The following is a 110,820-nucleotide window of genomic DNA, read 5'->3' on the forward strand; positions in this document are numbered from 1 at the left end:
GTTTCTATACATACTTACAAGTTTTGGTCCCCTGGAGGAGGCATGTAGCCTAGAGCGTAACGAATACAAGTGACTCACCAATGTATCTAACCAATGTATCTAGAATAGAATCTGATATTATTTTACAATTTAAATTTTTGTCTAACTTAATTCTATAAAACTAATTTGTAAGGTAGTAATAGACTCTGATATCTAGAGTAGCTCCATCAACCATGCTAGTTACAGTATTAATGACATAGATAAAAACTTATATAGATGTATAAGGACTAAATTTTATTGTTTTTCGTAAAGGAAAAAAAAGCATAAAGTGAGGATAAGTATACAACAATAATAAAGTTTTATATAATTAAGGTTAACTACATGAATCACATTACGTGATTCGATAGAGTTAAATTCAATTATCAATTAAGCAATGAATGATTTTGTTTAAGAGATTTTCAAGTTTGGTGTAAGTATTTTTCTTTCTGAAATACACAATTAAAGTCGTAAAGAACATGGAATTGGTGAGCCACCCAACTTGACATGGGTTTTGAATCTTAGGGCCGATTTCGTAAGATACTTGATTAAGGTATGAATACATGCAGTATTGTTCTAGTGAGTAGTGACAACTGATCTAAAATAGCTTCCACGTGGCAGAAGAGCATAGCACAATAAGATCTTCTGGAAACAACAATCACCATGCCTGTCACCAGCAGTTTCAGTCAAATTTATATCTGACATTTTTCTTCTATATAGTCATTATAAAAGTGAATAAACAATTGCTAATTTGCCATTCATTGATAAGCAAGGGGAAGCATATTCTATTGTGCTGCCAGTGTTTCAACTATTGAGAATATAAAAAAGAAGCACGCAATGGAGAAATTGTTTGCAACTTGAGTCTTAACAATAATTAAGAAGTTATAGCTTTTAGTGTAGTTTTTTACTCTTCATATGTCACGCACACATTTTTGGTGATTGATGCTTGCTTGTGGCGGTAGTTATGTGAAAGAGATGATAGAAACTAAATAAATTGTATAAAGGCATAATTTGTCAATATAACTAAAGGGCCTTGTCACTTACGTTGATATGTTGGTCGAAGTAGACCCCTCAACAATATATATCATTTTATTATTATTTTCCATGTTTTTGTTAATTTCATATATATATATATATATATATATATATATATATATATATATATATATATATCAGATTTTTTAAATTTATTAAAAGTTGTTTTTTATTGCTATTTTTAAAAAATAACTAAAAAACATCATATGATAAAGAATAAAAAAAATATCAAGAAACATATAGATGAAATAAATGAAAGGTTAATGAAAAATAAATGAAGAAATAAATTAAAGGAATTTACAAAATGAAAATTCAGAAAGATGTCATACAACAACTTGTAGAAGAGATTTAATATTATATATAGATGGATATAGATTTTGTTAATAATATTTATTGATTTAACTATTAATTGAAAAACCAATAATACAAAATGTAACTAGTTAATCCTAGTTAATTTTCTTAGACCATAAGTATATTTTAGTCAATCATATAACATTTACAATATCATGGGATAAACATTGTTGTTAGAAAATACTTTTCATACACAAAATTTGAATTTGAAACTTTTTTTATAAAGAAAATCAAATATATAATTCTTAAACCAATCATTTGTTGATAATTTTTTTATAATACTTTTTGGATGAAATCTGCCCTATATCATAGTTAGTCATACATGTACGTATATTCTTATTTTATTATAATTATAATTATAACTATTGATGTTCTAAGTATCAACTATTATATACTCTTGTATATGAAAAGTGAATCTCTCGCTTGGAGAATCAAATTGAAATATTTTTATCAGCAAATGTTACTGGTTAGTTAATTAGTTTTTGTCGAGGAGAAAATTCAAATCCATCACCTATCTTTCTCTTCTTTCACCTTTTACTTGCCATCAAATGAATCTTATATCTTCAAATCAAAATGAAATGTGATTAACAAACCGTGAAAGTTTTCTTTCTTGCTTGCTTAGTAACTGACTCGTGTATCTTGCATGGCATTAGTTATTATTGTCTTTCATTTGTCAAGCAGTGAAGCTCCAACTGATTAATTAATCTAACAATGGCATTAAAAATTTCATGTATTATACTTGGCGTTAACGATTCATTTCGTGCAGTAATATATAGCTCAGAATTCAAAACTTTGCCATATTGCCAATAGTATAGCTCAACCATCTCTTTTATGGATTTGAATCTGATCAAATTTTTGCCACAAATTTAAGTGTTGACTGTTGACAGAGATTATTGATTTTTTTTTTCCTTTCTAGTTTCTAGTCTAATAATGGATTTCAAGCTACCATTTGGTGGGTCATGTGTTACTGTATATATATAAAAATAAAAAACTGAGGTATGGAGATGTTTTTTTTTAACAATTATAAAAAGCGCCTTTTATTAATTAGTATGAATATTGACGTTTTTGCCCCATCCAAAACATTAACTGATTTTGTTTTCATGTAGATGATATTAATTGAAGGAAAAATCTAGAGAATATGAATTATTGTTGAAAATTTCATTTAGTTTTGATACATTTAACTTATATATAAAATATATATCTGTTGATTTAATAAATATAACTTATTACAACGAACTAAACAAACTCTTAATTGAACTAATGCTTCCCCTCAAGTTGAGAGGTAAATATTGTAAAGTCCCAACTTAAAGATAAGAGAGACACAGAGAATTATTTAAGTAAAGTTTTGGTTAAGAATCAACTAATTGCTCGTGAGAGTTGACATGTACTAACTTGAGAAAGAAAAAAAAAAATTGAGCATGCTCTCGGATGAAGTGACAATATATTTATGTTTGGACCTTACATGATATGTGAAGTAGTTGGATAACTAAATTGTAGATTTGTTGTACACAAAACCAATAAGGGTGGTAATGCAGGCCAACTAAGTTCATTTTGACCCGACTCACCACTAGTTCATGAAAAAAAGGGGTACAAACGGATTGGCCTATTTACTATGAGTAAATCAAAAGTTGTAGCACATTATTAAGATAATAGAATCAAACCATTAATGAGAGAGTTAATCTAGGATATTATTTGCATATTAATATTCACAGCATACATATATTCCATATATATAGAGTACAGGGGATCTAAATTTTGAATTGACTTCTAATATTACTCCTTGATTTTCTCTTATTGGTTACAATAGGACTTGACAGTTTTACTAGAATTATTTCTAAATTGGCTCTTCTCATGAATGATTTGATTCTATTGTCTTAACACCTACCCATAAATGGGTGGGATGGTAGACTGCCTCATCAAAATAAAAAAGAAAAAAAGAAATTTAATGTAACCACAAGAGCAAAATCACAACATTAGGCCACAAGCTTGCTTGAAATTGAATGTGAGCACAAATGCAAACTTTAACAGGGTCTTCTGTTGTGTTTGGAAAAGCAGAGCTTAAGCACGAGGAAAGACAATTCCCTGTACTGTATTGTGTGTATTTTTTGTGCTATGAGATTACAATTTACGAAATGGAATTTGAAAATAGAAACCCTATACTTAAGAAATTAGGGAAAAGATGACATTAATAATGTATATTAAAAAATAATAGTGCGTCATATTAATCCATCTCGACTCATCGATAACTTATTAGATTAGCGAGATAAGACGAGTTGGTGAGTTGAGTAAGCTAGCCCACCTTATGGTTTTTTTGTGTTTTGTGGGTTGATTATTCATATGAAATGATTAGAAAATATAGAATTAGACATATTTTTCTCTTATTCTATAATTTGGGGTTGTCGTCTTGAGTTTTCTTCCTCTCTTTCTACAAGAGTTTTATGGACACAAAGAGGGTGGAAGCTCACATATTTTTAAGTGTTAATGGAAGTTCTTTCTTTCTTCCTCTTTATCTTTCCTTGCTTATGTCTAGCTAAAACCTATGTTAGGGTTAGGTGATTTTTTATGTAACCCATGAATCTTTGATTTAGGAATTTTAATAAAATTTGGATTTTTTTTTTAAATGTTGTGTATGTGTACGTGTATGCGTATTCTCTTTCATTGATGATTCCTGAGCCTTGACTATCCTTAAGAAGATTTTTTTTTATCTATTTAGTGATTGAGATTTTTCTCTATAAATATTTATGATACAAGCCTAACAATCATTTAAATTAGAGATAGTCATTGGATTCTAGCTATTGTAAAAGGGATTTCTAATATTAATGTTTATTCCTATTTAAATTTCACCAAGGAAATTGTTACATATTTTACTTATTATATGCAAATAAAATCCATTTTCAATACCTAAAGTAACCTAAAACTCTAAAGCACCTCATCTTTCACACAACCCAACTAGACTGACCCTAGTGAGCTGGCTTTTACCGTAACATAGTTTATCTGAATTCAAACTATTAATTTTAGATATGGATTGATTGCTTAGAGGAATTTTAATGGGATATTTACATGAGTTGTTTAATATTAAATAAAATTACTTAATTTATTTATTTATTATTGAAGTATATAATATGAAGATGTTTATATAATAGCAATTGCTTATAAGCAATCATTGCACGCTTAATAATATTATATCATAAATAATATATTTTCAAGTATATGATCCATAAAATTAATTTAAGCACTTATTTTAGTAATCTTAGCATAAGAGTGAATTTTTATTTAAAATACTTAAATTTATATGAAATGGTAAGACCCACAAAATTATAATAAGTAACTCATAAATAATTATGTAATGTAAATAGTCTTAGAAATCTATTTAAAAAATAATAATAAATAAAGAGGTTGTTGCACTAACATTAGTTTAATATTAATCACTCAAACTCCCTTATTGATCATTATTTTTTTAGTATGATTGAAAATGAAAATTAAAACATTAATAAATAACATAAAGGTTAAGTTTGTATCTTTCTACACATCATCCTAACATTTTTTTATTTCTCTAAAATTAATTTATTAATTCAATAATTTTTTTTATACAAGTTTCAGCTAAAATAATATCAACACTGTTTTTTTCTGAAATATATAATAAAGTTGTATATATATAAAATTCAGTCATAAAAAAACTACATGAAATTGAATTGATCAAACACACTCATATATTAATCAAATCTGATTCCGTAAGAAATTTTTTGAAACTCTGTCTATTTTCACAATGTTTGAATACAATTCTACTAAAATGGAGACAATTGATTCGTTAAAAGGCTTCCACGTGGAAGAAGGGGAGGTTGGTCAACAATCAATGGCATCTTCCTCTGACGGTTTAGTTAAATTTAAGGTTTAATTTTGATATATGTAACTGTAACTTTTTTATATTCATCCAACAATTTATGATTTCATTTTTTTTTAAGTTTTGACTGTTCATGTAGTTATTATTTTTTTTATCCGTGAGTATCAGGAGATCTATAATAGTTATTGTAATTGATCTCTTCTTAAAACATATGAATTATTAGTAAATATATGCATAGCTTTACGTTAGAAACATCAAAACTCATCCTTAATATGCGATTATTGGATGGATGTTTTTTTTTTTAATTTTAAAAAAAAAGAATAATTAAACACCTCATAATTAGCCATTCATGTACGCTAGAAGAAGGCATATTCTGATTCTGCTAGTTTTGTTCTTCATTTTTAAGAATTAAAAATTAAAAATTAAAAAAAGAAGAAGAAACTATAGCTAGGCGCACTCTTGAGAAAGTTGTTAACAATAGTTTTAATAAAAAAGTGAAAATTTATTCCTTCAATTATTTTCTTAATTATATGACACATACACTTTTTTGGTGATTGAGACTTGTGAGCCAATATTATGGATAAAAAATAGGATGATTATATAGAGGGAGAGAAAGAAAGTGATGTTAGTTAATATCAAAGGAAAAATTTGAATAAAGGACATAAAGGCAAACTTTGTCGTTATATGAAGGACTTTGTCTCCTTTGATTGTTGATGGAAGCAAACTCTCCAATTATATGTCTTCCTTTTCTTTTTCATATTTTTGTTTTTTCCTCTGACTTGCACATTAGTTGCTACTAAGACAATTTCAGATTCTACCAGACTCAGTACAAATTAAATGAACCAAATTGGTACTTCTTTTAGAGAATATGTTTTTATTGTCCAAGAAGTATTCAAGAAAAAAAAAAGAAGGTAGAAAATTAAGCTCATGAATGAGGTTGGCTTTGGAAATCTGAATATCAAAGATTATAAGTCATTAAAAGCAATTGGAAGATTACAATTTGAAGAAAAATGAAACTCATGAATACCCACAAGAACAGATAAAAAAAATGGAAATTACAATTGCCTTCCATGAATTTTTATACAAAAAAATCGTATTAAACAAGATTTTTTTTTATAAATGATGTGTGATTAAGAGAGTTTCTTAATTAGTGTGTGTTTAACATGGTAAAATCGTGTCAAAATGACACAAAAGCAAGGGACATTCTTTAAGTTGATGAACGTTAATAATAGATAGACATAAATCCAAACATGTAAAAGGAAATTTAAACTTTAAAATATAAGGATTGCATCATGTTTTTAGCTTGTTCTCTAACCACTATTAACACATAAACGCTCGCTTATGGTAACTTTTAGTTAAAAGAGGAGTACGCATTTTTTTAAAAATTTATTTTATATTGGTTAAAATTTTAAACATGTGAATTAGTCAAATCTTTAGATTCTATAAACTAAACCAAATATGCATTTAATAGATGAGGGCTTTCTAACAAATTCCTTGTTAGAGGATTTCTTCCAATTATGCCGGATGCTACTTTTTTTTTCACTTAAAGAAGATATTACGAAAACTCTAAAACTCGTTCTTAGGAAAATTTCTTCTGTTTTATGAATTTAAATATTGTAGGATGCTTTAGGTGATGGCTTAAGAATGGTATTAAGAATTAAAATGTAAACAGGAAGCAATGATATTAGTTTTTTTCAAAGGCAAGATATTAGTTAATATCAATGTGTTGATAAAATAAACACTAGTAAACAGCGAAAAAGGCCAAATTTGTCTCATCTTCACGTCATTTTAACATTTTTTTTAAAAATTGGTTTGCGTATCATTTCAAGTAACGGTACAGTGCGATTCGTTTTCTCACAAGTCACCATCATTCAAATTAATTAATTAATTACTATTAATTATTATAATAAGACTATAAGCATTTTTCTTCAGCATTTATCGTTTGTTCTTATCAAGACAATATTAGATTCCTAGAAAGTCAAAGCAAATGAAATGATCTCAAATGGAGAACAAAAGGTTTGCTGAGCTTAATGAAAATCTCAAGTTTTAAGAGTTAAATTTTTATATATTATAAAAAAATTCAATCAGTTAGAATTTTCCAAGCACAACTTTTAATTAAATTAGTTGTTATAAAAATTAATAGTTCTTAATTATAAAAATCTATATATGATTTAATATATCAAATAAACTTCAAGCTTTAAAGGGTAAAATAGAATTAAAATATTTATTACCAAAATTTTGATTTTAATACATATTCAGTATATTTTTTTTACATTATTAATTAATGAGAAATCACCTTAGATATAATTATGATTTTTAAGTAATTATTACAAAAAAAATAGCATTTTTATTATGCATAACAATTTATATGCTTAAGTGACAATTTAAAACACTGTTAGTACATTGTATTCTAATTAAATTTCATTAAAGAAATGCAAAATTAGATCTGTAAAATTAGCCATGGTTTTTGCTTTATTTGCATTTGATGTTTGATATATGTTATGAGCATCAATCGATAATATTTCACAAGAAGATGATTCCAATGTTGGTCCAGAAATGTCACCATCTCTGGTGGCTGCATGACGAAAATCCCATAAAAGCTTTGCACATTAAAATATTTGGTGATCACATAAATAATTGATCAATCAATGCTTGATGACGACATTACAAAAAGTTTTTGAAGAAAATCACATTCTTTAAGATTTCAAGTGGGGTTAGACTTGGCATGTTGTCCATGGTGGGGCATTGGGGGAATCGCATTGCTTGACATTCATCATCAATGACGAACACAAAACATTAGTTAGGTTTTTTGTATGGTTATGATTGATAAACAATAATGAAGGGACCTTGTTTTCGTATGAAAGAGACTTTTCCTATTACTGTTGAGTAAATATTTCTGTTTGCTAGTTAATAAGTATCTAAAACTAATATAGTATAATATAGTGCGATATAATTGATAAATAATCATGTTCTTTAAGTATATAGTTAGAAATTTGATTTTCAAGTTCATGTGTATAAACGAGTATCAGTCGAAAGAAATCAGTTTCTTAAATGATTTTTATACCTTAAAAGATATCTCTCATTCTCGACTAGGATTAAAAAAATGTTGATAAGTATCTAAGAGCCTTGATTAGTTGATTTCCTAAACTTACCAATCTTCAATGTACTTTTGTTTTTAACTCTCATTCTATTGGCTAGACCAAACATAAATGAACGGATACATAGAAAAAGTTCATAAACTACCAACAAGTCTAGTTATGGGAAATCAGAGTTGATAATGAAATATAAAAATCAAACTATAAAGGTAAAATCCAAGCATTAACAGTAGATGGACAAGTATTCTAGTTCCTTCTGTATAAGCCCATAGGTTTTAGCTACTCGGGTTGTTTTTGTTGGTGTCTTTCTTGGCAACTGAGTGTGAAACTCTGTCTCACATTTCACTTCTTGCCTTGGACAAAGTGGTAGAATTTGGGCAGAAAATAAAAATTGAAATTAAAGAAAGATCATAGATCACAATAATTTAGTCTGTAGCTAGCTTTGGATCACATGGAAAAGATTAAAAGAAGTTGTAATGACCAATTCAGGCCTACACTTTGGTATAGAATATGCTGAAGTTCTCAAACAAGATCTCACAAGAGAAATAAATCTATGTACCCTTTGGCCAAGTCAAAACAAGCTGCACTAATTACAAAGCCTGAGAAACCGCCAAATGTTTGGATATAGAAGCCGAAATCATAAAGAAACAAATATATGAAACCAATTAATCAGTGTGACTTGGTCATATCCAAAACTCAACTAGTTCAAAGGATCACTCACTTCCTTAAACCACATATAAAAGCACCAACCAGCTAAGGCAAAACATAGCAACCAAACTTCAGTGTCCTCTAAATTCTAATACTCACCTTATAAGTTTAAGGGTTTAACCAAACAAACCAAGCTTAGTACCCTTAAAGAATCAGCTTATAAGCCTAACCAATTGAAGAAACAAAAAGAGTTCAAAGGGGGTAGATGGCAAGGAAGAGAAAGGTTGTTGAAGTGGTGGAAGAGGGAGAACTATGTGAGGGAACCTTGGGTTGGGATGAGATGATGAAACAAGCTGCAGCACTTGGAGGGGTGCAAAGAGCAAGGAAGAGGTTTGTTGGTGTAAGGCAAAGGCCATCAGGTAGATGGGTGGCTGAGATCAAAGACACCATTCAGAAGATAAGAGTGTGGTTGGGAACTTTTGACACTGCTGAGGAAGCTGCAAGAGCCTATGATGAGGCTGCTTGCTTGCTTCGCGGTGCCAACACGAGGACTAACTTCTGGCCTTGCTCTCAATCCTCCACAAGTCCAGCTCTTTCCTCAAAGATAACCAATCTCCTCCTTCAAAGGCTTAAAGAAAGAAACAACAACAACAACAACAACGCTTGTTCCTCGTCCTCGTCCTCGTCCACCTCACTTCTCATCAACCACCAACAAATGCAACACCACCAACAAGTTGATGCATATGGAGAAGGTTCAACACAATTCTCAATTGACCAATTCACTGATTTCCTCAATGACCCTGAAGATTATAGCACAAGCAACAATGACTTCATCAACAACACTGCACAAATTGACTACATTACTAGTAGCTTTGAGTCATGCTTAACTAAAAAAGATGGTGGGACAAAAATGGATATGCAATTGCAATACAAATCAAGCAATGTGACACCACAGACTTCAAGCAATGACAGCAATTCAGGAGTGGAGGACAGTGAAGAAGAAGGAAATGATTTGGGTGTGCAAAGTACTAATTTGGATGTCCATGATTTTAGGTTTCTGGACAACATTGCTCCACCTAGTTACTATTCTCCCTTTGAGATGGCTGAAGAGATGGAGGAGGAGCCTGTGGAGCCTGAGAATGAGAACTACGATGATGAGCCTTCAATGCTTAGAGCTGTGATGAAGAGAATGACTTATGAGAGGAAGTTCTCAGCTTCTCTCTATGCCTTCAATGGAATACCTGAATGCTTGAAGTTGAAACTTGAATCCGGAAACATGAAGGGAAGAGGACTAGCTGATCAATTAACAAGCCTTCAAATGGCTTGTAGCAAAAACAAGCTTGAGAAGAATAAGGAGGAGAAAGAGTTCATGGCAACAATGGATAGGAAAAAGGAACAAGAACACCAACATACATCACCTGACATGGATTCTTCAAGTGTTGATGGGGAACTGTTACTTTGGAATTCACTTGATCTTCCTCCTATTTGCTTTGTTAACTTACTTGAAAATGGTTCATTCAATTAAGAATATCATTAATTTTCTGTAACATTAGTTATGCTGAGAACAACTATGTTGTAACATTAGACTTTGTAGTAAGCATGAAGTAATATCTTCTGCTAATCGAAATGATTTAAATTTTCTTATTTCATTCATAATTCCTAGTATCAATGAGTAACATTATATTGAATTAGAACCTGTAACAGAAGCTAGTATTGATATTGAATTTGAAGTTTTTCTTACTTCATTCATAATTTGAACTTGTGTCAAAGTTCTTATTTTGTTATCATTCAAGTCAAACAGAAACTCTGTAGATATTGAATTTGAAATCCCAGCAATTTGCGAAAAGTTTTCTTATCATTAACATTCTATAATGTTTGTCAACACAAAGATGAAAGTATATTTTTCTGCATCAGTTTTTCAAAAGTTAAAATTAGTTTTTCCATTAGTTAATTTGTAAAAGTTCTCTCCTCTTTTAGAGAAATTATATAAGACAATTTTTTATAAATTAACTCATGCAAAAGTGATTTTTATCTTATGGAGAATTTTATTTCATTTTTATTTTATTTTCTTCTCCTAACAATCATTCTGAATAAGCTTACCCAAATAAACTTTTATTTGAATGAGTCAAATTTAAAGTTTAAACTTCACTTGTTTTAAAAAATTTATAGAACTTGAATTTAATTTGTTTAATTCATTTATAACTTTCTTTATAAAATCTCTGCTTAATGTATTTTATAAATCCATTAATTTAGTATTGTGTAAGTGTATGTCAAAATATGAAGCAATAATAGGTAGAGATCGAGTATTCATAGATAAAAACTACAACTCTTCTGATAAAATATAACTTATATAAGAACTAGCTAAATGTAAATTATTATTTTTGTCTTTTTTTTATCTAAAATTACAAATTTTGTTCAATAAATGCATGCTTCGATATTATATGTGAACTTTTAATACCAAATGCACAAAATTCAAAATTAATTCATTTATATAATTGAGCTTAGTTTTTAGTGTTTCTTTATTTTTGCTAAGCAAATGAATTTAATAAAATAGTTCAAGTAACTTAATTTATTCACACATTAAGTTGAGACCAAACATTTCTAAGTCATTAATGATTAAAATTCATGTTAAAATATTATTATTATGTTTTGCTTTCATGTGAAAGCCTATAGAACAAACTATGATGCCATACCAATTTATAAACTAACATATCGCTATATATATGATATTGCTTTTAGTATGATCATATTATCCATAGACCGATTAGTTTTTTTATTTTATTTTAAATCTGATAGTAATTTTAATATCCACATAATTTGTCAGTTTTTTTTTTATTTTAAAAAAGTATACCGTTCACTTATTAAATACTGTCTTCATTTCTTATTATAAGAAACAAGTACTATAACTTGTTTCTTATAAAAATAACATAAATAGTAATTACTAACAATAATGTTTATCATCAAACCCCTTAAATTTTATCTATCCAATCAATCATTATTTTTCTTGGTTTGAAATTGTGCCTGAATCTGTAATACAAATTAAAGAAAAATGCTAAATGATACGAAGGGAATCACGAAAAAGAACCAAATCATCTCATTCGTTAATACTATATCTGTTGTTTATATAAGAAACAAATTAGAATATATATTTCTTTCTCTCCTTTTTTTGTTGAAAATTTTCTTTCTAATTATAAGAAACATACAATTTTTTAATGAATTAACTATCAAGTTTCTTTTATGTTTTTAATTTATTGAAAAGTCTATTAATTAGACACGGATTCATTATCTATGTAAGATGTATTCATCGACCAATTAATTAATAATGTAAAGTCACATATATTAATCGGAAAATTATCTTTTGAATTATGTAGTGTTATTAAATATATTAATTCTTTAAATCATTTAATTATGTAGATATTTTTAGAATAAAATTTAAATATATCATATTATTAATTAAATTAACTAATATAAATATTTTTATTATTATTTTATAAATTAGTTATTTATTTCTTTCATAAAAGAGGAGACATGGTATTTGCCTTTACATTTACGTAGTATTGTTCTTTACTTTTTGCATCGTTTCTTCCCTACGGGGCTACACTGCAATTCAAAACAACCTAATGCATAACCACATTAATCACTAAGCAAATAACCGTTTCACTTTCTTTGCTAAATTAATTTCTATATCAGTTTAGACAATTTATCCCCGGACCTACCAATATTAAAAAGAAAAAAGAAACCTTTTCAGCAATCGTTTTGTGTTGCAAGCAGTACATTACTAAATGTTTTATGTACACTGGTTGATGAATCAACAAAAAAAAAATATATTGAAAAACACAATATATATTTTTGATACTATTCTATTAAAAGTTTCTACTTTAATTCCTAAACCAATGTCTTAAGTGTACTTATTAACATTCAGCCTAATCCATTTCTAAGTTGTCTCGACTAAAATGGAAATGCAACATGCCATGAAGGTAGAAAAGCAACAACCCACCTTACTCATATCACATAGCAATGCATAACACATGGATCAAGCAGCTTGATTAATCATAACTCATCACATAGCAATACATACCACTTGGATCAAGCAACTTGGCTAATCATAACTCATTAAGACTGCCCTAAAGATCCAAGAAAAGAAACTGTGGGCCCTGGACCCTTTGAAGATCAAGTAGGTATTTCTCCTCACGAGTTTTGTAAAGCTGTCAAAGAAATTAACATGAGTTTGAGAATGCTCAAGTAAAAAAAAAAAAAAGAATAGCACTACCCAATATCTATAAAAATTAGTCATTCAAGAAAATCTCATTCGCCAAATGTATGCAATATGCAATAATAGCATACTAGTCATTGCAATGAAAGGATTAGTATATTGCACACCCAAAGAACCAAAGAATGACTCTAATTGTCTAGTATTCAAAAACAAAACAAAAATTGGGAGGAAGGGAAATAGTCCGAAGATCCTTCCACTATCTTAAAACAATGAAAAAGATACTACTAAGCCAGTAATTAAACATATCATTTGAATCCAAGCACAATAGATATTATGCTTATCAGGATAATCACCTGCACTTCAAACTTGACCACATTTGACTTAGAAACAGCTTCATTTTCAATAATGCACGAATCATTCCCAAAGTAATGATTACTATGCACAGAATTGTTAATCATTCCTTCATGATGACCAGCAGTGCCAGCAACCCATCTGCACTTCATGTTATAGTGTCCAATCTTCTTCCAACAAACATTTAATTCTTGTAGAGCTTTAAGGACCTCAGTCATTATTTCACGCGGTTGGGCTCGAGACTATCACAAGTTAACAAACTAACAAAGACCTCAGTCACAAGTAACTGTCAAAACAAGTACATCAGAATATTCAGTATTTCTATAGCAACTATTAATAATGGAGAAATTTGGCTAACTGTATCAATAAAAGCATCTTCGGTAGAACTCAGAACAAGTATTGACTCTATGCAATAGTGTACAATTCAAAAGCATCATTACTAAATTACTGTCTAATAGTAATGTTATCATTCTTCTCTTTTCTGTTACCATCATTCAGAAGAGAAAAAACATTGCTTCTAAGTTTAGTTCATCAAGAGAGACAATTTTGCCAATTTAAGAAGTCTAGCACCATCATCAAGTGGATCCTGTATATCTCCACTAATGTCCCACAAACTTGTCTCTCCTTTTTTATACAAAATATACCCTTCATCTTTTCTAGACAAAAGTCGAAGGTTGGAATGCACATAAACCAAATATTCAGCCCTTTTTGGATCCTTTTGTTTCTCATCAAAGAATGAATAAAGGAGTAACTACTCCAATTCCTCTCGCAACATGAGGGAAAGCATGGCTGCACAAGGTTTTAAGGCAAACTTTTTGGGTACTAAAAAAACAAATAAAAAAGATTGGATACTTTTTGGATATGTATCAGGAAGTATCCAAGAAGTACTGAGAAGTAGCCTAGAAAAAAGTTGAAAAAATAACTAAAAAAGATTGGATACTTTGGATACATATCATGAAGTATCCGAAGAGTATTGGGTGCAACATTGATACTTTTCCATTTTTGGAGTATCTGGGCTTCATAAATTGCATTTTTGTCTTTTTAGAATGGGAATAACTAAAAAAGATTGGATACTTTGGATACATATCAGGAAGTATCCAAAGAGTATTGGTATCCAACACGGGTGCAACATTGATACTTTTCCATTTTTGGAGTATCTGGGCTTCATAAATTACATTTTTGTCTTCTTAGAATGGGATAGGCTTATTAGTTTTGCTTTTATATGTGACTGCATAGGATTCTGGTTTCAACCGTATGCATTCCGGCGAAGTTGCTTCTCCAGTTGTTGGACACCACAGCACAGGGTATATGGATTATCAAGGGATTCTGTTGAGAGAAAATGGGCCCTTGGGCTTCTGGTGCGGTGTTTTACTTGATAGTTGTTTTTATAGGGTGTTGCTGGGTGCAACCAGCATTTTTAAAAAATACCAAAATTATCCGTGTTTTTTTTCTGTATTTGTGATAGGTGTGCGTATGGGTGGTTCGTAAATCATATGAATCAAGTTGATCCGTAAGGTTGATATGAATCAAGTTGATTCATATGTTGATATTAAACATATGGATTAACTTGATCCGTAAGCCTTTTACGAGTCAAGTTGATCCGTAAGGTTTCTATAGATTAAGTTGATCTGTAAAAGGCTTACAGATCAAGTTGATCCGTAACCCTTTTACGAATCAACTTAAAAGACTTACGGATCAAGGATATTTTTGTCATTTTATCTTAAGCGCTAGGTGCACCAACAATAATGCTGGGTGCACCTAGCAACACCCATTTTCATATTGGATGTGATTCAATAACAAGCTTTTTTTTTTCCAGCTTAGTGTATTTAATTTATACTACTATCACCATGATGGTTCCTAGACGTTTAAGGAAATAATTATTAGATGTCAATTGTCCCGAACTGGTTCCATCTCTCTTATGAGTGAGGCATCAGATTTGTTGATTGAAGGTGTTACATATGCAACCTGTATATAAATTGTCATTTTAAATGAATTCTACCAACACAATCTTTGTAATACACTCTCCACTATTAGTTAAAATTGATTGGAAACTACAAAATCAATGAGTGAGACTCACAAGTTTTTGTCATTTCCAATAAATTTTAGTTAATAATAATGTGTTAGCAGTTACTTAAATAATAGGCACTTTAATGATTAATATTATACATAAAAATAATTATCTAACTTTTTTACCATATACATTCTAATCTTTTGCTTTTAACTTTGTCATTTGACAAAGACGGACAATCATTAAATTTTTTTTATAACATTATTTATATTAAATTTAAAAATTACAGTTTAACATATTTTATATTTTTAATTAAATTTAAACTTAGGAGTAATAAACCAAATTAAAGAATAAGAACAAAAAAACACATGCAACTAAATTTTTATCCTCCATTTTCTATGATCGTGCTTGAAGTGGAGGCGTTGGCTACAACCACTGCCACCATTGCATGGCATATCACATATCACATTCACACCCCATTCTCTCATTGGTCATTTCCAACCAAAGCTTGGAAGCAACTAACAGAAAATTCAAATCATAACCCACACCACACCCTCCAAATTCAAACTGTCACACCCCAATTTCTTTTTTCTTACAATTTTCAACTACAAAAAAAGACATGACCTAATTCTGACCCACGAATTTCTGTTCCTCTTCCCTTTTGGCATTTAAAATTCCTCCTACCCCCCATTCCCCCCGGAAACAGGGGAAGAGAGAGAGAGAGAGAGAGAGAGAAAACAGGGGAATAGAGAGAGGAAAAAACAGGGGAGGGAGGGGGTTGTTCTTTCACTTTGCTCTGTTCCACAACAAAGCCACCATTTTTCCCCGTGCGTCTCGCACACCCTCTTGGGAAAACAAAAACCCAAAAGGGGTTGCATCGAATTGCACGGAACAGAGACACAAGAAATAGAAACAGGGGAGGAACAAAGCTGCAAATTTTTGCTGCAATTCCAAATGCCCCTGTTTCTGATTTTTGATCATCATTCTCTCTTCTGAATCCCCTCTTGCTGGGTGCAGCAACCGCATTGGGGAGTGGTAATGTAGGGGAAACTCTCCCCTACCATCAACATCATCCAATTCTTTCTTCTTCTTACTAAATAAACAATAAATAAATAAATAAATAAAATGGGTTGCATAAGCTCCAAGAATGCGGTTGCCGGAGCTTGTTCTCCGTCTCCTGCGGTGCTGAACATCGCGGAGGGACATTCCGGGTTGACGGTTCTGGAATCGAAAACAGGGTCAGAGAATGAGAGGAACAACAAGAAGTTGAAGAAGAACAATTCAAAGAGTAGTAGTGGGGGTTTCAGCTTCAGGCTTGGGTTGGCTCCAAAGCATGTGGAGGCTGAACAGAATGCTGCTGGTTGGCCTCCTTGGCTCACAGCTACTGCAGCTGAAGCCATTCAAGGATGGATCCCTCTCAAAGCTGATTCTTTTCAAAAGTTGGAAAAGGTGCTATACTACTACTAGATTGTGTATATGAAAAATCATTTTAGGTGCAGTATTTTATGATTTTTATAAGGTTTTAAATATTGGTCACGGTCACATTATGGTTTGTTGCATTTGTTGCGTTGCACTCGTGGACAAAAAAAAAAAAAAAAAAACTTTGATGTTTTAACCTTGGATTTTAGGGAAAATTATTATATGGTCCTAAGGTGTTCATGGTTTCGACTAATCTTTAAGTGACAATGTTATTAAGTTATTCTATAAGAAAAAGGTTAATAAAACTCAATTAGAAAAGGAAAAATTATTGCGTATTCATGATTTCGACTAATTTTCTCTTGACATGTTATAAGTTGTTTCATAAGAAAAAGCTAAGAAAACTCAATTACGTGTAATATGAATATGAAGTTATCCGAGACCATAATGCTCATGAACTATGTAATAAACTAATAATTTCTCATGTTTTTAGTGTTATTATCTAAATTCTAAAGTACTTTTTACTTAAAGCCAACCTTTAATGCTAACGTTTATTATGACCTGTTTTTTTTATATCTATTACGTGAGTTATCAAGAGGAAACATTTAATGTTAACATTCATTGTGACATTTTATGATGATAGTATTACATTCACTAGTTATCTAGATGAAATTTCAATTTTGATAAAGAATAGTATAAAAACCAGCCAAAGTATAGTTTTGTTTGGTGACTGGTGATACCTATTGGCTATTGCATACATTGTTTAACTTTAGAGAGATTAATTATTCTATGAATACTATGTATTCATTGACAGTGTTTTGTAATTTTTAAATTTCTGGAGCTATTAGGAAAGGTGGTTTCTCCCAAATAGCATTGGAGGAACAATTTGTTTTTTGAAATTTGAAATTGTCAACTTTGAAGTTTTTCAGTTGTATTATAAGAAATGTCGTGATTTCCTGTTGTCATTCTATTTTTGTTTTTTGTTCTTTTTTACAATTCCTGTATTAAATCATTCTGGAATGCTGAAATATTTCTACAAAAAATTAAATAAATACTCAAGAACTTTAAGGTTATATGCAATTTAAGTTATAAAAGTATTATACATTTAATTACTAAAAATGTGAAATTATTAAATGTAACTAACTTGACTGAGCTAAGCTTATGGTGTGTTTCTTTTTCACTATGGAAGTCCCAAACCATAGTTTGAAGAACAAAAGCTACAAGAGACAATTTCAATGATAATGAGTAATTGCATTTTTTTTTGTACTAAACTGAATTTGCTATATCAAGCCACTTTGGATCAATGACATGTTTTTTCAATATTTTCATTTCTATAGATTGGACAAGGTACATATAGCAGTGTGTTCCGAGCACGTGAAGTTGAAACTGGGAAGATGTTTGCTTTGAAGAAGGTGCGCTTTGACAATTTCCAACCTGAGAGCATCAGGTTCATGGCAAGAGAAATAACAATCCTTCGTAGGCTTGATCACCCAAATATCATGAAATTGGAAGGCATAATCACTTCTCGCCTCTCAAATAGCATATACCTTGTGTTTGAATACATGGAGCATGATCTTGCTGGCCTAGTATCACGTCCTGATATTGTGTTCTCCGAATCACAGGTTTTTTTAACTTCTCATTTCTCATAAGTCTGTGTCATTAAAAGAAATAAATTTGGGCTAAAGGTTTCCAACAAATGATCAAATTTTGGTATGGGTTTCTAATGATTTTTTTTTTTCATTATTTCAAGTTCATATCTTCAATTAAGTGATTATGTAATACTATTACAATAATTGATAATGTCGGAAAATTAACTTGTAAAGATACACGTTATTACTTGACTTGAGACTAAAAACTAAAGCTTCAATAAGTTGGGACCCAAAACAGCAAAAAATTTTATTAGGAACCCATAAATAAAATTCGATCATTTACTGGATATCTTAAACATATTTAAGCATTTTTATGTATATATTGGACAAGATTTAGTATTCATATTATGCTAAACAACTTTGTTTGTAGTCCTTTATATATTTTATTAGTTTAATTTCTATACTGTTAGTGTATTAACATAAATCATTGTTAGTGTCACTCTTAAGATAATTATTGTAAAAAGAAACAAACTTACAGTAATTTGTGATTGAATGACAATATAAAAATCTCTTAAAATTTAAATTGTTGGCGTATACACTGTTTACTCTTATTTATTTTACTTTCTTTTCCATTTATTTTTGGGTGTTCAAAGTTAGTTAGGTCACTTGTATGCATTTGATGTTACATGGATGTATGCTGTTTTCCCTCCACAGATAAAATGTTACATGAGACAGCTATTAAGTGGACTTGAGCATTGTCATATGCGTGGCATCATGCACAGAGACATCAAAGTATCAAATATCTTGTTGAACAATGAAGGTGTTCTCAAGATAGGAGATTTTGGATTAGCAAATACAATTAACACAAATGGGAAGCATCATTTGACAAGTCGCGTTGTGACTTTGTGGTATCGCCCTCCTGAGCTCTTGATGGGATCAACCAACTATGGAGTGTCTGTGGATCTGTGGAGTGTTGGCTGTGTATTTGCAGAACTTTTTCTTGGGAAGCCTATCCTTAAGGGGAGAACTGAGGTAATCCTCATGATTAATGTATTTAATTTGTGCTATGTAGTACTTTTATTTACAAATGTGGAGTTGTGGAGATGCACACATTTCATTCTGTTTGAAATTCTTGGTTGAAAATTAATGTGCTTAGCTTGAATTTGCTGTAAATTGAAATTAGAACAAATAAGGACTATACAAACAGCACAAACCATGCAAAGTTTCATTCCTTACACTAATTCTCAAATTTACTTTTGCACTTTGACGCGTTATATGTTTTTTTTTTCTTGAGTCTACAGGTTGAACAATTACACAAAATTTTTAAGCTGTGTGGTTCTCCTCCTGAGGACTTCTGGAAAAAGACTAGGCTTCCTCATGCAACAATGTTTAAACCTCAGACTAATTATGAAAGCTCTCTTCGGGAGAGGTGTGCAGATTTTCCTGCATCTGCTGTTAATCTACTCGAGACTTTACTGTCGATCGATTCTGGCAACCGAGGGACTGCCTCATCTGCCCTAATGTCTGAGGTAAAGTTGTGTTTGATTTTGTATCCTTCATTTTCAGAAGAATTCTTATGTATGATTTTATATTGTGACAAAGAGTTGATGTTCTATGCATATACTTCATGGTTGTCTTTCTAAAGATGTTAGTTTATTATGTTGTTTGCTTAATGTTGCCCAATGGATTTCTGATTTTATTTTTCATGGTATACCCTTTACAGTATTTCAGCACCAAGCCATATGCTTGTAATGCATCAAGCCTGCCGAAGTATCCTCCTAGCAAAGAAATGGATGTAAAAAATATTGAAGATTCATCCAAGTAAATTATTATGGTCTTTCTTATTATTCATAAAAATTTCCATGATGATTATAGTTGTTTATGTAATTGAATTTTTCTCGTGCTTTTAATCTTATTATTGAGGTCTAGTCTTAATGCAATGGTAAGATTGCTACCTTGTGACATGAAATTTGCAAGAATAAGATTGTGTGCATCTATTCTACCCTCCCCAAACCCCACCTAGCTTGTGTACTAGGTTTCCCTTTTGAGTCCTAAACATTGCAGAACAATGAGAGTGAAGGTTTTCGTCATTTCTATCTATACTCATAGCTTGTGTACTCTCAGGAAAAAAACTGGAGGTAAAATGAGAGAGGTTGCAACATCAAGAAGGCAGCAAAGACGAGTCAGTAAAATTTTGCAAGATCCAAACAATTTTGGCAAATCAACTTCAAAAGAGGTACTCCTTTTTTCAGTGGAATGCTACTACATCACTTGAAGATTAGATCACTACTTTTTTTCCATACTTATCTTACCTTCTTCTGTGAAGGACATGCAGAACATTTCTCAAAATGCTCGTAGAGATGATGGTAAATCACATCTTACTAAGGGAAAAGGAGGAGCCATGCACAAAGATTATACAAAGCCTCATATGGATGCTATGTCTGAGACCTCCCAAATGAATGTTGCTAATGGTAATGGCTATAGTGTGGGATCTAATAATACCTTTACATGGGTAAAAAGGAGAAAGCAAGATGCTTCATCAACTCTATCAGATGGATCAAGAAGCAAAATTAGTGCACTTGATCCAAACTTTGCAAAAGGAACATATGACTTAACCACACAAAGGGTGTCCATGGATTTTGATCCCGCAGAACTGATGAATGCTCAGGTAAACATGAAATCCTCAAGAGAATATAAGAAAATGCTTTAGATCACTTCATCATACAAAACCACAAGGTTATCATTGTCAAATTAAACTCAAAAATGTCACCTGCTGTTAACACCAACTGACATATTTCAGGCTTGGCTAGTGGCAACTAACACTTTAACATGTATAGATGTATATGGCGAGGAAATTATTACATGATCTAGAACTACATGGTCCCAGACAATCTCTACATGATACATAACCGAGTTTTATTAATTTTTTTCTCATAAATTAAAAAATTCAGTTACATGTCACGTGGAGGATAGCCGAGATCATGGATATATGGTGGTCTTGGATCATGTAATAAATTTTCACATATGACATGTATGTGCATGCAAAATTTTCCTCTTTGATTTTGAACAATAGCTGAAAATGAACGTTTTACCGTGCTGCCGAAAGTACATGTATATTCTATTTGTATCAAGTTACATCTTGTTTTCTGTACCAAAATTTTACAGGGCGACCGAGGGCGTGCTGTTCGTAAATCAAGATTTGGAAGAGGTAAGACTTTTTTCTTTTTTACATTTGGGGCAATGTCATGCATACAAAAGTATTGTGTAACCAAAAAGGAAAATGAATAGGGTCTTGCTAACCATCTTGGTTAAAGAACTAAAAAGATAAAGGATTTATTATGGAAATTATAGGGGAGTGTAAAAAAAATCATAAACAACAGTTTTATGCATCCCAATAAAAAAATTTCTCCTTTTAGGTTCTTAACCAATACTGTGAAGGCATTTATTAGCATTTGCCAAATGAATAAATGATCAACTTCTGCCTCATTTTTGAGGTGAATGAAAACTTATTCTTGCCTAAAACAACCTTACAAGTGAACTAACTTCTAATGAGTACTTATAAATCAATTTCTTGTTTACAGACAACAGATGAGGCAAAGATTGCAGGAGTGGTGCAATGCTAATCACTACAAGGGTGGTTGACAAAACATTATGAACCGTTTTAGTTTTTGACTTGACCTCTCCTTACATCTTGGTGGCACTTCCCTCCTTTTGATCACAAGGGTTAACTGTTCATACCCTTCTATTATACAGGATTGGCACTCAAAAATAGGATTACAATATACACATGTAACTATGCCAAAATGGAAGATGGTACAATTTAAGAATGGTTTACTTTTCTGATTGAATTTCACTGGTACATACCAATTTTCTCTCAATGTAAGATTCTTTTTTAACAAAAAAAGTCAAAAGGAAGAAAAAAAAACTACAAAGAAAAAGTATTCTGACATATCTTATTCTTGGAAATCCTATTTGGAGTTTTGGAGCACAGATAATCAACAACAGCGAAGTTAAGGCCATATTGACTTGTTTACATGTATGCCCATGAAGTGAAAAGCTAACATTCCTGTTTGACCCTTTTAATGCGGTGGCTTCTACAATTCTCCCCAATTTTGTAATACAAAATGAACGGTCTTATTTTAAAACCATCAATGATTCCGAATATTCTGAGACCATTGCAAAAGTTACATTTTTTTTTTTAGGAAGCAAAAGTTCCTTTTTCATACGCTCGATTCATATATTTTAAAAAGAAACACTTGAGAGTGAAACACTTCTTCCCACATCCCAATTCATTAACGCTTTACGCCTTAATGGTGATGAAAGGGAAATAATAATAAACATATTCCAAGGTAACCTAACATAATGGAATGATGAAGCATATGTAGTTTCTAACTTAAGTAAATATGGAGTTGGAACAATCAAAAGGCACCTTTTTTATGCCACATGATTGTAAGTATTTTTAATTATTTACTAAAACTAATTTCTTTTGGGATATGTAAAGGCACTTAAATTAAGGTAGGTTGTTCCCTTTCAACAAATTATCTCCATACAAGAATAAATTTGAATTATGAAATATTTATTTAAATCTTAAAAGATTTGAATTAATCATCACTCAGACTAACCACTTATTAATATAATAAAAAAACACTTTATAAAAAGAAAAAATTTTAAGCAAAGTAAGAAATGATTAATTCAAACATATAAAGAAAAAACAATTAAAAACACCTTATTTAGCTTGATTAATAAACCTTAATGGATTTAATTAAGAACACCTTATTTAGCTTGACTAATAAACCTTAAAGGATTTCAATTTATCGTGAATCAGACCAATCACTTATTAATATAATTAAAGACACGGTATAAAAAGAAATTTTTTAAGCAAAGTAAGAAATGATTAACTCAAACATATAAAGAGGAAAAAATTAAGACCACCTTATTTAACATGATTAATAGTCATTACAAGGTGAGAGGAATTACGAGTTATCCTTAACCGGGTATTTATTCAAAATATGCTCTCATTTGATAATTTTAAAGAGAGAAAAAAATTACCTTTAATGGTTCCTATTAATTATTGACTTCCTCTTAATAAAATTAATTATTGAGTTAAACCTTCAAAGATTTGTGTTTATCTAACAATAATATTCTTTCAAATACAATTGTAAACCATTCCATTTTTTAAATTTTAGCAATTTTATCTAGTCTCTTGTTTGTTTTTAACTCTATCTAATGTAATTATGATTTCTGACAAGAATTCCCCCCCCCCCCCCCCCCCCCCCTTTTGTTAACTATGCTTTGGAACACAAAATTGTAAGATGCTGTGTCTTGTCTCTCTCTTGTTTAGTTTGCACTCTGATGCTGTGTTTTCCTATGAAAGGTAGTATGTGTAATGTGTTGGTGACTTGGTCTATACTCACATTAATTTTGGAGCCAGATTGTAGTGTAGTTGTTGCTTTTGAAAGTAGCCCCTAACTCATCATATATAATAAATTTATTAATTTTTAAAATAATTATTTTAAAGTAACTCAAATAATTTTATGAATGAATAAATAATCTTTACACAACCTAACATTAAATGAACAATAATTGATAAAATGATATAAAAGTTTTTATAATTAATATAACACCAATTTTTCACTATATTACTCCCTCCACACTTGTAAAACTCAATTATCTAATCCATAAAGATTAAAAAAATATTAATTTAATTTATAACAATAAATTTATTTTAAATTTATAATTTTTTCTAAAATCATCATTGACATTAATACTCCTCTCTCATAATTATTTATCAATATATTCTCTCTTCTTTTAATGAAAAATATTCTTAGTCTATAAATAATTAATAAAAAATATTATAGATCAAGTCTTCTAAAAAAATATACATAATTTTAAACTTGAATTTTATAATTAAGAACTAAGGGAGTAGGACGTAGAACTAGTACATATGGAGAAGGTAGCTGTGCAATACACTGTAATTTTGTAGTGATTATATAATAACCATTATACGGAGAAGGTAGTCGTGTACTACATTGTAGTCAGCATCATTTTAAAATAAGAAATATTGCAGACGGTCATTATAATGTATTCACATGCTGATAAATTTCAAAAATTACAGTCAGCTGGCACTTTCATTTAGCATACGCAGGTCATAATGTTCCTATCTTGTACTTTTTGGTCTAGTGGCAATTATACGTGAGAACTTCTCAATGAATATCTGAGAAATCTTTAGAACAGATGGCAGCCACTTTCATGAGGCTTACAAAACAAGCCAGGCACTCGTCAATTTCCTGAAGATCCAATTCCAATCTAAGAGATGGAAAATATAGACCAAAGATAACCAAATTGCTTCTCCAACCCCTTACCTTCCAACCTGTACATGACAGGAAAAGGGGAACATACATACAACAATGAAATGGAAACTCTTGCTCCTGGTAGTTCCACATTGAATTGGGCACTTGGGTTATACCTGAGTCACTGGTAGATGCAATTATGTTTCCTCAGAGAGGCAGTCAATATGATAAGCCTGAGTAGTATCAGAATTCTGGTCCTTTGAGGATATGTTCAACAAAATTTTAGAAAAGGAAAACTGCCAATAAGGACGATGAACTGGAGGTAACAATAAAGTTGATTGTTTATCCATTGCAAGTAGCCGGGAACATTTGCTGCACCACCAACAAATTGAGATTAGTAATTTTACCAAGTGATAGGAAAATTTAAAGTTCTAGAAAGTGCCAATGGAACCTGCAAGGTCTTGAAAACAGTGTCTGGTAGCTGCAAATCCAGTGCTACAACAAAAAATGGCAGAAAGCTAAGAAAACCTCAAGTATATCGAGAATTAATACATTCCAAACCAAAAAAAGGATTATGATTTGAAATAGATCACTACAGTACCAGAAGAAAATACAGACACGTTTCAGATTGGTTCCCAAGAAAATACTGCAGAGCTGTTGCTGCATACTCCTGTAGTGCAAGATAAAAAAAGCTATATACATGAAGATTTCAAAGAGTAACTGAACGAATCAAATGAAATAAGGAGCAACAGAGACCATTACCGTAATATGTCTAAACACATGATGAACTGAAAACCCCCTTGCATGCACATAACTTCCGCTCTGTTAAGTAGTACACAGTTAAATACACTGCGCCAGAGGTATTAATAAACTATAAAACTGTGGAATATGTAGATGGAAAATTCAAGAAAACTGAAGTATTTTTATTACAATTAAAAAATTAGTCATTTTGGAGAGAACTTTAAAAACTCCCCCAGGTCACAAGGCAGCAACCTTACTATTGCACCAAGGCTCACCCTATTAAAATTTTAGATTTCCATACAGCTTCAAGAAGGTAGTGGAATCTTGTAGACAAGCAAGTTTACATTGCAATCAGAAAATGAAGTTTACAGCTACAAGAGTTAATATGGGCTTTATATACAAGCTTCATTATCTGAAACTAGGGATTCAGGAGACAGGAAAACAAAAACCGCATCAATTACAGGAACTATCAAAGAACTGATGTTAAGACATCATCTAGTATGTCCATAGAATGCTGAATTGCTGAAAACCAAACAGTTCACACCACCAAAAGGAATATTAGGAAAAAGAATGATAAATATCACAATAATATTGGCAGGCATACCTCATCTGGAGCAAAGAAAGCTACAGCATCTGGATCCATGGAACCAGCAGGATGTAAGGATATAACAGCCCTGAAGACACACGGGAATAACAATTCTATCACTGCAACCTTCTCTGCAGGGACGGTTCCCACTGATCCTAGCCTTAGCTTATTCGAACCATGATAGTTATGTTCCAAAGAATTCTCATTTGTTGACGAGGTAAGTGTGGAAGCTCTTTTTAACCAGTCCAATCGTTCAAAAGTTAATATTTTCAGATTTGGTACATCCTTCTCCAAGGACTTCAGAACATCCGGCAGCGTCCTTAGAAAACTAATTCCTTCCTTGGGATCCACTGCAATTTCTTCAGACCCACAACATTTCTTCGATGCTGATTCACTAGTTTCAAGTCCATCATCAAGATGTGGGAAAAAACGCCTTTTCTGATCAGTGAAAGCTTTGAGAGCTAACCTGATATCATTCAAAAGCCTAAGTGAGCAACTAAAGTACCACAATTTAGCAGACTTGAGATTCGAAAGTCAGCACGATCATTATAAACCACAATACCCAATAAAAAAACTGTTTTCTAGCGTAGTACTAGTTCTCTATTTCTACACAACTTAGGTACGAGACAGCTATATCACAGCATAACTTGGCTAAGATTCATATTATCAATACCATGTGCTAGGAATTCAGGAGGTAATACCAAAACTTAAGATTAAGATATCCACCTAAGAATGCACAAAAATCATAAAAATAACTAAATAAATAAATCGCTAATAACACCATAGCAATTATCAACTCTAAGCACAAGAAAAGACAGTTGAATTGGAATCCATTGTTTTCCATCCTATTCCGTTATCTAAATGTACTACACAGAAATTTGAACGAGAGAACTGAAACAGAACCAAATTGAACAAATCGAACCTGGTCCTGTCAACGGCCGAAGCACCTGCTTGTCCTGCAAGTTGTCGTTTCCACGCATACGCAACCACAGCGCCATCTGGACAAACCAGTGGCATATGCAAGCCCCAAAAATCTTTCCTCGATCGAACTGATTCGCTGAGAACTCCAGACTCTTCTAGCTCCTTACCTATTAAACCAAAACCACGACGAACTAATCACACAAACGACGTCGCAGAGTCCAATCCAAAACCCTAATCCACGGAACCTAAAAAACAAAAGGGGCGAGTGAAAAGGCATGCTTACCAAGCGATCGAAGGTCTTGAAGATACTGACGCATGCATGCGTCTTCTTTGAGGAAGACTTGGAGAGGCTTGTTGCCTTGGTGAGGCTGCGCCGCCGCGACGAAGAGCGCTTCGAGGAGGCGGTCGGCGCCGATTCGGATGTCGGCGATGATTCGTTCGGCCTGTCCGAGCTTGTCCATTGCTTGAGCCACCTGCTTTGGCGGTGCCTCGGACGCGGAGCCACCGGAGGAAGGAGGAGGAGTGCAGGTCGAGAATGGTGTCGCCGTGGCCTGCTGCTGCGTTTGTTGCATCTGCATCTGCATTTGGCCGTGGCACACCCACAAAGAAAAGAAAGTGGGTTTCGACTCAGTTAGTATTTTCGTACAACTCGGATTGGGCCACATTAATTACTTAAACCAACGTACAAATTATGCTTGCAAGTTAAGCCATTTCAAATCAGCCAGTGTTGTATATCAAACCAGTCAATATCTAAAAAATAATAAAAACACATATTATACAGTATACATTACTGAATTCAAGATTTATGCAGGGCTTTATTGACACAAAATGCATACAAATCAAAGCAAGCATATATGTTCTGTTTCATCTCACCAATCAAGTAAAACTAAAGTTGGTATCATTGTCTACAAGACTATAACTAATGACTGAACACAATATATATGAAGCTGAAAGAGTACAGTGGAAACACAAATTAACACAAAATTCAGTTCACTTCTAGGAATAAACATAATTGAAATCTTTCACCTCACTGCAAACCCCGTTGATTCTCTCTTTCTTTCAAAAGCACAAACCTATTAGCCTAAAGTAAAAATCATCCACCAAACAGAACACACCCCACAACGCCAAATTTGCATTATCTAAATAAACCATCAAACTTTTTCAAAAACAAACAAACACAAAAGTTGAATGCTCATAGTCATAGCAACTACACAACACAAATACATGTCATGAACTACAAGATCCATGCCTAAACCACAAAAGGCAAAAGATGAAACTCATATAAAATGGAACTCAATCAACACCTTTCAATGCTAACACCCAAAATCTGCACAGAAGATTTTTCCAAAGCAAAACCACCATTCGAAAACGAAAAAAAAGCACAAACACTTATAAGGGCAAGATCAAAAAGGAAAATTTAACCGGATCCGACAAAAGTAAAAGCATCCAATGATACCCATTTGAAAAAAAAAGGACATTTTAGTATAAAAAAAATTGAATCGCAATAACAAATCATGTTACAGCAAAATAATAGAGATTTGAGTTTCAAGTTTAAAATTGGTTATGCATTGCAATATTCTCCATCTTGCTTTGCAAATGCCAAAAGTTCTTCATCTGCTACAATGGTTTGTTTCTCATAATTCCAACCAAGACGGGTGTCTTTCTCAACCAACTTAGCAAAAGATTGAAAACCCTTTTTTAACGCATCTTATTTGTTTTTTAATTGAATCTTGTCATAAGCACACCTTGTTCTAAATTGGAATTTTTTCTCTAAATTCTTCCACCCTTCTTTACTAAAACTCATTCCTAGTCTGTTCCCAGTATCTATCTCTTCGATAAATATTCTCAAAAAAATTCAATTTTGTTGTCAATGTCATCCCACTTAGCACAGTCCTTTTTGGGAGGTATTCTAATATTTTAAATGATAAAAACATAAGCATATTATAAAATAATAAAATATGTCATTCATCTAAATCATTTAAAAAAATAAGGGCAATTAAGAAACTATTTTAAATGAGTAACATATTAATTTCATGGCAGACATTTACAAGGAAAGGTATATCAATAAACTTATACCAAGCTCAATTAAACAGAGAAGATAACAGATAAAAACTAAAATATTCCCTTAAATGTTAAGAGCTCCATACTTAGGCATGGCAACGGGGCAGGTCGGGGTCGGGTTTTGCTTACCCCACCCCCGCCCCCGACTCCCCATTTCTCTCCCCGTCCCCGCCCCCGAAACCCAACGGGGGTGTATAAACAATAATGAAGGGACCTTGTTTTCGTATGAAAGAGACTTTTCCTATTACTGTTGAGTAAATATTTCTGTTTGCTAGTTAATAAGTATCAAAAAATAATATAGTATAATATAGTGTGATATAATTGATAAATAATCATGTTCTTTAAGTATATAGTTAGAAATTTGATTTTCAAGTTCATGTGTATAAACGAGTATCAGTCGAAAGAAATCAGTTTCTTAAATGATTTTTATACCTTAAAAGATATCTCTCATTCTCGACTAGGATAAGAAAAGTGTTAATAAGTATCTAAGAGCCTTGATTAGTTGATTTCCTAAACTTACCAATCTTCAATGTACTTTTGTTTTTAACTCTCATTCTATTGGCTAGACCAAACATATATGAAAGGATGCGTAGAAAAAGTTCATAAACAACCAACAAATCTAGTTATGGGTAATCAGAGTTGATAATGAAATATAAAAATCAAACTATTAAGGTAAAATCCAAGCATTAACAGTAGATGGACAAGTATTCTAGTTACTTCTGTATAAGCCCATAGGTTTTAGCTACTCGGGTTGTTTTTCTTGGTGTCTTTCTTGGCAACTGAGTCTGAAACTCTGTCTCACATTTCACTTCTTGCCTTGGACAAAGTGGTAGAATTTGGGCAGAAAATAAAAATTGAAATTAAAGAAAGATCATAGATCACAATAATTTAGTCTGTAGCTAGCTTTGGATCACATGGAAAAGATTAAAAGAAGTTGTAATGACCAATTCAGGCCTACACTTTGGTATAGAATATGCTGAAGTTCTCAAACAAGATCTCACAAGAGAAATAAATCTATGTACCCTTTGGCCAAGTCAAAACAAGCTGCACTAATTACAAAGCCTGAGAAACCGCCAAATGTTTGGATATAGAAACCGAAATCATAAAGAAACAAATATATGAAACCAATTAATCAGTGTGACTTGGTCATATCCAAAACTCAACTAGTTCAAAGGATCACTCACTTCCTTAAACCACATATAAAAGCACCAACCAGCTAAGGCAAAGCATAGCAACCAAACTTCAGTGTCCTCTAAATTCTAATACTCACCTTATAAGTTTAAGGGTTTAACCAAACAAACCAAGTTTAGTACCCTTAAAGAATCACCTTATAAGCCTAACCAATTGAAGAAACAAAAAGAGTTCAAAGGGGGTAGATGGCAAGGAAGAGAAAGGTTGTTGAAGTGGTGGAAGAGGGAGAGCTATGTGAGGGAACCTTGGGTTGGGATGAGATGATGAAACAAGCTGCAGCACTTGGAGGGGTGCAAAGAGCAAGGAAGAGGTTTGTTGGTGTAAGGCAAAGGCCATCAGGTAGATGGGTGGCTGAGATCAAAGACACCATTCAGAAGATAAGAGTGTGGTTGGGAACTTTTGACACTGCTGAGGAAGCTGCAAGAGCCTATGATGAGGCTGCTTGCTTGCTTCACGGCGCCAACATGAGGACTAACTTCTGGCCTTGCTCTCAATCCTCCACAAGTCCAGCTCTTTCCTCAAAGATCACCAATCTCCTCCTTCAAAGGCTTAAAGAAAGAAACAACAACAACAACAACGCTTGTTCCTCGTCCTCGTCCTCGTCCACCTCACTTCTCATCAACCACCAACAAATGCAACACCACCAACAAGTTGATGCATATGGAGAAGGTTCAACACAATTCTCAATTGACCAATTCACTGATTTCCTCAATGACCCTGAAGATTATAGCACAAGCAACAATGACTTCATCAACAACACTGCACAAATTGACTACATTACTAGTAGCTTTGAGTCATGCTTAACTAAAAAAGATGGTGGGACAAAAATGGATATGCAATTGCAATACAAATCAAGCAATGTGACACCACAGACTTCAAGCAATGACAGCAATTCAGGAGTGGTGGAGAGTGAAGAAGAAGGAAATGATTTGGGTGTGCAAAGTACTAATTTGGATGTCCATGATTTTAGGTTTTTGGACAACATTGTTCCACCTAGTTACTATTCTCCCTTTGAGATGGCTGAAGAGATGGAGGAGGAACCTGTGGAGCCTGAGAATGAGAACTACGATGACGAGCCTTCAATGCTTAGAGCTGTGATGAAGAGAATGACTTATGAGAGGAAGTTCTCAGCTTCTCTCTATGCCTTCAATGGATACCTGAATGCTTGAAGTTGAAACTTGAATCAGGAAACATGAAGGGAAGAGTACTAGCTGATCAATTAACAAGCCTTCAAATGGCTTGTAGCAAAAACAAGCTTGAGAAGAATAAGGAGGAGAAAGAGTTCATGGCAACAATGGATAGGAAAAAGGAACAAGAACACCAACATGCATCACCTGACATGGATTCTTCAAGTGTTGATGGGGAACTGTTACTTTGGAATTCACTTGATCTTCCTCCTATTTGCTTTGTTAACTTACTTGAAAACGGTTCATTCAATTAAGAATATCATTAATTTTCTGTAACATTAGTTATGCTGAGCACAACTATGTTGTAACATTAGACTTTGTAGTAAGCATGAAGTAATATCTTCTGCTAATCGAAATGATTTAAATTTTCTTATTTCATTCATAATTCCTATTATCAATGAGTAACATTATATTGAATTAGAACCTGTAACAGAAGCTAGTATTGATATTGAATTTGAAGTTTTTCTTACTTCATTCATAATTTGAACTTGTGTCAAAGTTCTTATTTTGTTATCATTCAAGTCAAACAGAAACTCTGTAGATATTGAATTTGAATCTGCATTGAAAAAACTTTTCTCCCTTCATCCCAGCAATTTGCGAAAAGTTTTCTTATCATTAACATTCTATAATGTTTGTCAACACAAAGATGAAAGTATATTTTTCTGCATTGGTTTGTCATCCCCGAACCCGACTTTGGCTATTGGGGAAAACCCGACCCCGACCCCGGTCAACTCAGGTTTTCCCCGTCAAAATCAGGGCGGGTCCAGGGTGGGCCCCACGGGTTCAGGCCCGTTGCCATGCCTACCCATACTAGAAGTACCCATAGACAATCAGCCTAACCTCCCAAAGACTAGTGCTCTGTGCAAATAAATGCAAATTAAGCAATTGTTCCCACAAAAACCAATCGAGCTCCTGATGAGAGTAGCATATCCACATATATAAAATGTTGAAATGTATAGCTTCTGTCCACGTTGCTACCAACCAAGATCATCATCCAATAACCCATCATCAAAACAAAGGCTGCACAATTAAAGTTAATAATCGAGCACCATCATCAAAACAAAAGAAAACTGATTCAACCTTTGCCCCCAAACAACAAAGGATGAACCCTAAACTCAACAACAACAACAACAACAACAACAACAAGAAATCGAACAATAGAGAAATAAGATAGATTAACAAACCTGAATCGAAGAGAGCGCCAACGGGATCGAAGTGAGCACCAGCGGGATCGAAGAGGCTGCTGCAGAGAAAAAGAAGCACCAGCTTTGTTAGGTCACGACTGAGAGACCTCTCTTCGCGGTTGGATGCGGATCCTCTACAGCCTACTACATTGTCTCCAGCACAATTACAGTCCCTTGGATTAGTTGAACGGTTGAGATTAAAAGTTCCAAAGTTGCATAAGAGCAAATTACGCTAGCTCCTTTGAGTTCAACACTTATTAATTACCCTATTTTACCCTTCACAAAACTAAACACATCACATGCGATGCACATGCTTTTTTAATGAAATTCTAGGACGTTTATGCCCTCTTCTTCCTCACATCCCCTCTCACAACAAGAGCACCAAAGTTCAATATATTTAAAATTCAAACTCAAGAACAGAAATATTTTTTTATTATAGTTATTTTCCTCAAATTTAAAAGTTGGTATAAAAGTATTCCCCTTTTCGTACAGTTTTTTTTTAGATTAATGATAATTATTTTTATTTTAGAAGGATTGAGTGTGAGTGTGTGTTTTCTTCTAAAAGTCAGAATTTAAGAAAAGTATTTTTTTTATTAATTTGGGAAGTTATTTTGAGTGGTTTTTTAAAATAAGTGTGAAATTAATTAAATGAAAATAATTAGACTGTATCCTAATAATTTTAGGATAATTTTGATAAAATAATATAAATTATTAATAAATTAGTTTTAAAAAATTATATTTAAAAACAGAGAGAGTATTATTGTTTAGTTTTCTAAGAATAATATATTTAAGGTAACATGGAAAAATTTAGTAATTTCATATTAATTATCACCGCTCGCCAAGTCAAAAAAAATACCAGAAAAATTTATTTTTGTCTATTAAAGATGAAAGGATTTTGTGGAGAGGAGCTTAGTTGATCATACATCAGTTATTATAAATTCTTTCAATTTTTACCCATAAAAAATAAAAAATAAAATATTTTCACATATTTATTAATTAATTTACAATATCAAAAAACTTTCATGGCCAAAGGCCTAGAAGTCCAAAACACACTAGAATCCTTCTATAGATCTGAACCAAAGACACGTGCTAACACATGTAGGGATTTTCTTCTTGCGTTAGTCTTTTTTTTTTTTTTACATCCAATGTATTTTTATAATTCCAATATTATTCTTATTTATTGCATATATGAATTAACAATTCGTGAAATTTTCGCGTTATTAACACAATACTTTAATCAACTGAACTAATAAATTAATTATATTAAAAAATAATTAATATCATTATATATAACAATAAAATTTTTAATGTATATTTAATATACATATAAGTTTACATAATAAATTTTGATCTAATAATATATTTTTTTACATATATAAATTTTTATTAAACTTATGAATTTTATTTAAAATTTACATATATAAAAAATACATTATTATTAGATCAAATATAATGACAATTAAAAACTCTTACTAAAATGTTAACAAAATAGTAATGTTTCAAAGGAAAAATAAAAAAATAACTAAAATGATATATTTTAAAAACATAAAAAATTAAAATAAATTTTTTAAAATTGTATGCATCACAACAAAATAATTATAAAATATAATAAATCAAAAGTCACATTATTCCTGAAGAAATTGACCCACCTCATTTGCAGTGAATTATAAATCACATTTGTAGTGAATTATAAATAACTTACCAAATTTAGTAGAATCAACCAAAAACCTATCCCCACGTTACCCATGAATTAGTCTAAAGTATGATAAGTAGTACCTGACTTTTGTTGCCCCATTCCAAATTAAGTTGTGTGATGTTTCATGCCTAGTTCCCCTAGACAAGTGGAATATGTAGTTTTAAACTAAAAGCTTAGAAAGAAAAGATTATTCCTTCAAGTTGACAGTAGCAATTCTCTTTATTCCTTCATTTCTCCCTCCTTCCCACTACTAAACTAAAGAATACCTGATATTTCCCTGTGCAGAGTGGACAACCCCATGAAGTCCTCTTAATTTCCTGATAAACGATGTTATTCTTTCGACAGTACAAGCAGTTATAAACATTCTACACCATGGACGGCCATTTCTCCAATCATTTTGGCTTGTACTCTTGAAGGTTATCATTACTGAACAATTTATTTCATGTTAAATCGATGCAAATTCATTACAGCTTATTCTCACAAGGTTACTTGGGAGAACGTCCTGTTACTTTACATTAACTTTCTACACGTGTTTTGGTAATATTGAACTACCTCACTTACAAAAACAAAAAGAACTACAAAATTTAAGGATTGAAAACTTAGCAGGCACCTAACACAAGCAACTGTAAAACAAACTACAAATTCAACCACTAAATCTATTCACCAGCCATCCGTAAATTTTTCTACCTACATGCATTTAAATGATGGCTTTTACTGTACTGCTTGTCATAATCTGGTGTGACAAGTTATCCTTCAAACATCCAAACTAGTCAACCCATTCACCAGCCATAGATAGGATTTTCTACCAGTGGAGGCAAGAGATGAAGGTCTTTACAGTGCTGCTTATCGTAGTCACGTGTCCCAAGTATTGCTTCTGTACATAATCTCAGAAATTAATTCCCAATAAGACAATAGTGAGCAAATGCTAAGCCTCCATCTACTAGTTCTGTCAGATTAGGCATTGATGCTGACTTAGCAATGAGCTTTCCCTTATCTACACTTTCCTTTTCACCATTATTTTCCATGTTCAGGATCCTATCAAGCTCGGAATATTCCATAAATCTTTGAGTAGCAGCCTCCCAAGAAAGTTGATATCTTTGCTCAGGTGTTAGAGGATAAGGCTCATTTTCCAATGCTTCTTTTACTTTTGCTACAAAGTCTTTGGATGTCCTGTAAGTCAAACAGTTGGGAAATGACCTGAAGAACTCATTTGATGGATGATCAGCACAAACTAAAATTTGCCCATGGCAAGTGCCTCAGCTGTAGCTGTGCATAGCACATCACTAATGCTAGGATTTATAAAGACTTTGTACCTACAATAAGGATAAAGTGTGTCAAAATAAGAACCAAACTTAATAAAAACAAATTCCAGATTGAGTCTGGGTATGTAAAGGATGAGAAAGAATCATGTGTAGGCGAATGTGCTTTTATCCATGTATTAAAAAATAGCTTTGGATATTGCATTTTTTAAACACATAATTAATTCAATTCACTTTGTGAAGATATGGGGGATTAAAAGATAACTCAGTTCCATTTCCATGTATCAATGTATGCAACTTAATGAATTACTTTCCCCATTTCATTTAGGTATGTTTCACAACAATGTGGGGACCATTGCAGTGAATTATATCTTACTATAAATTTTGAAGCTCAATTTTCAAAGTGTTCCTACCCATGAAGAGAATCGTCTGCATGATCTCTTCCTTTCTGAAAGTTGAGATTCAAATCCAACCTTCTGGCTGCACTCTGAACTTCATTAGCATCCTCTCCATTTCCAAATACATCCAACTTGAAACCATCAAGGTCAGCCTTATGCTTTGCTAATAAATCTATCAACTCCTTATATCCCTTTCCCCACACCATCTTTCCCAGGAAATATGCCCCTTTTGTAAAGGCTTTCTGCCCCAGCTCCCTCTCTGCAGCAATCTTTTCTCCAATTTTCAAGAATTCGGGATTCACACCATGAACATTGCAAATTACAGACTTTGGTAAATCCTGAGTAGCAGCAGAGAGACGAAGAACCTGAATATAAATCATAAATAATTTAGTCCCTTTTTGTTTTGTTTAGTTCTTTTTTGATAAAAGAACTCCATGACAAATTTATCAACAAAAACACCAAAACCATTTCTAGTAATCTATCAAGTTACAGTATTACTGCTACAATAATAATGTCCTACCACAGAAAATGACAAACTTTATTTTTACTGTTAACTAACGAAAGGAGTTCCAAGAGATTAGAATAAGTGCAAAATATGCAAGCATATAGCAGATATTTTTGGTCTAGACTACAAGTATCTTCCTTTGGAGGTAATCTTGTTCTAACCAGATAAAATCACTATGAGTGACAAAGTTTTCACTCCAAATATTTAATGCAGCTGCATGTCAAGACTCAAACTTCAGACTACTAGCTAAACTAGAAAAATCCTACTCCCAGCCCACACCAGTTAATCCACATACTTGGTGATAGGCATATAGCAGATTATGTTATGTTCCACCCCACACCAGTTTATAGAAGAACTCTTGGAAAGTAGGAAGTGTTGCCAAGTGATGAGACTTATAGTCAAGTTAAAATGACGACTTTGTCTACATTTTTAGGTAGTAAAGCAAAACATTGAAATTTTGCATTTTAGGAAAGTAAATTTTGGTCATAAATAAGGGGAGTCTACCTTTTACAATAGTAGAGGATTATGTTATGTTCCACCCCACACAAGTGCTCCTCTCTCTCCTGTACTCCCACATGTTGAAAAGGAAAGAAGTCCTTATTTGGCTAAAGTGACAAATAGATTAGATCCTATGATTGGTAAAAGAATGTTCATGGAATACGCACTGCTTCTCTAACGCTGGCTCAGTACAAGAAGCAAAATACAAAATGAAGGATTCTTATGTTTGAATTTGAAGTTTGACCAATTTCATAGCTACTATTATTTATTTACTGCAATCACACGATGTAATTCCATATTTGGTTTCAAATATGCATTTCTTTATAAGCATACTTTTCTTTCAAAGTATCAGAAAATATGAACCTTATAGAGGAGAATTAGTAGAGTTGGATAGAAGAATAGACTGATGGATCACCTTTGATGAGGATTACCCTTTAACATGTTCTGCCCATACTTGTGCCACCTACCCATAATCCAAAACATCAACTTCACTTCTAGTTTGCACAATGATTTTTGGTTTTCCTGCATCACACAACTTTAGCCATTAAAGCTCTCACCTCCTAGTTGTTTAGCTGAACAATCAAGCAGATAGTGATATGGCATGTCGATTGAAGCCTGGAACATTGATCCAGCTATTCCCAGCTTCCTTGGCCAACCCTTTGGTCCTCATGATGCTTCTCAGCTCTTCCACACAATCCCACCTGTCAATGGCTGCATAAAAATTTGATACAAGCACAATATTGCTAGCTTTATTGGGTTCCAACTGCAAGAGATGCTTTGCAGCCAATTCACTTCTTTCAACATCCTGATTAAGACTGCAAGCATTCAACAATGCTACCCATACTCCTGCAGTAGGCCTAGTACCTTGCACAACCATATTGTGATATGCATACCATACCTCTTCTATATTACCCGCTCGACCTAAGATATCTATGTAACAAGCATAGTGCTCCGGATCCGGTTGAAGACCATACTTCTCCCTCAACAATTTGAAACAATTTTTCCCTTCCTCCACCAGTCCAGAGTGACCAGAGGCAGATAAAACAGACAAAAAAGTCACAGAATTTGGCAACACCTTACTTCCAACCTCCCTCATTTCCCGAAACACCTCAACAGCTTCACGTCCTTGCCCATTTCTTCCATACGCATCAATCATACAAGTCCAAGAAATCACATCCTTCTCACAAATTCCATGAAACACTGACAGAGCCTGCGAAATCCTCCCGCATTTCGCATACATATCCAACAAGGCATTGCACAGCTGAGTGTCGAAAGTAAAAGCCCAACGAAACGCAACACAATGAATCTGCTTGCCTGCCCACAAATCCAAATTCTCAGAGCAACCCACCAGAGCACTAGTGAGTGCAACAGCATTGGGCCTCACAAAACCCATAACTCTAAAAGCCTCATCATACCTCCTACTCCTAACACACCCAGAAACCATCGAGTTATACATCATATCATCCTTCCAACAACCCTTCAAACTGTAAAACACTTTCAAAGCATCATCAACACACCCAACACTGGTGTAAAAATCAACAAGAGCAGTGCTCAAAACAACCAAGTCACGCCCCATACACACCACCAAACCATGAACCTGCCTCCCAAGCTCCAACGCCTTCAACAAAGCGCAAGACTTCAACGCAGAACACAAAGTGAACTCACTAAGCTCCACATTCTCCCTCCCCATCTCTCTTAGAACCCCAACAGCCTCAACGGGAAGATCACACCTCAAAAAACACGAAAGCAGAGCATTCCAAGCAACAACATCTCTGTGACGCATTTCATCAAACACCTTTGTTGCTTCATCCAAAGACCCACATTTCGAGTACATGTCAAGCAGCGCGGTTTTCGCCACGGTTCCGGAATCAGCGCCCGTTTTGAGCATCTGGGCGTGGACTTGCGTCCCGAATTGTCCGGAGACACGCAAGAGAGAAGAAGCGCGCAAGATGGAGGTGAAGGTGTAGGCGTCGGCGACGACATCGGAATGCGCGCGACGACGGAGAGAATGAAAGAGGGTCAATGCGGAGACAGGGTCGCCTCGGCGAACGTAAGAGGCGATGAGGGAGTTCGTTTGGGAAATGTCTGAAGGGAAGTGAACGTGAGAGAGTGAAGAGTTCGTGAAAGAGTGGTTGAGAATATCGATCAAGTAAGGAACATAGTTGAGGTTCGATGTCTTGCTCGTTTTCTGTTTCAGCTTTGCCGTTAATGATCGCACGAACCATCAAGTTTCGTAACATGACCATAGTTTAAAAAATCCAACTAGTGATATCATCCTTTTGTTTTTTATCTTATTGTTTTGGTTTTTCTTTCTCTTTTAAAAACTTTATTTTAATATTTAATCTATTTAAAATAATTTAAGATAGTCATTTCCACTGGTTTAAATATAACATCGTTGATTAGTACTTTAATACTAATTTTTCTTGGTCGCCACAAAATATATTTTTCTTAGATTTTTTTTTCTCCTCTTCTCCTTCTAGCTCTTGGCCACCACAATGATAAAGTCTTTCCTTTTTTTATTCTTCTTTTCTCCCCCTTCTCCCCGCGCTCCATTGTACACCTTCTTCAAAGAAGCTAAGAAAAGAGCCACGTCATATCTTTGAAAATTCATATCTACAAAACATAGAACCCAAATTGTGTCCATCGCGACGCATGATTAAGGCCACCGTGACACATGTTCCCTCCATCGTCAAAGTCTTTCTCACATGCAAAAGGAGACAAGTCCACCATCTCGATGGCCAAAACCACCAGGGAGAAGAAGGGGAGGAGGAATAAGGAGATATGAGAAAATATATTTTGTGACGGCTAAAAGCCTAAACCCTACCAATATTTATAGGTCACCCGCAAATCTGAAATAACCTAAATCGATCCAAAGAGTTTGGGTTGAGTCATTTATGTATTTGGGTTAAAATTGAACCGAACCAATCAAAATTATTCATATACAGGTTGGGTCACGGGTTTAGATGTATAAATTTGATCAAAACCGAATCGAACTGATCAAAATTTTTAGAGTTGTTTGATTTGACGATAAATATTGCTAATATTAGGACTCCAAGTGTTGGAATTGTAAGTGTTGGAACTATTAGTGTTGGAACTTCTTAAGGTATTACTATCGGGTACATTACTATTTATTTCACATTTTTTCATATTTATTTTTCTGTCATGTTTATAATATTAATTAATCGTATTTTATTCATTTATTTTAGCAAATTTGATTGCAACAAATATCTGATTGTTACAAATCTGGTTACAGCAAAACTTAGTGCAAGAAATTAGTTTGTAAGAAATAGTTGTGATTCAGATTATTATAGTAAATGTCGTTGAAAAATATTTTGTTTTAATTTGTATTAGTCTATATAAGAATATTATGTTGATGGTATTAAATGGATCAATTTTACTATTTTCAGACATTTTATAATATTGTATTAATTGTATTGGATATTTGGATGAAACATGATATAAAATAGTAGTTCTAAAGAAAAAAAATCAAATTTAAATGGATAACCTGTTGGTCCGAACCCATTCATGAATGAGTTGGGTTGGGTTGGGTTTCAAAAAAAAAAAGTGATGACGTATCATATTCTTCGACTTCAATGGGTGTCCCTAGGTTAGAAGACAAGAGTAATTTCCACTAGTAGAAACTTTTGTTCTTTTTGAACACTTTGACATAAATTCTGTATCAAATTTTGGTTGATCTTTCAACAACAACCAAGCATGCTCAACCTCAAATTTTTTACTTGTATCCTGTGAGTAAATCATATGAGCATAAGCCAAAACATCCTTCTTTGAACTTCCATTTCTCTTATGTTTATCTGCTTGTTTGTAGCACCCGTTAAATTTTTTAACTAGAGGGTGGATCCTGTTCCATCGAGGTTTTAATTGAGTCCAACTTCTTTCACAAAATTGTCCACTTTGACGCATATCGTCATTGTTGTATGCATTTTTTATCCTTGCCCAATATTTCTTTGATGTTTGATCGACTCCAATAATTGAATCCTTTGACATATTGAGCCACGATCGGACGAGAATCACATCTTCTGTCACTGAGAATGTTGTACGAATTTTTTTTCCACTAGAATTTTGATCACTTTTGTCTAGTTGAATACTATCCACACCGATTGGTGATTCAAATGCATTGCTAGGGGGCTCAATATTGGATAAAGAAGGTCTATAACACATGTTTGGGTTGGTAGGAGGTGGTGGTTGACTACAAAATTATGGATTTTGAGAACTACCATTGGTAGGTGGCGCTACATTGGATGAAGGGTGTATATACCACGTGTGGGGGGTGATGGATACATAACATGCTGTGGTGAATTTTAAAAATTTTCACTGGTATGGGGTGGTGGTGGATACATAACATATTGCAATGGATTTTGAAAATTTTCACAGGTAGGAGGTGGTTGATTTTGCAAATAACTATAGTAACATTGATAATTATATTGATTGAGATTCATTTTAAAGAGAATAAAAAAGATTAAGACTTGATAGGAACAAGAAAAAAATTAGGATTACAAATATTGTGTGCAAAACTCCATCCCAGTAATCCAAATTTATAGTGAATAGTGTCCTTATGGTAAAAAAAAAATTGTGTGCACAACAGTAATATTTTTTCTTCAACGGTAATATTCTAAAAATTTTATCCATAATGTTCTAATTCTCCACAACGTTCACATCCAACATTCCAATTCTCCACTTCTCTCTTCTCCACGTTCCAATTTTAGTGGGAGTAAAATTGTCCTTTTGGTATTATATATGTTGATGACCACTTTCTAATCATAATATAGTTTTGGATATATTCAACATGAAAGATAATAAACCAAAAGATGCACATGTTGTTAAAGAAGACAAGCTAGTTGTAAAAAATGTCTCATTAGTAATCTTTAAAAAATGCAAATGATTCCTTATGCTTTAGCTACGAGGAGTCTACATTCTCAAGTAAATCAAATCGTGTTTCTCTTATTTTCGTCTTAATATAAATTTTTAGTGGGAGTCTTAGGGAGATATATGAGTAATCATGGTATGCAACACTAGAAAGTAGTAAAGTGTGTAATGCACTATTTGAAGAGAACAAAAAACTACATGCTTACATATCAAAAGCCTAGAAGTTCAAAGATCATAAGGTACTCTGACTCCAATTTTGTGAGATGCCTAACTAGAAGAGACTTCACAATAGCATACACCTTTAACCATGTTGGTGGAGTTAATATCTTGTTTTGAGGCATCAAACCATATGATATGATTGCTAAATTCTGTCATTGGCTTGCCTATTGTTACAAACATTAAGAGGGCATTAAGTATTTATTGTGATAATAACTCAGTACTATTATATTCCAACAAAACCAGGTCACATGTTATTGACATAAAGTATATAGTTGTTAAAGAAAGAATTAAAAAAATAAAGACATTTGTAGAACATGTAGGAAAAAATTATGCTAGCTGACTCACTAATTAATGGTTGATAGTTAAAACGTGAACATATATGTTGCTTGTATGGTGTTGTTTTCAGTTGTTTCCTTGGTTTAGTGGGAGTCTTTATGTTCTATGTTTGCATTCAAATTTAATGTGTTTCATTTTTTGCTTAAATAAATATTAGAGTTTATAAGTTTATTATGAAACTTGTTTATTTAAGTGCAATATTTAAATTATAGTTAAAGACTCAAGGACTTAAGGTTGATCTCGCTAAAGACTTAAGTTGGACCAATTGAAAATAGGAATGACTGATATCACATTGCATGTAATTTTCATAATGCTTATCCATATTGACCTATGTCATTAAGTGTATTGATATGGTGGTCATTGGAGTCTAGTCACATTTGTTGTAGTGACAAAAGCCACAGTGATTCCATTTTTGATACATGAGATGAACTAGGTTGTTAAGGTAGAAGTCTAAAGGTAAGTAGCGTACGGATGCACGCCTAAGGATTTTTGATATAATTGTTACAATATGTAACACAAGTGGGAGATTGTTAAAATTTTATATTCCAATAATTAATGTGAGTTAATATTATAAGACAATTATATTAGTTATTTATCATTAGTGAGTTTTATTTTATGTGGTCAAATTAAATGAGCTCATTAGACAACTAAATAAAATTATGTGGACTTAAATGAGCAGGTGTTAGTGTTGACCTATTAGAGGATAATGAGAATCCTATTAGGTTAACATGCTATAAAAAGGCTATGGTCCTCAATATACCGAGCCGTCACACATAACTTTTGTTCTTCTCATCTGAAGAGTTATAAAGGTCCTATTGAGGAATAAAGAAGTTTCGATTAAGGAAGAACCATAATGCTATTGTTCGTGATCATGATGGATAACTGCAAAGATCTTACAACAAATGTCAAAGAACACTTAGATCAAGAACCAACTACGGATTCAAGTATTTTATTTAATCATTAACAATCAAACATGTTGTAGATGATAGGGCTTTAGGTGAATTGTCCTAGATTATAGACCTGTGAATTTTTTAACTTCCACATAAAGAATAAAGATTAAAGATATTCCAACAAGCCATAAATAAAGAGTAAAAGATGTCTAATAGGTGGTTATGATATATGAGTGTTCATATATCATTACTCTAATCATCACTATCAAGTTATTTTTGCATTGTTAAATATATTTTTTTAATTAAAATTAATGATGAGTATAAGATTTGAGTGTGCTCATTGAGTTTAAGTCATCCATAAACTAAAAGTGTGCAAAACATAGACCAATAAAATAAAGTAAAAGGTTTGATAGACAATCATAATGATATTCAACACCTAGTAAGAGATAAAAAAAAAAGAAAAACACCTGGTAAGAGATAAAAAAAGAGAAAAAAAAGAGAAATATATGTATGAATTCATGCATAAGTTATAATTTTTAGTAAAATATAATCCAACATATAAAATTAAAAATGGTCAATATTTTTAGTAATAATATTAACTTATTTTACATTAAATAAATTTATTGTAATTTTGAATGAAAATATATAGATATTGTTAAAATTAACTATAACTTAATTTATGTATATATCATATAATTTTATATCATAAAATGTCAATATATTTTTTTTAATCAAAAAGCTATATTAAGAGCTTATTCAAAAGTTATTATTGAGCCCCCTCGTATTGGAATTTCTTTTAACTGTTTTCATATACAATTTTAAATTCCTCTTTCTTTAGTGATAAAAATAAATAAGAGTTCTATCAATTTTTTTTTAATATTTTGGATATAGAAATTTTTTCAATGTTTTCAATGAAATTATACCAATATGATAAGATTTATGATGGGATATGAAGAAAAAATAAATAAAAATAAAAAATGTTAATTATGTGTTTAAAATATTGGAATAGGTATATATCATTATTCTTATATAACTTCACTTTCTGAATGAATCCAACTAATTTTATTGATGGAAGCTCATTTTGACTCATCTTCTTCCGATATAGGTAATTAATTAAGTGGAGTTGTCTAGGTGTATCCCAAGTTAATTCCCGTAAAATTTTTTAGGTTTTAATCTTTACAAAATATATTTATTTTATTTTTTATACTTAAAATATTTTAGATAATATTTTTTTAATGTTTAAAACACTCTTTTTACTATTTAAAGTATTATTTAAAATATTTTAAGAACGAAAAATAAAATAAAACATATTTTATAAGGATTAAAATAATTTTTTTTATAAAAAAATATTAAATTATAAAGATAAAAAATATATTTAAGTCAATTTCTTATTAAGATAATGTATACTACATATAATTAATTAGAGTTGAAAAACACACAAAAATATAGCGAAAGCTTCCAAAAGTTAAAATTTTGTGTACCCTACCACATGTCACATGCAAATTTAGGGCAGAATTTAAATAAATAAATAAAAGATGTATCCTAACTTTCAACAAGATTCAATGGGTTTTCAAGTTCCCATTGATCTTGTTTAATTTATCCCAACTTACACAACAGAAATGAAAACTAAAAAGAAGCATGCATGTAACATGCTCGATCAATTCCAAAGTATCACTACGATGGAAATGCTTAAACCTTCATTGCTGAAGACGTACTGATTTTCAATCCTGAACAAAGGATGACAACTACGAACAAAATTTCTAAGTATAAAAATCCTTAGATTTTACGCATGAATCCTTATCTCCTGTAAATATAAACAAAAGAACGAAGCCAGTTTTTTTTTTTTTTTTTTATATATAACGACGACAATAAAATTTGAACCTAAAATGTCAGATAAATAAAAGGTCAGCCTCAAAATTGGCCGAAAATATGACATTTTTTTTTGTTACATAAAAAATATATGACATTACAACCACAGAAAATAATACAAAATAAAAGAAACATAATTTGGTTATCCTCACCACTATTTGGCAAGATTTAGATGAGTGATTGTCCAACACCTAGCTCCACTCCACCTTCAAAACGTAAGAAAAGAAAACAATTAGTCAATTTCTAAACATAGATTTTCATTTGTCTTTTTTCAAATTTAACAATATATAGTTGATTTAATTTATTATCTTTTGTTTTCAGAAAATGAAAACATTAAAAAACACAATTGATGTATCCATTTTCAATAAATTAAAAAGAGAACAAGTCTTTACAACATTAATATATAACAACATTGGATTTAGCTCAATTGGTAAAACACGTCAAATTTGTGGGAATGACTTGAGTTTGATTCCAGGAGAATACATTTTTGGAGAGAGATGAAAATTTTTATGTGTGATTAAATACCGATAAAAGATTATTCCCTAGCTGATCCAAATGATTTTAGTTTGTGGGGATATCTTGACGTACCACTGGATAGCTTAAGGCTATAATTACCATGGTACCATACCAAAAAATATATAACAACATAATTTACCAAATATTTACTTTTGTAATAAGATAGATAGTGCACATAAAGCAAAATCTTTGTTATACACACCACAATGACACAAACAAGAGAAACAAAGATCTGATTTACCTGAGAAAGTAGACCATATATAAAGAGAACCCCAAGGATTTGTGATATGATTATAGAAACATCCTGAGTGATTAAATTAAATAGATTGGATTCCATCTCTTCTTCATCATAAAAGTGTAGGTTTAGAGTGAGGAAGCAAGCACAAAGGAACTTAATTACCTGAGAGAGATGGTTTATAGCAGAAGAGGATTTAGTGGATGAATTGTATGGAAGTGATTGATGTGGATCCTGTGACCATAATAACAAAGGCAAAGTAAGATTGAAATCATAACCCAACTGAAAAATAACTTGATTTTTTTTAGGTGATAACAAACTAACAATTAAGGCAAAGCAAACAAAATAATGTTGGATAATCAACCATTTGAAATGAAAACGAAACAAAAAACATTTTTGTAATCCGTAAAATAGCAGGTTAAATTTTTCTAGTCCACACAAATAATATTAAATCTATAATGCAACCGATGCTTGAACCAATAGTAGCAGTTAGGCAAGCTAGAAAAATAACTACAAAACATATATTTTTTCTAATAAATATTGCAGTATGCATAAACTTTAATAGGTGGGATTAAACATATGAAAGCCTTCCAAAGGAAAGTCTTTAGTTGAACTTTTACACCAAGAAAGACAATAACAGCAAAAACGTTTTTTTTTTCTTTTTAGGTGATCAACTACATGAATCACACAACGCTATTGAGCTCAATTAAAGATTAAATTCCTTGAGATGTGATATTCACTTTTACACGGTGGAAGACAACAAGGAAAAAATCTTGGTTAGGAATGATGTACAATGTAGGTTTTTTTGCACTTGATGAATACAAAACTGAAAAATATAAACATCATTGATTTATGTCATATAAAACCTGGAATGCTGTAAAAAGTTTAGAAATGGGTTATAATTTATAAACAAAAGCAATTGAATCCTCACATTTTTAGTTTCATAAATAATCAGGAAAAAACTTATGCACAGTAAAGTTTCAGTATGGGACTAGTACGTATACCTTCAAATCTTTCATGCACAATTCAGGTTGTCGCACAATGTATATTTGGTCACCAACTGCATTTTCTTTGTAATTGTCTTGATTTCGGTGCCAAGTCCATAATGCATATGTTGAATTCACAACCTGCAATAAAATAGGACAATAAATTTTTAAAGAAAAGGATTAATAATCTAGACAAGAATTGATGGACTGTATCCATTTCATGAACAAAAACAATGTAATATTAAATAGCCACATACAGAGAAGAGTTTGCTCCAAAATATAGCCAGATTTTTTGGTAAAGTAGCTTTATGCACAACATAGATATAAATTTGTATATATACCTAAATATGTCGTTATGTAGTAAATTATTTAACAATAGCTGAACCTCATAACTATTTTGAAGGTGCTAAGAAATTTCAACTTTCTGAAGGTTAATGTCAGTATATATTTAAGAACATCTTAAAATTATTTATAGAATCCATTAAAGCAATCCCATAAATTGTTTATTAATTTCATTATATTTCTTAATTTATTTTCATTAATATGGATAAGTAGTCTTATTATATTAGTGGGTTTGGACTAGTACAAATATTACTATAACACATTTACACTAGCACTTAACCTAATTATTAAGAGTTTAATAATTTCTATTCACAGTATTCAATTATTAATCACTTTTTACATTGTTAGTGCATAACATTTTTTCTCAATTATTAATAGGGTAAAATATATTTTTCGTTTTTATAAAATTTACAATGTTTGAATTTCATTCCTATGAAACATTTTGCTTATTTTTTGTCCTTATACAATTGATATATGTCAAATTTTGGTCTAGAGTAAGATTTGGATATGTAATAATTTGTGGCAGTTATAGATATGAGGGTTAAAAAATATCACAAATTGCAAAAAATTATCACAATTTTTTTTTCTACAATTAGTCAGTTTTTAATCATTAGAAATCCTCACGTAGATTCGGATTTATCCAAACTTTACTTCGAACCAAAACTTGATACATTTTAATTTTAAAAGGTCAAAAAACAAATAATTTTTTTTACAAAAACAAAATCTAAACATTGTCAATTTTATAAAAAAAAATATTTTAACTTTATTAATATAAATAGAATATTTGTGTTAGGAGTCTGTATCACATTATTACACAAGATATCATACTAATATCTTATTATTCTGATTCTTTGTTCTCTTTTTTTCATTCCCCTAACCTACAACTATAACTGTTACCATCTCACAAGATAAATATATATCATCCCGCAGTCATAATATCCTAAGAATCATAAATATTAGGTATTTAAGATTTAAACATATTCTTTAACACATTCTTTTAAATATATTCTTTTTATTAATTAAAATACATAGTCATTAAATATGCCATGAGACCCACTAAAATCAAAGGAATAGACATGCATAAAAAGTAATGGTACACCCAAACTTGAAGCGTAAAAAAAGTTGATATCTGTGAATTATTTAACCTCAACTCATTTGTTATTCTAGAGTCTACACAAACAATTTAAGCCTGTAATTAAGCTCAATTATGTGTGTGTAATGACAAAAAATTGATAACGTTGCTTTTTTTTGACAAATTAAACGGTAATGTTGCTTAAGGAAAGGAGAACAGATAATGATAATAATTGAATTTATTTATACACAGAACTCGTCATTTAGCATAAAAATATCTATTAAAGGCTAAATTAATTACCTTAAAAAATATTAGAATAAGAGATTTAATAAAGGTAAATAAAATAATCAAATCATAAAATAATGACCTATTTGAGTAAGTTTATCTTTTTAGGAGAGAAAAATAAGAAAAAATAAATGAACTTTATCATAAGCTCAAATTAACTTATGGAGAAACTCATTTTATTTTTTTCTTCTTATTTTCTATCCTTAGAAATGCTTTTGGATATAAGCTTATCCAAACATGCCCTGAGCTAAACTCAGACTTTATAACTTTAAACAAAGCCATTTTAAGCCTTAAATTTGACTTGATTAAATAAATGAGTTAAACATAAAGGTTATCTTTTTTCAACAGCCAAACTTGAGCTTCAAATGCTCAACTTGTTTAATTCATTTACATCTAACTGGATGAATCGTTCTAATCGATTCCATGTACCAATGTACCAAGGAAATGCAGCAAGCAAATGATTTCCTGATCAAGTTGCAGACCACCACTAAACATTGGGTAAACATCCTTACAATATTGAAGCAAGCACCACTAAGAATTATGGCATTGGATGGATAAATTAACCTATTAAGCCAACAAGACAAAGATAACATCCAAAAGCCTATGATAATAATGCCCATTCATAATGAAGTATACAAAGAGTTAGTCCAATGATGAGTAAGACCTAAGTCAAATTTTAAGAGAAATATTTTATTTTAAATGAGTTAGTTATATAGTAGATCTTTTTTGTCAACATGTGAGGTCTTTTTGTTTTATAAAAATTAACAAAAAAAACATTTTTTTGTTGATGAAGCTAAAATTTGAGCTTTAGTTGCTTTACTCTTTAGCTGACTAAGTGTAGTAACATTATTATTCATATTCAAATGGAGAAGCTACACCACCAACAAGAGCAAATCAATTAGTGATTGAGTTAACTGAACCTGCAGGCTGGTTAGCAATAGAAATAAAAATGAAAAGGTTCAGAATCTGAAGATTTTACCTCAAGTATCCCATGTCCAAAACTGCTTTCTCTAAATGCACTCCACTCAGGTTGTTTGTTCCAACAAAAGTTTCCTTTGGCAGGACCAGTGGAAAAATTTGATTTGCAAACACCTCCAAATTCTGGTATGTTATCACCAGCAGAAGGACACTTTCCAGGATCATCTGCATGATCAACATCTACTTTCTCAATATTTCCACCATCTCCAACAGTTATGTAAACAGGTCCACAAGGATCCAACGTGTAATTAAAAACTCTATTCATTCTCTCATAAGCATGAACCTGCAAGATGGGCAACATGCGACACACTGTTTATGTAAACAATAGGAAAAAACTACATCAAAAAGAATAACTGAAAAAACTGTATGCAGAATTAGATATCCATGAGATTGCTAGAAAGAAGGTTTATATCATTACACATTTTGACAATTAAAAACTTCCATAGTATTATTAAATTTACAAGAGAATAGAGCAACATCCATGGATTAAGTTTATCTCCAACAAATCTCTTGTTTTAGATTTTTAGGCCGGCAAATAATGTATTTTTTCACATATACCTAATCCTATGATATTAACAAGTAACACCATAAGTTCATCATAAAAAAAAATCTATGTAAAATTCCAATTGAGAAATCTGGGATATTTCGAATGTGATATTGACAAACTAATGTTCTAAAACGGATACAAAAAAAATATAGTAGTAGAAGTTACATGGCCATCAAAAACAATGTCAACCCTGTATCGAAAGAGAAGTTCTTCCATTTCCAATCTCATACACTCAAATTCTTGATAGTGTGAAGCATAACTGTTATACCAAGGAGAATGCCATGCAGCTACTAACCAAGGGGTTACACTACGGTCTACACTTTGCAGATCTTTCTTCAGCCAAGCAAACTGTGCACCTGGATTGAAGATCCGATGAAACACATTAAGTTCAACCATCTAAAATTATACGCATCGACTGGTCTACATAAGGTGAAGGGTAAATACCCATTTTGGTCCCTAAAAGTGTGAGAAATTCACAAATTGATCCCTGAAAAGTGAAAAATTCAAATTTAATCTCCGAATGTGGAAAAAGTGTGACAGGTTGGTCCTACTGTGAACTTTGTAAGACAATAAATTGTAATTTTTAAGGATCAATTTGACAATAAGCTGTATTTTTCGAGAACTTATTTGATATTAAGTTACAAAGTTTAGTGACCAGTTTGTCATTGTTCACAAGATCAATCTGTAACACTTTTTGCACATTCGGAGATTAAATTCAAATTTTTCATCTTTCAAGGACTAATCAGTCACCGCCTCATACTTTTAGGAACCAAAATGAGTATTTAGTAAGGTGAAATAAATTGTATTAGTTATCATCATTTACCAGTGCTATTGTAATCAACATATGCTCCCAACATGATAAAGTGTATGCCCCCAGCATCAAAAGAGTAGTAGAAGTTACTTTTAGAGCCACTTTCTTCAGCAGGAACTGCAAATCGTGTCAGGTATGATTTGAATGTGATTCCACCAGCTTGAGGTTCTATCTCATGATTCCCTTCAATAACCATCATAGGAATTTCTGAGGTCAAAGGCTCCATAAACCTGTTGTTTCAAAAAACCATTTTGTTTTTCAACTAACATATGGTTCATACTTTGTCCGTCAACTACCAGTATTAGAGATTCTAATATTTCACCACTCCCCCTTCCCCTCCCATCCGCAATATGTTTGTCTAAGTGCATGCTTGGATTGAAGTTAGAAATGAAGTGCACATGTTCCAATGTAAATTCAACGGATAAAAGCAAAATGAAAGCAAAAACAAGGATCTTGATCCTTTGGCAAGATTACTTTTGCCTAAAAAGTACATTTTCACCTGATTTTGAAACATGCAGTAAGAAGCATATGATTGATATTGAGAAATAGACAAATCAAACAAAGTACTATTAATGCATCAATGCGCAAGCCCAACATAATACTAAATGAAAGAAAATGCAGTATAATAACAAAGCAGAACAAACATTTACCTGTAGGATTTTTCAAGTTATTGTTTTGTTCAACACTTCAACATACAATTAGATTAGTATATTTAAACTAAGACTTGATTACATATACTGTCACAGAACACAGAATAGGTTACCTTCCCCACCCATCCCATCGGGGTTGATATGTCTCTCTAATAGGAGCATCTGGAAATGCACATGAATAACATGAAGCTCCCTTTCCACCAGTTGTAAGATACTGATTCGCATATGTTAAATCTCCAACCATTAGAATCATTGAAGGATCATTGTAATTTAGATGATCAATAGTTGATGTAGAATTGCTTGTGAGACCTAAATCTCCAATAACTGCTATTCGAGCTGGATAATTATTTGGACTAGGTTTTGGAAAAGTCTCAAAATAATGCTCTTGGCTCATGGCTGGAATAGAACTATCCCCACATTTGTAATAATATCTGGTTCCAGGTTCAAGACCTACATTAAGAAAGAAATATCTCTGAGCTTTGTCCTAACAAATTTGAGTCATTGTACTTATTATTCACTTGATACCATTCTTTTTGTTTTGATACAGTGACTCAGAATTTATTTTTAACATATCATCGTAAAAATCCTATAGTTTGTAGCTTCAAAAATTTAAAGAAAATAAGTAGTAATGTGCTTAACAACAAAGGATTAAATATTGTTATATGATTGGGGATATGATTAGAAGAGTAATAAATGATGAATGTAGATGGTTCCAGAACTGAGAAATTTGAAACTGCAATGAACAAAGTTATACTACATATGCCACAACTTTTGACTGGAATGCATAGCATACAGAAAGAAGCCAAGGTTTTAGAGACCACAAAAGCAGAACTTTTCATTAAAAGAATTTTACCAAAAGAACTATCTTTCACAAATTAATTGGACAAGTAAATTCTTCTATCCAATAATTGATTATTGTTTTGCCAATTATGTCACAAGGCAGACATCAAACTTTGTGAAGTATTGCATCCAAGAACTTAAAATAACTAACGAACACAAAAACAACCAAGCCTTTCCCTTCTAGGTCATCTGCCGGCCACTTGAATCAGACAACATCACAATTTGTTTTCTTTTTTTCAATCGGTAAATGTTAGTTTGTTAGTTTTGATAGAAATGTCAGTGAGAGGGATTCAAACCCGCAACCTTTCGCTCCCCCCCTTCTCCCTTCACCCTTAAGCTCCCCTTCCCAACCATCAAGTCAACCTTATATCTCCAATAGACAACATCACAATGTTCTGTCATAAATCATGTCTATGCCCTATAGGAACATGTGCGGATAAGTTCTACAAAATCAACCAGCAGCATGTTCCTTGTCGGTAATCACTGCTTCCTACTCAGCACCAAACCAACACTACCCTTCATTTGAACAGAATTCCAAAGAAAAGAAGTAACTCATCATACCTTTGAGTTTCACATGGTGAATGATGCCAGAGGTGTAATTCCATAGGCCTTCGAAGGGATACAACTGACTGTAAACAACAGAATCACCTTTCCCAACACTTGTGTACTTGCCACTCTTTTTCCCATACCACACCTCACTTCCAACAGATGCAGATTCTACTGGGGTCACGTTGAGGCCAATCTGTGCATCCCCTTATCCAAAACCAAAACAACACAACCAAGTAACAACAACTTGATGCCTTTGAGTACAACACCATATAAACATTAAGAAAAGAGAGTTTAATTTCTATCCACTCTTAGTATAAAAATTTCACACTATCAACTAATTACAAATCATCGTTAGTGTAAAAATTAACAAACAGTGATTGAATAATTTGTGTCAAATGGTAAATTCCCTTTACATCTTCGATACATAGACTACTTACTCTTGAAGCATGACAATTTGTAATAAGATGATAATGTAAAATTTCTTATACTATCTTTACATTATCGGTGCACAGACTACTTAGTGCATATTTGGTTTTCAGTTGAAAATGTTGCGACATCCGTTCCAATGCAAATCCAACAAATAAAAGTAAAATAAACGCAGAAGTAAGGGTTCTGATCCATTGGCAAAACTACTTTTGCCTCAAACGTAATCTTTGCAACTGAAAATCAAACATTCTCTTACTCTTAAAACACGACGATTTGTAATCAAACGAAAATGTAAAATTCTTTTTATATTATCAGTACAAAGAAGACTATTTAGTATTTACTCTTTAAAAAACAAAGATTTTATGGAAATTCTGAGGAGAGGAGATAATTAAAGTACCAGTAACCCAAGAAACCCACATGGAAGTTGGTGAAGAAATTGCAAGAGCAATCTGTTCAGGGAAGTTTGAAGTGACATTCTTTCTGAGCCTTGGATGAGTCATAGGCAAGTCATCACTGCCCCGTCGCAGTGACGGGTCGAACCGTCGGGTCACCGGGTCAAATGGGCCATCCAGGGTGGTGGGAATGTGAGTCTCAGCCACTGCCATGACGATGTTGCTCATCATCACCAAAACCGTGGCCAGTGACACACAAAAGGTGGTGCAGATTTTCATTTCTGACACAAAGTGAAAATGAATGAACTGTTTTTTCTGTTTGTGAGGATGAGGATGTTGAAGATGTTGTCTTGTTAAGGATAACTAAACTAAGTATTAACAAGGTTGATCATCGCGGTGTAACTGTACAGAACAGGGTTTAATTTGCAGTTAAGTAGTTAATTCTCATGTGCTGTATGTTGTTGCCATGTGGCATGCTTACACCGGCATCTCCGTTATAATATTGGAATATTCTGTTTCTTTGTTGGAATATGCATTTTTGATTAAATATAATTATGGTATCAATTTTTTTTAAAGGATTATGGCATGAATTTTAATATGTCTGTTATATGAAATAATAAATTTATCGTATATAATTGAATGAAAATGTAACTGCATGTGTTTTTTTTATTTTTTTTAAATAGTATTTTAAATTGAACCGTGAATGTTGAAGTTCTTGAGAAATAATTTGTTTTTTTTATGAAAGAAAAGAAGGGAAACAATAGATAATGACATGATTGTTTGATGATTTGAAAGGATAGAAAATAAAATTAAAGAGTGAAGAAAATATATCATTTATCATTATACAAACAAGGTCCTGAGTGGTCACGTCTCAAACTGTGGTTGCTCAAATTTCCGTTTAAAAGTGTCACCTCATGCTAAAGTGCCAACAATGCGTTTCTAAAGCGTTTCCAATACGTTTCCTTCTCCCGATGCGCTTGGGTAACCGAAATGTCAAGCACTTATTGTGGCACGCGTTTTACAATTTTCATTTATTGTTGCAGACCTTTTCCTTCTCTCTTCCTTCAGAAATCCCAAAGTGTCATTTCATTTTCGCTTTCTCTCATTTCTCTCTCCCCAATTGCTATCTCCCCCTTCTCTGTTCCTTCTTTCCATTTTTTCATTCTTCCCGTTTTTCTGCGTTTTTTTACATCTAAAGCTATGATTTTTTACACCAAAACTGTGATTTTTATCTCAGATTCCATGACAACGATATCATATTTGCGTTCCTCTCCAGGTTTGCATTTCTATATCGTGTTCTTGGTGGAAGAACACACCAAAGCTGTCATTTTTATCTCAAAACTCTGTGAGTGCAGATTCGTTTTCTTTGTGACTTCTGACAATACAAAAGTTTAAACTTTTTTTATTTTATTTTATTTTCTGACTTCTCACAATACCTTCGCTATTGTATGCAGAGAAGGTGAAAGAACACTAAAGCTGCAATTTTTATCTCCAAAAAGTTTCGATTTTTATCTCAAACAGATTTGTTTTCTGCGTTTTTTTACATCTAAAGCTGTGATTTTTTACATCAAAAACTGTGATTTTTATCTCAGATTCCATGACAATGATATCATATTTGCATTCCTCTTCAGGTTTGCATTTCTATATCATGTTCTTGGTGGAAGAACACACCAAAGCTGACATTTTTATCACAAAACTCTGTGAGTGCAGGTTCGTTTTCTTTGTGACTTTTGACAATACAAAAGTTTAAATTTTTTTATTTTGTTTTTTGACTTCTCACAATATCTTCGCTATTGTATGCAGAGAAGGTGAAAGAATACTAAAGTTACGATTTTTATCTCCAAAAAGCTTCGATTTTTATCTCAAACAGATTTGTTTTCTGCGTTTTTTTACATCTAAAGCTGTGATTTTTTACACCAAAACTGTGATTTTTATATCAGATTCCATGACAACGATATCATATTTGCGTTCCTCTCCAAGTTTGCATTTCTATATCGTGTTCTTGGTGGAAGAACACACCAAAGCTGACATTTTTATCTCAAAACTTTGTGAGTGCAGGTTCGTTTTCTTTGTGACTTCTGACAATACAAAAGTTTAAATTTTTTTATTTTGTTTTCTGACTTCTCACAATACCTTTACTATTGTATGTAGAGAAGGTGAAAGAACACTAAAGCTGCGATTTTTATCTCCAAAAGCTTCAATTTTTATCTCAAACAAATTTGTTTTCTTTGTTTCTCACAATATAAAAGCTTACATTTTTTTAGTCAACCTCTATTGCATGCAGAGAAGGTGGAAGAGCAGACTACAACTGTAGTTTTTATTTGAAAACTCCACGAGTATGGGTTCATTTTCTTTGTTTTTTTGGTTTATGGTTAAATTTTTTCGTTTTCGTCAACCTTCTCAAATGTGTTCATTCTTTCTTATACCCATTTTTTTGGGGTTTTATGATTTTTCACAAGACAAAAGCTTTAATTTTTTAGGTGTTCTTCCTTTATTTTGTTTTCTAAGTTCTCGCACTACAAAAAGTTTTATTTTTTTTATTTTATTTTCTGACTTCTCACAATACCTTTGCTATTGTATGCAGAGAAGGTGGAAGAAGACACTAATCTACAAAAAGCTTCGATTTTTATCTCAAACAAGTTTGTTTTCTTTGATTCTCTGACTACATTTTGTTTGTTTCTTTATTTCTCACAATACAAAAGCTTAAATTTTTTTGTGAACCTCAGCCTTCTCTGGTGTCCCACTTTTTTTGGGTTTTATGATTTTTCGCAAGATAAAAGCTTTAATTTTTTTGGGTGTTCTTCCTTTATTTTGTTTTCTGAGTTCTCGCACTACAAAAAATTTAAATATTTTTGTGTTCTTGAGCCTTTTACAGCTTGCGTTGCATTTTGGGTTTATATCTGGATCATTGGGTAACTTTTTTTTATTTTTTTATTTTTCGTAACCCAAAAGCTTAAATTTTTTTGGGTGTTCTGCCTTTATATATTTTTTCCTTTAATGCTAGCTGAAGTTATTTCAATAGGTTATATTTTTATATTTGTTCAATCCCTTTGAGTTAGTCACTTCCAACTTTGATTTTCAAATATATGACATGCTTTATTATCACATATATGTCATCCTTTATTTATATGGTCAGATGATTGAATATAGTAGTTTTGAACTTCTTTGTTTATGTTTTTTTTTTGGGTCACAGTGATTTCAATTTACATTTTGATGCAGAGGCTCTCAACATTCACAGCTTGAATTATATTTATTCTTTATTAGTAATATAGATAATTTTTATTGCTCATGGTTAGATTTTAGTTAATTTAATATTATTTTATTAGTAATATATATTATTTTAGTTAATTTTTGTTTGCGTCTCATTTTTGCGTTCAATTGTAGCAATGGTAGGAATTCTTGACAGGAAATCAGTTGACTCCGGTGATAGGGTAGCTGATAATCAAGAAACAGCAAAATTGGAGTGATGATGACCCCATTCGATTGATGAAGAAATTTTTATGTTATTTTGTTTTAACAGTTTAAAGTTGTAATTTCATAATTATGATTTCCAGACAATGTATTTTATTAACAATGTATTTTATTAATATTGTATTTAAACATTGTCAAAATAGACAGAGTTTCACAAAAGTTTCTTAGGAAGTCGGGTTTGATTATGATTAATATATGAGTCATGTTGAGTGTTTGATCAATTTAATTTCATGTTGTTTTTTTAATGATTGAATTTCATATATATACAATTTTATTATATATTTCAGAAAGAATAATGTTTACGTTACTTTAGCTGAAACTTGTATAACAAAAAATTATTGAATTAATAAATAAATTTTAGAGAAATAAAAAAAATGTTAGGATGATGAGTTAATGTATTCATTTTCATTTTCAATCATAAAAAAAATAATGATCAATTGGGGAGTTTGGGTGATTAATATTAAACTAATGTTAGTGCAACAACCTCTTTATTTTTTTTAATAAATTCCTAAGACCATTTACATTACATAATTATTTATTTATGAGTTACTTATTATAATTTTGTGGGTCTTATAATTTCATATAAATTTAAATATTTTAAATTAAAATTTACTCCTATGCTAAGATTACGTTATACTTTTGTAGTTTTGTTTAACTTTTCTGTTAATTTTTTATTATATTTATATCGTTCTATATATCAATTTGTCATTTTTTTTGTTTTTCCCATTTATTGTTAATAGAAATATGTGTGATTGCTCTGTTACAAAAAATTAATTAGCTTCATATTTAGGAAATAGTTCCATTTCTATTTCACTCAGCTTTAGAGTGTGGTGTTGTTGTTGTGTTGTTTATATCAGGATCACATAATTTTGGATCAGTCATGGAAATTAATTTATGAATAACAAAATCAATTCGTTTGGTTGAATAGTCAATTTAAAATATTCTGTGGATATAAAAGTCAAAATTTCAAATTTCTATCTTCAAATTTCAAATTTAAAATCAATTTGTTTGATTTAACAATCAATTTAAAATTCGTTTGTGTCTATCTAAACTTCTCGATTTGAAAGTGACAATTTCGCTAACAATTCGTTACATATTTTATTGACGTTTAATTAACAAGCATATTTTATTCATATTTTTGTTAATTTTCATTTCAAATTAATAGGTACTTAAGAATCAATTTTAAATATTATGTTAGGATATAGAAATAATCATAATTTTCAAATTAATAACCATATTCTGTTAGGATATGGAAATAATCATAATTTAGACGATGATTTATTCCTAATTAGTAGACACTTAACAATCAATTTTAAATATTAGAGTATCAATTTTAGCATATTATTAAAACCAGCATCAATTTTGTATTTGTTTTTGTCGTAATTAATGTCAATTTATTGACATTTAATTAATAAACATATTTTATTTATATTTTTGTTAATTTTCATTCCAAATTAATAGGTACTTAATAATCAATTTTAAATATTCTGTTAGGATATAAAAATAATCATAATTTTCAAATTAATAAGTATTTCTTTTAGGATATGGAAATAATCATAACTTAGACGATGAGTTATTTTAATTAGTAGGTACTTAACAGTCAATTTTAAATATTATAGTATCAATTTTAACATATTATTAAAACCAACATCAATTCTGTATTTGTTTTTGCCGTAATCATTATAAATTTATTAATGTTTAATTAATAAACATATTTTATTCATATTTTTGCTAAATTTTATTTCAAATTAGTAGGTACTTAACAATTAATTTTAAATATTACATTATCAATTTTAACATATTATTAAAACAGCTTCAATTTTGTATTTGTTTTTGTCGTAATCATTGTCAATTTATTGACATTTAATTAATAAGCATATTTTATTTATATTTTTTGTTAATTTTCATTTCAAATTAATAGGTACTTAACAATCAATTTTAAATATTATAGTATCAATTTTAACATATTATTAAAATCAGCATCAATTTTGTATTTGTTTTTACCGTAATCATTATAAATTTATTAACGTTTAATTAATAAGCATATTTTATTCGTATTTTTGTTAAATTTTATTTCAAATTAGTAGGTACTTAACAATCAATTTTAAATATTACATTATCAATTTTAACATATTATTAAAACAGATTCAATTTTGTATTTGTTTTTATCATAATCATTGTCAATTTATTGACATTTAATTAATAAGTATATTTTATTCATATTTTTGTTAATTTTCATTTCAAATTAATAAGTACTTAACAATCAATTTTAAATATTTTGTCAGGATATAGAAATAATAATAATTTTCAAATGCATGACAGCATGAGTATAGAGATTTTTTTTTAAATATAGTAAAGACAATAAACATGATAAAATAAGTTATAGTATGAAAAAAAAAAGAAAATGACTCGCACACTAATACCATAAAATAATTTATATATTTTAAAATGGCACCAAACAAGTTTCATTTATGTGGTTAACCCATTTTTTCGTCAAAAAATGTCAACATCAATACTGACCTACATGGCTATTTTTTTACGTTTATTCGGTTTTTTTAATTTATTTTTAAATAAAAAATGTAATTAATATGGTACCTTCTTAATTAATGCAATACCAATATTAATGCATTTCACGCTTACGTGACCCATTTCATGCATTAATTGTGGCACCATTATCAATGCACATGCATTAATTATAGCATCATTATCGATGTACCAAATATGGTACCAATGACGTGATCTATTTCATGCATTAATTGTCACACCATTATCAATGCACATAAATTAATTGTAGCATCATTATCGATGCATCATATACGATACCAATGACGTGACCCATTTCATGCATTAATTGTTGCACCATTTCCCCAACGTTTGCATTTTCCAAATACGTTTGTATTTTGAATTTACTTTTGAACTGAGTGAACTCGAAGGGTTTCGTGATACGCTCACATTTGTATCCTCTCCATCTTTCATTTTCGTTCCTCTCCATTCATTATACTGATTAGTAATAAATATAGATGATGCACGAAAACCGTAAAAGGTTAGCGCTTAATATACTAAGTAGATTATTAGAGTATATATATGGATTAATAGATTAAGTGTTTGCTGAGATGTAAAAGATTATCATGGGAAGTGAAAAAGATTATCATTATATGATCAACAATAAATATGGATGACCCACAGGACAAACATATTACTTTCAATGTTGACGTCATGAGACCTCTCATACGTTTTTTTTATAATTGTTTGTTCGTGAATATATGGAAAAAATTATCATTATACTGATCAGCAATAAATATGGATGAGGAACGGAAACCGTAAAAGGTTAGCACTTAATATACTAAGTAGATTATTAGAGTATATATATGGATTAATAGACTAAATGTTTGCTAAGGTACAAAAGATTATCATGGAAAGTAAAAAAGATTATCATTATATGATCAGAAATAAATGGATGACCCACGGGACAAACATATTACTTTCCATGTTGACGTTATGGGACCTCTCATACGTTTTTTTTTTAATTGTTTGTTCGTGAATATATAGTTATTTGTTATTTGCTTAAACACATCATACGTTATTTTTGGGTCTGTCATAGTACTTTGAATTGTTATTCCATTAACCAGTTTTATCAGACAATGTTCCATCTTTGTAATCTAAACCATATTACTAGCCTATATGGTTATTTGTTATTTGCTTAAATATACAAGTTAATTTTTTATATATATTCTTAAATATTAGTAATATTTAACATTTTAAGAAATCTCAAATATTACTATAAACAAGTCTCAAGGACATTCCTTGGCTCATGTTGGATTGTATTTGTCAAACCCAGTATTTTGTCATGGCCAACTATATGTTGCACTTTCACGAGTGCAAAGTAAAAAAGGACTACGTATTCTTATTCATGATAAACAAGACATTACAAAAAATACTACCATTAATGTAGTATACAAAGAAGTATTTGCAAACTTATAAACAAGTATGCTTACCAAATTGTTATACTTACAATTCCTACATTCTCAACCTAATTCATTTTCCTTAGATATCATTTCCTACAAGTCAATATTTAATTTACAAAATTTCAATATAATTACATTTATTTCTTTATGTTGCAGCATCACATGACCAATGCAACTATTGGATGTTTGTTATTATATCACCTCCACTAAAGTAAATTGATTTAAAATGTCTACTTATCAGGTGAATATTGTTGTATATAGTACTATCGTCATACTTATGATTATTAAATGATCAATAATTGTATCCAAAAATCTAATGAACTCATTTATCTATCTTTATTGTGTAGACTCTTTTTCATTGCTACATCAACACCATCCAACAATCTACAATAGCATTAGATTTATTTGTATTCTTACTTTATGTTGTTTTTTTCTAAACATAGCTCAACATTATTATCATACAAATAAACATCGTTATTGAACTTTGCACATATATTGGTAATATTCAAATAGGAGTATGAGCCCGGACGTCGCACAGGCAAAAGACTAATATATATATATATATATATATATATATATATATATATATATATATATATATATATATATATATATATATATATTCTTAAATAAAAATGAGATGATAATTTTGTTTGTATAGAATGTTGTTGTAATCATAAACAGCTTAATAGAATTTTCAATTTTTCATTATCTCCACTCTTTTTAATGTTGTCTCCTTCCCAAATAGAAGAGAATGAATTTTGGCATGGGATTTGCAATTTTTTTTTCTTTTCCCCTCTTGTTTCCTGTGTGTTAAAAGAGGGAGATTATTTTGATAAACGTATTTTGATTATATATATATATATATATATATATATATATATATATATATATTATTCTTCGAAATATTTCAATATCTGGTTCTAAATTTTATTCTTAAGAAAACTTAAGATATGAGTCCCTATATTTACTAAAAAAGTGATTTAGTTTTAGTCCATTATCAAAAAATAAAACCAATTTTTTTGTTAAAATATAAAACTAAACACTTTAATTTTTACAAAAACTAAAATCAACGTTTCGAAATATTTTAAGAAAACTAAAACACATTTATACCTTAATTCAAAATAGAACAAAATTTTAATTTATTAAAAAAATTAAAGACGCCCTTAGTATTTAAATTCCAATTTAAATTAGCATTTTTTTTCTTACCAGTTTTGTACTTTATGTCTTTTTAGTATGGGTATAGCCTTGTCTAATATCTAGAGTACACGCGGATTAAATCAAGTGGGACCAATCATTATGTAAGGATTGAAATGAATAATTTTAAACTTTTCAACGATATTTTCTAAGAGCAATTTTAAACCTTGTTATGATTGCTTTGCTTCCCTCACATGTTGGCTCACTTTTATACTTTTATTTAGAGTTGAATAAACATGGGAGCAAGGGTATCATAAAGCAATCCAAAAAAAAAAACAAGGGTGGTATCATAAAAAAATTATGATTTAAATATATTTTTTTATATAATTTATTTAGTATTTTTTTTCTTTTCATTTTTGTAAAAATGAAATTCATTTTAATCCTTGTGAGATATGTCATATGTTTGTCTTGTTTTTCATCTTAAAGTACTCTAATAACACTTTTTTTATTGTCTAAAATATTTTTTCTACTGTTTAAAGCACGGTCTAGACTATTTAAAAAGCAAAAAATAAAACAAACACATTTTATTAAGACTAAAATGAAAAAAAAAATACAAGAGCCAAAATAAAAAATAAACATGAAATTACAAAAAGGAAAAATATATTTAAGTAAAAAATTATTCTCTTGTACCGAATCCAAATCCAATCTCAGTTTAAATCCGAGGAACTTTTTTTATGAGTGACCATATCTATCATTTGAACTGAGGTTGGACTAATCAGACCTCAAATTTGGCATGATCAAGTTTACCCGTGTATTGGATTTTCTACGACTAAACTACATTTCCACGAAAGGCTCAAAATAAGTATACTAACCAATCATATATCAATCAATCAATGGATGCAAACGACAAATATGAGTATTTATTACATGAGCCAACTATTTGGACGACTTGAGAAAAAAGGTAACATGGGATTTCACAATTTGGTCTCAACAAAATAAGTAGATGAGACAGCCAAGCCTTGCATATCATACGTGCGAACAAGTCTTTGCCTCTTGTCAGGTGTCTCCAACCAACAGAACTCCAAATGGAACGATTTTGATTCTGCCACACTTTTTGCTACATCACAAGGGCACCCCATGTACATGCCACCGGGTAATAGTATCATCTGATAACCTCCATCAAATGTAACCAAATGGTCTGATACTGTGCCTGTCCAATGCACATTGGTAGTAACATTTTCCCCATCAGAAGTTGAACTTGAAGTAACATCCTGATATCCAATAACAGCATCAACAACAACAACCTCCTCTTGTGTTGAGAAAGGGGTGTTAATTTTAAAACGTCTGATGGTCCACAACATATGAAGATAAGTGAAAAGGGCTCTTGTTGAGACCAATAGAAGGAATTGATTGTTTATCAAACATAACTCAAATCAAATATTTACAATATACCACCAGAACCTGAAATGTGGGGTGATGAGGTGGACGGCCTTTTTACCATTTGGGGGTAATTTTGTTCGGAATTACCAAATGGGGACACTTTTTGAATTAATTCTCATTTAGAGATAAATCGTAAAAGTAGTTATGACTTTGTAAATAGAAGTCGTAAATCTTTATATGACTTCAGTTTTAGAAGATGTGTCCTTGCAGTTACAAGTTGTACAAAGATTTACGACTTCTGATTACAAAGTCATAACTACTTACCACTTACTCCTAAATTAGAATTAATTCAAAAATTGCACCCATTTGGTAATTTCAAAAAAAAAAAAATTACGCCCAAATGGTAAAAAACCAAATGGACAAAAGAGAATGTCACTCGATAAGATCCTATATGCCCCAGCATAGTAGAACTAACAAGGTGAAAGGGCATTAAAAATTTAATAAAAGATATCCAAACTGAATAAAGGGGAATAAATAAAGCATCATGTGATTAAAATTTTGATTTTTTGTTCACAACTAAGAGCATAATTCAATGCTTTAAGAATTCTGTTAAACTACAATTTTACTATGCCTATGCGACTTTTGTTATTAAGTAAGTTGTAAAATACCTGAATTAGTTGGCCATTGTTATCCATCTCATGTAACACAACGGTATCAGCATTAGTAATTGTAGATCCATACACACCACTTCGTTTTGTAATGGAATGACCTTTCCATTTACCAAGAAAAGGAATAATCCTACTCTTCACATCCTGAAAGGAATGAAAAAAGTCATTAGAAACTATAGATATGAGATATTGTCCTGCTGCTGTAAAAAATGGCTAAAAATTTTCAAAGCAAAAACTCAGTTAACAAATCTGTAGTAGATAAACAAACAAAAAAAGAAAGTTGCACATATCTCAGACTCTCAGATAAGCTCACCCTAGAACTCTCAAGTAGAGGAGGAGCCCCATCACTTCTTTCCTCTAGGAAGACAATAAGCATATCTACAGTGCCTCTTGGCTCCAAAATGTGAAAGGCTCTTGCTCTCATATCTCTCTCTAGAGAGTACAGGCAATTCTCACATACAACAGAAGGTCGCCGAGAGGGAAGCTTGAGATTTCTGCACCATAAGGAAGTGGAAAGAATTTAAGGCATAAATATTAGTAATTGGCGTATGGCTTCTTTTTCTCATGTTGGTTCTCAAAGCTCAAATCACTCAACAATAAACCCTTTAATCCAAACAGGAAGAGGTTTTCATTATTAATTCATGGTGGCAAATGGTTTGTAACTTTGCCCATTAACCTGTTAAAGATTAAAAGGGGAAGAGGAAAACTAAAGAAAACTTAAGCAGAAACCTTTAAAAAATATCTCTAGATGGTTTTACTAAAATCTTGATCAATTAATCAATGTGCAGAATACATAGTCGAATAAAACTTGGTTGTTGCTATCAAGCATATTAGAGGATGTTCCAGATTAATCAAAATGGCATTCAATCCAAATGCTTTGTATTAAACAATTGATAAAATATTCTATTAAATGTAATTAAAGAAACAGCGTTTGAAAGTTTTCTTTTCCTACTTTGACTGAAAGACCAGAGATAAGTCATTATTTGAGTTATCAACAGTTGGACACTTGGACAGCATAAAGGAAAATGTGTCGGTAAAGTAATATGATGTAAATAATCTGGCAACACACCAACATACACTAATTTTAAGGCAAAATAATGGTCGGCAAAAGATTGATACCTTGAGTTAACTGGGTTATAGAAATTAGGATTTAAATAAAAATAACTGGGTTAACCATGGACTTGGTTCAACAAAAACAAACAGCTCAGACATTTCATTTAAATATTTGTATTTCCTGCTACTGCAGGTGTTTTACACACACATACAACAGTACAACACACCATGTCAAATAATGTTTTCGCAAGAAAGCCACAAATAGCTTGTAAAAATAGTTATATATGGTTCGAGTCTTGGAAACAATAACAGCAGAATTTTGTCACATAACAGAGTTATAGAAATTAGAATGTAAGCTAAATTTACCAGGCTAAGCAGGCACCTGGCTTAGCTAGTGTTTTCTGCTCAAAGATTTCAATTGGAAATTTGAATGTCATTATTTTTAGGTTTTTCACTCTTGTTTAGATTTCAAATTTTCCATTAAAATTGAATGTTTTATTATCACCTATAAAGTTTCCATCTGTGCATTTTTCTGCTAAGATTGCTCATAAATAAAACTTCACATCAAGTTGAAAATTATCATCATCAAGAGCGACATTTCAATATTGATGTTTAACAATTTCTTTCTCTTTTTGATTGGTTATTGCAACATCATCTTCCTACTACTCTGTTAGTAATAGTAGAGAAAAAGATCTACCCCACCACCTCAGGTTACCACTTACTGCCAAAATGTTCTGAAAAAAAAGTAGTTAGCAAGATATCTCTATGCTATGGCGATACAAACAAGTAAAACTGCATTCTATTACTATCTCCAGTGAGTGCAGCCTTCATTTCATTCACTAATGCATGTTTATAGGTCAGCAATTGCTACACTTCAATATAGAAATCAATCAAACAGTGCTAGTCGATCTATTGTAGAAAAAGAAGCATTTTACCTGGGCGACTCTTCACCAGTGTCATCTTCTCCCAGAACACCTTGCCTTAATACTGTTTCCAACATGCCAGCTGTTTGGTACCTCAGTGCAAATGCTTTCTCAGATGGGAAAAAGCCTATCTGCAAACTAATTGTGATGGATATTGTAAAGAAGCAATGGGATCACACAGAAAGAACCAAAAAAAGTTTAAAAAACATGATGGTTTAAACTTCAGTTCAATGTTCCAGCATAAGAAAATCTCACTTGTTGATATTTGTCAACAGTAAACATATTGGTTTCTTTTATTTTGTACTCTGCCCATTCTGCATCATTGTCATCTCCGGAGATTGAAGTACTTGATGAAGGTTGTTTAATATACAGCCTGCAAGGAGCAACAGGTAAACAATTTACAATTTAAAAAAATAGAAAACTAAAGCAGTCAAACAAGATCTCATTTAACCTCTTATGCAAGCTGATGATGAACAACTATTACTCAGATTCAAATGATTTACTATGATGGGGTTACAGTTTAGTAAATTCATTCCATTCTCCTTATAAAGGATCACATCATATCATCATATATGTTATAAATTTAAGGAACTGACAAAATTTAAGATGCATTTAGTTTACTTTAATTGATATGTTTTAACCAAGAATTAAAAAAATTTCCTTATTTTTTAATTTTTGTCCTGATTTCCAAAATTTATAAAAGTGGGGGTGAAAACAGCATTTTGTTATTTTCCTTGTTTACTTTGCAAGTTCTGAAAAAACATAAAATAAAAGGAAAAGAAGGCATTTTTGTTATAATTTTGATAAGGGTGACAGAAGAAGGGTTGGTTACGTTTGAATGAGACTCATGAGTTCATCTTCCCCATAAGAGCTAGCGGAAAGCTTGGTACTCAGTTGTTGCAACATATTTCCACTCGAATCAAATTGCTACAAAACATAGAGGAAAATAATGTCATTAAAAAAAAATAACATTAAAAGAACTTAGGCACAATCGTTTAAGTATTTTTCCTATTGAAATTTCAACTTAACAAAATTACAATAATGTCTATCTAGAGTTTAATTTGTATGCACTATCATAGTAAGAAGTTGCATACTATTAACTAATTCACCCACTAATATCTCTAACAAAAAACTAACAAACTAACATTTGGTGATAAAAAAAAAAAATCATCATAACTACAAATTTTACGCCAACGCTAAAGAAAGTTTTCATTAAAACTGTTATGTCTAATGTGAATTCCAACAAAAAGTTTTTTTCTATTTTGAATATAAAAAGTAAAAAAAAAAAAATGTTACATAGAAAGAGCCGTTCCACTTTCCGGAGTTAAGGTTGATGAAACGTCGGAGGTTGTCGATGCTCATAGCGGCTTCTTCAACGGTTGGGGAGGAAGAGGAGGCTCTGATTCTGATTCTGGTGAGGGAAGAAGAAAAGGAAGAAGAGAAAGTAATAGAGTTTGGTTTAAGTGAAAGAAAGTGAATGGTGTTAGTGTTAGTGTTAGTGTTGAGAAGGGAAGGAACCCAAACTGAACACTGAATAGAAGAAGAAGAAGAAGAAGAAGCCATTGTTGTGTTGAGTCTCTTCTCAGAATCTCAGGTGCCACCAAAATTCAGTTTACGCTAACGTATCTTATCTCTCTCTCGAGTAACTCTCATGTCTTGTTGGGTGTTGCTAGGTGCACCCAGCATTATTGTTGGTGCATCCAGCACTTAAACTGAAATAACGAAAATACCCTTAATTCGTAAGTCATTTAAATTGACCCGTAAAAAGTTTACGGATCAACTTGATCCGTAAGTCTTTTATGGATCAACTTGATCCGTAAGTCTTTTACGGATCAAGTTGATCCGTAAGGCTTCTATGGATCAAGTTGATCTATATTTTCCGTAAAAGGCTTACGGATCAAGTTGATCCGTAAGCCTTTTACGAATCAACTTGATCTGTATCAACCTTATGGATCAACTTGATCCGTACAATTTACGGACCACCCTCACACACACCCATCACAAAAGCGAAAAAAGCGCAGAGATAGTTTTGATATTTTAAAAAAATGCTGGGTGCACCTAGCAACTCCCTGTCTTGTTTGCTAAATGCATTGGACTGGACTGGTTTGAGGATAGTAGGTATTTTTGGAGTTACAATCTACACTCCCCTTCTTTTTAATACACTCCTCCCCCTTTTTTCCCAAAATACCCTTTGCTTAAATAAAAACTATGCACTCTCTCTTTTTGTTTCAAACATTAAGTAAAAAATGATAATAAAAAAAATTTGTCTCAAACAATAGGACAACAATCTAATGAGGACCATTTGAATCACTTTAAAAACATAAAACACTATATTGAACTTTTTTAAGAAAAAAAATAAGGAAACAAATTGAATATAACCAAGGTACTAAAAGTGCATTTTAGGTATAAAAAAAAGGTTCTAAAAAATATTTTTGTGAACCTAGTTAAGAATTAAATTGTAACTGAATAACATATCATTGATTAATAAAGACTCAACCCATTCTTTACCAAAGAAAAAAGCGACTTAACCCAACCCCAATTGTTTTTGTACTTAAATTTTTTAAGTGGCCTAACTAACATCACAATTGAATCGTAATTGAAAAACCTACCACTAGGGGTGTTTTTAGGACAGTTAGAAAAATAGATTATTTCATTAGTTGATTATTGTTATAATCAATTATAATTAGCATCATTTTTTGTTTGGATAAGTTTGCTGAAAACTAATTTGCAGATAATTAATTTCGTTTAAATGCAAAGAAAAAAAATCAGGTTTTACATGTTAAAAGAATATAAAAAATAATTGAAAGAAAAAATAAGTTGTTAGAAAATAAACATAAGCTACAAACTTTCGAATTAAAAAAATATTTTTATTTTCATTAAAAAAAGCTTTTTACAAATTTCAGCTCATGTATGATCCCAAACATCCAGCTTATTTTACAAACAATTTTTTTTCTCTCGAAAATAGCTGAAATTGGGAAAAAATCATCTTTCCCAAGCATGCTCTAATTAACAAAGACTCAACTCACTTGTCAAAAAAAAAAAAAAATACTCAACCATTTCCATTTTTGTATTTAAACATATTTTCATATGACATCCTTAACTTGCAGAACTTTGAGTTCAAGAGGTTGTTGGCCCCGTTTTACCATGAAAGTGAGTGTCACATCTTCACCTATGTGTTTTATCCTCTTTCGCTGGTTTAGTGGTTTATTCTAGAATCATTAATTAATGAATACTTTAATTTTCATTTTATTTCGCTTACATATTTTATCTCTCCCACCTACCAAAATCAAATATCTTTCTATGTATAAAAAATGTCTAACTTAATTGATTAAGCATAATACATAAGTTACTTATTTTTTATTCTTACAAATAATATATATATATATATATATATATATATATATATATATATATATATATATATATATATATATATATTTCCGTGCATGTGAAACAAATTTGGTTCATTGGATTACTGTTCTATAGGAATTAAATGCGGGATAATTGTCTATTCATTATTCTCTCTTTTTTTGCATTTCTTCATTTGTCAAAGATCCAAAATTAGCTTTTAATTTGATTTTTGTTGCTTTATTGCTTTTATTGCTATCCAAATATAGTTATATCTTTTATCCGTTTAATTTCATTAATTTAGTCTAAATAGTAAAAGTTGTGAAAAAAATTGTAAGTCGAGTATTACATGAGGCTTCAAGGGAACTATACTTTTACTCAAAATATTATTGCACAATTTGATACAATGAGTAAACAAAAATATGAAAGAAAAAGGGCAAGTAAAAATAAATGTAAAATGATATAATAAAATTACTGTGAAGGAATATGAATAAGGTTGATATAAAATATATAATAATCTGCGGTTAAATTTTTTACTTTACCACACCCAAATCAATCATCTACGATGGGACTTAAGAGTAACATTGCTCCTTTATTTTTACTTTCCTCTTCTTGTTCCTTAACACCTCAATGTAACTAAAAAACATTATTACGTACCCCATTTTTAGAGTGTAAAATATGAAATTAAAGAAAAACTTAAAAGATAAAATAAAATGACATGATAAAAATACTGTGAAGGAATATGAATAAGGTTGTTGTAAAATATATAATAATCTGCAGTTAAATTTTTCCTTTACCATAACCAAATCAACCATCTATGATGGGACTTAATTAAGAGTATAACATGCACCAAACCCTGTAAAAAAAAAGTAACCAACAATATATAATATCTAATTAAGCCATTTTAACTTTGAACAAAAACAAAGCACCATCACCAATCACTTACAAAATGTCCATTATATTAAAACCTAATTCACAAAAACCACAACATTAGCAACAATGATGATCCAAATGCATGTGCACACCGAGGGCAAGGGAGAAGAAGAACCATACGCGACGGGGGACGGAGCCGGTGGCGCCGCCATTGCGAGTGCCGGATCTTGGTCCTCTTGTTGAACTTGCACGGCCACTCTCATGCCATGAAAACAGTAACCTCCACCGGAGAGGTAGTAGTAGGTCCTTGCCTCCGTCATTTGCACCACATCACGACCACCTCGAGTGATGTTTTTTATGAAGTCTCTGTCTATGCAGTTCTCGTAGCTTGTCTTGTTCACCTCCAGAACGTTGAAGTATCGTTTGTCGAACTTGAAGACTTCATCAAACCCATGCACGTTTATTAATTAGCATCAGAAGATATATATTTTGAGGAAAACAAAAATTTTGATATATCAGAATTGAATTATCGAATAAATTTGTTAATTAAGGAGCTAAAACAAAAATACATAATAATGATATTTATTATTGAACAATAATGATATTTTCGTATAATTTTTATTTTTAAACTTGTAAATACCCATATAATAAATGCCCAGGGAACTAGTTCGAGTAGGATACATTTTAAAGATAGAACGGGAGTTAGAAAACATTATACATATTTTAGTTATTGAAAAAGGTGAAATTAAATAACCAAATAAGATGCATTTCATTCTATTCACATCTCAATCACTATCTAATGATAAGATTGTTACATTAAGTTTGTTATTTGACAAAGTAAATAATAATTACATATAAAATCTTATCCAAATTAAATGTTATGAAGCTTCCAATTGCGATTAATTAGAATTTTATCACCGATTTGTGTTGTTTGCTCAATGTATAATTTTCGTGCAGAGGCCAGTCTTTTGTTCTTTATGTTAAAGCTTGCATTCTCAACGTTTTGAAAGGAAGATTCTATTACTTTTTCTTTTATGTAGCGATCTTATGCTTCCCTTGACTATGCCTTTAACTTTTTCTTTTTACTATATACTTATGAAGTTATGACTGTACTTTCAATAGTATTACGGGTTAATCTGTTCAAACTGTCCTTTATCTGATCTTTATCTTCCATTTCTGGATCAGGAATTAATTAACATGTTGCATTAATCCCACTTAATTATTAGCAAAGTTTTCTGTATTTAACAAAAAAGTAAAAGGATGCCATATGTTTTCTTTTTATTCTCTTTTACAAATAAGAGTAGTATCCTTGGCCAATACTCCAACTCATGTAAATAAAGTTTCTTATTGTAATTAAACCTTTGACAACCCTATTAATTAAAAGAAATTCTTAGCAGATATAAGAAAAATAAATCAATAGTGTATGAGATGGCTTTCATTCAATTAATAATAATAAAAAAAAATCATAAGAGCCTTCATTTAAGTCAATATGCAAGTATGGAGATTGCAAATAACATGGAAAGTAATTAACTAATTAAAATATATCACATCTGTATAACATATATGAATGCAGGATTTGTTCCTATGTATACTACCTAAAATAACATTCCATGCCCAATAGCCAAATATAACATATATGAGTAGTGCAGGATTTGTTCCTATATATATAACCAAAAAGAAGCAAAAGAACCCCCCCAAGATCCGTAAAAGGAATTGAACAAAGGATTTAAAGCTGCTTTAACTTAATTAATTACTAATTGGAACCATCAATATCTTAACATAGAACTCTTGTCAACTTTTATGGTGCAATGCCCACAAGACACATGCATGATAATACATTTCGGTTTAAATTAAGTTAAGAAGAGGAGACAAGATAAAATAAATGAAATTAGGCTTCTCAATATATATATCAGAATCCAATTATAAAGTTTTGAGAGAGTTAACAATATTTTGTATAACAAGAAAACCAAATAATCCAGATAGAAAAAGTGAGATAAAATGGACTATATAATTATTTTTTTTTTAAAAAAAAAAAAAAAAACAGAAGGAGGTGTATATATATACACTTACTGAGCCAATCCCCAACATAGATATGCTCTTGAGCAGACCATTCAGTGTAGTTCACGTCTTGATTGATCCAACCTTTGGACCCTCCCACCTTGTGAAGCACCGGACTTCCCATGGCCACCACCGAAAGCCACCCCATCGCCACCGCACTCGCCACCACCATCATCCGAGCACCCCTCCAATTCTCCATCGCTCACCGAAAACACACGCAAATAGATAAATAGATTGATCGATATTAGTTTGCTAGAAACTATATATACTCACTCTTAAGGACCATGGCCATATATATATATGTGTGTGTGAGATCCTTAAATAGTGTTGGGGGCAATGGCATGAACTATATAGCATATGAAGCACTCGTAAAGTGGTAACCTTAATAATGATGCTTTTAAAGTGTATTGGGGTGGTGTAAGAAGTAAGAACAGCCTCAGTGACAGCTAAACGTAAAGGCGTTTCGCATCAACCAAGCACACGCTATTCTTGCTATGTTTAGGACAATTCAATCCCACGGTTTTCTTCGAGCAATGAGTTGTTAGCATTGTGTCACTGATCAATAACCTTGTCTTTTAATGCAATTTAAGTAAGATAATTAAGTAAATAACTGCCAACTTCTACACATAATAATCATGAGTCATGAGTGTAGCAGTGTTTTTTCATGCTATTTAATTATGAGTACGTTTCTATGCAATGTCAGGCAAAGAGTGCTGATCTATTTGTAACCGGCGTAACGATGTTAAATTACTCTTGTATTATAGATCATTTAATTTTCATTAATATATATATATATATATATATATATATATATATATATATATAATAATACTGAATATGTTAATTCCAGTAAAAGAAATATTGAATATGTTGATTATCACAAAAATTTAAAGACTGATATATTTTATATAGTGGAATAAAAAAAATCAATCACAGTTTTAAAAATCAGATTTGATTTGCTTAAGTGTGATAGTGATGGGCTTAATTAAACTTAGGATAACATTGAGAAATTTGATCACTTTTATATTGAAAAATAACAGTCCAACGCGTAGCCCAGATGAATACAAATGACATCTCAATTCTTATACTACTAACTTACACACACACACAACGTGAAAACTTTTATCTAAAACTAGGTTAATTATAGCTTCATCGATGCTGATAAAAATTTCACAATAAAAAATGAGAAAATATTTTTCAGAAGTTAAAAATAATGAACGAATTAAGATTAATTCCATATCAAATTTTTCATAATGTTTAAAAAGTTCAAATACTCTATATTTCAATATAATAAATAAAATATTTTAAAAAATAGAAATTAGACCACAACTCTCTTTCTAATCAATTCATAGTTTTGGCTTAATTAGTTTGGAAATTGAAATTCCTTTATACACGAAAAAAATGAAATTCGTAAGTTAAATGTATAGTTTTCACTTAACTGTGATTTCTCAACATTATTCTAAATTTAATAATTAGATACTTTTAGTAGCTCAAGATTATTAAACTTGAGATAATGTTGACAAATAATAGCTTAAGTAAAAGTAGGGGGCAATGTCACTACTTTAATTTTGGGTAAAATTACTCTCTGATTTTGCAACTTTGAAAAGTTGTATCTCCACCGTGTTTTTTTATATATTTTATTATATAGGAAAATGTTAGTTTTTATTAATGGAATATTTGAATTCATGATTTTTATTATTATTAAGTTAATCTTTTTGTGATGGACTATGTGCATCTATTTTATTCTTACAAATTATGAAACCCGAAAATGAAAGCACAAAATAGGAACACCCTTTTCGAAATTCTCAAAATCTAAGTCACGTACGATTCCCTCAATTTCTCAACAAATTTTATGCATCAAACAATAAGCTTCAATGTAAACACACACACACAAGTAAGAGATCATATTGCACACAATTTCTTTTATACTAATTTATTCCGCTTAATCCTACTGTACATCTAATCCCTACCTCTAGTAGGATTTTCACTTAAAAACACACCAACCACACAAATGTTGTTTCTTCCCTAGCCTCTATAAGCTTTCACACTAGTATTCTTTTCAAGCCTTTATAGGTTACACAACTAGTATATTTCTCAAACCTTTGCAAGTTGTACAATTGGTATTCTTCTCTAGCCTTTGTAGGCTCACTACTAGAATAATAATATTCTACAACACTTCAACCACACAGGTTTCAACAAGCCGTTATTGAATAAAACACGGTGGTAATATTGTAATTAACAAGAATCGAGCAACATCGTTTTTGTTAAAGACAATGTAATTTATTCTATTCAACAACGTTTTCTAAACAAACCTAGTGTGGTCTTAGATTCTGCGTTCAATAATATTTTTTATTCAACAACGTTTTTTAAACAAACTCGTTGTGGTCTTGGATTCTGCATTTTTATTTTTTATTCTTTCTCGCTCCTAGAATATGAAAAGGCACAAACCTAAATTCCAAGAGCAGCGCCGTTTCAGGGACCACGAGCCTCACTCAAAGCATGGTTCTTATCCTTCTACCACCCTTTTTCTCCTGCTTCCAAACTCTTCCATACCATCCCTTTCGTTGCATTTTCCTTCATTAATAATCAGTAATCAGTGTCTCTCCCAAACATACAACCTTTACTCTTTTCTTCAAAGAAAGACACATTTTTTTTAATTTTAATTTTCTGGGTCAGAGAGAAAATGAGTGATTGGGCACCAGTGTTGATCGGGGTGGTTCTGTTCGTGCTGCTTCAACCAGGGTTGCTTTTCTCCTTTCCTGGGAACAGGGAGCAGCTTGAGTTCGGTAGCATGAAGACCAACGGCAAAGCCATTTTCATCCACACGCTCATCTTCTTCGCGCTCTACTATGTCCTCATCCTCGCTGTTAAAATCCATATCTACACCAGCTTAACCAATTCCCAGGATCTGAGGTATCATTTCGTTATTGGTTACTAATCAAACAAAAGAAAAGGAAAAACACACCACCATTGCTGTAACTGGAACTGTCTGTTCTTCTTTCTTTCTTTACTTGTTATTGGTTACTAAAAGCAAAGTTTTTTCTTCTTTTTGGATATGGGAAATGCATAGATCTGACTGTTTTTTGGTGGGCGTGTTTTACTTTTGATTGATTTATGTGTAGTTTTGGGTTTGAACTAACTTTTCATGTGCTTTTTCGGATCCAAAAGCTGAGTTTTGTAGTGAGCACTCAGAAGGGTTTTTTTTAATGTGACTGTAGTTGGAAAAAAATGTGCTCGTGAAAATTTGTGGTTCCATCATTCATGTGTAATTTGATTTGTGTTCCATGCAGTTGACACTTGTCCTACAAGTGAATGGCTTCTCTTCCAATTTTGAATTTTTATGGTGTCCATCTTTGTTTCATTTTTTGGGGTCAATTTGTGTCCTTTCTTGTTTCATATTACTTTAATTTGCAATTTATATTTTTTGCAATTTGATTGAAATGATGGTTTCAATTATGAACGTTGGATTGCACATGTTCACTCTCCTTGAGTTATGGGTTTATGGTGTTTGATACACTGCATGAGAAATAAAGTTTCAATATTTTGTCTATGTAGTTTAAAATTTTGTTGTCTATATATTTTATTCCATTATTATTATGCTTCTTAGTTCACAGGTTTATATCATTTCTGTATTAATAAAGACATGGCAAAAACTAATCTTCACTTTGGTGAACATTGCCTATACATTCCCCCTTGATATATATGTTACTAATTCAGAGCCTAATTCTACATAGGGATATTCAATAAACTTTGCTTTCAATTGTCCCTTGTTATAAAAAAAAAATCACTTTTTATTTGATTCATGTAACCAATACCCCTACAGGGTTCACTTTGGTTAAGGAAATTTGTTTGATCCTGTTATCAAAAATAGAGAAAGAGTAACTCCCTGGTTAAAAGTGCTGTCAAATTTTATTTACTAAAAGTATATATTACTTTAAGAAAGATAACGAGAGATAGAGGAATTATTATTATTGATGTTATTATTTTGGGGATAATGGTTTGGTGGAATTTAATTATGTGTAGGTGGATGACAAGTACCAATATTCATGTCACAACAAAGATAGCCACGTTCATGGATGGGAAAACGCTAAACTACAGGTTTAATATTAATTTACTTTATCTATTTAATATATAAGTATATATTATATAGCTTGATTGTATAACTTAGCTACAGCTTTAATATTAATTTACTTTACCTATTCATTCGCAAGGATTAGAACCACAACATGGAGATAAAGAGGTTTGTCCATCTAAACCTATAAGTAGGTTCATTAGATTCAATTTTGGTTCAAATCAGGCTTTTGGTTTGTAGTTTGCAAATGAGTTGCTAACTGCTTGTAATTATAAATACTGATTTTAATATTATTAGCAATATTGATAATATAAATTTTGATTATTAATTAACCTAAATTTTAATTGTTTGCAGGTTATTTAACATTTAACATCGGTGTTTACGTCACCACCGATGTTAAAACACAGGTTATTCAACATTTAACATCGGTGCTTACGTCACCACTGATGTTAAAACACACATTTTTTACATCGTTGGCGAATACAATACCGATTTTGAATGTATAATTTCTACATCGGTGGTAAGGATAACACCGATGTAGAAAACATTGTATTTCTACAATAGTCGATTGAGGAATCATGTCGAAACTTTTAACTTTCAACGACATCATATTCAAAAACGGTCCAAAATGATGTAAAATGTTATTTTCGACCGATGTAAAAACTGCGATTTCTAGTAGTGGCTACTCATAACCATTATTTCTTTCAAGCCTATACGAGTTGCTTACCCATATTTAATATTCTCCTTAAGCCTTTGCAAGTTGTTCACAACACCAAGCATTCTTTCTCAAGTTTCTTCAGACTACAACAACAAACAATATTATTACCTTTTCGGGTCCACACACAGCAATATTCATTCAAGCCCCTATAGGTTTCTCAACTAAAATTTTCATATTCGCATATAATCCAAGTATTATTTCACAAGTGACCTTTGTGTATGGAGTGAATCATGTTGGGAGGAGAATATCACCTTGTGTACACTTATGATCATCGACCAAGATTTCTTACTATTTCTTACGAGGACAATTTTATATACCAGTATCATAGTTAGCAAAAAATAATGAGTGCATTGTCCAAGGTCCACAAAATACACATGTAATGCTATGTGATACTCCATTACACATATGTCAACCCTCCATGTCAATCCTGACACAAGAACACGAACACCTAGTCCTTAGCAGTCGGGCTCCCCAACCAATTGTTGATGGATTGGCAAATGCATCAATTCATTCATAGTAGTAAAGTTAAAACAAAAGTTCAAATATCATATCCATATGGACTTTGTTTGTACTTATGTAGATAAATATTTTATTAAGAATATTTTTTGGAAAGATTGTAGAAAAACAATAATTTAAATTGGCATAAAATTAAATCAAACAATAGGAGAAATTAAACAAGAATTTAAATTAAAAGACAAAAAGATTAGAGAACCCAATAATATTCTAGAAGTAAATTCAAAAAATGAGAATGTTGGGAACTTAGTCTACCAGAGTTATTCTTTGATACAATGTTAATGATTTTTCTCTATTTATAATTATTTCAATTTACACATGCATCTACTAGTATACTTTAACTTTGGTCCCCCGCATGAAAGAGTTTAATTTATCTATTTTTTTCTCCCAAATTTTTTTGTAGATCTAAAATAGTGAATTGCATTAAGAATAAAGATGTATAAAATGCTAAACAAAAATCAACATATCCCTAGTGATGACTTTATTTAGATACCATTTTCCAGTTCTATTAGAAAATAATGTTTTCCAATGTTACCCCTAAAACTTACCATGCAAATGGGTGATCAAACCACAATCAATAATATTAAGCACAAGAAAGGATAATGCAAAAGTAATATTATTAAATAGATATCAAGAGTAATTGACTGTCAAGTTTCCAACAAAGAGGGTTTAGTCTCTCATTGTCATGGAGACTTTACAATTGCAAGAGGAAAATATTTGGTAAAGAGGGAAAAGATAAGAAAGGAAATAAAGGAAAGGAATGACTCTCAATACTTGCTTTTCCTTCTCCTAGCTTTTGCCTTTTATAAGGAATTGTATTCTCTTGGAATGTCTGTGTCTTTTTCTTCTTCTTTTATAGGTGTAGATTAACAAACTTCTGAACTAGTCTGTTTTCCTTAATTAGTCATGTTTTTCTTAATTAATCTTATTTTTCTTAATTATTTCTATCTTCCTGAATTATCCTATTTTTTTTCTTTATTTTACTCACTAAGTATAATAAATTCATCACTTTTAATATTTTCTGCACAAAAACTTAAATGATGTTAATTTAAAAATTATTTGCTCAAAAAGGAAAAATTAAGAGAGAAATTACAAATTTCTATATAATTTAATCCCAAAATATACTCATAATTAGCAGTTATCACCAATAGGTTATCTCTAACCTCTTATTATTTGAATATAATGTCATATCTTTATCTATTGCCATGTATTCAATTATCTGCAAAGTTAAAACTTATCTATAACTAACAATTATCTACTAGCTTCTATCTCTAAGTTATACATTATCTCTAATGTTGTCTATAAGTTACTTTTATCTATTGGTTATTATCTACAAGTCAGTAATTATCTATAAGGACTGTTACGTCATTGTAATAGCCCCTATCAACAAGGACCCGCTGCTCCCTCTCGACACTATAAGTATCAGGTTCCCTCTACTCTCTGGACAACTACGAGCATACAATAACACACACGTTCATTCGTACTCACTTGAGACGAACACGCCTGCTCATATACTTATTCATTATACTCTTCTAACTCATATACTTACTTGACGTCAATGTCCTTTATTTTACAGGTTCCCCCCTTGTCCTCCTAACAAAGGTCACTCCCAATCCAACGTGCAAAGTCCAAGAGCCCACCTTAGCCTCGTTCACCCTGACGTGCATCAAACTCCAAATTTTGGAAAGTACATTTGGCACCCTCTATGGAGCCACGGTAAAACATACCTCGTGGTCTCTCATTATCTCTCTCTTTCCTTTTCACCCATGGTTAGCACGTGGTCTGACCTTAGATACAAGACCCCATTTGAAGGCTCCAATCCTCTTGCAATTGTCATGCCAGATATTAATACTCTCCAACAACTCCAAAACCTCATCGCAGAGATGGAGCAACCCCATGAGGAGGAGCTGAGAAGGCTAAAGGCTGACCATGATCAGTTTGAGACTCATTTCAGATGCCCCCAGGTAGACGAGCACTCTACTCATACATTTTCTGAGTGCACTCAAGAAGAATCACACCCTTGAAGCATAGTTAACACTCAAGATGATCCAAGTCTCTCCCACATGCACCGTCCTACAGGGCAGGCTATTCATCGATGCCCCTTTGTCGACCACATCATGGAAGTTGGCATACCCTAGGTTGGAAATCACTCAACCTGAAGCGGTATGATGGGACCACTGACTCGGATGAACCTTTGGATGTTTTCCTAACCCAGGAAAGTATGTACACCAATGACGATGCAATCATGTGTCTTGTCTTCCCCGCGTCCCTCAAAGGGGCAACATTGTCCTGATACGGTGGATTCCCTCCAAGGTCCATCGACAACTTCGACACTCTTGTCAAGCATTTCAATGCATAATATGCAACTAGTCAGTCACATCATATGATATTTACTGCACTGACCAGCCTGTGACAAGTAGATGATGAATCTATCAGAAAATTCATGGATAGGTTTGGACACATTGCCGTTCAGATCTGCAATCTCAACCAAGAGGTAGCATTACACTCCATGCTCCTCGCTTTATGGCCTGGCAAATTTGCAGGCAGTCTATGAAAAAAAACCCTAGTAGCATGGACGAGTTGCACGAACGAGCCAAAGACTACATCTAGATGAAAGAAATTTTTAAGTTCAAGAACGAGACCCAAGATCTCAAACAAGAACCTGTACATGAAGAAGAATGGCAGGTTGCTCGACGTAACCATCAAGAAAGGGAAGTCATCACTTTCGCTAGCATGTATGACTATCTTGTAGGAGTCCTCAAGGTTTGTCAGCTTCACTTGGCGTTGCAAAGCAGTGACACTCGCCGCAGAGGTGAAAAAGGACTTATACACCATAACATCGTCCCTCACCTACTCATAGCCAGCAATGGTAGGTGGGAACGATGGTGACCCAACACTATGGTTACGTTGCACGCGGGGAGAAGCCCTAACATCCCCACCGCTCTTCCTTGCTTCCCCAGAAACAAAAGGAGGTAGAATCACAATGACCGGAATAGGCTTCCTGGTTGGGGAAGCAACGAAAAGTCACGCCTTTCCGTGGAGATGAGGGGTACCTCCACCAGTATGACGTGAAACCCTCAACCTCTTTGAGGAAGAGGATTTATCATCAGAGGCACCGTGGTCAGTATTCTCCGAGGAGGGTCTGCCAATGGAAAATGACCTCCTGGTCCATCAGGGGTTGCTGAATCGAACCCTTAGAATCATTGTCACCCATGTTGGTGGCAGAGTCAAATAGAAATGAAGACATAATCAAAGAAAAAATACCTTGAAGTATCGAAGAAGGCGAAGGAAGAAGAAAGGGAATTACAAGAAGCAAGCATGAAAGCAAAGAGATTTCGGGAGGAAGAAGACAAAAATTCAAAGTGATGGTGGCTATAAATCAAGCGTCTACTCCATTTAAAGAGGAAACGAACTCTTCGATATCTGACGAGAGCTGAAGTGGTGCCCTAATTTTTCGCACCACAACGCAACCCCACTCACCCACACATCATGTCTCCAATACATGCCCACTCCACGAGTGATACGTATGTAGGAGTGTTGTGCGTGCGCTGCACACGCCTGCATCAACAAACAAAATGTAACATTTGTCTTCAATGTGTTCTTCAATGGTCAGAAAAGGACAAAGTTATCAAATACAGAGGCTTTACTCACCTGACATGTCAGACCTCGCCTGCAAAACCAAAAGTATGTCCACCCCAGACAACTTAACAGAAGCAGCCCAAACAACACTTGTCCAGACTGGGGGGGCTTAACAAGCTTAATAGACCTTAACTCTCACTCTTGTCAAGGCCACCACTCTCGATACCGAATGAAACTTGTCCATGCTTGGGGGCTCGACCAATTCGTCACTCTCCTACTTGTCAAGGCTATTATCCTGAACACCAAAAGAACTCCCTCGACACGAGATAATTACCTTCAACATTGAACAACCTCTTTCGCCCGTAAGTCGGCTTAGAGCTAAGGGGGCTTATGTATTGTCCAAGGTCCACAAAGTACATGTATCATGCAACGTGACACTCCATTACACACGTCAACTCTCCATGTCAGTTTTGGCACAGAGAACCGACACCTAGTCCTTACCAGCCGAGCTCCCCAACCAACAGGTTATCTCTAACCTCTTATTATTTAAATATAATGTCATATCTTTATCTCTTGTCAGGTATTCAATTATCTGCAAAGCTGCACATTATCTATAAGTAACAATTATCTACTAGTTTCTATCTCTAAGCTATGCATTATCCCTAACATTATCTATAAGCTACTTTTATCTACTGGCTATTATCTACAAGTCAATAATTATCTGCAAGAGTTGTTACATCATTGTAACAGTCCTTATCAACAAGGACTCGTTGCTCTATCTCCACACTATAAGTATCAGGTTCCCTCTACTCTCTAGACACCTACGAGCATACAACAACACACATGTTCATTCGTACTCACTTGACACGAACACACCTGCTCATATACTTATTTTCTATACTCTCCTAACTCATATACTTACTTGAGCGTTGGAGTCTTTTGTTTTATAAGTCCCTCCTCTTATCCTCCTAACAAAGACCACTCTCAATCCAACGCGCGAAATTCAGGAACCCACCTTAACTATGTCTATCCTGACATGCGACAGCTTCAGATTTTGGTAAGTACAATAAGCTCAATATTTTTTTTTTGTTATTACAATAGTAAAATATTCTATCAAGGAGAGAGGAGAGACTATTGAGAATACTTAATTGAGAGAATGAGACTCTACTCTCCAAATTGAGGATTCTAATTTACAGTTTAGGAATAGATCAACCTATCCGAGTTATTTCTTTTGAGTTTGCAATTGTTTGATTTGATTAAGATTAGTTAGACATTACTTGAGTCAGCAATTAGTCACTAGTTTATTCAGGTTAATTTTATTCAGTTATGTTTTGTTGTTTGTTTACAGCTCATTGCAGCTGATGTGTAGTTGTGTTTGTATTTGTTTATAAAGAAGATGAATCAATGGATATTTGAGTCTTTTTACTCTCGTCTAATTTCCACTTCCAATTCAGGTGCCTGATTTGAATCAACTGTTAAACTTGGTAGATTGGATGAAGCAGGTGGGTGATGTTGGGAATGTGTTCATAAGTAAGCACGGGGACTTGAGCGTGCAGGTTTTAACCACGCTGTTCTTGACCCCGGTTCTGGTTAAACTCCAACAGTCTTCGATCTTGTTATGTGTAAGTTCTTTTTTGATAACCTTAGAAATTCAGTTGAGAAAATGTCAAGTTGATTAGTGTTTATAACAACTGCTGTGATAAGCTTTTTACTAGCATATCATATTAATTTCTTATATGTATGAAAAAGTTTTATATTACATTACGTCTAATATTTTATGATAATGAATATAGTTGCCTTAGTGCAAGATGGATTAAGGTAAGGTAGCAAATTAGGCTATTGAAAGTGTGATTTTTTTAAAGTTAGAGTGATAATGTGAAATTGAAACAAACTGCAATGTTGGGTAATTTAGAATTTAGAGCAATTAGTTAGGTTTGGCCTTTGCATATACCGATTGTTCCATAGTAAAGGAAAATTTACTGACATTTTTTTTTGGGTGAAGTTCATATGGGTTTCGTTGTCCTATTGGTTTTAATTAATTAGCTCCCCATTTAATACATCTCAATTTTGCTCCCTAGTAAAGAGTGTGTAGGAAAAGTTTATTAAGAGAGTGTTCTTGACATTTTTTGAGAAAAAAGTGAAATTGACGGTAAAACAGATAAGTATTTCTTGAATCTCATCTGTAATAATGTGTTTGGAGTTAACTTCAAGTACATCAAAAGTTCAAAACCCACTTTTATGAGTTGACATTGCTGCGGCAATTCAAATTGGCTTCTTATCTTGAGGCACTTTAAGAATCACTTTTAATTTGGTTTTAATGTTCGCAGCAGCGTAATTTTAAGGGACGTGAGAACTTGTAGCCATTGATGGAACACTGGTCCATCTATCAAGTTGCAGCATCAGAATTTTTTTTTGGATAAATAGTTAAATTTGTTTTTAAAAATATAATATGATGATAAATTAATTCATAAAAATAATAAATATAAATTTAATTTTTAAAAGAAAATATCATAAATTAACCATGGCATTAACATTAAATTTATAAAATTATTTTACTGTTAAATTATAAGAGAAATATTAACATCATCCCGTCAAACACATTTCTTTATATACACTTCCGCTAAGTGGTTCTTCTCACCTCATGTTTTAAAACCAGTACTTGTCTGTCGGCTCTTCAAATTTAGTAACTTTATATTTATTTTTTCAGTTTTATAACAAAATTCTCTCTCTTTTTTTTTTTTTTCTGATTTGGCATTCCCTTTGAACAAACTGATAAGTTATTGAAAAATAAGCATGAACCGCTTTTTTTTTTTAAAAAAAAAAATTAATGATTGTTGGGGGTGTGAGGCAGTGTGTAACTTAACAGTCCTTCAAGCTTCGAAGTAATTTAGGAAAGTTTAAAGCTGAATCTATGCTTTTGTTTGATCTGTAATATGAAATTTCTATCTATTTTTGTAATTTTTATAATAAATCTATCTACTTTGTGGTGCAAATACCAAATGTTAAAACTTCAGAGGGCAAATAAGATGGTTTGAAAGGTGGACAGGATATGTAACTTAACAAGACTAAAAATGACTCCTAAAAATATTATCATTAAAAAAATAACTCTTAAAATGCTTTCATTTAAGAGTAAATCCTCTAAGCACTCCTTTAAAGATTAAAACTCATTTTTAAGACTTAATTATTATTTTAGTCTCTAAATTTGTGAGGTATATTTTTTTTCTAATTTTTAAAATTCAAAAATATTTTTTTAGTATTTGACATAATAAATTGATAATAGTACTTTATGATGATTTTTAATACTTTGTAATAGTTTTTTAGCTGACTGCTTTAAAATACAAATTCAAGCAGTTAAAAAATATAAATTAATTCATGATAGATAAAAATTATTATAAAATATCAATTTATTATACCAGAGAATAAAAAAAATAATTTGTCAAAATTCATGAAAAATAATATTAAATTAAGGACTAAAAAACCACATTTTCCAAATTCAGAAACTAAAACACTAATTAAGTCTTGTTTAAAACTAATTTTGATACTAAAGATTAATTTTTATACTTATTTTCAAAGTTGTTGAAACTAGTTTGACAAGAAAATTGATTGATTTTTCAAAATAAATCATAATATTGATTCATTTTAAATTACATTTTAAAATTATCACAAAAGTGATAAAAATTGACATAAAATATCAATTTATTATGTAAGAGACTAAAAAATAATTTGTCAAAATTTAAAGATTAAAAGTATGAGTAAAGTACCAAATTAGTCCCTCACTTTTGGAGGTGTTGTCAATTTGGTCCCTGAGATTTAAAAAATGTCAAAATGATCATTGACTTTACATTTCGTTTGCCACGTTAGTCCCTGTCGTTAGTAGTCTCTTAACACCGTTAGTAGTCTCTTAACACCGTTAGTAAATGTGTGATGTGGCACGTTAAGTGTCACCTGGACGCACACGTGAAACTTTCACATTAGTTTATTCTACTTGTCACGTAAGGAGGGATTAAATTGACATTAAAGGAACTAAAATGACATAATTTAGGTGATCATATTTTTCCCCAAAATGTTAAAACCCTAACTTCGATTTACAGAATCTTCCGTCTCAACCTTAGACCAAAGTCTGGTATTGGTTCTATTCTACCTATTTCATTTGTACCAACATCAATGTCTTCATCAACCCACGAAAAAAAATTACATCGATCTGCATCTTGTTGCACAACACAAAATATCCATGTTCAATCTTGCACAAAAATTAGAATACAAAAAATCATTAACATTACTTACTTGTGGTAATGGACAAGTATAAAACAATCTCCAATTATTCCTTGTCATCCTTGTTGTTCGAATGGTAGCTCTTCTACGACACTAGCAAAGACGGTTTGACGTGGCGGCTACTTTAACATTCACGCTTTCATTCCATTTTTTCTCCTACTCATACTCTCATCCAATTCTTATTCTTCTCCTATTCATCTTTCTCCATCTTTGTAGTTCTTCTTCTATTATTTTGTGGTCTATCATGTCTGCTAATTCAAGCACAAGGGGGAATGCCACGTCACCGTCTTTGCTAGTGTCGTAGAAGAGCTACCATTCGAACAACAAGGATGACAAGGAATAATTGGAGATTGTTTTATACTTGTCCATTACCACAAGTAATGTTAATGATATTTTTTGTATTCTAATTTTTGTGCAAGATTGAACATGGATATTTTGTGTTGTGCAGCAAGACGCAGATTGATGTAATTTTTTTTCGTGGGTTGATGAAGACATTGATGTTGGTGCAACTGAAATAGGTAAAATAGAACCAATACCAGACTTTGGTCTAAGGTTGAGATGGGAGATTCTGCAAAGAGAAGTTAGGGTTTTAACATTTTGGGGAAAAATATGATCACCTAAATTATGTCATTTTAATCCCTTTAATGTCAATTTAGTCTCTTCTTACGTGACAAGTAGAAGAAATTAATGTGGAAGTTTCACGTGTGCGTCCAGGTGACACTTAATGTGTCACATCACATTTACTAACGGTGTTAAGAGACTACTAACGTGACAAATGAAATATAAAGTCAAAAATTATTTTGACATTTTTTAAATATTAGGGACTAAATTGAGAGCACCTCCAAAAGTAAGAAACTAATTTGATAATTTACTCTTAAAATTACATTTTGAAGTTTCAGTAACTAAAACATTAGTTATATTTTCAACAAAAACTAAGTTAAGAAGAATATTTATTGATGACGATTATCAACAAAAACTAATTATATTTTATATTAATTATACTTTTTTAATGAGAATTATTTCGTAACAGTTGAAAAAAAATTATGTTATTCAAACATACACTCGGTAATTGTCTTTTGCAGTTAAAACTTAAAACCATACCCAAGAAAAAGTAGGAGTGACATTGGAAATACAAGAAATATGTTTGAGTGAAAAAAATCCATGTGTTGCAGCGGCGTAATTGAAGGGGCGAGGGTAGAAGTAGAAGAATTTTTTCAGTTACTAACAAATTGCCGAGGCAAATTGCTCAAACTAGGTCCCTTTTAGAAATTAATTCCCAAAAGGGGGCTGTTTTGAAACTTTTTCCAGGGGGGGTCTGTTTCTGAAGGGGACTCGCCAGTGGAGTTGGCGAGTTGTTGTCCACGTGGCGGGTCCCGCCACTCATACTGGCGAAATGCTTTTTTACGGAAAAAAATTTTTAACTTCAAACGGGTATAACTTTTGGTAGGAATGTCCGTTTGAGGCCCATAATATGTCAAAATGCTCGAAATTGAATGAAGAATCCCCTAATAAATACCTGAAGGGGATTTGGTCAACTCATTTTTCCAAAAAATGCCTCTAAGTAGCTCAAAAATAGAATTTAAGATTAAAAAAATGGGTGGTTGAATCTTAAATCCATTTTTTGGAAAAATGAGTTGACCAAATCCCCTTCAGGTATTTGTCAAGGGATTCTTCATTCAATTTTGAGCATTTTGACATATTATGGGCCTCAAACGGACATTCCTACCAAAAGTTATACCCGTTTGAAGTTAAAAAAAATTTTCCGTAAAAAAGCATTTTGCCAGTACGAGTGGCGGGACCCGCCACGTGGACAGCAACTCGCCAACTCCACTGGCGAGTCCCCCAGGCGCCGCCACGTGTCCAACTCGTCAGCTCCACTGGCGAGTCCCCTTCAGAAACAGACCTCCCTGAAAAAAGTTTCAAAACAGCCCCCTTTTGGGAATTAGTTTCTAAAAGTGACCTAGTTTGAGCAATTTTCCAATTGCCGAATTACGTTTAAAAATAAATAAATTTTACATCAGTTCTCGGAACATGCAATATGTACTTTGCGTTTAATTTTAAAAAAATAATAAAGTAAATAAAAATTAAAAAAATCATTTAAAAATACTTAAATACACTTTTATATTTTTTTAGGATAAAATGTTACTCTTATAAGATTTAAATCATACACAGGTTTGTTTAAAATGCATTTTTATATTTTATTTATTATTATTTTTAAATATATAAAATAAAAATATTATTTTTTTAAATATTAATAAAATTTTAAACATAATTGTATTGAAATTGATGAAGATGATTACTTATATTTTAGTTAAACAAAATTTATCTTAAAAATTTAAGACTATTTAAATTTATTATAATTGTTTTCCTAAATAATAATAGTAATATAATACTTATACAAAAATTATAAATTAAAAAAATATAAAATAAATAAGAAAGTATAATATATAATTATCTAAATTTGAATGTTAGTTTTTATTATTGTTGATATTATGTTAATATGTACTTTATTTTTGTGTGTTTGTCAATAATTACTTTAATATATTTCTTGTAAAATTTTAAATTATTTTAAATTTATTGAGATAGTGTGATTTTTCTTAAATATATATAGTTTTTCATTATTTTAAAATAAAAATTTTCATAATGATTACTACTAATGTCTTTTAGTTATCTGTTATTAAAATATTATTATTATTATTATTTATATATTTATTAAAATTTGTAAGAGTATTACTTTTAATTACTGTTTTTTTATCAAATATATTTTAAAATAACTAATATAAAAATAAAATAAAGTTGAAAATAGATATAATATAATACTCCTACAGAATAAGAATAAAAAATTTAATTTTAAAATATTATTTTAAATTTATTTATCAATAAGGATTATAATTTCATTTTTAATATAAATAGATATGTTCATTCTTAAATGTTGCTATTATTATTATTATTATTATTATTATTATTATTATTATTATTATTATTATTATTATAATAGAATCATCAATCTTAACTATTATATTAAAATATTTTAAATTTAAATTTAAATTTTATTTAATCATAAAATCTCTAAAATATTTATCAAACAAAAAATCAAATATTTTAAAATTTAAATTTATATAATTTATCAAAAAAATAAATTTTGTCAAAATTATCACTATAACTACTATCACCAAAATAATTTTATGATTAAACCAAATTTAAATTTAAATTTAAATATTTCAATTTAACCTTTTATTTTAATTTAATAATTAAAATTAATTATTTTATTTGATTCTCATATGATTATATATGTATAACCAACAAAAGTCAAAGACAAAAAACTCTCTTTTATAATAGTCAAACTTGCATTCAAAATCCTTCCTACCCCCACATAATCAAAGCACAAAAAAAGTCTTTATTAAGAGGTCAAGTGCACTTGTGACATTTATGGATATGGGTCACCCATAAATTCGAATTGATCCAAACTGATTCGAATAATTTGGGTTGAATCATTTATCTATTTGGATCAAAATCAAATCAAACAAAATCGTTCATGTACGGGTTATGTTACGGGTTTAGATTTGTAAATCCGATCAAAATTGAACCGAATCAATCAAAACTAATCAAAAATTTTAGAGTGGTTTGGTTTGACTTTAAATACCACTAATATTGAAAAGTGTTGGAACAATAAGTGTTAGGATCATTAACGTTAGAACTTCTTAAAGTATTACTTCTAGGTACATTGTTATTTGTTTCACTTTTTTTCATATTTATTTTTTGTCATGTTTACAATATTAATAGATCATATTTTGTTCATTTGTTTCAGCAAATCTGATTGAAACAGATCTGGTTATAGCAAATCTAGTTGTGATGCTTATTACAAGAAAATAATTTATAGAAAATAGTTGTGATTCAGACTATTATAATAAATCTGGTTGAAAAATATTATGTTTTTCATTTGTATTAGTCTATTTTAGAATATTATGTTGATGGTATTAAATAAATCAATTTTACTACTTACATTTGATAATATTGTATTAATTATATTAAATATTTGAATGAATTATGTTGTAAAATAATAGTTTTAAGAAAAAAGATTAAATTTGAATGGATAACTCGTTGGTTCGAATCAAACCAAACCATTTATGAATAGATTGAATTAGGTTTCGATTTCAAAAATAAAATTATAAAGACTGAATTGAACCAAATCAATTAACTATAATTAGGTTGAATCCTAAATTTAATTAAAATCCACGTGGCCCACGAACGCCCCTAGGCTGTACAATTATAACACCTATTCACATTACAAATAGTGAAACATATTATTTTATACCTTTAAAATAACTTATTTTAATTTTATTATTTATTTTACCACTAACTTTTTTTATGTTCAATTTTTCAAGCTAAAAGCTTGTGAGTTAAATGCTTGCGAGGGTAACCTTTTTTTTTCAAATGCCATTGGGTTTAAAGTTCAAAAGACAGTCAGAGTCTTATGCCATTGCGAGTTAATTGCTTGCGAGTGTAGACGTATTTTTTAACCAATTAAATGACAGAGACATCGTGATCTAATAGGCCTTTGGATAGAGAAGTTTAATTGAGGAAAGTAATTTATCATAGAATTTGAATTTCTGTAATTTAGAATTCATTGTTTGGATGTTTTTTTATGAAAAATTTAAAATTTTGAAATTTTAAACAACTAAAAATATGTTATTTCAATTTCCTTCTACAAGATGAGAAATTGAATTTCTCTTCCTACCGTCTTCTTCAAGAAACACTTTCCAAGCTCCTAAAATATCGGATGTGAGCATAGAGAAATTTTGATTTTTTCATTCATTTTTTTCATCCTCATAATTTTAATTTTTTTTATCCAAACACAAAATTTTAAAAATAAAAGAATTTCAGTTGAAGTATTTGAAATTCTTAAAATTTAAAATTTTTCAAAATTTTAAATTTCTCCATCCAAACACACTATAAGAAAATTTTATATAAGATGAAAAATAAACATAAATTCTTTTATTAAATCGTTATCACTTATATGAGTAGTGGGACTTTATACTATTGTATAAATCCTTTAGGTTCAATATGGCAAGAGTTACTACTTAATTTAAATTACATTAAAGTCATAATAACAAAATTCGTTAAATGATTGACCTACGGATTTTGATATAAAAACAGTTTCATTTTTATAAATATTTAAAAATATCTATATTTTTGCAATTTTAATCAATCAACCATGTCAAATGTGATAAATTAAATCAATAAAATAAAAGGTTTAAATATATTTTAAGTTTGTTTAGGTTTTTTTTTATTTTTATCTCTTTAAAAAACAATTTATTTTTGTCTTTATAAAAAGTGTTTGTATTATTTTTCATTCTTAAAAAGTTTTAGATAAAGTTTTAAATAGTAAAAAAATAATTTTAAAGAGTGAAAAAGATATTATCTAAAATATTTTAAAGACACTAAAAAAACAAATATATTTTATGAAGAATAAAATAAAAATAAATAAATTTGTAAAAGGAAAAAATAAAAATGTTAAATTACAAAAGCAAAATAAAATGATTAATTTTGTACAGGTTGTTCGAATGAGATGATGAGTTTTTTTTTTTTTCATTATGACTTATCAGAACCTGAACAATTAATACGCATAGTCATAGGATCTATCTATTGATATTTTTCTCCAGTGCTGCTCCATTATTATTTATTAATTCAATCACTTTCTTTTGCAGTTGAAACAAGAGTCATGAAAAAGAAAAAAAGTGTTAAATTATATTGAGTGATATTCTCTGAAAAGCACATGTTTGCAGCAGTTAAAATAAAGTGAATGTGAATAGGAACATCTATGTAGCTAACTAGTACGATGAGACTACAGTATATCATTCTTGGAGTAGGGTAAATCAAGTAATTATTAAAAAAAATTTAAATTAAAAAATAGAAATAGACAATATTTAAAAAAATAAAATTGGATATATAATTATAATACATATCATATGTATGTTAGGGTCAACTGTTATCTAATCTTTTTTATTTGAAAAATATAAAAGTAATAAAATATTAAATAATTTTATTTTTAACCAAATGATTTTTAAATCAACTTTATTTCATTTTAGTAAAATATTTTAAAATAAATCTATTTAATAATTGAAATATGAATTAAAAAAATAAAATATATAAAAGAATGTATTCAAGAAAATATGTCATTGTTCCTGATATTTATATAAAAAAAAAACTGTTATAATTTATCATCTCACTATGTCATGTTAAACATTTTATTTCATTTGATTCATGTCTTTCTTTATCTTCTAAACACATGACTATAAAACTACTGTTATGCAAGATATTTCTATTTTCATGTTGTCATCACACCTTCAACTTTAGCATGTTCTCAGCTATATAGTGTCCTCCATATGACCTAAATTCAACTAAAGTCTTGAAATATTTTAGAGTTTATTAACATTGACGTAAAATTATGTATGCATTTCTTACAAGAGAACTACATAAAGTACTAAGAACCACACAAAAATAACTTAAAGAAACTCACTTAAAAAATTCTCATTGAAATGCTCTAATCACTCCTCTTCTTTAATATTAGGGGCATCAATCCCTTCAAACCGAGTTATGTTACCTGCCTCGTTTAGTTGCTCTTTTGATTCCAGTTGGTGAACCATTTGAATTAGATAATTATGATGTTAGATATCATGCTTTGCAACAATCATGAAGGATGTTGTCCTTTGATTCCCTAGTAGAGCCATATTGTCATTCTTGGGCTGGGAGTTCATTTTGTATACACACAAATCCAAGAAAAAGAAAATCTCAAAATAGAAAGTAAGCCAATCTCAACTTTTTAGAAAAGCTGATGATATAAAAACAATGTTTTTAATGAACAAAATCCTAAAAAATAGAACATTATATAGAAATCAAACTGTGGACGTACCATTTTCAAGGAAAAGAAAAGCCCTAGTTAGGCCCAAGATTACTTTATTATAGACACTCAAATAAACAGTTAACATAGTTAGTTAAGATGTATAAGTTTGCGTGTTGACATGTTAATCCACGTTGGTTGGACCATTTTCCTACCTTCAGACTAAGGATGTATTTGAAATGATAGAAAAAAGAAAAAAGTTTGAAATTTGAATCATAAGTAGAAACAGAATTTTAAATTTTTGTCTTTAGAAATCAACTTTTCCTCCCTTTCCCTTCCATTTTCACTTTTACTGTAACCAAACAAAAGAAAATATTGATTATTTGTATTTTGATTATTTTTTTTCCACCCAACCAAACATATCATTAATGACACCATTAGTAGGCAGAAGATTTTCTGTTTTGAAATCAAAGCCACCTAACATAGTTATTACTGCATTCTGTTTTTTTTTTTTTTCTTTCAAAACAACCACAGGGAAACTGTCCTTTCTCATCCAGAAAATTATTATTGAAACTTAAAGCATCTAACACTTCACTATTCAATTCCTTTTACTATAGTAAATAATACTGAAGTTTATGGTACTAATTACAATGCAATCAACACAACAAAAAAAAAACAACATAAAAGATGCCATTAATTATTATATAAGAACCCAATATCAGCTTCCTCATATGTTAATTACAAAAGCTCAAGTTTATAGTCATGAATCATGATTCAAGAGAAATTACCCATTGCAAGTATCATTTCCTAGAAAAGATAAATAACCCTATAAACACTGTAATTGAAAAGGTACTTTTTGTTATGTTCAATCCAACCTTCTCAACAGATAGGCAACTTGAACTTCCTTTGTCAATGGCATGATCCAATCACTGTATAGATCAGCAACCAAGCTTGGATTTATTTTGTAGACAGGTTCAGTTCGATGTTCCTTCGTAGTTACAACCAGTTCTTGCCCATAAGTCTTGGTCTTCATGTCAACTCTCCTCTTAATTGCCTCTTCAACTTCAGGATATGTTAGCAATTCCATCAACTTGTCCTTGTCCTGAAAAGTCACCACCACGATAAGAGAAAGTTGATTCTGTGAAAAATCCATCTTACAGAAAAATGAAAACGAAACTTGAAATTGTCCCTTAGCAATATGTTGCAAACTCGTTAAAATTTGTAAGCATGTCCATGAAAATTAGTACCATTTACCAGTAACCAAATAGATATATACATGACCCAGAAAAACTTATGACACAAAAATTAACAGTTTAGCATGATTAGTTGATCGCTAATTTGATTTAAAATGTTTGCAACGTGAAGCAGATTTACAGTTGACAATATGAATTTCCTAGAAAAGTACAAAAATAACAAGAATTATATGTGTCTTTCCCTCTAAGGTTCTAACAGGTATTTCTATTGTACCTGTGCTATAATGGCATCTTTATATGAATCTGGACTAGCTTGATATTTTGCCTCAGCTACATATTTGCCATAATGAATTCTCTTTGAGAGAGCCTGCAGTCACAAGAAAACAAAAGTTTCCATCAAGAAAAGAGCCAGAACTTATGATTACAATCTCAACTTACTTAGAGGGAGAGAAATTGCTGAAATTTTCAAAATAAAACAAGCTAAATGTTGACCAAGGCAAGTTACAATTTGTACCAACATAAAAGAACATATAGGCTTGTGATGGTAATTGGTATCCATATTAGTTTTCTAATTCTATCACTTGTCTTTATTTTTTATCAAGGGGGCAGTCAGGCAGATTATGACTTATTTTCTATGGAAACCTATCACTTTCATGGCCTGATCCTGTTTTGGAGGTCACCACAGAGTACAGAATTTACTTTCTTAGGAAAAAAAACTCCCACTAACATGATCCTGTTTTGATGAGGATCAGCTTTTTTTGTTCTTCATTGAAATGAAAGATTGTTTTGGAAATATCAAACCAATGGATATTGACATTGCACATGTAAAAAGTTAAATACCAAAGAGGAAATAGAAAAGGGATATGAAATGATGGTATAGATTGATTCATATATAATAGATAATAATACTATATGAAGTAAATTAAATAATTGAAAATAGAAGGTGGTACAACCCTGGCGATTATGTCAATTTAGAAATGAATTTGACAAAAAGAAAACCAATAATGTGTACCTGCAAGCATATTACATCACAAACAGCACTGGATCCAGAGTTACCATCATCTCCTTGCTTGACTATTTGTGGAATAAGAACTCTGAAGTATAAACTCCATACTTTTTCATTTATATTAATTGAATCAGCAATAGGGTGCAACACCTATCCATATATGATACAGAAATTCAGTGAAGAAGCAATTAGAACATAAAAAATATAGCAACAGATTCATTAAACATGTAACACACACACAGACAGAGGCACAGAGAGAGAGAGAGAGAGAGAGATAATTAAGCAGTAATTTTTTTAATTAACAAGCTGATTGATTTTCCTTTCCCTCTTTGTTTTACAGTTATTTGTGCAAGCGTTATGGGTTGAAATAGTCTAATAGCTTATACTATCATATAATGGGCATGCATTTCCCTACTTGGTGTACATTTTTTTCTCCTTTTCAGTGTAACTAGTAACTACAATGTTTTAATTTCATCATAATTGAAAAGAAAAAACTAGCATTTCAGTTAATAACAAAGGGCCACCTCTTACACCAATCCTACTTTCAAGGATCTATTTCTTTAAAATTAACCTTTCACACTACAATATTCATGCCAGTTTCCGATCAGTTTTAAAAATCTATAGAGATGATTGAGTAATTGGCATGTCGTCTTTATGTCCACACAGCTAGTGCCACTGATAGTGTTATGAATAGCATTTCATTAAACTCCTCCCATGCTGAAAACTCCTAATTTAAAGAATTATACACATTGTTATTCTATCTACCTGAAAACATAGTTCTGTCAAATTGAACATAATAAATTTAGCGACTAAAAAATTCTTAAGGGAACAATTTTGATTGCTGCTAAGGAATATACTTTACCTGAGGATACTGCAAAGGTGGTAACATTGGTTCAGGTAGGCCATCTGGAAAGAATGGATGCTCATCAGGGCTCTTGTACCTACCCACCTTCAGTGGAATGGAAATCCAGTCAGCAAAAGTAACATTTATATATCAAACATTTGTGCCTTTACTTTATCATTTTTTTATAGAAAACTTTTAGTCAAGAATTGCTTTTGAGAGTTAGGTCCACACACACACCTTGGCATGAAGCCTCTCAGTTTCCCTGACCATGTACTCAACCAACGAGCCACGAAATCCATCCATGGAGAAGGCATCAGGGTCATATGTATCTTCATTGTAACAGTATTGTGCTCGCTCAATGAGACCGAAGATTATGCTATCCTCTTGACGAACTAAAGAACGCCTTATATGATCAAGGGTCAGGTTGTCACTCTCATCAACTCTTTTCTTGGTTGGCACTGACCTACACAAGAGAAATAAGATAATTTCAAATCATGACTGAACAAAATAGAAAGAGAAAAGCGATGGGCAAGACATCATTTGCAAGTTGCAACCTCACTAGCCCCACTTGACAATAAAACAAAAATTGAAAGCATGACACTAAGAAAAAAGGACATCTATCATACTAAAAGTATAAAATATAAATTTAATTTCTATGCATTGTCAATCAGAAATCATCATACATATAATTTTGAAGTTGTTTATTATAAAAATAAACAAACTTGTAATTTTCTTATAATTTTGAAGGCAATGCTAACGCTAACACTGTAAAAACCTTTTGCACTATAAGCACATGTGTTATTTTCTGATAAAATATTTGATAAAAATATAAGCATCTACAATATTAAGAATAAAAAAATAATTCCATGCTCACATTTAGGGATGTTTATGGGTCGGGTTTGGCTAAATCCATTACTCAACCATATCAAAATTTAACAGCTTGAGTTGGGTTGGGTTTGTACAATTTTTTTACATATCCGATACAACCCAACTTGATTATGATCAGGTTGGTTAATTGAGTTTGAATATTTAAAAATTATTTTAGATTTTGTAAAACGTTAATTTTTTTAGAATAATAATTTGATTTTACCTAAAGTTTTATAAATATATAATGACTAAATGCAAAGAGATCAAATTGTGACAATATTTGACTAATAGAATTAATGATTTCAATGTTAATACAATATTTTTATTTTAGAAAACATAAACAAAATCAACACAGATAAAAATAAACTTAAAAAAGAAATAAAATCATGGGTGGTTTAATTTAATAAATTATGTGAATGAAAAATCAATATATTTTAAATTTAATAATTAATTTATATATAATAATAAATTTAATTATATGATTTGGGTTAGATCGTATAGAAAAAATTAGAATTTGTTACCCAACCCAACCCATATATGACAAGGTCTTAATTGGGTTGGATCGATTTGGCCCGAACCCATAATTGGGTCGGATTGGATCCCGGGATAAACACCCCTGAATCACATTACATCTTTAAGCAATTGAAAAAGTGTATTAAACTTCTGAAGACACTATTTTAGCAAGCCTAGAATAATAATAAAAAAAAAAAGACAATTGCTGTAAAATTTTCTGATCAAGCACATACACAACTAACCCAATTGCATGCACTTTCCTCTTTGCTAATCCACCGATTCCCATTGAACCCCAATTAACTCCATAGACAATTTCAAATTGCATGCACCCCAATTGGAGAAACAGAACAGAACAACCAAAAAATCGAAACTTTCATATCAAAAACTGAATTTCAGAAAAACCCAAATGAAAAATGTCTCTTACTCGACGGAAGCCGCATGTGCCCGGAGAGAAAGATTGGTTTTGGGGGCGAAATTCGAATTGGGGTTGAAGGAAATCGAAGCACTGAGAGTTGAGCGATGGAAAGCGCATGTGGGTGGTGTTGAAGGGACTGAGATGGTGGTGGCTGCTCTTAAAAGCTTAGACTCCATTGAAGAAGAGAAACGAACGAGAGAATGAGGTTTATGGAAAACTCCACAAAGAGGGAAGAAGACTTTTAAAAAGAGCTGAAACTTAGAAAAAGAAAAAGAGGGATTTGTAATAACATTGAGAGGAATTGGTGGGTGAGAAATGAGAATTCAAAGGTTGTCGACTCCTGAAACGTAGTAGGTGGAGATGTGAGTGACCATACCAAACTCTGTGACGTAAAATGTTTGGTGTGCTGTGGGTCGTTAGTTAGGGATTTCAACTTACAAGACTAGGCTTTTTTTTTTTTCAAGAGTTAAATATAGGTTGAAAATTTGAGATGAATATAATATGAGAGTAGTAGTATTTTATATAGTACTAGTACTATTTCTAGGGTTAGAAAAACTTTATCCGTTGATGCAACTGATATTGGATTTATAAGTTTGAATTCTTTGAATGAAAAAAAAAAACATAATTAGAAAGACATATATATTAAAGATGGTTAATCAATTTTTTTTTTGTTAGTCATCCGCATCCATAAATATTACTTAGATAGATACTTAATACAACATGGTAATAAAAAAGATTGAAAGAACTTTTAAAAGTATTATGATATTTGACTGACTGAATTTATTATATAATTGATGGTTTAAATATTTGTTTTCATTAATTTATAAATTATCCTTATCTCTTATTTTCTTTTAATTTACATACTGATTTAAATTTTTATCTTTTATATTTGATTTAAATTCTTTAGACTTTTACCTTTAATATATTTCATAATCTTGACCAAGTTGATTGTGTTTTAAAATATAACAAAATAGGGGACATTATTTAATTTTAATTATTTTGATTTAGTAAGTTGCTAATTACCAAATGTAAATATATTTGATATTCTAGTAAATAAATTTGTTTAATTTTTTAGTTTATTATATATATATATATATATATATATATATATATATATTTACCTTAATTATATAAAATAAATAATTTTTTAGTTTATTTTTATGATGAATAATTATAATTCTTGTAAAAAAATTAAAATTATAAAATTTACATATTAGATTTTTTTATAACACTAATAATATTAAAATTAATGGATTGTGTTATTTTTAATGATGATGTTTAATAAATGATAATTAATTATTTAATCCCTAATCAAAATTTTGATCCATAAAACATTTAATGTAAGATATATTTTGGATAAAACCTTTTCAAAATGATTTTATAAATCACACTTTTAATTTGGACTTTATAATAAAGATTTTAGTTTCATTATAATTCTCGGTTTACACAAATAAAAAAAATAATAAATAAAAAAGAATAATGATTTTAAAATTAATCTTATTATCAGTTATTCATTTTTTGTTTTTCAGTACATATTATTAATATTATAAATTATATGACAAAAAAAAGTAATTAATTTTATTAAAAAGTTAAAATAATAATTATTTTTAAATATATTTTTTTCTTACATAACGTAAACATTAAGAATTTTGGTCCGGAGAAGTAATAAATTTCATTTAATAATTAAAGATAAGTTTATAGCTATTTTTAAAAATTTATTACTGCACTAATATTTTTTAAAATGATATAAATTGCATTGATAATTATAGTTTAATTATTATTTCGTTAGATTTTATTATATTCACATAAATAAAAATAATTTATTTAATAAAAAAAGTCACATTTGATTCTCACACCATGTAAAAAATTGACTAATAACAATTATACATCACTTTATTTTTTTATGAACTCAGATCATTATCTTGATTTAATGTGAGAAAAAATACATATATTCTGTTTTGAAGTGGCGTGCTCGACGTGTTCCAATTTCCTGGAACCACATATTCTGTTTTCATATGTCAACCACTCCACTTCAGTTCACAAATTCACATTGGTGGTGCTTTTTTATTCTTTAATTAATTAATTAATGACTTGCTTGTTAAAGTGCTGAGCACTAATTTTTCAGTTAACTTTAAGAATTCTGTATTTCATTTCCATTTAAATCAGTATATAATTAGATTATAAAATCAACCAGGTCCAATAATGATTGAGTTCTTAAGTTTACTGATAAATGTTTGATTTCCTATATGCAAAATTTACTTTAATAATTTACTTTAAAAATTTACTGATAAAATATCTTACTTTCTGACAGAAAAAATTAGCATATAACAACATTAATTTTTAATATATACTTGAATTAGAAAATATTAACGTATCATTTTAACAAAATTAATATTTTGATTCTTTACCTTTTTTAATGTTTTTGTTTTTTTAACATTGATCTTACCATTGTATTGTCGAGGTTAATTTATCAAATCATATATTTCATCCTCTTTTTTCTCCAACATTTTTACCCCAAAATCTCACCAGCTCTCTTTGTTTCTTTTCCCTCTTCCACGAGTTCCCAATCAAACTTTGAATGGACTTACTTCCTTGTTCTTAAGAGGAATATAATACTAGTACATTTTTTTTTATAACACTCATCCTAATTAATTAAAAGTTATTGAACGGTGTAAAATTAAGACAGAAAATTATTGAGTATGATATGAAAGTCACACGATTTTGTAAGGTTTAGTAATAAATTTCAATCAATAAAATATATAAAATAATATGTTCAAATTTCAAAAGAGTTTCTAACACTTTTCTGGGCATTAATGCATGGTAGTATTCGTCCACCAGGACCACCACCTAATCACACATGAACAACTTGCCACTGCTCTTCCCTTTTCACAAATGGACCCCCTTTTATTCTTGTCAAAAATTGAAAACTTGACTCGTGAAAAATAAGAAATCCCACCACCTTGTACTTGTTGTGTGGCCCATTTCTCTTTGGACACCACCTGTAAATCCAACCTTCACAAACGTGCATGGCAAGTCTCCTTTTTTATTTGTTATTATTACACTTTTTAACAATAGTAGTACATTGTCTTGAACATATATTGTTGTGTTTTTAGTCTTGAAAGAGTATTTCAAAAGACAATGTCTACATTTTTTTGGAATAATTTTGGATCAAGTGTTTATATATCATTTTGTGATATAAATTTTTAAAGTGACTAATAAAAGATGAAAACACTACTAAAAAAAGTCTTTTTTACGACATCAATACTACGACGGTTGTTTATAACCGATTTAGAAAGTATTATGATGACATTTTTGTAATTATTGTGACTAAAAATATATTTTACGACGTACATTCTAAGACGGTTATTGAAAACCGCCTTAGAATGTTATACAAATTAAATTTTACGCCGATTTTGTTGAACAACCTTAGTAATTTAAAAATAAAAAAATAATATAAATATTTGGAGAAATCTGATCCATTATTAATTATTTTTTTGTTTTGGAAAAGATAAGAAAAAGAAATATGAAGAGACTCTTGTTTCTCTCTCCAGTCTCCATTATCTCTGCAAGTGTCTCGCTGGCTTCCTACTCTCACAAACCCTACCCCTAACCGTCGCGACCACGACCACCACCACGATTTCGTCGCCCTCAAGTCCTCCCCTACACCCGAACAGAGCCCTCTACTCTCTCTGGACTTTCTCGATTATGCGGTGCGCCTTCATCACCTCCACGGTCGGATTCAGATCTCGTGCCACCCGTCCACCATGCGGCTCGCCACTGCCGTCGCCATCCAGTTCACCACTGGAGGTACGTCATGCGGAGCTGAGATTTCCGAACCGCTCCGAAAAGGCGCGGTCTAGAGGCTGGTGGAGAAGAGGAAGAAGAAGACGAGGCGAAAGAAGCGGAAACCGAGAACCAAGTTGATGAGGCAGCAGACACCGTGGATTACCAGCCAGAAAATCACTGTCGGAGACTTCACAACGCCGTTGCCAGACGAATCCAACTGCGCCAATCCTCTGAAGTTGTTCCCCCGGCGCGTGAGGTAAGTTTGTTGCAACACCGAGAGCTTCATTTTCTGTTTCAAAAATGTGCGTAAGGTTTGTGAGTTGAAGTGTGCAAATGCCTGATACTACTATTATATGTTTGAATTTTGATTTGAGAATTGTATGTAGTTCGTAGCATAATAGATAGAGTTTTGAATTTGAAGAGAAAGATTGGAGCTGGTGGTAGCTTTAGGTTGCTGGTGCTGTGATTTAATCATCCAACATTTCTTTGGGTTTATGGATAAACCGGTTTGCTTATTCTTTTGTATAAACAATACTCCTCCTGCTCGAATTGATAATAAGTGGCATGATTTCAGGAAAATGTGGCTGCCTTTTATGAGAAAGCTTGTGGCATTTTCAATTCTGCATATATCCCTGTAAGTTAACATTCTGATGGTGGCTGGAGCATTTTTTAAATTGATGCCAAAATTATATAGCTATTAAATGGTTTGGAGATGCTTCTTCAAGCCCAAAAACTCTCGTTCAAACTCCACAAAAAATGAGTACTCTTTTTCCCATTTCCCTACACTTAAATATATTCACATGTCCATTATTTTCTTAAGCATGTATACTCTCAAATTAATGAAAACCTATATGCTTATCCACTAATACTTATATTTATTTATTTTCCAATATGAGACATTAAATGGTTGATTCTCCTTCAAGTAGGTCATATTTGTGTAGACTTGAGAAATGTTACTAACATATATTTGACAAGTGTTAATTTTGTTTTGAGTTTTGACCTATGCATATTTATATATGTTTTCATTCCGTGTAGGTGGAATACCAATGTTGGATCAAGTAATGAGTGCTACCAAGGGTGCAACAGATGCATTTTCTGGTATTGGCAATTCGGTATGAGCTTGAATTGAACTATGTTGTTATCATTTACATGCTTTTGGCCCTCTTTGTCAGTTGACATGAGTGGAATCTCTGTTTGCTTATTTTCAGTTGCCAAAGAATCTCTATGTTTGGTTATCTTCTACCTTTTATATCTCTCTGCCAAGTTTGATAAATGATCCCACGTGAATAAAGACTAAAGTGCATGTGCTGTATAGTTTACCATAAGAAGGTGCCTTTGTCATTATTATTAAATATTATGAGGTGAAGTTTTTTTCTTTTTTAAACAATCTTTACAATGAGGTTTGAAGTTGTGACTTGTGACCTCCATCAAAACAATAAAAAAAAGGTATGAAGATTTATTGCTATAAAAGATGGGAAGAAGGATTTAATGCTAGATTTATTGTTGTATATACATAATCTCTAAAAATATTTCTAACTTTCTAACATAATCTCTATTTTTTTTTCATTCATAATAAGTGTCTAAGGTGTTAAAAAAATATATAAAGATAAAGACATCTGATAAATATAAATAATAATTAATATTATCTCAATTTGTAGAAAAAAAGATAAATAAAAACAAAAATTTCTTTTGACAGTGTGCAGAGATAAAAGAAACACACAGAACTCTATAATAAATACGTTGACTTCTATTACAGTTCATACCCGAACCTAAGTTCATCAAGCGTATTCTTGAATGAAGTGGTAAATTACTAATGTGAAATTCAATCCTTTTGTTTCTTAGTAAAGACAGAACAAAGCATAGTTAGCGTGAATAATAGCAATTGATAGAAAGTTATAGTTATGACATTTAAAGATTAGTTCTTTTATATTCCCTTATTGAAATGTTCTTTTATTTATTGTGCGTAGAAGAGGGAGAGTGCGGTGAAGGCAAAGTACAAGGTTGAGAAAAAAAGGTTTAATATGTTACTTGCTGAAATTCTCTGATCCAATTTTCTTTGACTTTTATGTCTTCAGCATTGATTTTCTTATTTCATCATCTTAAGTGGTGTTTTATCTTTTTGTTCTTGGTAACTGAATCATGAAAACAAATCTTACTTCTCAAATAAATCCTCAAAATGAATGTGCACACAAATATTTAAATTTTATGTGACCGTGTTAAATAGAGAAGCACAATGAGGGCATTGTTAAGAATACTAGTGTGGGTAACCCGTGCAACACATGGGGAATATTTAGATTGTCAAAGATGGGGATACTTATAAATATTCAATATCTCAGTTTTGGTATATAATTATTGGAGAAATGCTCTTACTTGTAAGGTCTCATTCACCCTCTGAGCATGTATTGTGCGTAGGAGAGGGAGAGTGCGGTGAAGGCAAAGTACAAGGTTGAGAAAAAAAGGTTTAATATGTTACTTGCTGAAATTCTCTGATCCAATTTTCTTTGACTTTTATGTCTTCAGCATTGATTTTCTTATTTCATCATCTTAAGTGGTGTTGTATCTTTTTGTAAATATTCAATATCTCAGTTTTGGTATATAATTATTGGAGAAATGCTCTTACTTGTAAGGTCTCATTCACCCTCTGAGCATGTATTGTGCTTATTTTATAACCTGCCCATAATTAGGAGCGGACTAAGTCTGTTATTTGGCTTATCTATTTCTGATTTTTAGGAAATTTATTATGAGTTGATTCGTGCAGAGGTTAGACGCATTGGCATAGGCATCTATTATGAGTTGATTCTTGCTTAAGGAAATATATGGTTCCATAATTCCATTGAATAAAATTTTGGCTAATCTATAAAGTAGGATACATAAAAAAAATTTGGAAACCCCAAGATTTGATGTCATTTAATGGCGAAGATGCATAATTATTTGATGTAATTTAATGCAGCCCCCAAGATTTGATGGCAGAGAAGCTGCAGAACATGTGGCTACCCCTGGGGTCACTGTTGGACTAGTTTGGGCTGCTTTTGGTGGAGAAGTTCAGTTTGTGGAGGCTACAACTATAGTTGAGAAGGGTGAACTGCATCTCACTGGACAACTTGGTGATATAAAAGAATCAGCTTATGTCGATCACATGGCTAGCACCTCAAATTTTATGAAGATCTCCATATCTAAAATATCATCATTAATTATTAGCCTTCGTTGCCCAAGCTAAGTTTAAGACCCCATAAAATCTTTCCTCTACTGATGAATTGGGTGTTAATGCATGGAGCAGAACATATATAGCTTTTGTCTATCACTGTTTCTGCTGGCTTCGTTGTCACATTATTCTACTCCTAGCCATTATCTTCAAACGTTGCAATGCCTTTCATTTTCAGTCTCAAAGTTTTGTCCTCCCATGCCGACTAATCCCTTCAAAATCTTGTGCATCATAGTGTTCCACGTGTTGAAATCATGTTAATTGCTTCTGGAATCTTCTACCAAATCAAGGGACTTGTGTTGTGTATGTTAAAGGCAAAAGCAATGGAGTTTAATTACAAGAGGTAGGGCCTCTCACTCTATTGTACCTGCAAACTTGTAATAGTGGTATTATAAAGAATTAATGACACGACAAAATATGTAGATGTCATTGTGTACAAAGTTGTATATCTCTTTATCAGTACCACTAAAATATTTCAACTTAATTAACATGCATACGTGGTAAATTCCCCCTTTCTCTAGTCACTTCCCTTTTTCTCCCAAAGTCCTTTTCCTAGAGAGTATTTGATTCCTATTCCCCCATATTCATATGATTGTGACAATTAGAAGAATTCCCCCATATTCATATTCATGTGTGTGTGACAATGAAAAAAATCACTTAAATTATCATCATCCTAAGATATATGAATGAGTGTGTTAAAAATTTCACATTACAAATAGTATGAAAAAAGAAAAATATATTAAAGTTGTACATTAATTAAAGATAATTTTTTTCCTTTAATAACTACTATAAAAATGATGAAGTACGAGGGATTATGACCTAGTTCCCGAGGCTTATGGTCTAGTTTATATTAGAGAGGTGAAGCCAATGAATTATTATTTATCAATTATATCTTGTTTTCTTTCCATTACTTAATGTAAAACATATTTTTGTGCTTTTAAGGTTGAATTTTCATGCTACTATGTTGTCAGTTTGAATTTACACCTTTTTAGGATTTTTTTTGCATCTTTGGCTTAATGGGATGAGTTGAATATCCTTTGCTGCATTGAACGCACACATAAATGGCATTTTAATTCATGACCCATCTTGTGCTTTCCATTTCATCATTCTTACAATATATATTCATACTATTACATCTTTGGTATTGCTTGCATGTTGATGTGCTTAAACTGAATGGGAAGTATCTTTTTGTGAATAGGTGCAGCCTGTGAGAGATCAGTCTGGCAAAGTTTCAGCTGCAGAACTGGTGCAGGCTGTCAATGAAATCCTCTCTGCTGCTTAGATCAAAATGGACGTGGAAAAGCAGACTCTACTTCAAAGAATAGTAAATTTGTGAGAAAATCTGAAAGAGTCTCATACAACTCTTGTGTTGGAGCAGGTTGGTGAATATAATTTTTAGTATTATGGTTTCTTAGCGTTCTGTACTATACTGTTATGAATAGGAGGAGTAGGGATACATGTTAATCTTTAGGTATTATCTCTTCCTTTGTCTTGTAGTGGATTCCGCTTAGAAATTGTATTATTGTATTGTAATGAATATATTTACATATTTATATATATATTGATTTTTTCAAACTTGTTGTAGTTAAATGATTTTATTTATGTTAAAAATGATTATGATAGTTTTGGTTCTCATCAATGTTTAAAATGATTAAAGATACAATAGAAAAAAAAACAAAAAAAGGCCAAAATGAAAAAAATAAATAGCGTATACTACGACGGTTATAATATAACTGTTTTAGTATATCAGATTTACTATGCCGGTTATATAGTAACCGTCGTAGAAAGTCATTTCCAAAAAAAAAACTCAAGAATACTATGACGATTCTTATCTGACCGTCTTAGTATAGAGGATATATTACGACGGTTGATGGGTAATTGTCGTAGAAAGACACGTCACCCTACAGAATTCTAAGACGGTTGAATTTATAATCGTTGTAAATTGAGATGATATACTATGACGGTTATACAACAATCGTCGTAAAAAGTGACATATAGAACGACGATTTCAATAACTATTTTTATAGTTTTTTCACCTTTTACGATGCCTCCATCTACGACGGTTGAAAATCGTCGTAAAAGGTGTGATTTAACCGTCTTTAAAAATGGTATTTGTAATAGTGAAATCTTAGGTGCATGAGTTTGAGTCACGTGAACTTATTATGGTATAAATCTATTGATTTGTCTGGCTGTGTATGCAATATTAGGTAATGCAATCGAGTTTACTTAAATTATTTTGAATTTAAAAAGCCTATAAAAAATCTCAATTTTAATGAGACATTTTTTTTATTTGATCCAATTATGAAAATTATGAGATTTTTCTTGTTTTGTTTTCCTACTCCAATCAATTGACCTTTGAATAAATAGTATCAATTATCATTAATAAGTCATTTATGACAATGTTCATACATGTTTCATGAAGATATTGCCCATGATCTTTGGCACCATTTTCAAAATATCTTAAGGTATTAATCTAAACTTATTAAAAAGGTATAGAATTTTATGGATCTCACATCTTCTTTAACAAACTTTTTTATAATTTTTAATGAATTTTAGAAATAATAAAGAATATATTAAGAAAACATGCTAGAAAATAATAACTTCTACAAATGCAAAAATTTATTAATTCAATTGTTAAATTATATAATTCCATGTATGGTCTAAGGTACAAATAGAATGGATGTAAACTTTGATTGAAATAACAGAGAGAATTTTATATATATATATATAATATATATATATATATATATATATATATATATATATATATATATATATATAAGTTTTCATATTAATATAAAATGTGCTAACCTGGGTGACAAGACTCAAAGCCAGTACTCCCCCTCTACTTGCTCTTGCTGTACAACCTACAAGATGAATATAATCTCGTGCAAACCTGCAGATGAACAATTACAATTCATGTAATTAAATGCTTCAAATTGGTCCAAGAAAAAGTAACCTTGGAACATCATAATTGATAACAAGGTCAAATGTAGGAATATCCAAACCGTGCAGTATTGAAACCTTTCCTAATTTAAATTGATGAAGTGCTTCAAGCCTCTGAGCTTGTGATTTGAATGAATATAGAGTTGTTGCTTGTTGATCAAGCACATCCAGCATTAAACTTAAACGATGATAATCTCTGCAATTTGGGAACCGTTGGGAACATGGACAAAATATTCAGAAGAGAAAGGCAGTACGTAGTAGGGTAGGATAATTGATGTTATTTTACAGATAATTGTTCTACTTAGCTTTTTGAGATTTTATCATTTTAGGATCCTTGTTCAAAGGGATTTTCTTTTGCATTTATAGTTAGTTAATTGACCCTTTGATTAGGGTTAGAAGTTCAATACATAACCTAATTCTAAGCATGAATAGGTGTTAGTGTTTTATCTTTGCTTCATGACACATCATAATACACCATATAAATTTAATATCCTATTATTCTATGTCTATATTCTCGCTTTTTTCTTCCTTTCTTATCTATATCCTATTATTTATTTCAACAAGAACGTACAATAGATGAAAGTAATCAGTTCGCTGTCATTATTCCCAAACTTAAGATGTCATAATTCAGAAACAAAACAACCTTTCAAAAGAAAGCAGAATAGCCAACAAAGTCAATGAACACATATTTGTCAACAATGCAATAACTAATACAGTCAAATTCATCGTGCCAATATTAGAATGTGAATGGGAAGAGGGAAAGTTTTAAAAAAAAGCCTAGTCATTTATTGAAGAAAAGTAGTCAAAGGTAAGAAAATTGATATTAGATATCAATTGTCAACACAGAAACAAGCTAATGCAAAAACTAGAGTATCAACTATGCATCATGCACCTTTTATAGAATATTTATGTTTTAATAAGTTAATCTTAGGTCGCCAGCGTTGGTGACAAAGGTGGTTGCGGCGGTTGAAAGGGGTTTGTGAGTGACAGTGGTTATTACAGTGAAGAAGGGGTTTTGAAGAGAGGAAAACTTGGGTCATGTAAGAGTTGTGATGGGTCCATTGCGTGGTAACTCTGAAGTAAATATGCCTTTCTCTTTTCTCTCTCAAATACTCAATTATTTTAACCTAAAGTATTGGTATGACAATGATTCAAGACCTTACTGGACTAAACTCACTAAAAGATTAAATTTACAAATTCATAAAAAATCACAATTGAGCTATTTAAATAAGGTTAAAGTAGAGATTATTAAGAGTTTAATTTTGCCAGGTCAATCATGTAAAAAAAAAAATAGCCCAATTTGTATGTAACTTAATTATTTGCCTACGTTAACAGTTATATGAAATATAATACTTATTAAACAATTTCATACCATATCGTGAATATAATCGTAAAGTATCTTACATTTGAAATATTAATTAATATTTATTGTGATTCATATCAAGTAAAATACTTTTAACTCAACAAAAATGACACGATTTATAAAGATTCATGAAGAATTTTTAAACAAGTTAGCATTTGCCATATAATAATACCCACAGTTTCTGGAATTAAAGTGGTTGTTTACTCCAAAATACTAATATATTTTTTCCACGCCCAAATCTAATCTAATTAACACATAACTCGTTACATATATAATTATTAACACTACATCAATGATCAGACAATGATTAAAACAAAGTGTTACATTCAATGATCAGACAATGATCGACGTGGTAATCCTAGGAGCCTCAAGTTTCACCGGCAAACAAGTCCTCAAAGAAGCCCTCAAATTCTTCAATCCCAACAATTTCACCTTCTTCGTCATAGCGGGTCGCGACCCATCTAAGCTGGCCCAAACCCTCAAATGGGCCCAGCCTAGCCCAACAGGTGGAGGCCTACTTGGGCTTGGATTCGAAGAAGAGGATTGTGGGGAACTTTGAGACATTTGAGTCTGCTATTATGGCTGTGAAGGATCTGAAGGAAATGGAACTGTCTAGAGTCACCAGAGTGAGCCCTAAGCTATGATAAAATATCATACCGTGAAAATTGGTCCAACAGTGTGCATAAGTTATTATAAATCCTCTCGTATCTATGTATTCAATTGCTATAAATAAATAAATAAAAAAACAAACAAACACACACTTGATAACACTATAAGAGAGCTTCACTTGAATTTGATCGATAACTCATTCGTGTGCTTGTTTCTTGTTTGATGATGGGTTTTGGAGTAGGAATATAGTTTCAAATTAGTTTTAGTTTTTGAAATTATAATAAAAAGAATAAATAACTCATTGTCATCCAATCATCTTATATGTATATTAAATTTATTATTTTTTATAATAGTTATTTTAAAAAGACATAAGGAACATGATTTCTGATTGACTTACAATGTAAAAACTTTTACAATTATAATCACTACAATAAAAATGACATATGCTTACCGACAAAAACCATCACTAAATGTTAAAGATGTGTAGGTAAATGTAATAAAGACTTCGTCTTATGGACATTTTAGCGGTCAACTTTGAGGGGACATGCAATAACAAATTATAGTCTGTCAGTAGAGGTTTTACCTACGGATTTACTTTCACCTACAATTACATCTGATTATCATTATATATGATTCTTATAATTCACAATGTGCGTAAGTAAAAGTCATTAACTTATATCTACAACCTCTAACTAGAGATAAAAACATTAACTTGTACCTACAACCTTTAACGGTAGGTAAAAGTCATTAACTTATGCCTACCATTGAAAGACTGTAGATACAAACCATTTACTTTACTTATAGGCTTTAATTGTAGGTAAAAGTCATATAATAAAAAAACTCACATTGTTCGTTATCTATTGAGATGCTTTATGTTTCCAAATTATTATTTAGTTATCTAGATAAAATGAATATCAATTGTATCTAAGTTAATAGTCTAAGCTTTTTACAAGTTCAAGAAATTAATCTATGCAATAAAGTAATTGTCTTACTTAAAAAAAAAAGTTCTAATAGTTTTGAAACATTGGAGCAAACATTGAAAATTGACAAACATGAACTAATTACACTCTCTCTTTAAGAGATGAAGGGGACAAAGGTCCATTTCTCAGGAAAGTCACATCATCACAAAAATAAACAATATTTATGTATCTCAAAACACTTAACAATGATGAGATGATATCTTAGTTAATTGTCTAAGCTTTTTATAAGTTCAAGAAACTAATCTATGCAATAAAGTAATTGTCTTAAAAAAAGTTTTAATAGTTTTGAAACATTGAACAAACATTGAAAATTGACAAG

General features: G+C 31.1%; 10 protein-coding genes across 24 annotated transcripts; 3 read left to right on the forward strand and 7 right to left on the reverse strand.

Moving 5' to 3' along the window:
• The first annotated feature begins 9,093 nt into the window (after positions 1 to 9,093).
• Positions 9,094 to 10,676, forward strand: LOC114399587 (ethylene-responsive transcription factor ERN2-like). The gene has a single exon (XM_028361791.1). The coding sequence runs from the start codon at positions 9,251 to 9,253 to the stop codon at positions 10,508 to 10,510; it is 1,260 nt and encodes a 419-aa protein (XP_028217592.1). The 5' UTR covers positions 9,094 to 9,250; the 3' UTR covers positions 10,511 to 10,676.
• A 2,171-nt stretch (positions 10,677 to 12,847) lies between these two features.
• On the reverse strand, positions 12,848 to 14,334 carry LOC114398080 (SNF1-related protein kinase catalytic subunit alpha KIN10-like). Its single transcript, XM_028360218.1, has 2 exons — positions 13,552 to 14,334; positions 12,848 to 13,190 (listed from the first exon to the last, which is right to left on the reverse strand). Exons 1-2 carry the CDS (start codon positions 13,765 to 13,767, stop codon positions 13,110 to 13,112), a joined length of 297 nt encoding a protein of 98 aa, XP_028216019.1. The 5' UTR covers positions 13,768 to 14,334; the 3' UTR covers positions 12,848 to 13,109.
• A 1,969-nt stretch (positions 14,335 to 16,303) lies between these two features.
• On the forward strand, positions 16,304 to 22,708 carry LOC114399967 (protein IMPAIRED IN BABA-INDUCED STERILITY 1-like). Of its 2 annotated transcripts, none has more exons than XM_028362195.1 (9): positions 16,304 to 17,006; positions 18,311 to 18,595; positions 19,277 to 19,594; positions 19,864 to 20,091; positions 20,286 to 20,383; positions 20,687 to 20,798; positions 20,898 to 21,230; positions 21,728 to 21,770; positions 22,144 to 22,708. In XM_028362195.1, the coding sequence occupies exons 1-9, from the start codon at positions 16,683 to 16,685 to the stop codon at positions 22,152 to 22,154; spliced, it is 1,752 nt and encodes a 583-aa protein (XP_028217996.1). In that variant the 5' UTR covers positions 16,304 to 16,682; the 3' UTR covers positions 22,155 to 22,708. The 2 variants fall into 2 exon arrangements, with proteins under 2 accessions (XP_028217996.1, XP_028217995.1); XM_028362194.1 differs by having other exon boundaries at positions 16,305 to 17,006; positions 20,889 to 21,230.
• Positions 22,709 to 24,527: 1,819 nt separating this feature from the next.
• Positions 24,528 to 32,871, reverse strand: LOC114400151 (mediator of RNA polymerase II transcription subunit 27-like). Of its 10 annotated transcripts, XM_028362454.1 has the most exons (10): positions 31,394 to 32,349; positions 30,597 to 31,069; positions 27,384 to 27,678; positions 27,102 to 27,267; positions 26,198 to 26,645; positions 25,615 to 25,674; positions 25,454 to 25,522; positions 25,304 to 25,347; positions 25,029 to 25,224; positions 24,528 to 24,932 (listed from the first exon to the last, which is right to left on the reverse strand). In XM_028362454.1, the coding sequence occupies exons 2-9, from the start codon at positions 30,720 to 30,722 to the stop codon at positions 25,050 to 25,052; spliced, it is 1,383 nt and encodes a 460-aa protein (XP_028218255.1). In that variant the 5' UTR covers positions 30,723 to 31,069; positions 31,394 to 32,349; the 3' UTR covers positions 24,528 to 24,932; positions 25,029 to 25,049. The 10 variants fall into 10 exon arrangements, with proteins under 10 accessions (XP_028218255.1, XP_028218254.1, XP_028218257.1 ...); XM_028362453.1 differs by lacking the exon at positions 31,394 to 32,349 and adding an exon at positions 32,724 to 32,850 and having other exon boundaries at positions 24,528 to 25,224; XM_028362456.1 differs by lacking the exons at positions 30,597 to 31,069; positions 31,394 to 32,349 and adding exons at positions 32,380 to 32,559; positions 32,724 to 32,850 and having other exon boundaries at positions 24,528 to 25,224.
• Positions 32,872 to 34,883: 2,012 nt separating this feature from the next.
• LOC114398987 (pentatricopeptide repeat-containing protein At5g66500, mitochondrial-like) lies at positions 34,884 to 39,294 on the reverse strand (the record flags this gene model as incomplete). Its single annotated transcript, XM_028361083.1, has 3 exons — positions 34,884 to 35,732; positions 36,092 to 36,441; positions 37,495 to 39,294. A coding segment is annotated over one exon (1,635 nt), but the record flags the coding sequence as incomplete, so codon positions are not given.
• Positions 39,295 to 45,219: 5,925 nt separating this feature from the next.
• LOC114398476 (purple acid phosphatase 23) lies at positions 45,220 to 54,321 on the reverse strand. 4 transcript variants are annotated; one of them, XM_028360678.1, is made up of 10 exons: positions 53,912 to 54,321; positions 53,101 to 53,292; positions 51,813 to 52,149; positions 51,062 to 51,279; positions 50,404 to 50,594; positions 49,693 to 49,974; positions 47,033 to 47,155; positions 46,194 to 46,262; positions 46,035 to 46,097; positions 45,220 to 45,483 (listed from the first exon to the last, which is right to left on the reverse strand). In XM_028360678.1, exons 1-10 carry the CDS (start codon positions 54,183 to 54,185, stop codon positions 45,469 to 45,471), a joined length of 1,764 nt encoding a protein of 587 aa, XP_028216479.1. In that variant the 5' UTR covers positions 54,186 to 54,321; the 3' UTR covers positions 45,220 to 45,468. The 4 variants fall into 4 exon arrangements, with proteins under 4 accessions (XP_028216479.1, XP_028216483.1, XP_028216482.1 ...); XM_028360682.1 differs by having other exon boundaries at positions 53,101 to 53,281; positions 53,912 to 54,137; XM_028360681.1 differs by lacking the exon at positions 53,101 to 53,292.
• A 9,011-nt stretch (positions 54,322 to 63,332) lies between these two features.
• On the reverse strand, positions 63,333 to 68,119 carry LOC114399165. Of its 2 annotated transcripts, none has more exons than XM_028361289.1 (7): positions 67,800 to 68,117; positions 67,336 to 67,430; positions 66,759 to 66,876; positions 66,516 to 66,634; positions 64,841 to 65,021; positions 64,528 to 64,671; positions 63,333 to 63,750 (listed from the first exon to the last, which is right to left on the reverse strand). In XM_028361289.1, the coding sequence occupies exons 1-7, from the start codon at positions 68,064 to 68,066 to the stop codon at positions 63,454 to 63,456; spliced, it is 1,221 nt and encodes a 406-aa protein (XP_028217090.1). In that variant the 5' UTR covers positions 68,067 to 68,117; the 3' UTR covers positions 63,333 to 63,453. The 2 variants fall into 2 exon arrangements, with proteins under 2 accessions (XP_028217090.1, XP_028217091.1); XM_028361290.1 differs by having other exon boundaries at positions 63,503 to 63,689; positions 67,800 to 68,119.
• A 2,593-nt stretch (positions 68,120 to 70,712) lies between these two features.
• Positions 70,713 to 73,298, reverse strand: LOC114398049 (lamin-like protein). Its single transcript, XM_028360170.1, has 2 exons — positions 72,795 to 73,298; positions 70,713 to 71,163 (listed from the first exon to the last, which is right to left on the reverse strand). Exons 1-2 carry the CDS (start codon positions 72,979 to 72,981, stop codon positions 70,820 to 70,822), a joined length of 531 nt encoding a protein of 176 aa, XP_028215971.1. The 5' UTR covers positions 72,982 to 73,298; the 3' UTR covers positions 70,713 to 70,819.
• A 1,894-nt stretch (positions 73,299 to 75,192) lies between these two features.
• On the forward strand, positions 75,193 to 83,399 carry LOC114400019. Its single transcript, XM_028362263.1, has 3 exons — positions 75,193 to 75,695; positions 76,806 to 76,880; positions 83,119 to 83,399. The coding sequence occupies exons 1-3, from the start codon at positions 75,466 to 75,468 to the stop codon at positions 83,129 to 83,131; spliced, it is 318 nt and encodes a 105-aa protein (XP_028218064.1). The 5' UTR covers positions 75,193 to 75,465; the 3' UTR covers positions 83,132 to 83,399.
• A 10,046-nt stretch (positions 83,400 to 93,445) lies between these two features.
• On the reverse strand, positions 93,446 to 98,040 carry LOC114400648 (chorismate mutase 1, chloroplastic-like). The gene is made up of 6 exons (XM_028363196.1): positions 97,625 to 98,040; positions 96,058 to 96,283; positions 95,839 to 95,925; positions 94,983 to 95,126; positions 94,245 to 94,337; positions 93,446 to 93,879 (listed from the first exon to the last, which is right to left on the reverse strand). The coding sequence occupies exons 1-6, from the start codon at positions 97,789 to 97,791 to the stop codon at positions 93,643 to 93,645; spliced, it is 954 nt and encodes a 317-aa protein (XP_028218997.1). The 5' UTR covers positions 97,792 to 98,040; the 3' UTR covers positions 93,446 to 93,642.
• Positions 98,041 to 110,820: the final 12,780 nt, after the last annotated feature.

Source organism: Glycine soja, chromosome 19, assembly GCF_004193775.1.
Source record: "Glycine soja cultivar W05 chromosome 19, ASM419377v2, whole genome shotgun sequence".
Lineage (NCBI taxonomy): Eukaryota > Viridiplantae > Streptophyta > Magnoliopsida > Fabales > Fabaceae > Glycine > Glycine soja.

Coding starts and splice junctions, on each gene's coding strand:
- LOC114399587 (XM_028361791.1), top strand. CDS start 9,251: ATGGCAAGGAAGAGAAAGGTTGTTGAAGTGGTGGAAGAGGGAGAACTA.
- LOC114398080 (XM_028360218.1), bottom strand. CDS start 13,767: ATGACTGAGGTCCTTAAAGCTCTACAAGAATTAAATGTTTGTTGGAAG. Junction 13,191..13,551: donor TGGTCAAGTTTGAAGTGCAG/GTGATTATCCTG, acceptor TTTCTTTGACAG/CTTTACAAAACTCGTGAGGA.
- LOC114399967 (XM_028362194.1), top strand. CDS start 16,683: ATGGGTTGCATAAGCTCCAAGAATGCGGTTGCCGGAGCTTGTTCTCCG. Junction 17,007..18,310: donor CTTTTCAAAAGTTGGAAAAG/GTGCTATACTAC, acceptor TCATTTCTATAG/ATTGGACAAGGTACATATAG. Junction 18,596..19,276: donor TTGTGTTCTCCGAATCACAG/GTTTTTTTAACT, acceptor TTCCCTCCACAG/ATAAAATGTTACATGAGACA.
- LOC114400151 (XM_028362453.1), bottom strand. CDS start 30,722: ATGGTGTCTTTGATCTCAGCCACCCATCTACCTGATGGCCTTTGCCTT. Junction 25,523..25,614: donor ATGTGTTTAGACATATTACG/GTAATGGTCTCT, acceptor CTTGCACTACAG/GAGTATGCAGCAACAGCTCT. Junction 25,348..25,453: donor CGTGTCTGTATTTTCTTCTG/GTACTGTAGTGA, acceptor TTTTTGTTGTAG/CACTGGATTTGCAGCTACCA.
- LOC114398476 (XM_028360678.1), bottom strand. CDS start 54,185: ATGAAAATCTGCACCACCTTTTGTGTGTCACTGGCCACGGTTTTGGTG. Junction 53,293..53,911: donor GTGGGTTTCTTGGGTTACTG/GTACTTTAATTA, acceptor GTTTTGGATAAG/GGGATGCACAGATTGGCCTC. Junction 46,263..47,032: donor TGTGCATGAAAGATTTGAAG/GTATACGTACTA, acceptor TTATGGTCACAG/GATCCACATCAATCACTTCC.
- LOC114399165 (XM_028361289.1), bottom strand. CDS start 68,066: ATGGCTTCTTCTTCTTCTTCTTCTTCTATTCAGTGTTCAGTTTGGGTT. Junction 66,877..67,335: donor CTCATGAGTCTCATTCAAAC/GTAACCAACCCT, acceptor TGCTCCTTGCAG/GCTGTATATTAAACAACCTT. Junction 64,672..64,840: donor CTCTACTTGAGAGTTCTAGG/GTGAGCTTATCT, acceptor CATTCCTTTCAG/GATGTGAAGAGTAGGATTAT.
- LOC114398049 (XM_028360170.1), bottom strand. CDS start 72,981: ATGGAGAATTGGAGGGGTGCTCGGATGATGGTGGTGGCGAGTGCGGTG. Junction 71,164..72,794: donor CTATGTTGGGGATTGGCTCA/GTAAGTGTATAT, acceptor GGTTTGATGAAG/TCTTCAAGTTCGACAAACGA.
- LOC114400019 (XM_028362263.1), top strand. CDS start 75,466: ATGAGTGATTGGGCACCAGTGTTGATCGGGGTGGTTCTGTTCGTGCTG. Junction 75,696..76,805: donor ACCAATTCCCAGGATCTGAG/GTATCATTTCGT, acceptor AATTATGTGTAG/GTGGATGACAAGTACCAATA.
- LOC114400648 (XM_028363196.1), bottom strand. CDS start 97,791: ATGGAGTCTAAGCTTTTAAGAGCAGCCACCACCATCTCAGTCCCTTCA. Junction 96,284..97,624: donor GCACATGCGGCTTCCGTCGA/GTAAGAGACATT, acceptor TCTCTTGTGTAG/GTCAGTGCCAACCAAGAAAA. Junction 94,338..94,982: donor GTGATGTAATATGCTTGCAG/GTACACATTATT, acceptor TTGTGACTGCAG/GCTCTCTCAAAGAGAATTCA.